At 47.8% G+C, this 144,179-nt stretch overlaps 1 protein-coding gene across 1 annotated transcript; it reads right to left on the bottom strand.

Annotated features, from left to right (window-relative positions):
* Nucleotides 1-61,221: 61,221 nt before the first annotated feature.
* Nucleotides 61,222-121,418, bottom strand: CD276 (CD276 molecule). Its single transcript, XM_038747119.1, has 8 exons — nt 121,209-121,418; nt 94,492-94,631; nt 86,425-86,781; nt 84,982-85,278; nt 76,632-76,766; nt 71,755-71,796; nt 68,166-68,201; nt 61,222-63,265 (listed from the first exon to the last, which is right to left on the bottom strand). Exons 2-8 carry the CDS (start codon nt 94,538-94,540, stop codon nt 63,243-63,245), a joined length of 939 nt encoding a protein of 312 aa, XP_038603047.1. The 5' UTR covers nt 94,541-94,631; nt 121,209-121,418; the 3' UTR covers nt 61,222-63,242.
* Between the last annotated feature and the right edge of the window lie 22,761 nt (nt 121,419-144,179).

Raw genomic sequence — 144,179 nt, 5'->3', positions numbered from 1 at the left:
CACTTGAATTACTGCAAGTAATGTAACAAGACCTCATGTAGTATTTCTTCTTTATAACTAAACTCCTGCAGGATCCTGCATCTTTTCCCCAGGAGTCCGTCCCCCTCCTCCAGCACCCCATTATTGAAAGCATAGTACAAGTCGAGATGGGTCTCTCTAGCCAATCTGGGATTTCACTCAAAGGAGTTTCAGGGACCCAGTAGGGAGGTGCAACCGTTATGGTTTCTTATTTAAAGACTGTCAATCAGTCACTCAACCGTGTTTATTGAACTTCTGGTGAGCCAGAACTCCGTAGTAGGAGCTTGTGGGGAATTCCAAACTGCTCTTCCCTCAAAGTGCTGACAATCAAAAAGGGAAGAGATAGGATGACAGAGTCACTCGTATAAAGCAAAATATGTGAAATCATACTTGAGATCATAGTGATGGGACATATTGTGACACCAAAACCAGTCATGAAGAAACTTATTTTGCAGAGTGTTTCAAAAGTGGATTGGAATATGTAAATGCAAATGGAGTCAATCATGCCATTCCCAAGCTCCACGGTGACCGTTGAGCTCACAAGATTTAATGTCCCCATGGTGCTCAGAGAGGAAATGGATGCTTTCCTAGCGACACGGTGTTCAGAGAAGGGCAGTTGACTAGAAGCAAGGATAAAGTGGAGGAACTGTAGGTAGATGAAAAGGCTGACAGGTTTGGAGTCAAGATGTTAGGGGTGGGGGTGGTAAAAATCAGGGAAGACTCAGGCCAGGAGAAGGACCACCAAATATGTGATGCTGGATCTTTCTGGAAAATCCTTTAACTCCCAGAAGAAAGAGAAAAACACTGCCAGAGTTCATGAAAGTTTGTTATTGCATTTCTGAAGCAACACTAAGCACCCAAACATCATCAGTAGAGGAGAAATTGGATGTGCAATTTGGGGAGCACTCACAAAGAAATACACACACACACACCCCTCGCCTTCCCACCAAGTCTGAAATGACACATTCTCTAGTGCCACATTTACACCACAAGTGTTCTGTATGATTCACAGTATCCTGGATTTTCCAAAATAATTATTTTTGTGTTGATTGACTTCAGTGGGTACAGGAGAAAAGCAAGCACTAGATGCTCACTCCCAGTGCCTGACATTGGAGCATTAATTACACACTGAGGTACACACAGACACTCAGCTTGCTAGCCCAGAGACAGCTTTCCAATCATAATCTATCCAGTCTCCATGTAGCAAAATCTCCTAAGGAGAAGCAATGAAGCTCATCACCCAGTCGGAGTATTTGGGGTGAATAGTACAGCCCAAAGTTTCACCCACACAGTTGGCTATGGCATAAATTTAACATTTTCAGTCTCAAACTGCCACTGCCACCACTACCTTCACCCAGCATGACCAAAGCATCTTTGCTGCATGGACCTTTCCAAGTAACCCCAGATACGTTCATACCCACAACCCACACTCCCAGAAGCCATGTTCGTATGGCCAAGGTCTCCTGCCAACAGCAGGACTCAGGGTCTATGGGGAGACGACATGAAGCCCAGGGAAGTCTCCCATCCTTCTGCCACTACGAAGGAAGTAGGTTAGAAGCTACCTCCCAGCCTTCAAAGTGGTGGAGAGACTACAGGGAGACTGTGTGGAGATTGAGAAGATATTGTGGGGAGACTGCAGGAACGTTGTTGGGAGACTTGGGAGGCTGTGGGAGTGCTATGGGGAGGCTGTGCGGAGGCTGCACAGAGGCTACCGTAGGTAGTGCAGAGGCTTTGGGGAGGCTGGGGGGAGGTGTGGGGAGATGGAGAAAAGGTTGTGGGGAGGCTTAGGGGCAGCTGTGGGGATATAGTTCAGAGCCTGTGAGGAGGCTGTGGAGAGGCTGCGGGGAGGTTTGCAGAATCTGTTCAGAGACTGTTCAGAGGATGTGGCAGGGCACTAAGGAGGGTTTTTGCTGGAAGAGGTAACTGATCCTTCATTAAGATAGTTATGTATAATAGTGTGTGTGTGTGTGTGTGTGTGTGTGTGACATAGGCAACAGTATTGCTTAGTGGAAAGAGATTAGGAGTTAGGAGATTTTTGCGTGGGCCCCAGCTTTGTCATTTGCCTACCACAGTCCCCAGCTCAACAGAAGGTTTGGAAATCAATCTCCAAACCTGATTCTCTTCCGGCACCTGATAAGTATTCTCTTCCCCAGGCAGGACTGTCTGTCTCCTCCCTCTTTGTTCTCTCAAATTACCTCAATACTCTTGTAGGAAAGGAGGAAAGATGTGGCCAGGAGGGAAGACAATAAGGAAGGGCACAACCAGGGCCTCTTCTCTAAACTGTAAGCTCCTTGTGGGCAGGGTGGTGTTTACCAACTCTATTGGATTATACTCTCCCACAGAATGCTCTGCACACAGAATGTGCTCAGTAAATACCACTGATTGATTAACTGATTGATTAGGGGCAGAGCAAAGGGTTTTCTTTGCCCAGAATTTCTCCATTTCTGCAACCCTGGCCCACTGGTTCATGCCCCTGCCCTCGGTGCAAAAATCATCCTATGCTGAGTCAGCCCCTTCTCTTGGCCACCCTGACACTGGAGTAGGCTGTGAACCATGGATGCCCAGGGTGGGGGAGGGGGGAAGCTGGGTAGTGGCAAGGGGGACAGAAGGCCAGATGAACCTCCCATCAGTTGGCCCAGCTCCACACAAATCCTGGCCAGAGAAATTCATCCCAAAATTATGGAAAGTGGAGAGCCCCTCCTGGGCCTCCAAAATGTGTGCATGTGCTTTATTATTAAATCACACACATCAAGTTTAATTGAAAATCGGAGCCTATTGCTTGTCATCGCTAAACATCATTCCCCTCAGCATCACAAGTGGAGGGCTCTGGATACACATAAATTATGTTTTAATGCAATGCTCCAGAGCAATTATGTTTTCATTTAATTCATCTGTTTAATTGGAGAGTGAGTTAGGGGGTGCATTGAGCAGGGGATCCTGGCAGCTTAGTTTGTTGCCACCAAAGGGCAGGCAGGAGAGAGGTTAACCTCATCAATCAGTGGGACTCCCAGACTTGTTCTGCTTCAACCTCCCTCTCGCTCCCCTCTATCACCTCCAGCCTCACCCGCTCCCCAACCCCACCAAACTGTGTCAGGTTTTAATCCCTTGAGAGCAGAAATGATAAAGAGGAGAGAGCAGACACTGTAATTACAGGAAAGAAGAGTCCTTAGCAGTTTACCTGGTCCATTCCTCTGCTTTCAGGCAAACTATACCTGTATGATCCCAGACTGACAATACTTTTTTCTTTCAATATCTTCAGGAAATGGAATTCTCTACCCTCCATGGATGATGTACTGTGGCCTAGCAGAAAGAGCACAAGCCCGAGAGACAGGAGACCTAAATTTTAATCCAGTAAAGATTAATCCTGTTATGGGACCCTGGGCAAGTCATGTAACTTCATGCCTCAGATTCTTTATTTGTAAAATGAGGATTCCATACTTGTTCTCCCTGCTGCTTGGGCTGGGAACCTCATGTGGATCGGAGATTGAGCCTAACCTGATTATCTCATATCTTCCCCCATGCTTAGGACAAAATGAGTACTGAACAAACAGCACAATTATTATTGTTATTTTGACCTGGAACTCCCTACCTTTATATTCAGTAAGTCCTTTTTAGTATCTGACCTAAATCCTTCCTGCTGCAACTTTTGCCTTATGTCCTCTTGTGATGTTTAGGATCATCTCCTAGGCAAAGCACAGTCTTGGGAATCTCCCCTGAAAAGCCTCCATTTGAAAAACAGTGATAAAAACACTTGCCTCAATGGGGAAAAGGATGGGTGAATAGTCTTTTGTGGCTTACAGAGGTTTGACCCAAGTGGAAAGAGTTATAAATTATGCCATGGAGTCATAGAATCCTAGAGCTGGAAAAGACCTCATCTGGTAATCAGGTTAACTCCTGCACCACGTCTCTCCCACTTTCCATGGTAATCGCTGCCACAGTGGAATTGCTATAACAGTCAAAGGTCTTTCTTAAGTCCAGTTGAACCCCTACTCCCTTTTCTCCTGGTCCATCCTCTCTGAAGATGGAGAGCCAAAGGCCAGTGTCCTGCTCCCAGTGATCCTCCAATGAGTCAATCGATCCTATTTATTGAGTGTTTACTTTGTGCAGAGCCCTATACTAAGCACTTGGGAAAGTACAATAGAGTGAGTAGATGCTGCCCTCCAGGACCTTAAATCTAGAAGGGGAAGTGAACTCTAAAAGAAAAGTCACATATGGAGAAGTATCAGAGTTTAAAGATATGTACTGAAGTGCTGAGGAGATTTGGGGGTGGAGTGAGTATCTGAGTGTTTAGGGGCTCAACACTGAAGTTCAAAGGTGTTGTGGAAGTGCCAAAGTGGCAAAGGGTGGGGAAATAGGTTGTGGGAAGGAGTGACTACTCAAGAAAGGCCTCTTAGAGGAAATTGACTTTAATAAGGCTTTGAAGCTGGAGAGAGAACTGCCAGATATGAAAGAGAAGCTCCAGGGGTTCGAAAATAGCTCCACTTGTGGGCAGGTAATGCCTCTGTTTATTGTTGTATTACACTCTTCCAAGCAATTAGTACAGTGCTCTGCACACAGTAAGCACTCAATAAATACGATTGACTGATTGACTGACTTATTCCATCCTAACTGGATGGAGAAGAACTTGGTCCCAGGAGACTCAGCCAAGTGCCTCCATGCACTGGCTTCTGTCCTCTTGACAGGAGGTCTGACTCACTCTGCCTTTCTGACTTTTCCCATCCTGACTGGGTATGGTCTTCCACCATTAGGCAGGCTGATGTGGAAGAGCTGGGGAAGGAACGAACAGACACAGAACTGGTTTCATTAGAGGTGCACATGAAAAGTTGTTTTCAGCAATCCAGAATCATTGCCCAACCCGTGATTAGTCCCTCAAGCCATGAGAAGCTGTTACCACCCACCCTGTGCAAGCAAAATGGAGGTCCAGGTGCTCATCCATTTTGAGATGTCAGAAACCACCTTCTGAACTCTGAGGTACTCCAATAACAAATGTCTTCCTCAGACTCACTCTCAATGGATTCTAACAGCAGTCCTGGCCAGTTACAGAACCAGAACTCTTTGGCCACCAAAGTTCTTCAGGGCCTTGTTCTGCAGCCACTAAATCCCACAGCCAGAAATGAATATCTCATGCTCTCCTGACAGCCATCCCCCTTTCCTCCTGAAAAGATAGTGCCTAAACCACCCAAGGGAATTATGTGTCTACGGAAGATATCCGTGACTGGAAATTGTACAATCCCCTTTGGTAGCTCATTCTGGGATTAAGCCCCCATAGTCAGGAAGTTCTTCCACAGGTGTAGCCCTCTTTTTCTTGCTGCAATTGAATTCACTCCCTCTAGTGCGTTCCTTTAAGGAAGAGAAGGAGACTACCTGTAACAGTCCACCAATTGACCAGAAGGAACTGGAATGAGCCTGAAGTCCCTGAGGCACAGGTGGGTAAATGCTGCTTCCTAGTGGGAATTTCCTTGCATTTAACTCTGCATTTGTATTTGCAATTCCAGTTTAATACTTGGCAGCCATGACCAGGCATTCCTTAGTTAAAGCCAGTCCACCTGCTCCTCTCTCAATAATCCAGTCCAGCTATCCATTCAGAGGTCCTTCTCATCATCATCATCATCAATCGTATTTATTGAGCGCTTACTATGTGCAGAGCACTGTACTAAGCACTTGGGAAGTACAAATTGGCAACATATAGAGACAGTCCCTACCCAATAGTGGGCTCACAGTCTCGGCATCCATTGGACAAGTAAGCCACTCTTGGATCCCCATCCTGCCAGGAAATGAGGTAAAAACAACTTAAAACTAAAATTCAGAATAGTAATGTTCAACCCTGAATTTCTCTCAAATGGAAATCTCTCAGCATGTAGCTAAAAAGATTGAAAGGCTGGTGGCCTTTCTCCTTTGAGAGGAAAACTAAGATGATAAGATGACTACATTATTCTTGCCTGGAAACTAATGTCTGTCTTCCCTGTTAGATTGTAACGTGAAGACAGTGACCATTTCTACTAACTCTATTGTGCTTTCCCAAGGAAAGTATTCTATACACAGCATTCTATACACAGTAAGCACTCAACAATTGCCATTGGTGGACTGAGTGTTTGACTTACTTGACTAAGCCCTAATTTCCATTAGGGAAATCTTCACTCCCCTCTGTGTCAACTATGCACTTGGTCGTGTACCCCTTAAGTACTTTGATACTCACCCCAGCCCCATGGCATTTATATACATATCTTTGTACACTACTATTTCCCATTTATTTTAATGTCTGTCTCCTCCTGTAGACTGTAAGCTCCTTGTGGGCAGGGATCACTTCTACCAACTCTGTTGCATTGTACTTTCCCAGGCACTTAGTAGAGTGCTCCACACACAGTAAGAGGAGCAGCATGACCTAGTGGGAAGAGCATGGGCCTGGGAGTCAGAGGACCTGGGTTCTAATCCCAGCTCTGTCAGTTGCCAACTGTGTGATCTTGGGCAAGTCACTTAACTTCTCTGTGCCTCAATTTCCTTATCTGAAAAATAAGGAAAAATAAGATTCAATGTCTATTCTCCCTCCTACTCAGATTGTGAGCTCCATATGGGACAAGGACTGTGCCTGACCTGATTAACTTGTATCTATCCCAGCCCTTAGAACAGTAAACACTTAACAAATGCCATAATAATAAATAAACATTCAATAAATGCCATTGTTTGATTGATTAACTTCCCAGTAGCACAGCTGGTTCAAGCCCAGAAGCAGCATGGTGTAGTGGGTAAAACACTGGGCTAGGAGTCAGAAGGTCATGTGTTCTAATCCCAGCTCTGTCACTTGTCTTCTGTGTGACTTTGAGCAAGTCACTTCACTTCTCTGGGCCTCAATTTCCTCCTCTGTAAAATGGGGATTGAGACTGTGAGCCCCAAATGGGACAGGGACTGTGTCCAACCCAATTTGCTTAGTACTTAGTACTTAGCACTTGGTAAAATGCTTGGCACATAGTTAATGTTTACCAAATATTATTAGTAATAATAATAATAATAACTGGTGGAGATTCTCCTGAGTTCCAGAGTTGGCAGACTGTGAGGACAGTGGATGGTGTGGGCACTCTGCTAATATAACTGGGCTCGGGGAAAGGGAAATGGAGAGAAGTGGGAGAGCTCAGAGCCGTAGCCCTGATCCAGGCCTATCTGAAGGAGAGAATTGTCCACAGCCTCAGATTGAGAGAAGACATATCCGATGAGGTAGAAGACAAGACTGGTGAGTCTTTTATCACAAAGGTACATGCAAAGCAATGAATTACATGCTTCACAGGAATTCCTAATTAGATCCCAATATACAAGGATGTAATGGAGCTCCTGTAGCCGGCCAACTTCAGACAAAACATTAATCACACTTCAAATAAATAATGAAAACCAATTTTAGACTCCAGTCCAGCACAAAATCAGAACGGTTCCTGGAGCTCTGAAAGATGACTATTTGCACTGGACGAAAACTTCTCAGGATGGTAGGATCAGACAGGAAAGATCCACCCAAAATATCTGGACCACACACTGGGATGAAGAAGGGCTCTGCATTTTTAGCTGCAGGGACCACTGCCACATTGGGGAAAGTAGAGCTCATGGGAAGAGGTATTTTCATGATGAAGGCCATATTATGTGCCCATTGTTCTGTTCAGCAGGAGCCTCATCCCCACAGGCCCAAAACAGACCAACCCAGTCAGGCCCCTTCTGGATTCCCCAAAAGGGCTACATCCACCTCTTCACCCTGACCTTCCTGCCGGGCACTGGGGCATGCACCCCTGGGACTGGGTCAGGATGGACTGAGCCTTCCTTCCGTCAGCCAGAAATGGTATCTAAGTGTCAAGTATTTTGCTGAGCTCTGGGGTAGGCACAAGAGAATCAGATTCAGATGCACACCCCTGCCCCACAGAGGACTCAAAATCAAAGAGCTTGGGTAAGCAGGCATTTTATCCCTATTATACGGACTAGGATACTGAGGCACAGAGAGGTTAAGTGCCTTGCCCAAGGTCACACACCTGTCCCTGTCCAGAGCTGGGACAAGAACCTGGGTCTCGTGACTCTCAATTCCAACAGTACTGGGGCCCTGAAGAGGAGAGGGCAGTAGATAATGGGAGACAGGTGAGCAGTTAAGAAAGCATCTTTGACAGGAAAATTGGAGCTGGGGGAGCAGAAAACTCAGCTCAAATAAGGGAGACTTGGTTGACCCACAATCAGACAATCCATAGCAGCATATTAAAGTGGAGGCAATAATGGCAAGAACACCCTGAACGGGGAAGCATGGATGTTGGACTGGCCTCAGAATGGGAGGGGTTAATCAAGGAAAGATTCTTGGAGGAAGTAGGCTTTAATCCATCCTTTGACATTACCTAGATCATTGGACAGGATAAACTTGATGCTTTCAAAAAAGCTGGTCCAGTATGGCATGGTCTAGGCTAATACTTTCCCTTCACCAAGAACTTGGACACAAATCCTTGTGAAACCACATTTCTTCTGTTTACAGTCTTTCTCTTCCTCCCCATAACTGTTTTTGCAGAAGGATACAGGGCCCAGTGTCTAAAAAGGAAAATCCTGTGACCAAAAAGACATGAACTCATTTCTCTTAATCAATCAGTGCTCCTGGGAAGTAGCTTGGTCTACTGGAGTGAGCATGGGCCTGGGAGTTAGAGCACCTGGGTTCTAATACTGGTCCAGCCACTAGTCTGTTGACTGACCTTGGGCAAGTCACCTAAAGTCTCTGTGCCTCAGTTTCCTCATCTAAAAAATGGGAATTAACTTATCCTCCCTCTGACTTAGACTGAAAGTTCCACGGGGGATAGGGACAATGTCCAGCCTGATTATCTTGTCTCTACCCCAAGGCTTAGTACAGTGCCTGGCACATAGCAAGTGCTTAATAAGTACCATAAAAAATTATCAAATGCTTACTGTGTGCAGAATGCTGTATAAACACTTGGGTGAGTACAATGGAAAAGAGATGTTAGAAGTTACTCTGCCTATGAAAAACCTGCAGTCTAGAACCTCTTCCAAGTGAGGTTCTCATTGAAATAAAGGGTTTGCCCTTCCTAACTTCATTCCTTCCTGAAACTGTGAAGGGGCCCTCAACCCCTACTGTCCACACAATGTCCGAGGCCATGGATCCGCAGACCACTGAAGGGGAATTAGAGAGAAATAGTTGGGCTGCAATGGAAGTGGGGGAGGGAAAAAAGATTCCTCATTTCAACACAGTTATCTTTGCTAATCAACATGAATTTGCACTGAACTAAATTTTTTTTTTAAGGAAACATCAAACACGGTGGAGTATAATGCATCTGCTTTAACCTTTGCCCTGATGTGAGGGGGAAGCTCCTGAAACCCACTGGACTCTAAGTATTGAAAATGTCATCTCTGAGAATGACTGCCAGGTCCCTACTACAGCCTTGGACACTGGAATGTGACGGTTGGGCTTCCGGCCTCACCAGTCCACATTCACAGTCCATTAATGGGCACGATGGTCATGTCCTCCAGCCCCAGGCCTCATAGTCACTGTGACCCTGCAAGAGAAGCAAATAATTGCCCCCCCCCCCCCCGCAAAAGAGAAGACCTAAGGATGGCCATCCTCTTTATTCCTTCCCTCAGGCTTCTTCCCTCACCTGCTCTCCACTTTTGTTGCCAAATACTATCCATCAGTCGTTCAGTAGTACCTTGAACATTAGGGTGGAGGAAGTTGAGATAACCATCTGCTGAGAGATAAGGAAGAAGACTAGCTGAGAGCCCCTGGCCGGCTAAATTCCCTGCCCACAGTTATACCCAGGGTTCAGTGACATGGTCCTTTCCTGATCAAGAGCATTCCACTGAGACACGGAAGGTGATGGTGGTAAATAGAACCCAGGCATCCTCACTTCTTGTTCGTTTTTATTATGTTATTTGTTAAGCTCTTACTATTTGTTAGGCACTGTTCTAAGTAACTGGGGTAGTTACAAGCTAATCAGGTTAGACACAGTCCCTGTCCCACATGAGGCTCACAGTCTTAATCTCCATTTTACAGATGAGGGAACTGAGGCTCAGAAAAGTGAAGTGACTTGCCCAAAGTCACACAGCAGAGAAGTGGCAGAGCCTGGATTAGAACCCAGGTCCTTCCGACTCCCCAGGCCTGTGCTAATAATAATAATAATATTAATAATAATTATGGCATTTGTTAAGTGCTTACTATGTGACAAGCACTGTCCTGAGCACTGGGGTAGATGCAAGGTAATCAGGTTGATCCCCGTGGGGCTCACAGTTTTAATCCCCATTTTACAGATGAGGTAGCTGAGGCACAGAGAAGTTAAGTGACTTGCCCAAAGTTGCACAGCTGATAAGTGGTGGAGCAGAATTTGAACCCACAACCTTTGACTCCCAAGCCTGTGCTCTTTCCACTATGCCATGCTGCTTCTTAATAATGGTGGTATTTGTTAAGTACTTACTATGTGCCAATCACAAGGTTATCAGGTTGTCCCACCTGGGGCTCACAGTCTTAATCCCCATTTTACAGATGTGGTAACTGAGGCACGGAGAAGCTAGGTGACTTGCCCAAAGTCACACAGCTGAGAAGTGGCAGAGCCAGGATTAGAACCCATGACATCTGACTCCCAAGCCAATGCTCTATCCACTAGGCCATGCTCCTTCCCTGCGTTCTGGGGAGAGTGCAGCCTCTAAATTGCCTAGAGCAGGCTGCCCTCCCTGAGTTTAGACAGTTAATCTCTAGGCAAGTGGTCTCTCTTCTGGTCTTTCCTTCCTACAGGACTTCTCTTATCTTTGTGAACTAGACATTCAGCTGTTCTGTCAACATCGGTCTTCATCTGGAGCACATAGTAAGTGCTTAACAAATACTATTATTATTATTATTGTTATTATTATTATTATTATTTCATCTCTAGGACTGACATCTCGCTGGCCTGGTCCAAGAGAAACCTCCTAGGGCACAATGAAGTAGGGCTTCCCTGAGCACTTCCCTTGCCTACCAGGAGAAGCCACTCACCCTGCAAGAAGAGAGATGTAGGAATTGAAGGGCACAAAGCCTCCACTTGGGAAGCAGCATGGCCTAGTGGAAAGAGTCCAGGATTCAGAGGACCTGGGTTCTAATTCTGTCTCCACCACACACCTGCTGTGTGAGCTTGGGCAAGTCACCTCACTTCTCTGTGCCTCAGTTCTCTCATCTGTAAAATGGGGATTCAATACCTCTTCTCCTTCCTACTTAGACTGTGAGCCCCATGTGGGACCTGATTAGCTCATATCTACTCCAGCACTTAGTACAGTGTTTGGCACATAGTAAAACTCTTTACAAATACTGAAATTATTATTACTACTGCAAAGACTTCATTAGTATCCTCAGCTGCCCTGGGAAGCAAGAAGGCGGGAGTTCTGATGAACTGAATCAAACTTTCTTAAAAGACATTTCCCTTGTAGAATTTAGAAGGGCAACAGGGTGTACTGCAGGGGTAAACTAACACCCTGTCTCCTCTGACCACCAATTCCTAGAGGCACAGAAGTCTGAGTCTTCAGAAGAGGCAGACTACTGTGCACTCAGGAGTGAAGTTAAAACAGACAATACCTTGCATTCTTAAAACACCAGACCCCCAAAGACCTAAGTCTCCAGGGGGGACTCTTGAGGCTGCTTGCAAAGCAATCTCTTTTCTCTGCTCACAGAGAGATGAAAATCATCCCTCTGAGTGAATCCCATCTTTCAAAAGTAATTTTAGTACTGTGTGTCCCTCTCTAGCACATGCTGAACATTTGTGTTAAACAAAACATTCAGATGGAGAGAGAGAGAGAGAGAGAGAGAGAGAGAGAGAGAGAGAGAGAGAGAGAGGGAGAGAGAGAAGCTAGGCAACAGAGTTCTAGATGAGGAGGTGTTTTGGATTCTGATCACTCTCACTCTTTCCCTTCCTGCTCCCACTCCTTTTCAGGAGAGTTCAGATTAAAATTTGGAATAATCAGACCCCACATTCTAAATTTCTTCCCTCTCCTCTTTGCTTGGATCTCTTTCTGTCTCTCATTTGTCCTTCGCCCTCTCTTCTTCCTTTCTCTTCTATAGAGAAGCGGCGTGGCTCAATGGGAAAGAGCCCGGGCTTTGGAGTCAGAGGTCATGGGTTCAAATCCTGACTCTGCCAATTGTCAGCTGTGTGACTTTGGGCAAGTCACTTAACTTCTCTGTGCCTCAGTTACCTCATCTGTAAAATAGGGATGAAGACTGTGAGCCCCACAGGGGACAACCTGATTAACTTGTAACCTCCCCAGCGCTTAGAACAGTGCTCTGCACATAGTAAGCGCTTAATAAATGCCATTATTATTATTATTATTATTAGCCCCACTGCTGTATGACTAGCCATGCTCTGGGACACCTGGGGTCTAACCCTGCCACTTGCCTGCTGGATCACAGTTGGGCAAATCAGTAGAGAAGCAGCATGGCTCAGTGGAAAAGAGCCCGGGCTTTGGAGTCAGAGGTCATGGGCTCAAATCCCGGATCCACCAATTGTCAGCTCTGTGACTTTGGGCAAGTCACTTAACTTCTCTGTGCCTCAGTTGCCTCATCTGTAAAATGGGGATGAAGACTGTGAGCCCCCCATGGGACAACCTGATCACCTTGTAACTCCCCCAACGCTTAGAACAGTGCTTTGTACATAGAAAATGATGGCTTATAATAAATGCCATTATTATTATTATTATTATTAAGGACTCTATAATACTGATCTGTAAAGCCTCAATCCAAGTTATTGGGAATTCCAAATCTATGGGGTCTCTACTTATGGGGCTTTACTGTACTAAAAGTCTTTAAAATAAAGCCACCCTCTTTGCTCCCCTGATTGGGAAAGCCAAGACAATTGTGAAAGCAGGGATGATTATTCAGCATAAACAAAAAAGAGCTTCAATTATTCATGGAGCTATTTGCATTCTGGAAGAACATTTGGAAGAAGCCATTAGCAGAGCCATGAGCAAACTCTCCAGGACCTGGATGAAATTAGGAGGGGCTCAATGGAAATCAGGCAAGGTGCCAAAAGATATTCAGTGGCTTCTGCCTCTCCTTTCTCTACTACTTGTGTAGTTTGCATGGAATTTGGTGCTTAAGGAAAGGGGGCATTCTGAGGCTGTGTCTGCAGGAAGGAGAAACAGGGCAAGTGTATTTTGGGAGAGGGCTTTTTGTTTGCATTTGAAACACCTGTGAAAATTTTACACTCAGCCTCAGGAGGATGTTTGTAAAGACAGCACCGGTGGGTACGCTTGTGAATCCAGAGAGTTTGGTACAATAATGGGGCCTGAATTAGCCTCACCTCAGAGCCTGACCCAGGGATCAGAACATCAGTAGTTCCATCTGAGCAGCAGAGACCATTAGGAGCTCTTCCAGCCCCTCAGCCCCATCTCTACACTTCACTGCTACAACAAATAACATTTCTACTACTAATAATAATGTTGGTATTTGTTAAGCGCTTACTATGTGCCAAGCACTGTTCTAAGAGCTGGGGGGGGAGGATACAGGGTAATCAGGTTGTCCCACGTGGAGCTCACAGTCTTCATCCCCATTTTCCAGATGAGGTCACTGAGGCCCAGAGAAGTGAAGTGACTTGCCCAAAGTCACACAGCTGACAGTTGGTGGAGCCGGGATTTGAACCCATGACCTCTGACTCCAAAGCCCGTGCTCTTTCCACTGAGCCATGCTGTACCACCAGCCTCAATATCACTACCACCACCACCACCTTGGGGAGTCAGGGAGCACTCCCAAAGTCCAGATGGACTGGGGAAGATGAGAATGACAGAATAAGAAACAAAACCCACAGAAAGGAAATGCCCAAGGTCACTCAGCAGGTCAGTGGCTGGGGTGGGATTAGAACCTGGTTCTGGTGATTCCCAGTCCCATGCTACTTCCACTAGTCCACACTGCTTCTCTAAGGAGGGTTTTTTTGTACCCCTGGAGCAGGTTTGTCCAGTGCATTTACTGTAGTGAATCAGGGAAAGGTTAACTGAAAGAAATTCCAATGGATTCCCCGAGAATTGCTGGAGAGAAGGTTCTCAAGGCCACGTGGTCCGGTAAGTGACCAGGACACCAAATAAAATAAACACTGGAACTGAGCAGAAGGCAACCTAAAAATCCCAGCCCTCCAGCTAGGCTAATTTCAAACTCCAGTCACTGCAGCAGAACAACAAGGCAGGAACAAGTTATTCACATCACTGCATTGGCTACAAACTGATTATTCATCTGACCATTATAGATGGTCATAAAATTGCATTGAATTAAATGAGGAAAACCATGTTAGTGGATAACTGTGATATCTAGTTGGTTCATCACTAAAATTGAACTCAGTACGAAATGTTCTCAGAACAGTCACAACAGAATTCCCCTTCCGATCATCATTCTCCAGCATGATCGTTTGCTCATTCACACTGTAGGATGCTGAAACAGCTGCCTGCACGAATTCCAGGATGCCAATTTCAAATGACACATTTGTGGGTCTCCCTCCTAGCTTTATAAGCCTACTGGTGTTTCTAGCTTCCTGTGTAACCAAAGTTTGGTTGCATAAAACTATGAGCTCCTTGTGGGCAGGGAAGATGTCTACCAGTTCTGGTATAGTGTACTCTCCCAAATGCTTAGTACAGTGCTCTGCACACAGTAAGTGTTCGATAAATACCATCAATTGATTGATTGATAAAAAGTTGGATGAATTTAACACCCCTCCTTGCCACACCTCCTCCCAGCACCCACCCCAGACCCTGCATCTAGGGCTGGGACTGGTTACTATGGCCCCATCTCCCAGTGTGATCTGTGAGTGACTGGCTTGCTCGCACTGTTTCCGCTTCTCCTCAGACCCTCTCTGCTGCCACCTCCTCCTCCATTTCCTCTTCCTCCTCCATTTGCTCCAATTCCTCTCTTCCCCTAATATCCTGAAGGGCTTTTCTTCCCCTCCCTCTTTAGAGTCACAATAAAATGCAAGATGTTCACAAATGAAAAACCAAGCCGGCAGCCCGCACCCTAATGTGAGAAGATTATAGTGTAATCCCTTTCCTGGAATTTCAATCTCCCATGCTTCAGCATCCAAAAACCTCTCGATAGGCCATTTTGGAGAAACAGTAATAATAAAGTTTCAAAAATTCCATCTGTATGGGACCAGAGGATACAAGCGAATGAAAACCCCCAAAGCAAATCTGACATAAAAACCATAAAGTCTTGGAAAACTGAAATGCAGCTCAGAGGCTCCTCCTGGCTGTCCCATTTCTTTCAGGGAAATCAAACCTTCCATGAATCCAGGTTAGTGGAGGCCTTCAACAGGGAACATGCAGCGAAATTCACCGTGGACTAATTTCTGAACAGGCACCTAGAAAAAGGCAGAGTGCTCTCCTCTTGCTTTTCCATTCTAAAAGAAGCAAGTTTTAGACATGTGGGGTGTTTTCAAGCTAGACTTTCTCTTCTGGTTTCCAGGTAGCTATGGGGCATGTTCTTAGTGATGTTTGGGAAAGATGACAGTCTTCCTCTTCTCATTCCCACTTAATCAGAGAAGACTTTCTAGAGGAAGTGGACTGGAAGAAAAGGAGAAAATCTGACTCATGTTCAGTGCAAGCTTTTCTTGTGTAGGATATTGTGCAAAAAATGGTGGCCAATCATGAGTGTATCTCCCCGAGAGCTTAGCATAATTCTTAGTGCAGAGTAAACCCTGAAGAAATGCCATCATTATAGGACTGTGAGTGTAAGGAGAAGATGGTCAAGTGAAGAGACACTGAGGGAGCAGAGGGAAAAAGAGAGTTGCAGAGGAGGTTGAGGTGGGCTGAAATCTTAAGTGAAAAATCATACACAGTGGAGTGGGTGATAGAGAGCTACTGGAGGATTTTAAAGACTATAGACTACAAAGTCAAATGGGGGTGAAAATTTATTTTATCTTAATTGGAAGAAACAGGAACTTCTGCAGAGGTTAAAGAAGAGTGTGTTTATTTTATCTTATATGTGTGGGGGGGTGAGGAAAAGGGGATATTTATGAATATCTTGACAGAGCACATACTCAATTGGTGAAGAAAGATGGAGATGTCAGGGGAATAGAGCCAGGGAAGCAAATTTTACTGAAGCAAGCCTGGAGGCCCTTTTCCAGAAATGCTCTGATGAAATGTTGATGAGGCTGATGCGTCATGCTTTCATTCATTCATTCACTCAGTCGTATTTATTAAGCACTTACTGTGTGTAGAGTACTTGGGAGAGCACAATATAACAAGAAACAGACACATTCCCTGCCCACAGTGAGCTTACAGTCTAGAGGGGGAGACAGACTTTAATTTAAATAAATGAGAGGCTAACACCCACCTCCGTGCATAACGGGAAAAGAAACAGGAAGAGGCAGAAGTCCAGAGGGGTGGAACAGAAGGCGCTTTCTCCTATCTTGCTGGGAAAGACGCCAATGGAAGACAAGAGTAAAGGCATCTCCCCCCACTATTAGGCTTTTTAAATGTTTTTCTTTTCCCTCTTTAGGAAAGCTGTGGGGAGGACAGAGATGGAGGGAAGGGGAGAGTGGGAGAGGCTGGGGGCCAGTTGCCAGCCAGAGATGTCAGAGTGGGTGACACTGAAGAAAGTGTTGGCTACCCAATTGCACTGCTCTTTCATTGAGTTCCTGCCTTGGGCCCTTTCACCCAAATACAGGCCCTTAGGACCAGTGGCACAGCCTGCCACAGGGAAGTTGGGGGTGGAGAAGATACAATGGGACTCCTAGGATGTTTCACAGTGGGGCATCCTGATGAACACTTCTTATCCAACCAGCTGACTGGCTCCCCTGCTCGGGTGCTCTGTCGAGCCCTCCTCAGCTGTAATATTGCCAGTGCCAGGTTACACTTTTCCAAGCCCACACTAGTGACCTCAGTAGTCCTGCAGCCTGGCCTCAGGACCTCAGGCTCCCTAAGCCATTTGCAGGACAGTTAGGATACTCGCCTCCTGGAGGAGCTACCCCATATCTACCCCAGCAGTTAGCCCATTGCTTAGCACATAGGAAGCACTTAACAAATACCACTATTATTATCATTACTATTAGATGCTCCAACAGAATTTCTCAACTGCAGGAGGGGGCCTGAGCTGGGGGTGGGGGTCTCTTTCCCAGGGTTGCCCTGCATGCCCAAATGCTTGGCTAAAATAGAAGGCCCAAAATAGAAGGCCCCATAATCCCAGAGTGCCTTGCCTGGAGGTGTACTAAATCCTTGGGTGGGAAATACCATTAGCTCATTGCACACGACTAAGCGCTAATGCCAGCAAGCAAGAGATGATGCAGAAAATGATTTCTGACCTCTGGAACCACCATTTTCTCACCACTCAGCCTGCTCCCTCCACCCAAAAACAGCAGGGAGATCTTGAAGTAAAGCACTTCCTGAAAGCCTCCTTGCAACTAGCTCTACTGTTAGAAACTATTAAAGGGAAACTAACGAATCTAAGGGTGGGGGTAGGAGACCCTGAGCAGCCCCCATCAACTGCAAACTCTGGAAATGAAGACCGGTGTTTAGCATCCCCCTACTCTCTATCTCCATTCCCTCTCCCGCCTCTGGCACAGGTATTAAAGCATGAATGCCATTTTTAAAGCATTTACTTTCAACTTATGCTCCTTCCTGTTACTGAAGTTTGAAAAGCACAGCTGTCAGGTCTGATCCAGGAGTTCAAAGCCCAGGCTTTGAGTGAGGAGACGCCTTATCTCCTCCCTGTGAAAACCCAGCTCTGAAGCATTCATTCTGTGGCAGGGATCAGAGTTGGCCCAGTTCCAACTGCAGTCCTCTCTGGGAAAGAAGAAACATACCTTTCTTTGCCCACAGTTGAGGCAATCAGCTCCCAGTCTGCCCTGAACTCCCACTACCATTCACCAAGCCCCGTACTGGGTGCTCAGAGGTAGAACAAGGCATGGCTCCAATCCTCAGGAAGTCTACAGTCCACTGAGGGTCAAAGGGGAAGAAAAGGTAGAGGGAAATTCTCAAATACAAAGAAATCAAAAATCAGAGCCATCATTGCAGGGGTAGGAAGGAGGCAGCATTTATGAAAATGTTCAGTAAAATTTGTCCTAGCATCCACAGTTGGGGATACCGTTATTTACATGAATGAAAAAGAGGATGCATCATCTTTACCCTTTGTTACTGATATTTGAGCCATTGTCTATCCTACTGGGTACAGCACAGGCCTGGGAGTTAGAAGGACCTGGGTTCTAATCCCAACTCCGCCATTTACCTGCTGGGTAACCTTGAGAAAGTCACTTAACTTCTCTGTGCCTGTTACCTCATCTGTAAAATAAGATTAAGATTGTGAGCCCCATGTGGGACAGGGACTGTGTCCAGTCTGATTTGCTTGTATCTACTCAATGCTTAGAACAGTGCTTGAAACATAGTAAGTGCTTAACAAATACCATCATCATCATTATTACTATTATTATTATGTTTGAACATTCAGTGAATCAATCCATCAATCAATCCTATTTATTGAGCACCTACTGTGTGCAAAGCATGGTACTAAATACTTAGGAGAGGACAGTATAACAATACAACAGACACATTCCCTGTCCAAAATGAGCTTACAGTCTAGAGTGGGAAACAGACATTAATATAATTAAATACATTACGGATACTAACATAAGTGCTGTGGGGCTGGAGTGGTGATGAATAAGGGGAACAAGTCAGGGTGATGCAGAAGATAGTGGAAGAAAAGGAAATGAGGGCTTAGTTGGGGAAGGCCTCTTAAGGAAGATGTGACTGGATGGAGAATTCTTGCATATTAGTGTGGCATGATTTCCTTATACCAAAACCATGCAGACTGTGTTCTTTTAATAATAATAATAATAATAATAATAATAATAATAATAGCATTTATTAAGTGCTTACTATGTGCAAAGCACTGTTCTAAGCACTGGGGAGTTTACAAGGTGATCAGGTTGTCCCACGTGGGGCTCACAGTCAATCCCCATTTTACAGATGAGGGAACTGAGGCACAGAGAAGTTAAGTGACTTACCCAAAGTCACACAGCTGACAAGTGGCGGAGCCTGGATTTGAACCGATGACCTCTGACTCCAAAGCCCGGGCTCTTTCCACTGAGCCACGCTGCTTCCCCACTGAGCCACACTGCTTCAGTGCTCACTGATCCTAAATTAGATTACAGATTCTGGGTATAGAAATGAGTTTCATCTGACTATAATTTCCAGGGTCAACACTGCAAGTATATAAGCATATTGCTTATGGAAACAAATAAATACTTCAGAGTTACTGAGGTAAATGATGTTACCAGAACTAGAGTTCTGGTAATACTTCATGAGAGGAAGCGTTGTTTAAAAGGAAAATTAGCCTAGGAGACAGGAGATCTGGATTCAAATCCCAGCCTGCTGTACCACCTCAGGTAAATCAGTCAACCTCTCTGTTCCAAAGTTTCCCCTTCTGAAATTATTTATTATTATTATGGTATTATTATATGGTATATTTTATGTATATATATATATTATATGATATATATGGTATTATTATATATTATATGGTATTATAAATAACAATTATTTATTCAGCGATTTCATCCTGACTCAGGCTACCATTGGTCATCAAATTCTTCCTTCTGCTCTTACAATTTGTGAAAATTCTATGTGCACTTGTCTCCCCCATTGGCGTATAACCCCTTGAGGTCAGGGACTTACTTCTTTCTTCTGGTGCATTCTCCCAAGAGAGTAAAGGAGATGTTGGGTTCCACCCATAGCCAGCCCTCAGTAAATACTAGTGGTTGTTGGCAGCTCACATGATCACAGTTGCTTCTCAGGGACCAGAGAACAAACTGAGACTCAGAAGGAGCCCAGGCAGAGATCAATTTAACAGGCCTCCTCCACCCACACAGAGCACTGCTGGAATCCACATGGAGTAAGCAAGAGATTTCCTGGAGCCAGAGTTGTGAGGCAGAAGGGAGTAAGTGAGCTTCCATGAGCCTCTCAGAGCCAGAAATGGCCTGCCCTGGCCCATTCGAGCAAGAACAAGTGAGTCTGTCTCCAGATCAGAAAAGCCCCATTGTCATCTCTCAGCTCTCCCCTTCCAGTGTCCTCAGGGACAGGCTAGGCTTTGCCCCTCACTGAGGTTGTCCCTGGACTTGACTAAACAAATGGCCATCACCACCCCCTAAAAAAGAATTGTATTTGTTAAGCTTTTACTATGTGCCAGGCATTGTACTAAGTGCAGCGCCACACCCCCGGGAAGAACTTGCACTCGAAGAGTGAAGAAAGTGAAAAGAAGTCAGTGGTCTCTCCTAGTTTTAAGTGTCCATCCACTGGCATTCCATATTACCCATTTTGTTGGGATCTGCACAGGCCAAATTTAGACTTGCCTTAGACCTGGCTCCTTTCAGTTTGAAATGTTTTGGATCTAAAGAGGTGGGTGTCTAGGAGAGTTGCAGGGCATTCTGAGTGACTGCCTTTGTACTCTGTTTTTGTTCTCCATCTCCCAATATTTGTTAATAATTCTTGTCTGCCTGACCCCCACATTAGATTGTAAACTCCTTGGGGGCAGGAAATGTGTACCATAATTTATTTTCATAGTATTTGTAAAGGATCTAAGCACTATGTGCCAGGCACTATGTGCTAAGCTGGGGTAGATACAAGTTACTCATGTTGGATGCAATCCATGCCCTGCATAGGACTCACAGTCTCAATCCCCATGAGGTATCTGAGTCACAGAGAAGTGAAGTGATTTGCGCAAAGTCAGAAAGCGGACAATTGGCAGAGCGGAAATTAGAGAAGCAGTGTGGCTCAGTGGAAAGAGCCCGGGCTTTAGAGTCAGAGGTCGTGGGTTCAAATCCCGGCTCTGCCACTTGTCAGCTGTGTGACTTTGGGAAAGTCACTTAACTTCTCTGTGCCTCAGTTACCTCACCTGGAAAATGGGGATTAAAGACTGTGAGCCCCATGTGGGACAACCTGATCACCTTGTAACCTCCCCAGCACTTAGAACAGTGCTTTGCACATAGTAAGCTCTTAATAAATGCCATCATTATTATTATTATTATAACTCAGGTCCTTCTGACTTCCAGGCTTGTGCTTTGTCCACTAGGCCTTGCTGCTCCTCTACTGTAGTACTCTCCTAAGCCCTTACTTCAATGCTTGCACTCAGAAGGTGATCAGGACGAGAGGATAGTAGATATAGTCAGAAGCCAGTGCCTCTGCTCTGGTTGCCGGCAGGAGAGGAGACCAGTGCCCAAATGTGGCCTGGGCTAGTCCAATCCTGGGGCTGGACCTGGAAGAGTAAGGCACAGGCCATCGGCAGGCTTCTGCGGGCGAGGAGGGAATGCCTCTGTCAGGGATCATGGGGAGGCTGGGGGCTGGTGCCACTGTGCAGTGTGTTGTGCTTCTCTCCTTAGGGGTTAGTTTTCCTTTCTTTTCTGCAATAAAGAAAGCCAACGCTATTAAAATCTCTTTAGGGAAGTGGAATAGATCTGCTGCCTGAGTGCTTCCTGGACAAGTATTTAAATAAATCAAGGAGAGGAACGACAGGATTGCAGCCAGAGCGCTTCAGCAGGATTTGCTCTCAGCATACAAATGCGCTCACTCTGCCCAGCAACTTCCTCCATGAGCCCCCTCTTCCCATCTCACTCTATTACTGGTTGGGGCCCCAGGCAGGGTCCCCCCTGGAGGTTCGGATGGTGACGATCAGTTCCGCATCTATCTGCCTGTCCATTGGTCTTGCAGTTAGTTGGGGGGTCGACGGCAGGGGAACAGGGACCCAGAATCTCCGGTTGGACTCCTTGGAGTTTTACAAAAGTCGACTGAGATCTGGTACCTTGCCTCAAGTTGCTCATGCCTCAGTTTCCCCATCTGTAAAATAGGGAGTAAAATGTCTGTTGACCTTCCCCCTCAAACTGTGATCCCCAAGTGGGATAGGTAATATCTCCCATCTTATTATCCTGTATCTGTCCCAGTGTGTGACACATAGTAGGCAATTATTATTATTATTATTTTCATTGTTAATAAAAATAATAATAATAAGGAGAATTCAGTTCTCTGGACATGGGATGGGTACAACAGCTATAGAAACATTCAAATACTGATCTAAAGAAAGCACAAACTGCAAATGACCTAACAGAAACATAAGAGCTTAAGTAACAGATACAACATCTGATTTACAAATGAATGCATAAGTTGGGTGGCGGGGAGGCAGTAACCCAACAGAAGGGAACAGTGATCAGAACCAGGTGAGGTTAATTTAGGAAGGTTTTACGTAGTTGGTGGATGTGAAGATGAGTACTAGATCTAGCTGATACTTGTTAAGCACTTACTATGTGCCATGCACTTTACTAAGTGTTGGGCTGGATACAAGTGTATCAGGTTGGACCCAGTCCCTGTCCCACATGGGCCTCCTAGTTTAACTAGGAGGTAGTAGGATTTAATTCCCATTTTACAGATGAGGAAACCGAGGTACAGAGAAGTAAGTAACTTGCCCAAGGTATTACCACTGACCAAAAGTGGAGCTGGGATTAGAATCCAGATCCTCTGACTCCCAGGCCAGTGCTCTTTCTGGCTGGGAATGTATGCCCAGTGCTCTTTCCGGCTGGGAATGTATGCCCTCTAGACTGAAAGTTCACTGTGGGCAGTGAACACGTCTAACTCTGTTGTGTTGTACTCTCCAAGCACTTAATACAGTGCTCTGCACATAGTAAGTGTTCAATAAATATCATTGATTTACTGATTAATTGCTTCTGTTGTACTCACCCAAGCCCTTGGGCTCAAATGGTGGTCACTATAAAGGAAAGGACTTTGAGGTCTTCTATCCTTCTCCCCTGCTTCCAGGCAGGACCATGCTAAAAATTATCATTGGCTTGTGAGATTCTCTAGGCCCACTGAAAATTCCACACTCTCTCTTAGTCACCCATGCTAGGTTGCAACAACTCTCCCAGGGAGGAATTTTTTCCAAAGGCTAATAACCTCTACTCTCATAGCATAGTTCAGAAAGGGCTCCCTCCCCTTAGGAAGATAGTGCTAATGAATGTTTCCAGGACAATTTTGTTTTGTTTTGTTTTGGGATTTTTAAAGGTATTTTTAAGCACTTACTACATGCCAGGCACTGCCCTAAGTACTGGCGTAGATACAGGCTAATCAGATTGGTCACAGTCCATGTTCCAAAAGGGGCTCAGTCTTAATTCCCATTTTACAGAAGAGGGAACTGAGGCACAAAGAAGTCAAGTGACATGCCCAAGGTCACACAGCAGACAAATGGCATAACTGGGATTAGAACACAGGTCCTTTTGACTCTCAGGCCTGTGCTCTATCCACTAGAGCACGCTCTATCCACTGTGGTCACTAGAACAAGTTGTAGCAGTTTAGGGAACACTGGCCCAGTCAGCAGACCGAGTTTGGCAGGATCCCCTGCTGCCTGAGGCTGCTGTGACCGGGGGTTTAGACAAGCTGAGAGCAGTGTCCAGGCTGGTGCCCATGAGAGCTGGGTCTGTCTCCAAGTGATTCAGTGAAACTCCTTCCCTTCTGCCCACCGTGCCATCCTTCTCACTGCCCCCAAGCAGTTCTTTAAAAGCAAGGAGGTGGACATGCTTCAGGGAGAGGCTTTAGCTCCCAACACTGTCCGGCTCTTCCCAGTTAGATTTCAGAGGCAGTCTGGTTCTGACTGGGAGTAAGTCAGGCGGCAGAGGATAATGAGAATGCTAGCAGTGCTGAGGTTCAATCAGTGGAATTAACTGACTGCTTACTGTGGGTGGAGCACTGTACTAAGTACCTGGGAAGTATAATGAAGTTGGCATACACAATCCCCATCCACAGGAGCTTACAGTCTAGAGAGGTAGACAAACATTTAAACAAATTACAGATGAATATGTATCAAAGGGCTATGAGGCTGAGAGTGGGGGGAATATCAAGTGCTTATGAGCTCCAGAACCAAGTACACAGGTGACACGGAGGGAGGGGGGGGGGGGGGTGGGGAAATGAGGGCTTAAGCCCCCACCATGCTCTGCTATATGAATGGGTCCAGTACCTTTTCACCCACCACAGCAGCTGGAGCCTGCAGCCCACTGACCACGCCGGCCACTCTCCTCGGCTCAAGTGTGGCTCTGGTTTATTTCCACAGTGGGACCCAGGCCAGTGAGCTGCCCCCACCAAGGGTCGTATGCCCCCCATTAGCCCTTCACAGCCCAGGAACCAAAAGCAAGACTCCGCCCTGCTGCTCCCAAAGTGGGATGGGCTCCCCCAAAGCCAGTGTTATTACCTCAATATTTGCTGGTAATGAAGTTAGTTAGCACTTAGAGTTCAATCAAATTAGGAAAGCTATAATGGCCAAGAAGTGGTGCATTAATTCATTAGGAGCGAATTACACTAAATTATCTCAGCAAGTAAGAGCACAACTTTAATTTCCTTTCTTGTTTTTGCAGGACATTTCCTTAATGACCATCCCAAGTGGAATTTTCTGCTACTTTTTCAGGAGGCCTCGGAAAGCAGGAGGGAGGCAGGGTGGACCAAACAGGGGCTCAGATCCTCTGAAGCACAAAGGGGGAGCAGCAGGGTGAGGTAGGGGGTGGTTCTGACTCCAAAAAGACTCTTGGGTGGTGGGGTCTGTTGGGTCAGCAGGGCCTAGTGGAAAGGGCCTTGGGAATCCAGAGACCCAGGCTTCAATCCCAGCTCTGCCACCATTAGTGATCTTGTCTTGCCATTTCATACCAAGTGTGGCCCATAAATGATGTTGAGGAAGCCACTCAAGGAACCGGATGTGGCACCTGTGTGGGGTCCAGGTCTTCTGGCAATAGAGAGGTTGGTTAACAATACAGCTCTGTAGACTTTTATCTTGTGCTTAACCCTGCCATCACCACTCTCTGTTTGACGATCTCCCAAAAGATGTGTTGGCCTTCTTGATTGGGTTTTCTACTTCCTTACCTTAGCTTAGGTTAAGGGCTCAATTCATGCCAGAGTCTCACCCTTTCCCATTCTCTAGTCTTTATAGCACAGGTTCTTACAGACCCACACTACAGCAATGTATGGAACACTGGAGCAAGGGTCGTGGCTCTGAATTTTATTATACTCACCCATATGCACAGTACAATGCCATGGATGCAGGAGTTGCTCAATAAATCATTTTGTTTGATTGAGGACTGCTCTAAGGGAGAAGAGGTAGAGGCTAGGAGATATTTCTGGAAAGGAAAGTAGAAGAAAGACAATGGCCCAGAAGGGTGGAAAGGAGGAAGGACCCTGAGGGATAATAATAATTAATAATTATGGTACTTATAAAGTGTACATAGTACTTAGTACTATGTGCTAAGCACTATTCTAAATGTTGGGGTAGATACAAATTCATCAGGTTGGACACAGTCCCCGTCCCACATGGGGTTTACACTCTTAATCCCCATTTTACAGATGAGGTAACTGAGGCCCAGAGAAGTGAAGTGACTTGTCCAAAGTTACACAGCTAACATGTGGAGAAGCCAGGATAAGAACCCATGTCCTTCTGACTCCCAGGCCCATGCTCTATCCATTAAGCTTATGTTGCCAACTTGTACTTCCCAAGCGCTTAGTACAGTGCTCTGCACACAGTAAGCGCTCAATAAATATGATTGAATGAAAGTCACGCTGCTTCTCGAGATATATTCCTGAGGGTTCTAAAAGTTCATGACATCTAGACTGTAAACTCACTGTGGGTAAGAAACATGTCTATCAACTGTGTTATGTTGTACTTTCCCAAGTGCTTAGTTCAGTGCTCTCCACAGAGTAAGCGCTCAATAAATACAATTAGTTGATTGAGCTCCCCAAAGGAGGCTTTCTGCTGGGAAAAGTTAACGGGAGTAAGGGAAGGCTGAGTTCCTGAGTCAGCTTAACTCAAACATCTCCATGCCGCTCCCAGCACCCTATATTTCAGGGTGGATAGCAGAAGCCTGGGAAATAGGGGGCACAAACTCCAAGACTCTGCCCCTCCCCTCTAGTTGTCAACTATCTGAAAGACGGTTTTTTCCCCCAGCCAGTCATGCTCTGTCTCGCCTCCTGATTTGCCACTGACACTGAACACAGACCGTCCCCTCTCTGTGGCTCAGTGTCTCTTGGTCTCACTGCAGGACGATCCTAGTCTCTGACCCCTGCCCAGATGGAAACCTTGGGAACAGCCAGGAGATGAGATTTCCAGGATTTGTGGTGATCGGGAGAGCAGAACCTCATGCTCTGCTGCCCCCAAAGCTATTTCAGAGCCACCAGACCAAAACCCAACATTCACTCCTCTTATTCCAAGCCTAGAAATCCACTGGGAACTGGGCACTGGAGCACATAGATCTTCCTTCATCTATTATTAATTAGGATTTTTATTATCCTGATACATGGTTTGTGGGCAGAACAAATGTTGGGGCTTGGGGAATTCATCTTTATTGATTTCTCTTTTTATTCACAGTCTGTCAACAAACCTGCGGCACATCCCAGTGGACAAGTGCCCAGATGCCTCGGGAGAGGTGGAAAGGAAGAGAGATTCCTGGCTTCTGCCCTCCAAGAGCCTACAATCTAATAGGAGACACCAGATAGATCCAAATGCTACACTATTAGGTGCAGACATGCTAATAATAATAATAACAATTATTATTATTATCATACTTATTAAGCACTGACTGTGTGCCAAGCACTATTCTAAGCACTAAGGTAGATACAAGTTAATCAGGTTGGACACAGCCCATGTTCCACAAGGGACTCACACACTTTTACTCCCATTTTACTGATGAGAAAGCTAAGGCACAGAGAAGTGAAGCAACATGCCCACAGCAGACAAGTGGCAGAACCAGGATTAGAACCCAGGTCCTTCTGACTTCCAGGCCTGTACTTTATCCACTAGGTTATGCTGCTTTTTTTTGTTTTGTTGTCTGTCTCCCTACTTCTAGACTGTGAGCCCGTTGTTGGGTAGGGATTGTCTCTGTTGCTGAATTGTACTTTTGAAGCTCTTAGTACAGTGCTCTGCACACAGTAAGCACTCAATAAATATGATTGAATGAATGAATGAATGCTTCTCAGTAAAGAGCCAAGAGTATCTGGTTGGGAGGAGAAGGTCCTCTAGTCTGTCAGCTTACTGTGGGCAGGGAATATGTCTAACAATTCAGTTGTATTGTACTCTCCCAAGCATCTAGTACAGTGCTCTACACACAGTAACTGATCAATAAATATCATTGGTGATTGCCTAGCTGGTGGGGAGGACCAGCTATTCTCTATTTACTCTATTTATTCTACTTGTACATATTTACTATTCTATTTATTTTGTCAATGATGTGCATCTAGCTTTACTTCTATTTATTCTAACTTGACACCTGACCACATGTTTTGTTTTGTTGCCTGTCTCCCCCTTCTAGACTGTGAGCCCTTTGTTGGGTAAGGACCATCTCTATATGTTGCCAACTTGTACTTCCCAAGCGCTTAGTATAGTGCTCTGCACACAGTAAGCGCTCAATAAATACGATTGAATGAATGAATGAATGAATGAATGAACGAATGAGGAGAGTAGGAATGTCAAAGAAGGTTAGACTGTGATGGCAGAGTGTGGGTTGGGGGAGGGGACCGTGCCATGCAGAAGAACCAGAGAGACACAGGCTCAGGAACAGAAGAAGCCAGGTTGTGTCCAGGGGTTAAGTGGAAGAAGTTGGGCTTAGCTGGAGCAAAGCATTATGCTATAGAGGTCAAAGAGGTGAAACTCTGTGATGGGACTGTCTCTCCCCATCCCCACCCACTCCCGCCTCACATGGAGAATGGAGCCATAGCACCAAGGCTGGAGGCAATGCAGGCTGATGGTCAGGAGCAGTGGGGCCTAGCCAATAGAATGCAGGAGATCTGGGTTCTAATCCCAGTCCCACCACTTGCCTCCTGTGTGCCCTTGAGAAGTCACTTAATTTATCTGTACCTCAGGTTCTTCATCTGTAAAATGGGGATTAGATACCCCTTCGCCCTCTTCCTTAGCTCATGAGTTCTGTGTGACAGAAGCTGTCCAATCTATTTATACATATCTACCCCAGTCCTGAGCAAATAATAATGATAACAATAATAATAATATTTATTATGGGCCTGCCATTATTATTATTATTATTATTAGAGCTGGGAATCTAAAGATGTGAGTTACAGGTCCAGATTCTCCACTCACCTCAGTAAAGTCAATGTCTCTGGACCTCAGTTTCTTCCTCATAAAATGGGGATAATAATGTCTGCCTCACCCTACTTCACAAGGACACTTCCTTCTACCCTTGGGGTCTCCATAGCCCTCCCTCTTGTTTACCCCAAGGAGGTGTACTTTGGGCTCAGGCCAAGCTGCACCATCTTTGTGCTGACTCTGCCCTCAAGTGGTAAAGGAGTTGGTGCAAGACAAAAGATAGTAGAGTGTGGTGGACAGAGGTAAAAGTGAGTTCTGTCCCCTGGTTTCTCATCCTCCTGTAATAGTATTTAGTAAGCACTTCGGGTGTGCAAAACTTCACACTAAGCACCTTCAAACGGGCTCACAAACCTTCAAACAGGCTCACAATACAAGCATGTAGGAGAAAAGGGGATTGGCAACAGAAACATAAGATAAAGCAATAAGAATACAAAAATATGAGACACAAGGTCCAGGATAACTGTAAACAAAAGTTTGCTTTGAGGTCTCAGTTTTTCCATCTGTTAAATAGGAATCCAGCTCTTTGCCCCAACCCAGCCAGAGTAGGAGGTGTGGAAAGAAGAGCTTTAGGTATTCTATTTCAGAGTTTTTCAAACGGGGAGCATGGGAGGAGGACGATGGGGGAGAGGGAGAGAGAAAGAGACAGAGAGAGACAGAGAGAGAGCTGATTGAGTCATAAAGTCCAAAGCTGCAGAGCTCTGAATTTAAGGCTGGCGGCAACAGGCTTCTAGCAAAGGTCTCCACCCCCAGCTCACTCTCTCTCTCTCCTGCAGTGTGGCCAAGAGAGAAACAAATTGCACATGTTCTTTTCATGATCAGAAGGGCAATGTGAGGGGTGGGAGTTGTGGAAAACTCAACCAAAGCTGTGAGAATTATGTCTTTCTCACCAGAGGTGCAGCACAATTTCTGGAGCCACTGGGGCAGTGTGGTCTAGTGGAAAGAGCACAGGCCTGGGAGCCGGAAGACGTGCTTTATAATCCCAGCTCTGCCTATTGCCTATTGTGTGACCTTGGGCAAGTCACTTAACTTCTCTGTGCCTCAGTTTTCTCATCTGAAAAATGAGGATTAAATCCTACTCCCTCCTACTTAGACTTTGAGCTCCATATGGGACCAGGGCTGTGTCCAACCTGATTAACTGGTATATACCCCAGTACTTAGACCAATGCTTGACAAATAGTAAGTGCTTAACAAATACCATAATAATAATACTAATAATAAGTCTGAGCTGAAAAATGGTTAGTAGTGCCAAACTCATGGCAAAGAGTTTACTGCCCAGTGGGCACAGGCTGAGCTGCCGTGGGAGAGGGGCTGGGGCTGGCACAGGTGAACTGCAGCCCAACTCATCACACTTCCCCTTGTGTAGCAGCTCCACTAGGTGTTTATGGAGTGCTGAGAACAGAGTGCAGAGAAACGTGGCCCAGTAATTTGTTTTCCCAAGTGCCGTAATGTGATTAATAATTAAACGCTTCTGCAAATGGTTACTAATGGAGATGGACTGATCCATACATGCATAATGCAGCAGTGTCCATGTGAAAGTTTAATGTACCCAGGGAGTTGTCCTGTGGGATGGTTTCTGTAGCCTGGAGGAATGTGCCATTGCCACAATGAGGCTCTGTTTCATTAGGGCTGCACTGCTCCATCAGTCAGTCAATCATATTTATTGAGTGCTTCTTGTGTGCAGAGCATTGAACTAAGCACTTAGGAGAGTACAATATAACAGTACAAAAGACACATTCCCTGCCCACAACATCTGCTTGGGGAGATCGTGGGCATCTTGGCTACTGCCCAGCGATGCCAGAGACCAGACTGCCACCTTGCCAGCAGGGAGGAAAGGGTAAGGCAGACAAAATCTCCATGGACTGAAGTCCCTAGCAAATGGTGAATTTGGAGGATCAGAGGAACCACCCTTTCCTGAACCAGCCACTGGGCAGTGGCTGTGGCCTCTGGCCACCCCTACAGAGTTCCATTACCTGAAGGAAATCCCTTCATAACTTGGTGAATTAATGGCTTGGCAGGCCATGGCCATTAGAACTGAGGGCTTGTGCCTGGAGGAGATAGAAGCCCAGGAATCCTCCTGGCTGAGAAAAGTCATTTTAGTTAGTGCAATTAGCTCTGGGGGACCTTAGGCAAATCTCCCAGCTTCTCTGAGCCTCCGTTGCCTCAATGTTGAAAGAAGGATCAAATGTCTGTTCTCACCAGCTTGCTTACTGTACCTCGATCTCATCAATAACAATAATAATAATGATAATAATAATAATAGTATTTGTTAAGTGCTTACTACGTGCCAGGCACTGTATTCAGACCTAGGTGGATACAAGAAAATAGGGCTGGACACAGTCCCTGTTCCACATGGGGCTCACAGTCTCAATCCCCATTTTGCAGTTGAGATAACTGAGGCACAGAGAGGTGAAATGACTTGCCTAAGGTCAAACAGCAGGCTAGAGGCTGAGCTGGTATTAGAACACTTGACCTTCTGACTCCCAGTTCTACATCCTATCTCACCGTTGGCCCCTTTCCCAAGTCCTCCCTCTGATCTGGCACTTCCTCCCACTTCATATATGACAACCCACCCCTCTCCACACCTTCAAAGCCTTATTAAGGTTCCATCTCTTTCAAGAGGCCTTCCCCCATTAAGCTCTTTTCCTCTACTCCCTATCCCTTTTGTATCACCTATGCACTTAGATCTGTACCAATTAAGCATTTGGTATCCTCAGCCCCCACAGAACTCATGTATATATCTGTAACTTGTTTATTCATATTAATGTCTGTCTCTCCCCTCGGGACTGTAAACTCCTTGTGGGCAGAGAATGTTTCTACCAACTCCATTGCATTGTACTCTCCAAAGCACTTAGTACAGTATTCTGCACAAAGTAAGCTCTCTGTAAACACCATCGATTGATTAATTTAGACTGATTGTTTCCATGTGGGACAAGGACTGTTTCTGATCGGATTGTATGGTGTCTAGTCCAGCCGCTTAGTACAGTGGTTGGCCCCTAGCAAACACTTAACAAATCCGTGATTACTATTGCTTGTTTAGTTTAGTTTGTATTTATTGTTGTTCTAAATTTCATTCTTATTGTTTTTGGTATCTGTCTTCCCCCTACATTGTGAGCCCCTGTGGGGCTGGAACAGTGTTTGATATAATTATCATCTAGAGGGTAAGTTTAAAGTCTAAAGCTCCCCCAACAGCTCATTCCCATACAACCCCTCTCCATCCCTTGTGCCATCTCTTTGTGCCATCCCCTACCCACTCCCATGCCTAAGAGCCCCGGACAAAGGCTGGGAGGTTGCTCTATCTTGGGGAAACTCCCCTTCATCCTTAACCTTTTTCTAACCCAGTCACTGTTCCTATCAAAACCTGGCTCTTCCGAAATGACACTGAGTCCCCTGGTTGTCTCTCCCGAGGGAGCCTTATCTTCTAATAAAATAATAATACAGTTTTCAAAGTTAGTCTTCTGTTTCAGCCCAGAAGGGGGTGGTAGGCATGGTGGGGCATCAAAGGGCCATCCCAGGCCTTTGACAACAATCTAAGATGCTAAGGATCTGAATTTAGGTGTGCCCGCCCTGATCCTCCCCTGGGCCCTCCCCCAGAGAAGGAGTGACAAGAAGCCTGCTGCAACAAGTGGGCAATAGTCAGTTTTGAAAGCAGCTGGCAGGGCTGGATGAGATGGACACACTTCATTGGCCAAGAGCAGAGGACAGGCCCAGGGCCCATTCAAGAATCTCTGTGAGATTTGCCCTAGTGGAACTTGAATTTGCCTGGGATTTCCAGCCTCCTCCCCAGCCCCTGTGGCAAATCATTGTGAAGTTGGCTCCTAGCCCAAACTGCCAGCCCAAACCTGATCACAGAATTGCATACAGCAGCCTCCTCTTTCAGACCCAGAGAGAGATTAAACTCACTCCACCACTCTGCTTGAGTTTGGTGACCCCATCCTGGCCAAAGATTGTCTGATGGGCAGGCCTCTTCTAAGGAACTCCAGCTGGGGACAGGTGCCAACATGCTAGGAGCAGACAGGATAGGTGATTTTTGTGTCGTACCCCAGGCAGGAACCCAGTGCTGGGCTGTCACTCACAGCCAATGTTGGTGGTCCCAGAGATCAGAGAGATCAAGAGAATGTAGAAACAGCATCTGAGGAGAGGCTTTGCCTGTTCCCTCTCCCCTGAAAGAAGTCCCTCTCTGCCAAGAGCAGCTGCCTCATTGCTGCCTGTCTGTCTGGCTGTGTGCGGTTGCACCTTTCAGACAAGATGTATGAGAGGCATGGAGCATGAAGGGTTATTTTACATATTTATTTGGTTTCAGCCGAGTGGCGGCAATAAAAGTAATTAGAATGTTGTCATGAACAGCATTGAGGCCCTCCCACCTAATCTCTCATTAGGAACCTCATTTTTCACCCAACACAGAGGGAAGGGGGAGGTAGGGGTAACCACATAGCAGAAGCCTGCTGGAATAGCCCCTAGGCCAGCCAGGTCCCTAGGGGTGGGGTTTTGACCTGGACCAAAACCACCATGGGGATGGGAAAGCGGAAGGCACTCCTTTCAAGGGTGGGGGAGCTAGAGGGGTGAATGAGTCCCAAGCATCCTTTCAGCCACCCCTGGGAAGCCCTCCTGGGTACACATTGACCCAGAAGAGTCATCTTAGAAGAGTCCAACCAGGGTCAGCCCAGTGGCACCTTGGACCTCAGCCCAACTTCGGGGTTACCCCTAGTGTTGGGCAGGGACTGGAGCAGCAGCTTGTGTTTCCTGAGTTCCATCTCCGCCCTGCCCCCGCATCCACCCCACTACTGCACCATAAGGGAAACCTCAGACCAAAAGACCTCTGCACAGGCAGACTGGCCACGTGTTGGGCCCTGGGCAAACCTGGTTTGACTTGTTGATGCCGACTGTGACAAGCCCAGGGAAGCCAAGAAGCTGGCTACCCCTCCTCAGTGAAGGGCAGTAGCAGAGTCAGCCCCAAGGACAGGGGACTCCTGACTCCCCACCCAGCCTAACCCTCCTATAACAAGCAATTAAATACCACAATTATTAGTAGTATTAGCATTTTTACTGGACAAAACAAGTCAGCTACTCTAAAGGGAAACCCCTCCAGAGCAATAGAAGTACATCATTATAGCTATGTAAACTCATTTATATTTGAATGTATACACAATTCTAGTTAATTTTGGTTAAAATAAGGTATCAGACTTTGATTCAAGACCCTATCCCCCATTTATAAAATTCCATCCATGAGGAATTGCCTTTCAGCTTAATTGGTTCCTGAAAATTGCATCTTGTGTCTGTCTTAGGCATTTCTGTACTCAATATATATTGTGTGCGTGTTACTAATAGCCTGTTTACTCTGTCCCAGGCACTGTGCTAAGTACTAGCTTAGGTGTGGAAAAATCAAATTAGACATTCCCTGGCTGACAGGGGGCTCAGAGTCTAAGGATGTGAGTGTGCTGCTTTGGATCAAGCAAGCCTGATATTACAAGCAGGTTTCTGACTCTCATGCCATCTTTCACCTGCAGTACAGCTATTTTTCTAGAACATGTTTGCTTGCCAAAATCTAGTAAATTTTGGCACTGTCCAGATGAGGTTTGCCAGTGTCCTGTATGGGAAAAAATATTGAAGTTCAGACAGAGGAAGTTGTTTGCTCCAGATCAACCAGCCACCAATCAATGGTATTTATTGGGTGCTTACTGAGCACAGAGCATTGTACTAAGCTCTTAGGAGAGTACGAAATCATAGAGTTGGTAGACATAATTCCTGCCCACAAAGAGCTTAATTTTACAGTGATGTGCTCAAGGAATGTCCAGGATGCTTAGTGGATAGAGCATGGGCCTGAGAATCAGAGAGATCTGGGTTCTAATCCCAGCTCCACCACTTGTCTGTTGTGTGACGTTGGGCAAGTCCATTAATTTCTCTGTGCCTCATTTACCTCATTTGTAAATTGGAGACTAAGACTGTGAGCCCCATTTGGGACAGGGACTGTGCCCAACCTAATTAGCATCTATCAGCACTTAGGACAGTGCCTGGCATATAGGAAGGGCTTAACAAATACCATCTGAAAACAAAAACAAGATCTGCCCACCAAAAGAAGGGAGAGAATGAGCTTAGCAGTCTGGTTTGGCGTGTGTACACACACACACACACACACACACACACACACACACACACACACTTCCCCCCCCCCCCCCCCTTACCCTTACACCTTACACAGCTTCCATTTGGGAAAAGTGTTGCTCCCAGTTTCAGACAGGTGTCATTTATGCAGCAGTGTGAGTTGGCTCTACCAGCCATGAGAGCTGCAAAAACTCCCATTACTGTCAGATTAACAAGCATGCAGAATGCAGAGTGCACTCCCATGTTAGAGGGACTGAGTTTTGATTGGAGAAAGCTCACTTTCCCCTCACTTGCTTCAGACTAGAGAATGAGGGGTGTACTCTAATCTGCATGGAATAGTGGATGGAGCACAGGCCTGGGAGTCAGAAGGTCATGGGTTCCAATCCCGACTCTTCCACTTATCTGCTGTGTGTGGCCTTGGGCAAATCTCTGGGCCTCAGTTACCTCATCTGTAAAGTGGGAATTGAGTCTATAAGCCCCACATGGGACAGGGACTGTGTCCAAGTCGATTTGCTTGTATCCAACCCAGTGCATAGTGCACATAGTAAGTGCTTAACAAATATCACAACTATTATTATTATTAGGATCAGGCGCTATTGTCCCCCTGCCCTGGCTTCAGAACCCAGCTGGAATAGAGGCACTCGGGAGCTTCAGTCAGAGGCTGTAGCGCTCAGCCTCTGCTCAGAGAAATCCTGGGAGAGGCCTCAGAAAGCAGGCGCTCCAACAGGCAGAGGGGAACTACCTTCCAGGGCCTTTCTAACCATAAGAATTAAACTGGATTGCAAGGGAGTGCATTCTGAGGCAGGAAGGAGATGGCCTGTAACCTCATCTACTGTCTTCAGGTTAGTTTGTTTGTCCACCGTTCAATCAATGGCATTACTAAATGCTTACTGTGGACTGAAAACAGTATCAAGGGCTTGGGAAAGAGTAATAGGTGTTTGCCAGTCAAGGAAAATTATAATTGATCAATTTTTAGGAGATTTGGGGGGCTTTAAAGATTGACAAGTGGTCCGTGCTGATTTCTAGCATGATAGGTCCCTGCCTTCCATTCAGGAAACATGAAGGGTGACAAGTGAATTTAGGAACAAGAACAAGAGTTATGCTGTTGTTCTGGCAAGTGGAAGGGGGTGATCTATGCCCTTGCGACACAACTTGATTCTGCCAGTCCTGTATCTATGCTGTATGTCATTCAACATCCCAGGGCTAGGAGAGGGAGGAATCAATCCCACTTGGGATAAGAGTGCTGAATTACAGTATTTGCAGTTGGAGTAGGTGGGTCTGCTGTTCCCTCCTTGGGGATTACAGCCTAGGTCCTCTGACTCTTAGACACAAGCTCTATCCACTAAACACCACACTGTTTGCAGCATGCCTTGAGCAGCAAAGTGGCTTAGTGGAAAGAGCACAGGTTTGGGAGTCAGAGGTCGTGAGTTCTAATCCCAGTTCTGCCACTTGTCAACTGTGTGACTTTGGGTATGACACTTAATTTCTCTGTGCCTCAGTTACCTCATCTATAAAATGAGGATTAAAACTGTGAGCCCCATGTGGGACAACCTGATTAACTTGCATCTACACCAGAGCTTAGAACAGTGCTTGGCATATAGTAAGTGCTTAACAGATACCATCATCATTATTACTATTATTATTATTCCAGGCCACAGTCACATCATCACCATCTGGGTGATTACAGTTGGTGACCTGGTATTTTGATTTCTCCCTCTCAAAGAGGCCCAGGCGAGCCTTTGCAGACAGTCTGTCCGTTCCCATGGACAGAGAGAGACACACACAGACACAGAGACAGAAAAAGTATTCCCTGTCCAGGGACTGAGAGAGCCAGGCTGCTGCTGAGGTGTGGTATCAGAACAGTAATGTGCGACAGTTCCTGCTTCGCTTCTCCGGAGAGTCATGATCACCTAGTGGTCACAGTGACATCGCACTTCCTACCCTTCTGTATTTAGTTGGGGCTCCTGAACCCAACATTTAAGGCTAGCTGAAATTAACTAGGTAGGCTTCAGACTCCTGGCTTCCCTGAGCAAGCGAAAGAGATTTGCCCCTGTACAACACAGCATCTTGCAGAACTCTGTCCGAAGAGAGCCTCCTCTTTGCCCTCACCCGGATGCTTTGCTAAGTGCCATCCCAGCAATACAACCTCAATCAAATCAATCGTATTTATTGAGCACTCACTGTGTCCGTTGCACTGTACTAAGTACTTGAGAGAACATAATACGACAGAGTTGGTAGACACATTCCCTGCTCACAATGGGCTTACAGACTAGAGGGGCTGAATCCCCTCTAGCCCTGGAACAATAGTAATAGTTTGTTAAGCGCTTACTGTATGCCAAGCACTGTACTAGGTATTGGGCAGATATAAGATAATCAGGTCGCACATGGGATTTACAGTATAAGAATGAAAGAGAATGGGTATTGAATCTCCATTTTGCAGTGAGGTAACTGAGACACAGAGAATGTTGTGGTCAGGGAATGTGTCTTCCAACTTTCTATTGGATTCTCCCAAGTGCTTAGTACAGTACTCTGCACACATAGTAAGCTCTCAGTAAATATCATTGATCAATTCCTAGCTTTACAACAGGAAAGGTAAGAAAGGTCAAGCTTAGTTCTTGACAAGGCAGGAGCTCCAAGTAGGAACTGGGCCAGGCTTCCCAATTTTCCCCTTAGTAAGAGAAGACTGGTTGAACTACTCAGGGGCACTAGGAGAGATGTAGGGGTGGGTCTATAGCCCCAGGAGACCCTAAGACTCGGGCTCCAGCCTACAGCCCAAAGCAAGTACCTGATCTCCTACCTGGAACATTCTAGCTCTGACCCAGCAGGCAGGAGACTTGGGGCACCCCCAAGCCTGCATCAGATTCTTATAGGGTTACCACCCCCCATTATCCCATCCAGGGTTTGCTGAATCTAACACTTGCTCAATAGGAGGGAGAGAATGCAGAACTGGTTTGTGGTTCTTTCAGGGCCTAGCCCAAAGACAACAGCAGCTGCAGGTAAACACTTATTTCTGAGGCTTTGAGTTTTAGTTCCCTACCTCCACACTCAGCCCCGTGAATGGGATGAGGGGGAGACTGCCCAAGACCACACTCAGATGGGGTCCCTAGGACCCCAGGCTTGGGGCCTCATGGCTCTCTCCCAAATGGGAGACTGAAGTCTTAGAGGGGCACTTCCTTTCCCACTCCCAGGCCAGGGTCAAGAAAGCAGCCTCACCTGCAGCTCACTGCCTCATTCATGAAGTCCAACCTCAAAGGTGGCAACGCTATCAGACGGCCAGGCAGCCAGGCCCAGGGGCAAGTCCTCAGCTTGAACCAGTCATCTCAACACAAACAAGTCTCTCTGCATGGTCACCACCAGCTGAGCCTCTCCACACTGCACAGCCATGGATATAAAGATCTGGCTAAGAATTCCCAGAGATCACCACAGCTCCTCTCTGCCCTGGGGACTTTATGCCCATCCTCCCATCCACCTGTCTCAGCCTCATCCATCCCCCAACACCTGCCCGGAGCAGGCCCATCACACCTGTGGCCTGGGCTGGAGGCTGGAGGTTGAGTGGGATACAGGCCTACCCTGCCAGGTGGCTTGCTGGTCTCCAGGCAAAAGCTCTTGCTACATTGGGAGTAGCTACCTTTGACGTCATGGTTGACCACCAGGCAGTTTGATTTGCCTGACTGAATGAAGCTCTCGCTACATTGGGAGTAGTTACTATTGACAACATGGCTGTCCACTGGATCTCTTCATCTCACATATGGGCTCTCTTCCCCCGCTGCTCCCCAGCTCCTCTTTTTTTCTCCTTCCAAGCTCATCTTCTAACTCTCATTCTCAACTCCTTCCCTGTCGTGGAATGACACCTCCACCCTCCACCAGACTTCAGTGCTCTGCCTCTTCAAACATCCCCTAAAAGCCCACCTCCTCCAGAAAGCTGTCCTAATTACTTCCCAACCCCCCAAGTGCAATCAGCTCAGCAGCTACTCTTAGCATGTGTGCATTTATGCCCATTCCCCAGCACTTGTGTCTATATATAGATTCTACAGCAAAGCAGGCAACTTCTTTCTGCTGAAGAGCCAAACAAAATGCAACCTTAGAGCAGGCGGCCCTAAACAGTCATTAAAAGCCCCTAGAGGACAGAGACCGTGCCTATAATTTCTACTGTATTCTTCCAAGCACTCAGAGCAGTGTTCTGCTAAGAGTGGGTGCCCAGGAACTCGAGTTGAGTGTTTGATTGATTGAGGAAGGGAGGTGCAAACCTGTGTAGCTCCATGGTCTGTGCCTCCTGCCTCCTGGCCAGTCAAGTCTTTCAGGGTCTCTTCACTGGGGGGAGTTGATGGTCTGCTCCAGGACTGCAGACAAAGGAAAGACTGATTTCACTCTCCCCTTCCCTGCCCCAACCCCCAACCATACACACAACCCTGGCTCCCATCTACCCAAACTTGATCATCCTTGAAAGAAGGCCCCTGAGGGAGAAGTGGGAACCTACTAGGTGAATGAGCCAGGGGGACTTCATTTTAAAACTGTTTCTGTTACTTTATTAATTGGAGTATTTCTGAAGTGCTGACTAAATGCCTAGCCCTGGAGGAGATACAGTAGAAACAGATTGTATATAATTCCTGTCCCACATGGAGCTCACAGTGTCGCTCACAGTGTAGAGAACAGATTATTAGTAATAATTGTGGTATTTGTTAAGTACTTTGTGGCAGGCATTGTACTAAGTTCTGGGGTGGATGCAAGCAAATTGGGTTGGACACAGTCCCTGTCCCACATGAGGCTCACAGTCTTAATCCCCATTTTACAGAGGAGTTAAGTGACTTACCCACATCACACAGCAGCCAAATGGCAGAGCTGGAAATAGAACCCAGGTCTCCTGCTTCCAGCCCTTTGCACTTTCCACCTGGGCATGCTTGCTTCCTTGGTTCCTACCCTATCAGTCCTGCTAGTCTAAGAGAGTCAGAATGGTAAACTGAACACAACCCACTCCAGGGCTAAATGATCCAGGAGCTAAAGGAGCCATTCAGGTGGGCCCAAGAAATGCTCCTAACCCTGCCCCATCCTTCTTAGCGGGCTCAACCTGAGGGAGAATATCAATCAATCAATGTTTATTGACCTCCTGCTGAGGCTACAATACAAGACTAGGTCTCCATTCACAAGGAGCTGACTCCTGGGCTGGGAGCTGCAAATCTAGTAGGTGACCACCAATGCCCTCTACTCCTCTTCCTTTCTCTGGCTATCCACAGTTTAGCTGTCCCCCTGCTCCTGAGCATCCCAGCCAGGGCCCAGGAAGGAGATAGAAATGTAATTTAAACCAATCCATCTTGTTACTTGTTAACAGCCTGGTGGGAGAGGTGTCATTTCTTGTAAGCCATAAGTTGGATGGAGCCAGGTATGTTCCCTTATCCTACTGGTTCATTTGGTTATCTGTCTGAACTATTGGCTAAGATCAGATTTGAAAGTCTATGTATTTCACATATTCCTGACCCCAATAACAACAATATTTATTAAATACTCACTAAGTCCTGAGCTAAATATTGGGGTAGATAACATAATTAGATAAGGTACAGACTACATAAAATTCACTGGCTAAGAAGGAGTAAAAACAAGTATTTTATCCCCATTTTACTGATGAGGAAAAGAGGCACAGTTGGTCCCAGAAAATGCTCCCAGCCCTGCCCCATCCTACTTAGCAGGCAGGCCTCCTCAGGCCCTTGAGCTGATTCTTAATTCTCGGTTGTTGGGAGGTAGTGTTGCTTAGTGGGAAGAGCATGAACACTGCCAAGTGCAGGATAAAGCCACCCTAATCCTATTCACCCCTACCCCAGGTTCTTCAGCTGTCAAAATTTCAGCATGGAAGCTTCAGTCTTGTCACCAGTTTCCTCTTCTCCCTTAGAGTCTTATATTGGGAGCCCCTTGAAGGCCAGAGACTGTGTCTAATTCCCACCCAGCTATGCTTCCCCAGCACTTAATACAGTGCTCTGTACACAATAGTTGCTTAATAACTATGATTACTACTATGTGCATAAGGGACTTGGAAGAGTAGCAGTGCCCAAGACCACAAGCCGGGCAAGTAGTGGAGCCGGGACTAGGACTGAGGTCTCCTGATTGCCAGCCTCATGATCTTCCCACTAAGCTGCACTGCCTCCCAACCACAGAGAATTAGGAATCAGCTCAAGGACCTGAGGAGAGCTGCAAAGAGGCCTCAAGATTTCACAGACAAGAGGTCCAGGGAGCTCAGTGATCCTCCCAGGAGGAGAGAGCCCTCTGACACTGCTACTGTTAAGTTCTTTAGAGGCATAGTAGTAATTGTTGTTATTAAGAACTTACTGTGTGCAGAGTGCTGTGTACTTAGTACGATGTACAAAGTGCTGGGGAAGAGTAGCCATGTGGAATTAATCACCATGCCTGGCCCTCAAGGAGCACCCAACCTAAGACTCCAAGGGAGAAGAGGAAACCGGTAACAGGACTGAAGTTTCCCTTCTGGACTTTGACAGCCCAAGTACCTGGGTAGGGGAAACGGAAGGAGGATTGGGATTAGGCTGGGTTTATCCTGTGCCAGATAGTAGGGCTGAAGAGATTTCATAGCCTCTCGAGGGTGTAGGACTTGGGGGAAATGGTCACTGCCCTGGCACTCACCCTTGACTCTGGCACTCAGCCTTGACCTAGGCACTAGCCCTGACGCTGATGTTGACAATGCCATTACAGCTGACTCTCAAAGCCCTAGAGCACTGACCCTGAGCCAATGGACAGGGGCTTCGGGGCTGATGGGATTGCAAAAGTTCAATGCGGCAAGGTGTATGCTGTCTGCCACCTCTGAGACAACAACAAAACCCTGATCAGGCCAGACCTCTGAGAACAGGGTGAAACATCCTAAGGCGGTTTCATCTTCCTCCCATTCCATCCAACGGGGGTTATAATGACATTTTTCAGGCTGGCTAGGGGTTTGAGTGTTGGGGAGAACAATATGTCTTCCTTACAGGTTTCAAGTAGCAGCTCCACAAACCTCTCTGACAGCCACCAGGGCTCCAACTCCCTATGGGCAGAGGTCAGTGATTATCTCCCTTTACAACTGCTATGGAAGTCTGAGCCTCAGCGGGTCTCGAGCAGAGAAACTTGTAAATGCAAAGGGAACAGTATAGGAACCAGAACTCTGCTGCCTGAAAGGGAGAGTCAATGAGTTCTCTCCCTCTTTCCCCTTCTTCCCCTCCTTCCTGCCTCACACTCACCAGCAGACTCCTCCCAGAGTCTCTCTGACCCTCAGCCCTGCCCAAGCCCCAGCTTTCCCTTTTCTGTTTGGATAAAAGATCTGAGAGGCAGGGACTTGGTTGCCCTGGAAATAAAAGCTCTGCTACTTGCCAAAGGGGAGTAACAATTTATGGGAAAGGACACTCATTCTGTTCATTTTCCTTCCAATGTAACCTCCAAGGGGAAGGGCCAGGGAAAATCAGCCAGCCCAGGTCCATCTGAGAGGGCTAGCTTAAAAGTCATGTTAAAGAGGGCATGGGTGTGTGAGGCTCAGAGAATCAATAGGTCCTGCGGCCAGATGCCAGGGAGATTCATAGGGCTGGAGGAGGAATCTCGAAGTCATGTGATCCAGCTCCCTTTTCTTCAGCACGATGGAGTTCTAGCACAACCAGGACAGAAGAGGAACCTGTTGATGATCCTTAAGTTCTTCCTTTGTGCTAAACACTAGGGTAGACTCAAGATAATCAGATTAAACACAGTCTCTGTCCCACTCAGGGCTCCCACTCTATAAGAGGAGAGTGAACAGGTATCTTCTGTCAGGTGAGGAAACTGAGGCCCAGAGAAGTTCAATGACTTGCCCAAGGTCACACAGCAGGCCGGTGGCAGAGCCGGGACTAGAAGATCCCAGTCCAGGGATCTTCCACCAGGCCAGGCTACCTTGTCTTTCTTTAATTAAGGATTCCCTGTGATGAAGCTCTATGACCTTCCAGACCAAGGCCCCCACCCCTATTGAATCCCTCTGTCAAGACCTGCCCCTCCTTTCTTGGCCTTCTCCTCTACAATCAAGCAACACCAAGACATGTATATCATGTCTTTCATCGCTTCATTGTTCTTCTCGTCAGGATCTCAGTTTCTCCATATACTTCTCCAAGGGCAATAAGCAAAGCTGACCCATAAGGACTTGTTGCAAAGAGGCAGGTTCACTTCCCCACTTCCAATTAATTTGGTCCCATTCTTATTTTTGTGCTGCTAAAGTACACCTTCAAATTCCCAGAACACCTCTACATCTTGATGTGATTTCTTGGACTCTTGGCCTGCTCAAACCCCACCTGCTTGGTCTCTCTCAGTCTAAAATAATAATAATAATGGCATTTATTAAGCACTTACTATGTGCAAAGCACTGTTCTAAGCGCTGGAGAGATAACAAGGTGATCAGGTTGTCCCACGGGGGGCTCACAGTCTTAATCCCCATTTTACAGATGAGGTAACTGAGGCACAGAGAAGTTAAGTGATTTGCCCAACATCACATAGCTGACAATTGGCGGAGTCGGAATTTGAACCCATGACCTCTGACTTCAAAGCTCAGGCTCTTTCCACTGAGCCACGCTGCTTCCCTCAAATAAAAGTTGATCACCCTGGCAAGAGCAAAACAAGTTTGTGAGGGATGGACCCCCTGTGCAGACATGGGCATAATCCCACATTAGACTCTAAACTCTCTGGGGGCAGGGATTAGGTTTTCTCTAATTCCCAGCGGGAATCCAGTCCTGGTTTAATGGAAAGTACATAAGGAAAAGAGAAACCCTATCCCTTGCCCCAAGAGATCTTAGAGTCTAGTATGGGAAACAGGGAAAGCATGTCTATATACACACAGGGGCCTGTTCCCCAAAAAATGCCAAGCTCATGTACGATTTGACCTTCATGTTCCAAGCTGACACTAATAATGAACAGATCAATGCACCACTGACAGTCTCTTCCCCATTTTCCCTTCTGTCTCTTGCTCTCCTCAACTTCCTGAAGTCCAAACCCTGAGAGGCAAAAAACAACCTGGACAATAATAATAATAATAATAATTGTGGTATTTGTTAAGCATTTACCATGTGGTAGGCACTGTACTAAGTGCTGGGGTGGATACAAGAAAATCGGGTTGGACACAGTCCCTGTCCGCATGGGGCTCCACAGTCTTGATCCCCATTTTACAGATGAGGTAACTGAGGCACAGAGAAGTGAAGTGACTTGTTCAAAGGCACACAGCAGACAAGTGGTGGAGCTGGGATCAGAACCCATGACCTTCTCACTCCCAGGACCATGCTCTATCATTACATCATGCTGCTTCCCCAAGTGAAGAGGAGCAATACAGTGGGTGACTTGTCCATGGTTTCTGTTTCCTCTAAGCCCACTCCCAGCACTTAGTACAGTGCTTGGCACAAAGTAAGCACTCAATAAATACCATGATTATGATTAATATTATTAATTTGGGGATTGAAACAGCTTGAAATTAGCCCCAACCTGGACCAAGGCAATTGAGTTGTGCCCAGCTCAGTAACTGGTCAGGGGGCTCCACAACTGCTTCCCTCCTTCCATTGCTTCTGCAACCACCTGGGGGATGAGCATCTCCATTTCACAGATTGACAAATCAAGGCACAGAGTGGACAATGGGAGTCAGACGGCTCCAGACAAGCAGGCGGAGGCAGTGGGAAGAAGAGGCAGGGGGAAGCTGAGGTTTTTACGCCCTTTCCATGGGCTACGGGCAAGTCACAGGCAACCAAATCGGGAACAGTTCATGCTGCTCCTCGGACAGCAAACAATCCTCCCAAATGCTGCCCATCCGCTAGGCCAATTGTCAGCTCACTCTGCACGTTCATCCCAATTAAAGCCCCAGTGGTCCAGGCTGGGAGGCGAGCTGGAGGTAGAGGGATTCATTAGGAGTGTTCCTTCCTCTCCTCTCCTCTCCCCTCCCGCAGTGAGGTCGACGTCAGGTCCAATAACCCTTATTTAATATTGATGGAGAAGTTGGGTCTGTACAGGATCAGGGCTAGGGGAGGATGGGTGGTGTGCTGCCTGCCATCGGCTGGGAAACTAGATTTCTGTTTTTAAGAAATGAGGGTGTTTGGATGAATTCAGCACTTTCTCTGCCCCCAGAGAAATGCGTGTCAAGAAAGGAACCACAAACACATCAGGGAGCTCCCCTCCTCTCCCTCCCCTCTCCGCAGTGGTCCATAGCCAAGATCTAGCCCTGCTCACCTTTCCCTCCCTGCTGATGCTCCAGTATCTGTTCCCTGCCTGCAGCCTCTTCCGTCTCAGTCACCTCCTCGGCTCATAATCAGAATAATTAATGTAGTATTTGTTCATCACTGAATGGGTGACAAATCCTGGGGTAGATGCAAGATAATCAGGTTGGACACAGTCCCTTGACCACAAGGGACTCAACTGGGAGGGAGAACAGGTATTTAATCCCCATTTTACAGATGAGGAAATGAGGCACAGAGAAGTTAAGCAACTTGACCAAGGTCAAACAGCAGGCAAATGGCCAAGTTGGGATTAGAACCTAAATCGCCTGACACCCAGGCCCATGCTCTTTCCACTAGGCCACATTGTTTCTCATTCACCATGTGGCCCTCAAAACTGTCCTGCCCTCCTACCCCCAATCCCAACCACTGTGGGGATGAGAGGAGAGGACCACAGAGCAACCCCACCTGAAGGACAGCCTTCCCAGTGTGGAAGCATGGGTTTCTGTCAGTCATTCGTGTTCCTTGAGCATTTACTGTGTGCAGAGCACTATACTAAGCCCTTGGGAGAAGCAGCGTGACTTAGTGGAAAGATCACAGGCTTGGGAGTCAGAGGTCATGGGTTCTTATCCCAGCTCTGCCACTTGTCAGCTGTGTGACTTTGGGCAAGTCACTTAATTTCTCTGTACCTCAGTTATTTCATCTGTAAAATGGGGATTAAGACTGTGGGCCCCACATGGGACAACCTGAAAACGTTGTGTCTATCCCAGCACTTAGAACAGTGCTTGGCACATAGTAAGCACTTAAAAAATACCATTATTATTATTTAGAGAAGTAGTGTGGCTAGAGAAGCAGGGTGGCTCAGTGGAAAGAGTACAGGTGTGGGAGTCAGAGGTCATGGGTTCTAATCCTGCCTCCACCACTTGTCTGCTGTGTGACTCTGGGCAAGTCTCAGTTACCTCATCAGGAAAATGGGGACTAAGACTGTGAGCCCCACGTGGGACAACCTAATCACCTTGTATCCCCCCCAGCACTTAGAACAGTGCTTTGCACATAGTAATTGCTTAACAAATACCATTATTATTATTATTATTACAATATAACAATAAATAGATATCAATCAATCAATCAATCACATTTATTGAGTGCTTACTGTGTGCAGAGCACTGTACTAAGCGCTTGGGAAGTACAAGTTGGCAACATATAGAGACAGTCCCTACCCAACAGTGGGCTCACAGTCTATATTCCCTGCCCACAAACTTGGCAAGAGAGATGTTTATAGTATAAACCTCCTACAGGCAGGGCACTTGTCTCGGGCTTCTTTTGTACTTCTATCAATCAGTCATATTTATTGAGCACTGGCTATGTGCAGAACACTGTATTAAACACTTAGGAGAGTAAAATATAACAGAGTTGGCAGAAATATTCCCTGCCCACAACTAGCTTACAGTCTGTTGGGAATCAGCGTGACCTAGTGGGAAAAGCACAGGCCTGGGAGTCAAAGGACCTGGGTTCTAGTCCTGCTTCTACCACCTGTCTGCTGTGTGATCTTGGATACACAACTTCTCTATGCCTCATTTCCCTCATCTGCAAAATGGGGATTCAATACCTTTTCTCCCTCCTACTTAGACTGTGAGCTCCAGATGGAACCTGATGATCTTGTATCTACCCAGAACATTAGTATAGTGTTTAGAACATGGTAAGCACTTAACAAATACCACAATTATGATTATTATTCCTTAATAATTGCAGTATTTGTTAAGTTCCTCAGTACAGTGCATTGTAGCCAATGGATCCCCATTAAATACCACTGGTGCTACTACTGTAACTTCCTTGTGAATCCTCTTCTCCAATTCTCTCCTTGACCCCCTCCAATCTGGCTTCCATCCCCTTCGTTCCACAGAAACTGCTCTCTCAAAAGTCTCCTATGATCTCCTTCTTGCCAAATCCAATGGCCTCTACTCCTCGACCCCTCAGCTGCCTTTGACACTGTGCACCACTTCCTTCTCCTGGAAATGCATCCAACCTTGGCTTCACTGACTCTGTCCTCTCCTGGTTGTCCTCTTATCTCTCTGGCCATTCATTTTCAGTCACCTTTGTGGGCTTCTCCCCTGTTCCTACCCCCTAACTGTGGGGGTCCCTCAAGGTTCGGTTCTATTCTCCATCTACACCCACTCCCTTGGAGAACTCATTCACTCCCATGGCTTCAACTACCACCTCTATGCAGATGATATTCAAATCTACAACTAGAGCACTGATCTCTTTCCCTTTCTCCAGTCTTGCATCTTCTCCTGCCTTCAAGATATCTCTACTTGGATGTCCTCCCGTCACCTCAAGTTGAACATGTCCAAAACAGAGCTCCTTATCTTCCCACCCAAACCCTGTCCTTCCCATCACTTTTCATCAGTGTAGATGGCACCACCATCCTTCCTGTTTCACAAGCCCAAAACTTTGGAGCTATCCTTTACTCCTCTGTTATTTAAACCACTTACTCAATCTGTCACCAAATCCTATTGGTCCCACCTTCACGACATCACTAAAATCCACCCATTCTGCTCCATCCAAACAGCTACCACCCTAATACAACACTCATTTTATCCTGCCTGGATCACTGCATCAGCCTCCTTGCTTACCTCCCAGTCTCCTGTCTCTCCTCACTCCAGTCCATACTTCACTCTGCTGCCTGGATCAGTTTTCTACAGAAATGTTCAGAACATGTCACTCCACTCCTCAAAAACTCCAGCCACCTCTGAATCAAACAAAAACTTCTCACCATTGGCTTTAAAGCATTCTATCACTTTGCCCCCTCCTACCTCACCTCACTTCTCTCCTAAAAACCAGCCCGCACACTTCACTCCTCTAGGGCTAAACTTAATATGCCTCAATCTCACCTGTCTCATCCCCAACCCCACCCCATGTTCTGCCTCTCATCTGGAATGCCCTCGCTTCTCTAATCTGACAATTACTCCTCCCTCCTTTCAAAGCCTTATTGAAGATACATCTCCTCCAAGAGGCCTTCCCAGACTAAGCTCCACTTTTCCTCATCTCCCACTTCCTTCTGCATCACCCTTACTTGCTCCCTTTGCTCTTCCTCCCTCCCAGCCCCACAGCACTTATGTACATATCTACAATTTTATTTATTTGTATCGATGTCTGTCTCCCCCGCTGTAGACTGTAAGCTCATTGTGGGCAGGGAATATCATCATTTATTGTTGTATTGTACTTTTCCTAAGTGCTTAGTACAGTGCTCTGCACACAGTAACCACTCAATAAATATGATTGAATAATTGAATGAACCCTCTCAAAGGGCCCTGGCCCCTGCTGCTGCTGCTCCTGGGATGTAAAGCAGACATATGAAGAGCAGACAGGCACATGGGGTTACAGTTCTCTGTCACCGGCACCTCTGTCACGGCCACCTCCCTCCTAGTTAACACTGCTCATGTGACATCTGTCAGTTCCTTGGGGGAGAGGGGCACAGTGGGGAAGGGAAGCACAAGTCTCCATTACTACCATCTCTCTCCTCCCTCCCCTATCTTCCCCATTTTCCTCCTCCACCTCTCCCCTCTCCCCAAGTTGCTATTATTACTATTCATACTGCAAGGAAAAGGGTCCTGGAAGGGGTGGGAGGAAGTGGGAGGCCTCAGGTGGAGTTTGGGTTAAGAACAAACAGACTCACCTATTCCTCTCATATCCAGAATCCCTTTCTCCCTCCAGCTCCTGCTGCTTTTCCCTTCTCAGCTGTTATAAATGGACACAGAGCTGTAACGATGGTAAATGTTAATCAAGGCTCAGCGAGCTGTGCTGTAATGGACCCTGTTTAGCGAGATGAGGTAATTCGTTAGTGTTTGTCCATGGCTTTGAAGATGAAGAGTGACATATCAAAGTGCTAAGTATGATTGCTATAGTGTTTGCTGCTGTGAAGTTGACAAAGCAGCTTGCATTATGCCATCCTGCTTGCCTGACTTACATCTTTAAAAGGAAAAATAAAAGACTTCCTACCTGGATGATATTTGCTATTTTGGGGACTTAGACAAAAGAAAATTTTTAAGGCTTTGGGAGGAAAAGGTCTCCATTCCCTAAGTGACCTGGGCCCTGGAGGACATTTGACCCTTCCCAAGAGAATTGACACTTTGCTTCTCTTCCTGGGAAGGAACTGCACAGAAGCCAAACTTTGAGATGATCCCACTCTTTCATTCATTCAATCGTAGTCACTGAGCGCTTACTGCGTGCAGAGCACTATACTAAGCGCTTGGGAAGTACAAGTCGGCAATATATAGAGATGGTCCCTACCCAATAACGGACTCACAGACTAGAAGGGGGAGGCACTCTTGCTGCCAATCTTTGATGAAGCCTGCGGCGGGGGGCAGCCCCTAAATTATTTCCCCAGGGACTCAACCTCTTCACCTGGCCACTGGAAAATGAGAGTCACGACTCAGGCCTGAGCCACAGTCAGGTGTATTTTCCTTTCGGCACGGGGAAGCAGACAGCCCAGGCCTGACCCCATGAGAGCAGTCCTACTAACTGTTGACTTCCCCAAGCTTCCAAAGCAGTCATGAAAAGAGAGGTTGTGGAGAACTGGACTGTAAGCAGGGCTAGAAAGGAAGACCCAGGGTCCACTAGTCTGCAGAAATGAGCCAGAGGCCTGAGGCAGTTTGGCTTTGCGGTGTTATGAACCTAGACTTCCCATTGACCCCGATACCACCATGCCTCTCTATAGAGCTGGAGAAGTATCAGCCGTCTTGCTGACCTCCCATCCTCCTGTCTCTCCCCACTCCAGTCTATACGTCACCCTGCTGCCCATGTCATTTTCCTACAAAAACATTCTGGACATGTCACTCAGCTGCTCAAAAAACTCCAGTGGTTGCCCATCCACCTCCATATCAAACAAAAACTCCTCACCATTGGTTTTAAAGCATTCCACCTTGCCCCCTGCCGCACCCCACCTCACCTCTCCTCTCTTCTTCTACAACCTAGTCCGCACACTTTACTTCTCTAGTGCTAACCTTCTCACTGTGCCTCGATCTCACCTGTTTTGCCGCCGACCCCTAGCCCACGTTCTGCCTCTGGCCAGGAACGCTCTCTCTCCGCAAATCTGACAGACAATTACTCTCCCCTGCTTCAAAGTCTTATTGAAGGCACATCTCCTCCAAGAGGCCTTCCCAGACTAAGCCCCACTTTTCCTCATCTCCCACTTTCTTCTGCATCACTCTGACTTGCTCCCTTTGCTCTTCCTCCTTCCCAACCCCACAGCACTTACGTACATATCTGTAATTCTATTCATCTGTCTTGATGTCTGTCTCCCCCACTGTAGACTGAGCTCATTGTGAGCAGGGAATGTCACTGTTTATTGTTGTGTTGTACTTTCCCAAGCAACACAGTAAGCACTCAATAAATATGATCAAATAAACGAATGAATGAAGTGTGGCTTAATGGATAGAGCACAGGCTGGGAGTCAGAAGGACCTGGGTTCTACTACTGGCTTCCCCAGTTGTCTGCTGTGTGACCTAAGGCAAGTCACTTAACTTCCCCGGACCTCAGTTATCTCATCTGCAAAATGGGGGTTGAGTGTGAGTCCCATGTGGGAGAGGAACTGTGTCCAACCTGATTAACTTGTACCTACCCCAGCACTTAGAACAGTGCTCGACACATAGGTAAGTGCTTAATGAGTCCCATAATCATTATTAGCTGCTCACTGGTAAATTGTCTTTGAGGGTGCATTTGTCAACCTTCCAGGAACCTTCTCCATATTTCATGGGCAAAATCCCCAGTCATTTCACCCCTCTTCCTTATTTAGTTCACACCAAGCGCTTATTAGTACAGTGCTCTGAACACAATAAGCACTCAATAAATGTGATTGATTGAATAAATGAATGAATATCTGTCCTCACCATGAATGGCTGAGATAGTCAGTCATTTGCTCTACCTCCTGGCTTTGCAAAGTGAACCATATCCCACCAACCCCTGTGGGGACAGTGGGCCATCCTGCTGACGACCAGCAAGAAGAACCAGAATTATTTCACCATATGCAAGTCAGTTTGGATGAACCTGACTTGTCACTGATTAAACTCTGGGACAGCCTAGCAGAGGAGGTTGTGGACTCCCTGAAGATCTACAAAAATAGGGGCAGCAACCACCAAAGGCAGGGGCTGAACTAAATGACCTCTTGGCATTCCCCTCTGCCATGAGGATTATGGATGTCTTGGACACCTTCAAACTGTTACCCGTCACAAAGAAAATTGAACCATCATCACCCTGCAGAACTACAGCTGTTAGACAAACCAACTCAATAACCAGATGGTTCCAGCTGGAGAGGTGAAGGGAGAGGGAGAAAGTCCCATTCTGAGCTTCTTGGGATTCAGCACAGCTTGGCTATTCAAAAGTTAACAGCCTCATAAGGAAACAGAAATCAGTGAGCCGAAGGTTACCAGAGGCCCCTGGGGTTAATTGGACTGTAAGCTCACTGGGCACTGCTGGGGCTTTGATTCTGGGTTATTTCATTTTCCTTCATTTGGGAGGAAGATGCCAGTGTTGGTGGTCCTTACCTGTAATTTATTTTAATGTCTGTCTTCCCCAGGAAATTGTAAGATACTCTAATGCTTATCATACCCTACTGTACTATCCCAAGCACTCAGTACAGGGTTCTTTAGACATATTAAAAGCATATAAGCAGTCAATAATATCATTGCTTGATTGATTAATGTGTGTGGGTGAGTTCAAGACTGTTAGGTGACCCTTGTTTGCTTCCACTATGTGCACTGGGTTTGCGGGGCAAGTACCTGAGGCAGCACCCGCCTCGGTTTGGGAAACTGCTTTTTGGCCTTTTAGCCTCACTCAAGCCCAATTATCATAATAATTGTGGTATTTGCTAAGCACTTACTGTGTGCCACTAAGCTAAGTGTTGGGATCAGTATGCAATATTGCAGATGGGACACGGTCCCTGTCCCACACGGGGGTCACAATGTAAAGGGGAAGAAAGATAGGTATTGAATTCCCATTTTACAGATGAGGAAATTGAGGCTCAGAGAAATAAAGTGACTTTTCTAAGGTCACATAGCAGGCAAGTGGTGGAGTTGGGATTAGAACCCAGGTCTCCTGACTCTTAGTTCTATGCTGCTGACATTAGGCCACGCTGCTTCTCCTGTATTCCAGGAGAGCCACTTCAGTCTCCATCACTGCATGCCAAGATGATGAGTATGGTGATTAAGGTAACTGTTAATCATTTACATTGTGTCAAGCAGTGTTCTAAACACTGGGGTAGATAAAAGTTAATCAGACACAGTCCCTGTCCTAGATGGGACTCACAATTTAAGTAGGAGAGAACAGGTGGCAACTGGGTGATCCCCAGCCCTTAATCTCTGGACCAGGAATTCTGAGGAGAGATGCTCTCAAAGGGTCCCCCAGCAGGAGAAGGGCAGGTGAGTAGGCATACTGCATGCCCTGGGCAGAGACGCCCCGGGGGAAAGGGTGCAGGGGCTCCTTCTGCTTAGCCAGAGAGCACGGTGTGGGTCTCCCCATTCAGGGCATCTGTCTGGGAAGTTAATTGAGTCCTTATTGTTCGTTTTCCTCAATAATAGGTGATTGACCATTTCCAGCCCCATTGTATAATCTTTCCCCCTTTTAATTAAGGGAACTTGTTGTCACAGTCACAGCAATTAATCTGGAGTCCGAGAAGAATTGAAGCAAGAAGTAAGGACTGTAGAAAGGAACCAGTGGATGTGAAGGTGGGTGACAAAAAGCAGCAGAAGCCCAAAGAGCACGGTCCAGTGGCAACAACAAGTAACCTCTGATATATGCCTAGCTTCTAGCTGTGGGTCCTCTTCCCCTCAACTCAGGTAGCTGCAATGAGGATGTGTTTGTGTGTGTGTGTGTGTGTGAGAGAGAGAGAGAGAGAGAGATTGAGAGAGAGAGAGCACTTGTTCCCACAGCAGGAGCACTGGCTACCCAAGGGCCAGAGCAGGGTCCTGGAGCAACTGGACTAGAGATCCCACCCAGGCTCTGCCACGGGCAGCTTGGATGATCACTGGGATTTGGAGATAATGGAATTTTCCTCCTCCTAGCCTCATGAAGGCACAGCTGTCACGGGACAGAAAGCAGTCCTAGTTAAACACTGCTGCCACCAATGGATAATACTTTCTGGACAAGACCCCTAAAAAGCCTTTCTCTGTCCACTTGTGGTTAGTTCTGAAGATGATGATGGTAAGTATTCCATCATACTGGCCTATGGTTCAGCCAGGTCCTTAAGAGAAAAATGCTATAAGGTTCTCCTAGGAAACCCCGTTACTGAAATAATAAATGCTGATTTGCACAGTTTTTCCCCGACTCCAATTTTTTTGTCACTTACTTAAAGTCACACTGCACCAGAATTCCCCAGCCCCCAGACTAGCCGGCCTTAGCTGCCCTGGACTGCAGTACAGTTGTGGCGGGCTGACATAAGAAGCAGTGTAGCCTGATGAAAAGACCATGAGCCTGGGAGTCAAAGAGCCTGGGTTCTAATCCCGGTTCTGCCACTAGCCTGTTGTGTGACTTCGGACAAATCACTTCGCTTCTCTGTGCCTCAGTTACCTCATCTGTAATATGGGGATCAAAGCTGCGAGCCCCATGTGGGTCATGGACTGGGTCCAAACTGATTATCCTGTATCTACCTCAGCATTTAGTACACTGACTTCTCCTGGGTAGCCCTGGGGAGTCAAGACCGACTCCTCGATATGCTCCTCTCTCACCCCCAACCAGAAGTCAGCTCAGCTGCCCCCTGCAGCCATGACAGTCTGGTACTGGGGTTCCCCAGCTGCTGCACTTTCTGGTTGGACTGTTAGCTAGTATTTCCATAATGAGCCTGGGGAATTGGAAGGCGGGCTTCTCACTGAGTCTGCAGAGGATGCGTAAAAGGAAATAATCCCAAAGATCAAAACAAACCCAGACCTTGGTGAAGCAGCAGAAAAGGAGTAAAACCTTATTGAAGTAGTGTGGTCTAGTGGATAGAGCCCGGGCTTGGGAGTCAGAAGGACCTGGGTTCTAAATCCCGGCTCCATCACTTCATTCATTCAATCAAATTTATTAGTGCTCACTGTGCACAAAGCACTGTACTAAGTGCTTGACTGCTGTGTAACCCTGGGGAAGTCACTTCTCTGGGCCTTGATTATGTCATCTGTAAAATGGGGATTAAGACTGTGAGCTTCATGTGAAACATGGACTGTGTCCAAACTGATTTCCTTGCATCTACCCCAGCACTTAGTACAGTGACTAGCACAAAGTAAGTGTTTAACAAATACCAGCTAAGAAAACAAAGCAAAACTAAACAAATAAAGGTCTGATCTACTCTGCTCTGAAAGGGACATTTCAACTCTGGACTGCTGACAGCTCTCCAACTTTGGGATGGGGGGCTGGATCCCTGCTATGTCTGAATGAGCCCAGCATGTCAGTACTGAACAGAGACAGAAGGACACAGCCAGAGGCCTCTGAGGCATGACTTCCTAATGAAATGGGGTTTGGGGTTAATATTTTGATTTTTCACTCGAGTTGGAATGCTCTTCCTTTTGAAGAGGATTTTCCAGGTTTGCTGGATCAAGCACTTGTTACAGTGCTCGACACAGAGAAAGTGATCAATAAATACCATTGATCATTTGCATCTATTTGGATCACTGGGGTGGAGCTGGGCATCAGATAGGAGTATTGGTGGGTATATGTTGGGGCAGAGATGCTGCACTATGACAGTCAGGCCAAGGATGGGGCCAGGGTCATCTGCCACAGGGAACTCCTCACTCTAGTGACAGGAGAACAGCAGAGCTACAAGACATCAGGCTCTGACCCTGCAGCCCCAGTTAGGCCCCAGTCCTGCTGCTGTGAAGGCACTAAGTAGGCAGGCCCAGGCAGCAGAGTGGGAGAGGCCAGAAGAGGACAGGGGAGGGCAGCAGAAGGCAGAAGAGGATAACAGAGGGCAGAAGAGGATACCAGAGGGCAGAAAAGGGCAGCAGAGGGAAGCTGAGGACATGTTTAGGCCCACAAGAGTACCATGGTAACAACAATTGGAAGGACCTGGGCTGAGGTGGGAGATCTAGCAGGGACAGGTGCCATTACTGCCATTACAGGTGCCATTCCGACTCCTGCCCCCTCCCCACACACCATGACACCAGAAGGGAGAAAGAGGGGGTGTGTATAAAGGGAGAAGAGCACAAACAGGCTGACCACTTATGACCCTCATGGACCCCGGAAAGATGCCTGTGATGTCAAGCTCATTATACCAGGCACATAACATCATAATGCTGTCACTTGCACCTTGATGCCTGTCCTGAGGTCACCAGAACCTAGAGTATCTCTTCAGAAGGGGTGGGGGGACTCCTGAGCTCCCTTCTGGCAGCAGACCTGTTGCACTGTCCTGCCCAAGCAAGTCACTTAAATTCCCTGTGCCTCAGATTCCTCAACTGTAAAGTGGAGATTCAATGTTTTCTCTCCCTCCTACAGGTCTGTGAGCCCCATGAGGAACAAGGGACAGTGTCCCATATGGGTAACTTGTATCTACCCCAGTGCTTAGAACAGTGCTTGGCACATAGAAAATATGATTGTTTTTAAAAAAAGATAAAGTGAGGATGTGGGCCCCCTTCCTTCTTTCTCATTTCCTCCCCTGGCTCCTAGGGTAGACTTTCTGAATCCAATCTGCAACCTGGAGATTCTTATTGTTCTCTCCTAAGCACTTATGAGGGTGCTCTTCACAAAGTAAACACCCAATAAATACCATCGATTGATTGATTAAAAAGGAGTTGCAAGTGAGTTCAGCTCCAAACTGAGGCCACCGCTGTACTGTGCAGATCGTCTTGCACCATCCCTGGCCAAAGCTGACCCGTGGGTCCATCTTCACAGAGGGGCGGGTTGGGAAGTCGGTGCCAGACTGTGAGGTCGGGTCGGGTGAAGGACGGAGAAATCCAACTGCTGCCGCAACCACTGCCATCAAGATGCCAGGGATGAGTCATGCCAGGGTTGTTCTCAGGCTGCCCTGTCTCTCCCCCATTTCTTTCCCTCTTTCTGCCAGCTCCTCTCTTGCCTCAGCCAGGCCCATATCGCTCTGCTCCCAGTTGAGGGTTGCAGAAATACCAAGCTCTTGATACAGTGCTCTGTACCCAGTAAGCTCCCAATAAATACAAATGAATGAATGGTAAGACAGCCATGTGGCTCCTTCCCCCAGGATCTGGCCTGCTCTTTTCTGGGCTGGCAGGAGCTCCTGGAGCCAGCAACCCAAAGACTTTAAAAAAATTCATCTGCACTGCACATTAAGAATACGCCTGGTTATTTGTGCCAATGGTGTTATCGATGTTGGTATTAATGCTGCTCATAAGAAATCACTATAATAATAGCTCCCTGTTTGTCTGGTGCACATATGAAGCTCATCCGTCCTTGCAATACCCTGTCATGGCAGAGGAGGGTCATCTATTACCTTGATTGTGCGGTTCGGAAACCGAGGCACAGAACAGCCGGTCTGTGGCCCAAAACGAAGCGGCTGAAATGAACATCCATGCAGTGGAGAAGGGAGGGGTGGTACTGGGAAGCAGGAAGGGGAGAAAGGAAAGTTGCTTTTGCTATAGCCCCACAACACTCAATTAGCTGGAAATATTTTTACTGCAATTACCTGAAGTCGGAGGAACTTAATGGAGCACTTGTGTCCTCAGGTGGATTGATGTGAGATTTAATTTGTGCTAAACTGCCTGCAACCAAAACGGTGATGAGGGTGCTGGCCATGGTATTTACCCAGGTTACGGTAAATATTTACTAAACAAGACAGAGGCTTTTAATAATGCTTGGCACTCAGCTAGACCCCATCCTCCCTGGAGCTCCATGTGTGCCCAGAATAGCCAATGGAGAGCAGGACAAAGCCAGCATGATGGATGGATCAGGAGAAGTAGTTGTTTGGATTGCACCGGCCCAGGAAAAGGAGTGGGGAGCAGCAGTCCCGATTGACCTCATAGATTCTGGGTGGGTCTACATGACTTCATGCCTGGATGCCAAGCCCCCACACCATTTTGCCAAGCTTGACCCATCCTAGTGTGTCCCTCCAGGAGGGCCTCCTGACCCCTCCACGAGTCCTCAGCTTCTGTGTCCCCCTCCCAGATTCAAACAAGCTCCGGCATCATATTGGAGTCATGAAACTCAACACTGGGAGCTGAGGTGAAGGGAGGCTCAGAGTTTCAAAATTTTAAAATGGACATGAAAGAGCCTTTCCAGATCACTACTGGACAAGGGACAAGACTGCCTAGTATAAAACCAGGAGGTTGGCCACTCTATAGGGGAGGGACCACCACAGTCGGGAGGGCACTCCTTCTGAGCTCCAAACTGTTCCCTTCTCAGTGCTGGGTATGAGAACTGGAAGTCCATCTCTACCAGGAAGCCCTCCTTGATTAACACAAACCAGTCATCCAGCCTCAATCACAATGATCTGGCCGACCTTTCTCCCTCAGAACATTTATGTACTTTATATTCCCATCTACACCCTGACCAACTGCACGCTCCCCTGCCTTGTCTCTCCCTCTGAACTGTAAACTCTTTGAGGACAGGGACAAAGAACATAATCATACCAGTCCTGGCTCATACCAAACTTCTATCTAAGCTAGTAGTCTGTCTCTGACGCTAGCTATTTCAATTGCCTCATGGAAAGAGCCCGGACCTGGAAGCCCGAGGACCTGGGTTCTAATCCAGACTCTGCCAATTGCTCACTGTGTGACCTTGGACTAGTCACTTAAATTCATTCATTCAATCATATTTATTGAGCGCTTACTGTATGCAGAGCACTGTACTAAGCTTTTAGGAAGTACAAGTCAGCAACATAAAGAGATGGCCCCTACCCAACAACATGTTTCCTCATTTGTACAATAGGGACTAAATACCTTTCTCCCTCCTATTTAGACTATGAGCCCCACATGGGACAGAGCCTGTGACTGACCTGATTGTCTGGTATCTAGACCACAAATTAGTACAGTGCTTGGCACTTAGTAAGCACTTAACAAATATCTCCATTTTTAAAGGATGCTTACATCTGCTGTCATACTTAGGATTGAGCCTTCCAATACTCCTGACTTTTTCCTTTAATAATCCATCATGGGCTCATCATGGACCAATCACCATGACTCTATTCAAGCCTTTCCTTAATCTTCTAACATCCCAAACATCCCACTAACAGTTCTATCTTTTCCCTCTAAAAACCCATTTTTAGGCTGACCTTACATTTCGGTTGAGCTAGGACAGTCCTGGATTTTTGAAGGCTGCCTCAGGCTGTTTTAGAAATACAGATGAATGTCCCAGTTTGAAACTGTACCTGTTAAATTGTTCAGCCACCCAACCAGCTTCATTGAGCACCTCCAATGACAGCAACAGCTGGAGGAGAAGGTGGCTAACACAGAGCACAGGCTTGGGAATCAGGGGATCTAGGTTCCAATCCTGGCTCCATCACTTGCCTGCTGGGTGACCTTCAACAAAGCATTTAATTTCTCTGCACTTCACTTTCCTCATCTGCAAAATGGAGATTCAATACTTATTATTATTATTGTATTTGTTGAGCACATACTATATGTCAACCACTGTTCTAACTGCTGGGGTAGATACAAGTTAATCAGGTTGGACACAGGCCCTGTCCTATATGGGGCTCACAGTCTAAGTAGGAGGAAGTAGGAGGAAGTAGGATTTAATCCCTATTATACAGTTGAGCAAACTGAGGCATCGAGAAATGAAGTGTCTGGCCCAAGGTCACAGAGCAGACAAGTTTCCACTAGGACATGCTGCTTCTCCTTCTTAGACTGTGAGCCCCATGAGGGACAGGATCTGTGTCCAACCCAATTGTCTTGTTTCTACTCCAGCGCTTGACATGTAGTAAAACCCTCGATAACTACCACCATCATATTATTACTCTTATCAGCCCTTGGAAGGGTCAGAGAAGGGGCACTTTCCCTTCTGCCATTCCCGTACCAACATTTCCCTGTCCCTGGCAGGGCACTTGGGTGTAAATTACATTAATGGGGCTTCCTGTACCTGTCTAAAATGGCACCAAAGCTTAATTTGCACCGTAGATCAAGTCCCACAAATGCAATCACCACCCGTTCCCTCTTTAATATGAATTTGATACCTGCAGGCTTGAACTTGTCTCCCTTTTAGAAATATTTTTCTATTAAAATTCAGAACCTGGCTACTTGCCTGGGAAGGACAGCTAAAAATATTTCTCTCCCAACCCCTTGGCACTAGACACTTTAGCTCTCTGATTCTATCTTAGCCTTCCTCGGTCCTGGGGCAATGCCTGATGCTGCCCACCCCCACGTCTCTCATCCTGAGCCAAGCTACCTTGGTATTGGGGTGGGGGGGAGGTGTCTCCAGGCATGGCCCATCCCCACACTGCCGCCTGCCTCCAAGGTGGGGTTCCCTATACTCCCAGGAGCTGTCCTCACCTCTGGGAGATAGGATTTCCTCACCTCTGGGCCCTGGCTGCCCTCCCCCCCACCCCCCAGCAGCAGGTGGATACCAGCAGGACCAAAGGCAAAAGGGCCTCCTACCACCTCCTTCCCCAGAAGGGAGGACTTCCATTAGGAAAGTCTTTGGGAGTAGAAGTAGCTTGGCTTAGTGGAAAAAGCCTGGGCTTGGGAGTCAGAGGTCATGGGTTCTAATCCCAGCTCTGCCACTTGTCAGCTGTGTGACCTTGGGCAAGTCACATCTTCTCTTCCCTTAACAAATACCATCATCATCATCATCATGTCCCCTGACCCCAGCCCCCCTGTGCCTAGAGATGTCGGCAGGGACATCGTGCGCCCTCCCCGAGGGACTCTGCCACCCTACTGCATCAGGGAACAGGTGTGGAGGAGGGGGAAAGGGGAAGGTCATCAAAGCTACCCAAACACATAACCGAGAGACAAGGTGGTGGGGATGAGGGGAGAAGAGGGAGATAAGAGGGGAGAGACCAGAGAGGAGTTGAGGTGAACCAATTTGTCTGAGAGGAGGAAAGGTTTGGGTCCAAGGTCAGACAGGAGAAGAGAGATAAAGCGAGTCAGAAAGAAGATGAGGGAGAGAGGAAAATGGGATGTAAGGAGAGGATGAAGGAAGGCAGGGGACAGTAAAAGGAAGATGGGGGCAAGACTTTAGTGGGGGGGCAGGGAGAGGAACATCATGAGCAGGGAGGAGGAAAATGGTGGGTAGGAAAGAGAGAGAAAGGGGCAGACCTTTGATTGAAGAGTTAATGGTGCAGGACTGGATCAGCCCATAATGGGTGATGCTTCAAGCGTGAAAACGATGATGTCCCATCAGAAACGAGTCTCCACTTTACAGTTGGAATTATTAAAATAAAGGGGAAGTGCAGACTCAGGTGCCTGGCTCCAGAGCAGCAGTGGTCCTCTCCCACAGGCAGGGTCTGATGGATCAGCCTGTCAATGAACACGTCAGCTAATGGAAGCTGGAGGTTGCTGGCAGCTTCTCTGGAGCAGGAAGGGGCAGGAAAGGAACAGAGAAAGGGAGCGGGGAGAGATGATGTAGGAATTGGGAGAGGATGACCATCTCCTCTTGGCTTGGGAAACTTTCTCTGCCCTGCAACTCCCCCCTCTCCATGACCACCACCACCCAGTTACCTGGGATCTGCCTCTCCCCTTGGCCCTACCAAATGCCCCCATCCATTTGGGTAAACCCACTACAGCTGGGGCCTAGGCTCAAACCTAACTGCCCAGTCACCCGTTGTTATTGTCAGGTTTTCTCCTTCGGGTTTAGTATGAGGAAAAGGAGGAGGAGCCAGAGGAAGAAGAAAGGAAGGAAAATGAAGAGGAGGAGGAGAAGAAGGAGTGGAAGAAGGTGGAGGAGAAGGAGAAGAAAGATAGAGGAGGTAGGAGGAAGGAGGAGGAGGTGAAGTGGGAAAGGGCGTAGAAGAGAAGGAAGAGATGGAGGAGGAGCAGGAATAGTATTTGTTAAACGCTTATTATGTACCAGGCACTGTACTAGGAGCTGAGGTAGATACAACAGGTTGGACTTGGTCCATGTCCCACATGGGGCTCACAGTCATAATCTCCATTTTACAGATGAGGTAACTGAAGCACAGAGAAGTGAAGTGACTTACTCAAGTTCATTCAGCAGACAACTGGCAGAGCTGGGATTAGAAATCAGATCCTTTGACTCCCAAGCCCATGCTCTCTCCAACAGTCCATGCTGCAGGGCTTATCCATCCTGTAGTGTTTCCAGTTCCTCATCCCTCTCATTCTGAGAACACAGCATGGAAGGGCACAGATTTGCCAGTTGTTGAGCAAGCCCAGGTCTTATGCTGGATTTCATTGGATCACTAAACCCCACTCAGGCCTGAGTCAGGATTGCTGTCCCTCTGTTCCAACACCAGGACCTGTGAATTCCTTCCAGGGAGTTCCCTGAGGACCACTCTCCACAATGATAACAATAGTTGCAGTATTTGTTCAGTGCTTACTATGTGTCAAGCACTGTTCCAAGTGTTGGAGTGGATACAAGTTAATCAGATTGGACAGAGTCCATCGGCCTACGAGGGGCTCACACTCTAAGGAGGGGGAACTGGACAACCTAGTGCAACTTATTAGAAGGGTTGTCAATCATGCTCAAGCCTGTGAATAGGCACCCACTGAAAGTACCTAGTGGGTAGGGAGCATGTCTACCAACTCTGTTGTAGCACACTCTCCCAAATGTTTTGTACAGTGCTCTGCACAAGGGAAGTGCTCAGTAAATACCATGGATTGATCGAGTGATCAATGCAGACCCCAAACCCCTGTTTTATAGTGCAGGACAGCAGAGCCAAGAAAACACCATGATTCCAACCCCACTTTTGATGGCCAGTGATGGTGCATAATGAACCCAACCTCCCTGACTCCAGCCTCTACCAATTCCTTCCAAAACCACAGTAGAGAAAGCTTTCTCAAAAATGAATCAAGCATTTATTTTCCCTAAAACATGTCTTCAAGGCACAAAACTCCCGGGTTCCATTTAAATTAGAAAAAAAAAATCAATTCTAACCTCATGGTCCCAGGATGTCCCCAGCCCTGGCAGAGGAGAGGCAGGCTTCAGCTGGAGACTGGGGATGCCCTGCTGAACGGAGCCCCCTGGGATCCCCAGCCCAGAGGACGGAAGAGGAGGGGGAGACTCACAGTGGACTAGAGGGTCACTTCCACCACAGTGCCTTTCCCCTGGGGATTCCTTTCAATCGTCTCCCACTCACTCTTACCCAAGACTGCTTGGGCTACATCTCGGCTGAAGAAGCACCATCCAGTGAGCTTGGATGACGATGAGGAGGTGAGGTGGGTGGGGGAATGTCTCTCCATAGAGCACCCTCTGGGGCAGCACCAGCTCCCCAGGTCCCAACCCTGCCCCTGCACCCACTCCCCCGCTTTCTTGACGGGGCCAGCTAGAGGCTGGTTATAGGGGAATACAGCTTTGTCAGCCCCAGATCTGGCCTCTGCTGGCTTCCATCTCTCCGTGAACGGGTTAGTCCTGTGGTGGTATGAGCAGGAAAGTGACTGGCTCAAGTTGGCACAGAACAGAGGGTCAGTCCATTCGCCCACCCTCCTCCAAAGATGCTTTTCCAGGCACTGAGGACTTGAGGAACTTGGAATGGGAGTCTACCAAGGGGCTTTCCAACCTGCAGACTGCAGGAGCCTGCCCCAAAACACCAGCTCAGTGTGAGATATCCAGTGTTGCTAGGCATGGTGGGGAGGGGGATGGAAGTTTCCCCCACTTTGATACCACCAAATCAACTGCATTTGAGGCCCCAAATGGACAAAATACAAATAATCAGAACTGCTGGCTAGAGTGGTTCAGTACTCCCCTGTGTAGTACAGTGCTTGGCACATAGTAATTGTTTAGTTAGCCCTCCCAAACAGAACAGCCCCTGAAGCCCAATCTGTAAATTCAAAGGCCACCAGAATGTCTGGGGTTCCCCTGGTGCTGGGGCCTTATGGTTGCACACTTGGGGCACCCCTGCCAGACCCTCCTCTCCTGAGGCTTGTTTCTGGGGTTGCTTCCTGCCAGATCCCCAGGGGCACTGGGGCCAGCTACCAGGAGCACCCCAGGGAGAGGGTCAGTTAGGAGGGGTGGACAAAGGCAGAGGTTATGATAGGAAACCACCCAGATGAATTGGGGTTCCTGTGGACAAGGGCATTCTCTAGCACGGATGGGACTGGGGGCAGCAGGGGCAGAGCGGTGGAGGTGTTGATGCAGGGAACAGGACTAGAGGAGAAGTATTTCAGGAAGGCAAGAGGAGGGCACTAGGGAAGGGAAGTGCTCCTCTGTGATGGCCTCAGACACAGCCTGCAGGGGATTACAGCCTAGAAGATCCTATAAAGACTCGGTAGTTCCTTCCGGTAACAACCAGAGAGGTTCATGTCGGGGAGGAGGGGAGTGTTGAGGACCTAAGGGTAGGACACTCTGATTCCTCCCTGAGGGACTCCCATGCTCCTTCCCTTCTCCTCTCATACTCCAAAGGGATCCAGCCCCTCCCTAATCTCACCATCTCTCCCATTCTGGTCTCAGGTGAATGATGCAGCCAGCGCATATTTCCCAAGAAGAGGAGAGGGACACTACCCTCCATTTGATAAACTACTCCATTCTTCTTGCTGGAAAAATACCAGGGAGGGGAGAGTAAACTAGTGAGTGAGAGAGAGAGAGAGAGAGAGAGAGAGAGAGAGAGTGGTGTGCACGCATGCACATGTGAGCACATTTGTGTTAACAGGGGCAGAATTCCTAAACTACCATGAAATGCTGACCCAGCAGTACCCATTTTTGAAGGGAAGGGGTCATGGCCCCCAGGGTTAAATGCTTCCCCGAGGACCTCAATCTCCACGGGAAGGGAAAGGCAGGTAGGACCGGGAGGGGGGCAGTGGGAGCATTGTCCACGGCTTCATGGGAGGTAGTCTCTCACTGTAGCATGACTCCTTCTGTCACTCAATTTCTTGTCCATCATCTGCACAGGAATGGGGGTGGGGAGGGGAAAAGAAAAAGGAAGACACAGTTTAGATGAGATCCATGGGTGTGGTGGAGCAGAGGAAGGCTGGTTCAAGACCTTAAGAAACAGTTGAACACTGGGGGTTGTAAATTGTAATCCCAGTTCAGCCAGTCTCTTCCCACTCAGGTTTCTCTCCAGAGAAAAGGGTTGGTACAGAGGGAGGCATGATCCACCGAATGGTAGAAATGTGGTCCCAGAAAATAGGATGAAGTCCACCTTGTTGGCTAAGGAGAAGCCAGGAAACCAAGAACAGGGTTCATGGGAGGGAATTGGGAGTTTGGGGGTGGTTCAGGGGGAGGACAGTAGGCTGTGGATGTCTGTTGTGCAAAGAGACATCCCAGCACTATGGGTACTTGATGCACATTAATTAGTGAAAACAATGATGATGAGCCTGTCATATGAATGATTTAGGGTATTTGGGGATAAACCCAGCTTAGATCACAGAAGGGAAAACTTCAATTAATAAAACTGTTTCAAAAACTCACTCCCCAAGAAAGCATTATGCAGGGTATCCAAACACAAATGAAATTCTTTGAAAACCAAGGCACAGTAAATAACGATAATGATGCAGCTAACTAAATGCTAATTAAAAGGGGAGTTAAGCAGCAGTTCTGGGCCTTGATTTTATTTCCCTGGCTGAAACCCTACACAAACTGGCACAAAATCTGTGTTTTCTAGTTGTATGTATTTTTATGTTTGCCTCCCCCGTCAGAGTGAAAACTCCTTGTGGGGGGAGGAATGTGTCACTTCATTATTCTGTATTTTCCAAGTACCTAGTACAATGCACTGCACCAAGTAGAAAGGAAGCAGTGTGGGAAGTAGCTTGGCCTAAGGGAAGAATCGTGGTCTAGTGGAAAGACCCCGGGCTTGGGAGTCAGAGGGCCTGGGTTCTAATCCCAACTCGGCCATCTGTCCACTGAGTGACCTTGGACAAGTCACTTAACTTCTCTGTGCTTCAGCTACCTCATTTGTAAAGTGGGGATTAAGACTGTGAGTCCCACGTGGGTCATGGACTGTGCCCAATCCCAGTACTTAGTACAGTACCTGGCACATAGTGAGTGCTTAACAAATACCATAAAAAATAAGTAGATGCTCAATAAATACTGCTGTAGTTGTTGCTGCTCTTGCTGCTATTCATTACTACAACTAGTACTACTACTAGACTAGTGGAAAGATCTCAGGGATGAGAGTCAGGAGACCCTGTTCAAATTCCGGCTCCACCATTTGCCTGCTATGGGACCCGCAAGTCACTTAACTTCTCTGTGCCCCTGTTTCCTCACCTGTAGAATGGGGATAAGATACTTATTCTCCCTCCCTCTGAGACTATGCATCCAAGAGGGACAGGGGCTGTCTATATTTAACCTGGCACTTAGCACAGTGCTTGACTCATTGTGGGCAAGGAATGTCTGTTTATTGTCACCTTGTACTCTCCCAAGTGCTTAATACAGTGCTACAGCCACAGTAAGCACTCAATAAATACAATTGAATGAATGAAGTCCTTAGTAAATATCACTATTATTATTATAGTGTTATTAGAAGGTTGGAGCTTGACCAGCTTTGAGAGGTTCTGCCTCTCAAGGCCATAATAATAATGTTGGTATTTGTTAAGAGCTTACTACGTGCCAAGCAGTGTTCTAAGCACTGGGGTAGACAGAGGTAATCAGGTTATCCCACTTGGGGCTCACAGTCTTCATCCCCATTTTACAGATGAGGTAACTGAGGCACAGAGAAGTTAAGTGACTTGCCCAAGGTCACACAGCTGACAAGTGACAAAGTAAGATTAAAACCCACAACCTCTGACTCCCAAGCTCGTGCTCTTTCCACTGAGCCACGCTGCTTCCCCATAATGCCAGAGCTCCAGACTGAAGTGTTCCTTGGTCTTTGCCTAGGATATCATTTCCACTAACTCTGGTCAAGAACCTCCCCAGCCTGAGCCCAAAAGGCATCAAAGCTCTCAGGATCAAGCCAAACCAAACCCTGCCTTTTTCTTCAAAAAAAATGCCTCCAACAAGGCCAACACTGAAATAGAACAGAAGCAGTATAGCCTAGTGGATAGAGCACCAGCCTGGGAGTCAGAGGACTTGGGTTCTAATCCCAGCTCTGCCACCTGTCTGCTGTGTGGCCTTGGAAGAATCACTTAACTTCTGTGTGCCTCTGTTACCTTATCTGTAAAATGAGGATTAAGACTGTAAACCCCATGTGGGACATGGATTGGGTACAAACTGATTAGCTTGTGTCTATCCCAGGGCTTAGTACAGTGTCAGGCACAAAATAAACACTTAAAAAATGTCATTTAAAAAAAATGGCTCCTTTAAATGTCACAGCTCCCTTTCTGGGAAAGGGAAGCATCCATTTCAATGTTTTCATTTTTTTTGGCTTTGTTCCCTCTAAAGAATCGTGGACTCCTTCCATCAACTGCTCCCTCCACCAGAATCCCAAGAGGTTGCATAAGCTCCATTCCACGTCCAGCAGGCTAAGCCCAACTCCTCCAGCGCAGCCCACTGGTCGGGCGGACTGCAGTCTGTGGGTATGTGGGGGAGGGGAAGGTCAACTTGGATGATGGTGTTTTTTCTAGTTTCTTGAGGCCCCTCCCTAAACTCCTCACCCTCGGCTTCAAGGCTCTCCATCACTTCGCCCTCTCCTACCTCACCTCCCTTCTCTCCTTCTACAGCCCAACCCGCACCCTCCACCCCTCTGCCGCTAATCTCCTCACTGTGCTTCGTTCTCACCAGTCCCGCCGTCGAACCCCGGCCCACGTCCCCCCCCGGCCTGGAATGCCCTCCCTCCGCACATCCGCCAAGCTAGCTCTCTTCCTCCCTTCAAAGCCCTACTGAGAGCTCACCTCCTCCAGGAGGCCTTCCCAGACTGAGCCCCTCCTTCCTCTCCCCCTCTTCCCCCTCCCCATCCCCCCGCCTTATCTCCTTCCCCTCCCCACAGCACCTGTATATATGTATATATGTTTGTACATATTTATTACTCTATTTATTTATTTTACTTGTACATACTTATTCTATTTATTTTATTTTGTTAATATGTTTTGTTTTGTTGTCTGTCTCCCCCTTCTAGACTGTGAGCCCGCTGTTGGGTAGGGGCCATATCTATATGTTGCCAACTTGTACTTCCCAAGTGCTTAGTACAGTGCTCTGCACACAGTAAGTGCTCAATAAATATGAATGAATGAATGAATAAACTCTTGGAAATACTACATCATCTAGTGGAAAGTATGTGGGACCACGAAGCAGCACACCTGGGCTTTAGTCCCAGCTCAGCTCTGGCATGCTGAGTGACTTTGGTCACGTCACTCAGCCTCTCTGGGCCTCAGTTTGCTCATTATTCAATGGGGAACAGATTCCAAGATTCCTGCTCTACCTTCCTCCTACATGGTTAGCCCAGTGTGGGACAGAGACAGTGTGTCTGACATGATTATCTTGCATCTACCCCAGCACTTATCATAGTGCTTGGCACAAAGTAAGTAGTTAATAAATTATATAATTACTGTAACTACAAAACTGAATTCTGGAATATTTTGAAAGGTGTTTTGGATCAGGCCCTCTGGAACTGGGAGGCGATTTTTGTATGTCTGCAACATCAAGTTTATCTCTGCTATTGTCCAGCCTGGTTGATCCCTTCTGCAGGACTGCCCAATTTGTGAGGCTGGGGATGGGAGGGGAAACAAGTGCCCTGCACAGGGGTGCTTAGAAGCATTCCCAAGGGTGGTCTGGGGTTCCTGGGGCACACCGGTAGCAACTAGGTCAAGATCCTGGCCCCTGCTGGCAAAGCCACCCTAAGTGTGGGCCTGGTAAATGGTTGCTAAAATGCCGCTACCAAAGCAGAACTCTCCTGTGGGAAGCAGAAGATTACGGGAAACAATGTTGGAGGTCAGGGGGGTAGGAGGAGCACGGTCTGCCTCATCATTGCTTCATCACTTCCTGTGTTGCTCCTGGGCTCTCTACAGAGGCCCTGTTGTCCAGGCAGAGGCGCAGATGGCAGAGGACCACAAAAGGGTGGGCAGCAAGAGCAAGAGCAGCAGCTCGGAGGGCTCCAGGCCTAGTGGAGCTCCGGAGCAGGGGGGGATGTTGGTCTCCACACCAGAGGCTGAGCCCCCAACAAGGTAATTCCTGCCCCACAGCATCACCAACAAACAAGAATAAGGGCTTCTGGCCTTCAAGAAGTGGAAAATCTCAGTGAAAGTGACCAAACCAGCTGGCAAATAGCACCGATCATGGATAAAAAAACAGCAAGGCCTAGTGGCAAGAGCACGGGCTTGGGAGCCAGAGTCTTGGGTTCTAATCCCGGCTCCGTCACTTGTCGGCTATGTGACCGTGGGCAAGTCACTTAATTTCTCTGTGCCTCAGTTACCTAATCTGTAAAATGGGGATTGAGACTGTGAGCACCACATGGGACAATCTGATTATCTTCTATCTACCCCAGCACTTAGAAAAGTGCTTGGCACATAGTAAGCGCTTAACAAATACCATAATTATTATTATTATAAAATAGAATTGTATTGGTAACTGTGGTGGAGTGCACTCCGTATGTTAACAGCAATAGAAGTTGCAGCACAGCTCTGTCTCTAAATAATTCTCGCACTCCCCCAGGCTGGGCAGGGAGACCTCGAGAGGGAGAAGGTTCATTCTAGAGGTCTTCGCCCCTTCAGCCACCAGTCCAGGCATTCCCAGCTGCTCCAGAACTCGGGATCATCTCTACCTACTCCTATGCATTATACTCTCCCAAGCACTCAGTACATGCTCTGCACACAGTAAGCACTTAATAAATACCACTGACTGACCAATCGGAGCTGGGACTCCCATAGCCATCCCACCCCATGCCTGTTCTACCAAGACTCCACTGCCTTTACCTTCTTTGCTGTCGGTGCTTTTCAGAGGCTGAAGGGCTGCAAAAGAAAAGGAAAGGGAACACAACATGAGTAGGGCAAAGATCAGAAGGAAACCTTATGGGCAACCCATTCTATTGTTCTCTCCTGACTGCCTAGTTAAGAGCTTAGCACACAGTAAGTGCTCAGTAAAAACTACTGATTGATTAACTGATGGAAATGAGGTCTCTGAGCCTCAAACCCTTGAGACTGGAGTCAGCTAGAGCACAGGAATCAAAATTAATCAATCATGGTGTTTACTGAGAAATCACGGTGTGCAGAGCACAGTTGGGAGAATACAACAGAATTGTTCCTGGCCCTCAACAAGCTTACAGTCTAGTGGGGGAGACATATATTACTATAAATAAATAATTGATAATATATAATGTATAGGTATGTACTTTGAGTGCTGTGGGGTTGAGGGTGGGGGGAATATCAAATATCAAATCTCTCCACCAGCAAATCTAGACTCGAGAAGAAAAATCCAAACTGTGTGAGAAGGCAGTGAGCTGGGCAGGGTAGTTACAGGGTAGAGGGAAATTCCGAGAGAATGGGAAAGCCTGAGGAGAAGGATACAAGCAGGACTAATTTCAGAAGTCAGGAAGCTGGGGTTCTCACCCCAGGTCTGCTACTTCCAATCTGGGTGACTTTAGGCAAATCACTTAACTTATCCGGGTCTTCGTTTAGCACAGTGTTTGGTTTACAGTAAGTGCTTAACAAATATCAGAAATATTGTTGCTGTTATTAGTACTAGTATAATATCCTAGCTCAATCATTTGAACAAGCGGAAGCCAACAGAAAAAAATTGGGTAGGGTTGAAAAGCACATCTTGGGGGGGGGGGGGGAGGGAGGGAGGGAGAGAGGGAGAGAGAGAGAGAGAGAGAGAGAGAGAGAGAGAGAGAGAGAGAGAGCGCCCACATAGAGACTAGTTTGTAGCTACTAGAGCTGTTCCAGAGAATGCCCATAGCCCCAACTGATAATCTCAAAGCATGCAGTGCTGGACAGCAGGGGGCTGGCAGAGTGTGGATGGCTCAATGCCACCCTTCTCTGCTACTGAAAAAGCAGGGCACAGCCACCTGATAGTGCCTATAAGCACCAGGTGCCAGAACAGAGCAAAACGATGGCTTTTCAGCGGAAATAAAGAGACTGACCCACAGTATTAAAATGTTGCTCCTTGGGATCCTGTATGCCTGGCTTTCGCAAGCCACAACAACACAGCCTGGAGCCTGTGGCCGGAATCTGGGGACCTTCGTCAAATCAAGGGAGAGTAAACCCACAGTCAAACCTCAATTATCCAGTGGGAGGCCCTTGGTTTCTCCTTCTCCCCCTGTGCCCAATGTTCTTGAGCACCCCGATCCACAAGGGGCAGGGGACAACCCAATGACATCCAGCTCCCACCTGCCCATGTGGCTCCTTATCATCAGCTCTAGCCAGCAAGATGGTGAGAGCAATAGATGTAACTGTGGCTGTGGTTAAATTTTCAGGATTACTGGTGGATTTCAATTATCCAGGGTTCTCCCAGTGACTTATAACCCTGAGTAATTGAAATCTGATTAATCTGCTGAGCCTGTGTTGCATATGCCCGACCTACCTCAGTCCCCAGATAAATTGGCCTGCAAACGTCCGAACCATAGAGATCCACACACCCCCGCCCCCGCCTCTGACAACATCTGTCTCAACAACATGAAAAATGAGGACGATTCCCCAGTGTACTTTGTTGCCTTTTCAGCCACCAGATCTTGGCGCTAACGGGCTGGGGAAATTAATTGGTGTAATTTACAGCAGCTCATTGAAATAAATCTTCTCCGTTTTTTTCAGGGGGTGGTGGGTGGCAAGGGCAGTAGTGGTGGTGTTTGTACTGTTTTACTTTTCAACCTGCCTTGTTCCCCTTACCAAGCAATTCCAATCAGGACACCGGAGGCCCTGTGCCCCTACAGTCGATGAAGAGCTGAGTTGGTGGGGGCCGGAGAGGGGAGTGTAGGGAAGGAAACTGGAGCCAGGGAATGGGAGCCTGTTCACCTGCTCTGAACAGAGGTGATCAGGCAGCCAATTTGTTCAACAGCAGGCGACTGGGGGCAGGGAGCTGATAAAAGGAAATCACCTGGTGGATGGATGATTAACGAATTTGATTGTAGTAGAGTGCTGCTACTAACTTTTATTAAAAGATAACACAACTTACCCAGTGCCTGCCTGTCTTTTTGGGATGTGTGATGGGGAGGAGGGTGCTGAAAGCTAGTCAGGTTTTTGTTGGCTTGTTCGGAGAGACTCAGCCTGGCCACGGTCAAGCCGGAAGCAGGGGAGGAAGGGAGACCGTGACACTTCCCACCCTCTGCAAGGATGAGCAATGCCTTGGATTGGGTTTCTCTGAGAAGCAGCGTGGCTCAGTGGAAAATAGCCCGGGCTTTGGAATCAGAGGTCATGGGTTCAAATCCAGGCTCCGCCACTTGTCAGCTGCATGACTTTGGGCAAGTCACTTCACTTCTCTGGGCCTCAGTTCCCTCATCTGTAAAATGGGGATGAAGACTGTGAGCCCCACGTGGGACAACCTCATGACCTTGTATCCCCCCAGCGCTTAGAACAGTACTTTGCACATAGTAAGCGCTTAATAAATGCCGCTATTATTATTATTATTATTATTAAGAGCATGCTTGGCCAGCTTGTGCTGAGATTCAGACACCCCAGGATCAGGCTGGGGCCTGAACCCCTCTTCAGTGGCTGACAGAGGTTGGAGGACCCAGATGATAAAGAATACAGATTGGGTCGGAAAGGAAGTTCCTGGGCTTAGCTGCAGCCAGGCTTGGACATAGGACCCTCTAAATCAACTCCCACATCTCCATACTCTGGCAACAAACTCGCAAAATGGGGTCTGGATATACCGGGGCCTGAAAGACAGTTATAGTGATCAGGTGGGTAGGCCTTATTCACACACACACACACACATATATGTACATATAGATGTCCTTTGAATTTGAAGAAGACACCACTGATGGTAAAATACCTCCCTGAGGTGCAGTCTGTGAAAGATAATAATAATTATTATTATGGTAGCTAAGTGCTTATTCTGGGCAAGCACTGTACTAAGCACTGGTGTAGATAAAACTTTATCAGGATGGACACAGTTCCTGTCCCTTGTGGGCCTCACACTCTAAGTAGGAGGGAGAACACGTATTGAATCCCCATTTTACAGCTGAAGAAACCAGGGCACTGAGAAGTTAAGTGACTTAACTAGACTGTGAGCTCGTTGTGGGTGGGCAATGTGTCTGTTTGTTGTTGCATTATAGTCTCCCAAGTGCTTAGTACAGTGCTTTGTACACAGTAAGTGCTCAATAAATGTGACTGAATGAATGAATGAAGGAAGGAAGGAAAAAAAGTGGCAGAGTCGGGATTAAAACTGAGGTCGTCTGAGTCTCAGACCCGTGCTCTTTCCACTAGGCCATGCTGCTTCTCTAGATTTGAAGACACATTCCACAGCTGTCTCCTGCAGTAACTGCCCCCTCAGAATCTGGACACTCATCTCCCCACGGATCTACCATGTTCCTCCTTGCAGGTAAGGCAGACTGGAAAGCAAACCCACCTGTCTTGGGTTCCTCCCCTTCCTCATCTTGGTCCTCTGCCCCTGGAAAGGAAAAGTCACAGAAAAATAAGTCTCTGGAAGTCAAAAACCCAAGCTAATGCCTTCCCCATCTAGGGGTGAGGTCCTATTAGACTCACACATCTCCCTTCCCGACAGGTCCCATATGAATCAGATTTTACATGGTCTGTGGGCCAAACCCTGAACTCTAGTCCTAGCTCTGCATCCGGTAGCCAGGTGATTTGAGCAAACTGCTTCCCCCCCTCAGTCCACAGTTTCTCCATCTGTAAAATGGGTTGAATAATAATCCCCACCCTAGGTCCTCCGCTCCCTCTCCTCCCCACGTCCCCATCTCTGCATCCCACTTCACATGTAGGTTAAAAGAACAAATGAGAGAGCATGTGGGTAAACTCTTTGAAGGAATGGTAACTATGGAAAAACAAGGGATTAGTTTTAATTCCCTTCTCCCAAGCCTTCACCCCCTCCTCCAGCCCTAGGTCTGCCTCAATCCTAAGGCTCCCAGAGTTTTCAAGTCCTGCCTTGCAGTACCCTCTGCTGGCCCAAACCCAGAGTGGTTCCTTGAGAGAAGGCTGAATGGTGCAATCCTCCGGGGGGGAGGCTACCAAGCATGAGGAAAGTACTAAGCATTTGTCCTCCCACCCACTACCTCTCCCCTCCCTGGGCTGCCTGTACCACACCAACAGAACACTAGCCTTCCATGCGGATGGCCCCCAGCCACTACATGTACCCTCTGCTCTGTTCCCTATTAATAGTTGAGCTCCCATCTGCTGCCCGCACTCGGACGATGCACCCTGCTGCCAGCTTAACAGGGCAGCGCCATCCCAGCCTTGTCCTCCAGCTTTGCAGCGGCAGGACAGATGACCTGAAGGAGGGATGGATTCCGAGAGGCAGTATCCACCCTGCCAAGGCCGCTTAGTCTTGCTGCCCGAAGCTTCCTTATGCCAATTTGATGAAGACTCCTCCTCACAGGGAAATATCTACCCCCGAGCAGTGCTCTTCATGGGCTGAAAGTCCCCCGTCTTCCCATTCTGGTCCCTGCCCAGCTGGCCCAAAGGGAGTCCCAGGACCATAGTGCCTGGGGGTGGCCCAGGTCTGAGGAGGATGAGAAGAGGCCCAGGCCTCACTTAAAAACAGTGCTTCCACTTAGGCCGGTCATTTGGACCTGGCATGGTTTTCCCACTAGGCTGGAAGAACCTCAAGGAAAAGAATAACTGGGCAGGCCCCACAGGGGCCTGGTACCATGCCAGGCTCCCCCAACACTTCAAGCCCCTAAATGAGGAACCTCAGGGACATTGAGGGCATCCTGGCCTGGACTGACACAGCCTTAGCTCTGGTCCTGGCCCAAGCCTGCAGGGGTCCTTCCCCCATCCCTGCTCTCTAGAGCACCAAGACGTTAAAGACTGGCAGGGGGAAAGGCTTGAAGTCCCCTGGTTCAGGAGGACCAGAAAGACAGACATCGGCCCCTGACCAGACTGGGCTTTGTCCTTCCTCTGTATCTGCTCTCAGCACCCCAGAGTGTTTTCTACCTGGGGGCATTCAGCAAAGACTGCTAATGAGGCTTTTTTCTATAAAAAAAGGATGCTGGAACTGTGATCTTCTCACTCTGACCTACACAGGGTTGGGGAGGAGGAGGAGCGGAGAGTCCTCAATAATGGCAGTCCCAAAGATCAGAGCTGTAAGTGCTGCACAGGGTTTTGAAAAGTGATTTCTCTGATGTAGGTCTTTGCTTTTCTGCTGTGACTGTTGCCCTTTATTGAACACCTGCCTGGACTTCCCATCCAGTTCCAGGTGGACCCCTGGCTTTCCTACAGGGAAGAAAATCTGTAAACTCATTGTGGGCAGGGAATGTTTATTGTTATATTGTATTTTCCCAAGCACTTAATATACTGCTCTGCACACAGTAAATGCTCAATAAAAACAAATGAATGAATGAATGAAAATTGCTGCTGCTGCCTGCCAATTGAAGAGCTGCTCGATGCAAGCCTCCTTCAGTCTGACTCCAAACGTCAGTTTGCCCCGGCTGCGGCTAGCCGGGTACCATAGGAAACAGATTTAAATCCTGGTTTTTCCTCTCAACCTTAAAGGGAATCCCTCTGCCCTTCTCATCTCATCCAGGTTTCAGAAGACCATATACAGTTGTCCTTCATGCTCCAAGAAGATGCCAGTGGTGTTGAGATTCACCTGTGGATGTGTGTGCAGACCCATAGTTCCACCCACCCTGTCCATTTACTCAGACTGTTCCTTGTTGTGTACGCATGTATGTGGTTGGCAATGCCTGGTGCTGTTTTTGCTTCACAATTCCTAAATAGCTTCTGAGCAAAAGGAGCTGAGCCCTTCTGGATTTTGGGAGACTAAAACCGACCCCCACTCACAACCTGCAGGGACCCTCTGATGTTTTTAGACCAAGGATCCAGGTGTCCTACTGAGAATTGGCTCAACTCCATGCTGGGTGTGGGTTCCTGGAGACAGTGACAGGAAGTCAACGTCAGCCCCTCATCTTGGCTACCTCACTGTGGCTACCAATCAACCTATGCATCAGGCAAAAACTCCTCACCCTCAGCTTCAAGGCTCTCCATCACCTTGACCCCTCCTACCTCACCTCCCTTCTCTCCTTCTACAGCCCAGCCCGCACCCTCTGCTCCTCTGCAACTAATCTCCTCACTGTGCCTCGTTCTCGCCTGTCCCACCGTCGACCCCCAGCCCACGTCATCCCCCTGGCCTGGAATGCCCTCCCTCCGCACATCCACCAAGCTAGCTCTCTTCCTCCCTTCAAAACCCTACTGAGAGCTCACCTCCTCAGAAAGCCTTCCCAGACTGAGCCCCCTCCTTCCTCTCCCCCTCATCCCCCTCCCCATCCCCCCACCTTACCTCCTTCCCCTCCCCACAGCACCTGTATATATGCATATATGTTTGTACGTATTTATTACTCTTTTTATTTATTTTGTTTGTACATATTTATTCTATTTATTTTATTTTGTTAATATGTTTTGTTTTGTTGTCTGTCTCCCCCTTCTAGACTGTGAGCCTGCTGTTGGGTAGTGACCATCTCTATATGTTGCCAACTTGTACTTACCAAGTGCTTAGTACAGTGCTCTGCATACAGTAAGCACTCAATAAATACGATTGAATGAATGAATGAATGCATGAATCTAACCAAGTGGGCTAGCCCTGGTCCCTGGCCCCAGTCCCTTCCCCTGGCTAGTGTCATCTTGCCAGCCGGCAGCAGTGTGACCACAGGATGTGCCACCCTGGGTGAGGCCTGGGTTAAGAGAGGTGGCAGGGGTGAGGCAGCAGAGCTAAAGAACCTTTGCAGAGCCTTCGAATCCCACTTAGGAGCCAGGAGCAGGAAAGCACTAAAGAGGAGGAACGCTTCATGTTCAAACCCCAGGAATGTCACAGACATTTTCAATGCAGCATCGGCAGGCCATCAGCCAAAAATAGCCAGCGCTGTCAAGGATGAAAGAATGGGAGAGCGAAAGGAGACCAGAAGCAGCTGGGACTCCTGCAATTTCCTCGTGTCAGTAAGTTTGACATTTCCAGGGAGGCAGATGCTGGTGGTGTCTTGGCAGGCAGCAGCCCCCAGGGATCCAGCCTGCAACCTGTCACTAGGGAGGACCTCGTCCCCTTGGCGTTTTCTCTCTCTCCCTCCTCCACACTCGTCTGTCCCAGCCCACTTCCTCAGTTAGCAAATGAACAGAATCTAATGGGGTCTTTGAGTCACTCAGCTCCTTGACATCCAACTATGACAGCCCAAAACCCACCCCTGCACCCTGCAACCTGTAAGTGGCCATTTCAAAGGCAAGCCAATCTTCAGGCCTTGGGGTCAGTAAGAGGAAGGAAGCAGCTGAGATGGCAGGGTGGGAGACATGCAGAGACACCGAGTTAGGAGTGGACTCGCACTGACATAGGAAGAAAGTAATAGGGCAGGGGAAACCTGAGCAGTCCCTAACGATGAGGAGTGGTCCTGTCCTCCTTGGGGTGAAGTTCCATCCCACAGCTGTCTTACTGGAGCACCCATTGCTGTGCCACACACCCAGAGGGTGAAGAATAAATTTACCTGGCAGAGTCAGGCAGATGAGGCAGTAAGGAGAAAAGACACAAAGGAGAGAGAGACAGGCAGAAAATCTGGCAGCCAGCTGGATAGATGAATGGACACATGGGCAACCAAGATTCAACAAGAGAGAAAGAAGAGATGGAAAGACAGAAGAGGGAGTGAGAAGAGATGGAGAGACAGAAGAGGTGGAGAGTGAGAAGAAATGGAGAAAGACATTTGGAGACACAAGATGAAGAGAAGAGATGGGAAAGAAAGAGGGAGAAGAAGAGATAGGATAGTTAGTGAAAGATCTGCCCTTTGTCCACTTTTAGTTTCTCCACTTTGGCAAGGACCAACTTCATTGCCCACTCATTTCTCCCTGGATTGCTGTTCGGAATGAGTCCCAAACTGATATTCCCTACAGCCCTAGAATAGGCCCCTTGCTCTCTCCACAGACACAAATGAGCACACAGACACATAATAATAATAATAACGATGAAGATGTTGGTATTTGTTAAGCACTTACTATGTGCCGAGCACTGTTCTAAGGGCTGGGGTAGATACAGGGGAATCAGGTTGCCCACGTGGGGCTCACAGTCTTAATCCCCATTTTACAGATGAGGTAACTGAGGCACCAAGAAGTTAAGTGACTTGCCCAAAGTCACACAGTAGACAAGTGGTGGAGCCAGGATTAGAACCCACAACCTCTGACTCCTAAGCCCGTGCTCTTTCCACTAAGTCACGCTGCTACAGATACAAACACCCCACCCAACTCCCCCTCCCCCCCCACAAAGAGGCACACACAGATTCTCCACCTCAGACTTACCTGCATTCTCTTCCTCGCAGCTCTGTTTAATCTTCTTCCTGCACACATAGGCCAGGGCCACCAGCAGCCCCAGGATGCAGATGGAGAGGCCCACAGTCACCCACAAGGCCTCGGGAGGGAATGTCAGGTGTTGACCTGCCACAGGAAACAGAGAGGAGACCGTAAGCACTGAGTAGTGACTACCCAGGAGGAGAGAATGGACCAAGTGGATGCTCAGCATCCCAACAACAGATGGAAAGACCACGCAGCAGCCACACTAACCCACTCATGATGACACCTGGGGAGCACTGCTCACTTCTTCGGTGCTCTCAGGAAGGAGAGGAAACAAGAAGGCTGGGCAGGTGAGATGTATGTGAGTGAGTGTGGAGGGTGAACATCCCCTTCCCTAACTTGACAACCCCTTCCAAGACATAAACATGCTTGGAGTGGCTTCCACGACTTCCACTTGCCTGGAATGTCATTCACCTGGTCCTATTTGTCCTTGAATAGGCAGAGAGGGCTCCAGGACTCCTGTAGACTGGGAGGGCTGTGTGGAGAGGTCTGGTGAGCTGGGGACCACTCTCTATCTACACCAAGCCAGGGGGAGGAATTCCCCCAAACACATGGAGGGTAGAAAGGATGGGAAAGTGAGGAGCAGGAAGAAGGAAGGAGGGAGAGAGTAAGAGGCCTGCTCAGCTCTGTGCCTCTGCCAGGGACAGAGAAAATACGTTGGCTGACCCTGCAGTTGGTGAATCACACTGGAGATTGGATCTGAGGGACAGCACCGGACCTGGCCATTAAAACCCGAGTCTGACTCCATGCCTGGCTCTCCCAGGACAGGTCAGCAGGTCAGCCCGAGGGTGGCCCAGAACCCCTTTCTATGATATTTAATGCCCAACTATGTGCCAGGCATTGTACTAAGTGCTGGAGTAGATACAAGCTAATTGGGAGGGACATAGCCCAAGTCCCACATGCGGCTCACAAAATTAATCCCCATTTTACAGATGAGGTAACTGAGGTGCAGAGAAGTTAGGTGACTTGCCTAAGGTCACACAGTGGACAAGTGACAGAGCAGGGATAAGAACTCAGGTCCTTCTAACTCCCAGCCCCCTACTCTATCCACTAGGCCACGCTGCTTCTCTTTCCATGTCTATGGTATCCCACTCTGAGCTCCCAGGCTGGAGATGTTGGGACACCTTTCCTAGCTCCCCAGACCTCACCCCACTCTCCCCTGCCCACCAGGTTGGCTGTTTGACACTGGAAGCACTACGGAGGGTCCAGGACAGGGACCAACACTCTTCCAGACCAGTGGCTGTGGCTGTACAGACCACACCTGTGTCTCTGAGCCTCATCCTGGGTCACCCCGGCAATGGGAAACCATTCCCAGTGCTTGAACTGGGGCATCAGCTCCTGAAGGCCTGTCAACCACAAACCCCTCCAGCCCCTTCCCCACATTTAGTTTGGATGGTTAACCAGCCAAGGGAGCTTGAGCTTAAGTCCCTGCTGCCTCCAGTACCTCACCTACACGCAAAGACTGCAGTGGGGCTAAGAGGGGCTGCATCACTGCATCAGTCCATCAGCTTGAGTTTGCAGTTATAAGGTTAATATGTTTGTTTCACTTAGTCTTTTCAGACCATTAGCCGCCACTTAGGTGCTGGAAAGCAGCAATCCATCAGCCGTTGACTAGTTTAGGGATGGTCTCGTTGGGGAAGTGCCCCGGATTTCACAGGGAGGGGGATGGGGGGGCAGCAGCTTTTCAATGAAGCACCCAAGAGGAGAAGGAGGAGGAGCCTGGAAGCAGGAGACCGGAGACCTGCTGCCAGAGCTAAGCGGCTCCAAGTTCTGAGTCCAAACACTGATTTGCTGAGAGACATCAGGCAAGTAGCTTAACCTCTCTGGGCCACAGATGAAGTGGAGAAAACATTCTGCGCATGTTGTCCCACTCCTCATAAACCTCCAGTGCTTGCCCATCCATCTCCGCTTCAAGTGGAAACTCTTAAAATCGTCATCAACTTTAAAGGTCTGGGCTCAAGACTGTAAGCATGCTCGTAGGAAACATGTCTACCAACTCTGTTGTACTGCACTCTCCTAAGCATTTAATACGGTGCTCTGCACACAGTAAGTGATCAAAAAATACCATTGGAGACTTAAAGCTCTCTCCCCAACTAACAATAATGATGGTATTTGTTAAGTGCTTACTATGTGCCAAGCATTGGTGCTGGGGGAGATACAAGGTTATCAGGTTATCGCAGGTGGGGCTCACAGTTTTAATCCCCATTTTCCAGATGAGGTAACTGAGGCACAGAGAAGTTAAGTGACTTGCCCAAAGTCACACAGCTGACAAGTGGCAGAGCTGGGATTAGAACCCACAACCTTTGACTCTCCAGCCCATGCTCTTTCCACTAAGCCATGCTGCTTCTCTACTTGCTCCTCTTCCACTATAACTCAGCCCACATCCTTTACTCCTCTAACAGCAAATTACTCAACTCCAAACCCTATATGAAAGTGGTTCATAAATCCCTTTGCAAATATTGTCTACACCAGCCAGGAGAAATTTCAAAAACACATAGAAACAGCTGTAATGTCAATACCCATGGGGATCTCCAACAAGGGTCATTTCTCATAAAGCTCAGCTCCAGGACACCCAGACTGTCTTCAATCAATCAATCAACCAACAGTATGTAGAGTGTTTCCAGGAGAAGAGAGTGGTCCTCAGTAACCTCCTGTGCCCTAGGAGCGATCATTTAATCAATACTATTTATTGAACGCTTACTGTTGCATACTGCTGTAGCAGAAGCATTACCTAGTGGGTACAGCATGAGCATGGGAGTCAGAAGGACATGGGTTTTAGTCCTGGCTCTGCCACTTGTCTGCTGTGGGACCTAGAGCAAGTCACTTTACGTCTCTGGGACTTGGTTACCTCATCTGTAAAATGGGGATTAAGACTGTGAGTCCCATGTGGGACAGGGACTATGTACAACCCAACTTGCTTGTTCTCTATCTCAGCACTTAGTACAGTGTCTGGCAGAAGGATGGGAAGAAACCAAGAACTCTAAAGTGAGCAGAAGGTGTTATTTGCTACATACAAAATTCTCCCTTTGATTTGGGCTCTTAATTCCTGTCTCAAGCAAACCCCATGGATTTGTGATAAGGCTTCTGCAATATGATTCCAACTCTAATTTTCTGAACTGCCTCCCTTCCCCATCTCCTCCCCTCCCCATCTCCTCCCCACCCACCCATTCTTTTTTTTTTAAGAGAGACGCCATCTTTTGGAAGATCAATTAAAGATCACTTCTCAGTGGGGTTTGGTTTTTGGAAGGGGGCATGTCTAATGAAGCAATGTGATGTGGCTTACTCAGAAATTGGAGGAGGAACATGACCTGGTGGAACGAGTACAGGCCCGAGAGTCAGAGGACCTGACTTCTAATCCCGGGACCACCATCAGTCTACTATGTGACCTTGGCCATGTCACAACTTCTCTGTGTCTCAGTTTCCTCATCTGGAAAATGGGGATTCAATACCTGTTCTCCCTTCTACTTAAACTGTGAGTTCTGTGTGGGACAGGGCCTTTATCTAACCTGATTTAACTTGTGTCTACTCCAGTGCTTAGAACAGTGCTTGGCTAAATGCTTAACAAAATGCAATACTAACAATAGTAATAATGATGATGATGATAATAATAATAATAATAATGATAGAGTTGGTAGACACAATCCCTGCCCACAAGGAATTTACAATCTAGAGGGGGAGATAGACATTAAAATAAATTACAGAGCAGGGAAATGATGGTGTGCATGTACATAAGTACTGTGGGGCTGAGGGTGGGGTGAATACCAAGTGTTTAAGGCATACATATCCAAGTTCATAGGCGATGCAGATGGGAAAACAAATAGGTGAAATGAGGGTTTAGTGAGGGAAGGTGCTTTGGAAGAGATGTGGTATCTTGTGAGCTCCTTGAGGGACAGGGTCTAAGTGTAATTCCCACCCCTATACTCTTCCCCAGTGTTCAGTACAATCAATCAATCGTATTTATTGAGTGCTTACTGTGTGCAGAGCACTGTACTAAGCGCTTGGGAAGTACAAGTTGGCAACATATAGAGGCAGTCCCTACCCAACAGTGGGCTCACAGTCTAGAATAATAATAATAATAATAATAATAATAATAATAATGGCATTTGTTAAGCGCTTACTATGTGCAAAGCACTGTTCTAAGCACTGGGGAGGATACAAGGTGATCAGGTTGTCCCACGTGTGGCTCACAGTCTTCATCCCCATTTTACAGATGAGGTAACTGAGGCTCAGAGAAGTGAAGTGATTTGCCCAAGGTCACACAGCAGACATGTGGCAGAGCCGGGATTCAAACCCATGACCTCTGACTCCAAAGCCCGGGCTCTTTCCGCTGAGCCACGGATCTGCACACAGTAAATCAATCAATTTATTGAGCACTTACTGTGAACAAAGCACGGTACTAAGCGCTTGGGAGAGTACACTATAAAAGAGTTGGTTCCCTGCCCTAAGTGCTTAATGAATTCCATTATTACTAGATGTGATTTTGGGAGGGCTCTGAAGAGCACTGGCCTTGTTTCTTATAGTTTCTTGATGGGGGCCCAACCCCACCCTCAGCCTGGGACTGTAGACTGAAACAGAAAGAGGAATTCTGCAGGAGGGGGAGCCAAACACTGAGTTCAGAACTCTTACATTGGGACAGGCCTGGGGAGCCCTGTGGCCCCCACCTACCACTCATTCATTCATTCGATCGTATTTATTGAGCGCTTACTGTGTGCAGAGCACTGTACTAAGCACTCGACATTTCCCAGCTCTCCAAAAGACTGCAAGCTGGGGTGCACAACTGCTCAGGTTACAGAGCCATCGTTCTGGTGTGTCCAATCTGGCCTATGGGCAACAGAGGGCAGGACAAGGGCCACACTGGTAGCCTCAGATCCCAAATCATCAGCCTCCTTTCACTTCTGGACCACTCTCCCAAGTAGTTAGTACAGTGCTTGGTACACAGGGGCACTTAATAAATACCACTGATTGATCCAGAAGATTCTGGTCCACTCTCCCAAGCACTTAGTACAGTGCTTGGTAACCAGAGGCACTCGGTAAATACCAGCGATTGACCCACAAGAGGCCCATAACATGACACCCTGGGCATGCTCATCGCCTACTCCGACTCCCTTGCCAGTCTTTCCCTGTACCCGTTGGTTGAAAGAGTTCTGGAGAAGCAATATGGCTTAGTGGGAAGAGCACGGGCTTGGGAGTCAGAGGATGTGGGTTCTAATCCCAGCACAGCCACTTGTCTGCTATATGACCTTGGGCAAGCCACTTAACTTCTCTGTGCCTCAATTACCTCATCTGTAAAATGAGGATTAAGACTGTGAACCCCATATAGGACAACCTGATTACCTTTTTATCTACCTCAGTGCTTGGAACAATGCTTGGCACGTAGTAAATGCTTAACAAATACCATCATCATTATCAAGTGTGCTTCACCCCCACCCTTCACAGCACCCCCCGGGGGGTGCCTTCAAGCCTAGAAACAGGGCTGAGGGGGGCGGCTCAGCCACCTGGATTGTAAAGAACCAGATGGGGAAGAACAAGATGGGGCTGCCCAGTGGCCTCCAGATTCTGCTCCCTCCAAGGGCCCAATCGAACAAGAAACCCTGGGAAACTTCTGGAATTCGGCTCCCTAACCTGTTGGCACTGCCTCACCTCGACTGGACATGAACACTGTCTGGTCACTTGAGGCTCACCCCGGCCAGTTTCCAAAATGATAGACCCCTCCCACTCCCAGCCACCTCCCCAGGCTGGCACACCCACGGCCTGAGCTACTTCACCGAACTCAAAGACTCCTCTCCCTCCCCTGGGGCTTAGTTTTGTTGTTGTTGCTGTTGTTTTGGTTTGTTCATTATTTTATGGCATTTGTTAAGAGCTTACCTTGTTCCAGGCATTGTACTAAGCACTGGGGTAGATACAAGATAATCAGGTTTGTCACAATTCATAGCCTACATGGGGCTCACAGTCTTAATCCCCATTTTACAGGTGAGGTAACTGAGGCACACAGAAGTTAAGTGACTTGCCCAAGGTCACACAGCAGACAAGTGGCGGAGCCAGGATGAGACCCAGATTCTCCTGACTCCCAAGTCCGTGTAGTAGTCACTGGCTGCTCTCCCTTCCCAGTTTTGTCCAGCACTGAGTCTCACTCTGGCCGCTGGGCAGGAGCTGGGATGGGCCACAGTCCAGGCCTCGGATGGAGGCCGGCACGTTCTCTGAGCAGGCCCCAAGCCAGGAGCAGCGCCAGAGGAAAACCTCCTTTTCTGCCAGCCCAGGGTACTCAGCCATTTAAACCGCTAAAAAACCCTGAGCTGGAGAAAATTTCACCCTGGCACCCAAACTCCAGACCTGGGGCAAGTCCTTCCTGCATTGCTTTGACTGGAGTGGAGAATTGGGTTCAAGCACGGAGGGGGTTGTGCGGGGCAACATTTGGGGTACTGGCAGGGGTGGTGACTGGGGAGTTGGCAGGGGTGGTTTCAGAAGTGCTAGCAGTTGCAGTAACTGGAGAACTGGCAGGGGTGGTGACTGGGGTGCTGGCGGGGGTGGTATCAGGGATGCTGGCAGGGGCTCTGACTGGGGCACTGGCAGAGGTGGTGATGGGGCACTGGCAGGGGCAGTGACTTGAACTCTTCCCCGCCCCAGCCTCCCCTATGCCCTTACACATTTCCTCCTGAAATCCACCAGCACCATGGCAAGGGTCCCAGGACTACCCCGGCCTGCAGCCAGTCCCATCCTCCCCGCACCCCATCAGCATAATCAGGGTCGTGACTGCTCTGCACTGAGCAGACAAACGAGCCAACGGCAAGGGAGGAGGGATATGCCATTTGGAAGTATATTCCAATCTACAAAAGCCTCCCTTTCACCCAGGTCCAACTCAGAAATGATAGCCAGGAACTACAGAGCCGGTAGCCATGCAGGACAGTGTCCTGCTGGCTGTGGAGGGATTGGTAAGGGGCCAGTGTTGGGGGCAGAGCCAGCAGGCAAGGGTGAGGCTAGCTGGGAGAGGTGGCCCAGGCTGGCAGAAGTGGCCCTGGGAGCTGGCTGGGGCCCAAGCAGTGGAGGCAGGGGTTGGCAGGCTGGTGCCATGCCAGCCAGCCAGCAGCAGCCAAGGCAGGATCAGCTGGAAGGAGAATCGGTGCCACCCCCACTCTGAGGTGCCCGATCCTGCCTGGTCCCACCTCCATGATACCACCAACCCCATCCCAGCAAACCCAGTCTGCTCTTCTCTCTCAACCTTTCAGAGGGCAGTGTTACTGGAGCCATTCCAGAGAGGAGCCATTAACAAGATGGGGCTGTACGTTTCCATCCTGGTCTGCCCAGTAGACTTGAGCTCACGCTCACTTCTCCACTCCATCTCTTTGGAATTGGGACACTGCAGCAAAGCAGGGAGCCCATAGCAACTTTGCCAGTTTGCCCAACTCCTCCAGGGCCCAAATACACCACCGACTAGCTGCTTGGGACTTCCAGGTGACCAAAGGGGCCAGGAGCGCTGCAGCCACCCCTGGCCTCTCTGCTGTCCACACTCCTGGCTCCTGCTGAGAAATGTTCCCACGGGGGATGTGGCCCTTGTTCTGGCTGGCCACATTGTGAATGGGACTGGTGTGCCTGGAGGGGAGGCAGGGCAGGGAGAGCAGCGAAGAGGGGAACAGGCAGGCCAGGTCAGGATTTCAGCTCCTCAGTGGGCAGGGGCATAGGCAAAGCAGGGGCAGGGACTGCCCCTCCTGAGGTCTCAGCCAGCACACTGTCCATCACTTGGTGTCAAGGCTGGCAGCACCTAGGTTTGCTTCCAGGCTCCGGGGGCCAAGTACCACAAGACACTGGAGCTGGCAGGTGGGTGAAACTGATTCTAATCACCTGTGAGCAGGTCTTTACCCACGGGGTCCAGCATCACCCCCTGGAACTATTTAGGTACCACCCTGCCCAGAGATGAGAGGATGGAACACATGACCCCTGGATGGCTCCAATGGGTTAGGATTCTATGTTGAGAAGAAAACAGAGAGGATGGAGGGACACCGGAAGGGGTTAGAGGTCCCTGGTGCCCACATGAGCATGCCTGGTCTTGGATGGGGCAGAGTTGGGGAAGGAAGTCAGAACTGGTCTAGGGGAAGAAGGAGGGTCTGTGGGGTGAAGATGGCAAGGAAAGTGAGGATGGAGAGTGGAAAGGGGCTAGAAAATGCCTACTCTAGCCCCAGCCCCTGCCCCCGCCCCTCCCCAGCCATCCCCGGCCAGCCCCAAATACAGAGAGATAGGGCTGGGCAGAGAGGAGTTGTGATTGTGGAACCGGGCTGGCCTGGGCTCGCCCATCCTACAGGCCGACCTGTGATGGTGACAGAGCCGTGGGCATCCTGCTGCAGCACGGGGTTAGTCACCAAGCAGCTGTAGGTTCCGTTGGCTTCCAGCACCACCGTCAACACGCTGTGCACATCAAACAGCCCCTCCTCATTGGCCATCTGGGAAGTGGTCACGTTGTCTGTCAGGTTGCGCCCTTGGCCATCCCGCCAGGTGACCACGGCCTCCGGGTAGCCCTGGTAGCTGGAGCAGGTGACCATCACTGGGTCCCCGGGTTTCAGATTCTTGTTGGGCTCCAGGTTCATGTTGGGTTTGGAATATGGAGCTGGGAAGGAGGGAGAGAGAGAGAGCAAAATCAAAGATTCTTGAATGAGGAGAGAGTCATGGGTGGAACACAGTTCAGGCCCAGGGAACAGCAGTAACCACTTCCCCCAAAATGAAAATTTCCAGCATCCCTCTCCCCTCCCAGCTTTGACAGCCCACCCTTTTCCTAACAATAGTGTTTTCCATCACTCTCCTGAACCAACTTGGTACTGATCATGGATGAGGGAGTGGCTACTGGTAACAGAGATTGGGGGTGGGATTTCCAAAAGCTCCCCAGTTTAGAGGACACTCTAACAGAAGAGAAAACAGAGGAGGGGGAGAAGTCATGGAGGGAAAGGAAGGAGGGAGGGACTAGGAGAAGGTTCAGGACAAAAAGTGAGAGGAAAGAAAGCAAAGGAAGAGAATGAAAGAAGGAAGAAGGGAGAAGAGAGGAAAAAGGAGGGGAGGGAGCAAAATGGGAGAGAGGAAGAGAGGGAAGAGCTTAGAAAATAGAAAAAAGTGGGGAAGGGATGAAGGAAGAAGAGCAGAATAGAAAAAGAAGAAAGGGGGAGAGCAGAATGGGAAAAGACAGAGGAGAAGAACAGAGTGGGAGAAAGGGAAAGGAGGTGAGCAGAGTAGAAATCAATCAATCAATGGCATTTATTGAGAGCTTACTGTGCAGACTAGTCTACTTAGCACCCGGGAGAGTACAATACTTGGAGTGAAAAGAAGAAAGGAGAGCAATGTGGAAGAACAAAGGAGGTGAGCAGAGTGGAAGAGGGAAGGAGGCAAGAAGAGTGGAAGAGGGAAGGAGGAGAGAAGAAAGGAGGTGAGAAGAGCAGAAGAAGGGGAGGGGAAGAAAGGAGGTGAGTGAAGTGGAAGAGGGACAGAGGAAAAAGAGTGGAACAGGAAGGAAGGGGAGAAGAAGAAAGGAGGAGAGAAGAGTGGAAGGGGGAGGAGGGGGAGAAGTGAGGTGAGCAGAGCAGAAGAGGGAAAGAGGGAAGAAGAAAAAAGGAGATGAGAATAGCGGAAGATGGAAGGAGGCAAGCAGAGAGGGAGGAGGAGGCAAATCTCCAGGGCTGGTATGCCCTAATCCTAATGCCCTCCCGGGGACCTGATAGGGAAGGAGAGGCTGAGGACCCAAGATCTCACCCCACCCCGCTCTCACCGGCCACCTGCAGGGTCACGGCTGCGCTGCTGTAGTCCTGCACACGAACGAAGCAGGTGAAGCTGCCCTCATCAGCGATCTGCACCCGCCGCAGCAGCAGGGAGACATTGCCCGAGGGTAGCTGGTCGTAGAAGAGGGAGGTGCGGTTGGCAAAGCCCCCACCTTGGTCAGCCAGCTGGTCCTGCCCATGGGCAAAGCTATGCACCAGCCGCTTTGTGTCCGTCAGCTGCCAGATCAGGCTGAGGTCGGCCAGGCTAAAGTTAGGTGTGGGGCTGAAGGAGCAACTCAGGGTGGCATCTCTGCCCACCAGCGCCACCACGGGATCGTCAGGGACCTGGATCTCCACAGCACCTGTGCCTGCAGGGGAAGTCACTGTGAGGTCCCTCGAGAAGCCCCCAAATACACTCCACGACAAGCCTCCAGCCCTCTGACTTTTGGCGGCAACACAAGCTTCTGCCTTTAGTTTTCCAAACTGCCACCAGCTGGGCCGACTACTCTCCTCGTCCACTCCAGCCCAGCCTGCCCCCTCCCCTCTCCACATGTCCGTTTTCTGACTGACCCCTACTCTCGATCCCCCATCTCCGGACTGGCAACCTTTCCTCACCTCACCCAGAATATCACAACAGCCTCCATCCTCCCCACCACCAAGCTGCCATCTTCATCTCCTCCAAATCCCTGCCATCTCTTCCAAGGAGCAGATGGCAAGACCAGTGGCCAGTCATGTCAGAGCACTATGACACAAGGGAGCCAGGTGCTTTCTGACCCTCTCAGGAGGGCCACCGCTTGGAACATTCAAGATGGCTCCCAAGCCAGAGCTCTCATTAACATGGCTGCTGTGAGTGCGCCATATCCTAAGTGCCCCCACCACCATCATCATCATCATCAATCGTATTTATTGAGCGCTTACTGTGTGCAGAGCACTGTACTACACACTTGGGAAGTACAAGTTGGCAACATATAAAGAAAGTCCCTACCCAACAGTGGGCTCATCCTGCACTTGCATGGCAGCCATCTTTAGTATTTTTACAAGTATCCTCTGCTTTTCCACCCTCTTCCTAAAAGCCCCCTTTCTGACCCTCAGAATAAAGGAATTTACTACAAAACTTTGACATTGTTTTGTGCGTTTGATATGCTCCAGGACACCATGGGCTGGCAGGAAGCGGGGTGATTCAAGGAGGGGAGAGAGGGCCAGAGTCGACAGTACTGATTCAGAGGCAGTGAAAAGCAGGGTGATATTTTGGGGAACCAGAGGGTTTGCCTGTGACAATCCTCACCAGAAAGCGTGTTCCCCTCCTGCAAACTCTGGGCACAGTCAAATCTGTCGGCTTCACTCTGACTGGGGATGGGTTTCTGTGGCCACCATGGAAACAAATGGGCACCCAGAGGCCAAAGAGGTCAGTTCTTCAACCAGGTGATGCCCCATACCCTCCACTTCCCAGAGGTCCTGGCCAACAGGAAGCAGTGTGGCCTAGTGATTAAAGCCCAAGTCTGCGAGTCAGAGGACCTGGGTTCTAATCCTGGTTCCACCACTCGTCTGCTCTGTGACCTTGAGCAAGTCACTTAACATCGCTCTGCCTTGGTTACCTTATCTGTAAAATGAGGATTGAGACTGTGAGCCCCGTGTGGGACATGGATTATGTCCAGCCTGATTAACTGAAGAGCTTTGGAGTGGGGCAGGGAGCTGGGACTCAAAATTGAGGGAAACCAATTCCCAATGAGAAGAAGCATGATCTAGTGGATAGACCACGGGAGTGGGAGTCAGAAGGACATGGATTCTAATCCTGGCTCAGCCACTTGTCTGTTGTGTGACCTTGGGCAAGTCACTTCACTTCTCTGTGCCTAAGTTACCTCATCTTCTAAATGGGGATTAAGACTGTGAGTCCCATGTGGGACAGGGACTGTGTGCTACCCGATTTGCTTGTATTGCTCCCAATGCTTAATACAGTGCCTGGCACATAGAAAGTGCTTAGTAAATGCAATTTTAAAAAAGCACCTCTGCCTTGGGAGTCACCGGCTGCCCTCTGACGAGCCTACACTCTGAGCCACTGCCACCCTTGGGGAATAATAATAATAACAATAGTAATGGTATTTATTAATTGCTTACTAAGTGCCAGGCACTGTACTAAGCACTGGGGTGGATACAAGAAAATCAAGTTGGACACAGTCCTTGTGCCATGTGGGGCTCACAGTCTCAATCCCCATTTTACAGATGAGGTAACTGAGGCACAGAGAAGTAAAGTGACTTGCCCAAGGCAGATCCGCCCACCCAACTCTTTCCTCAGGTTCTCACAGTGGGATGGGAGGGAAAACCAGGGCCTACAGTCCCTGCCCCAGGGAGCTGGACCCAGAGTCCACTGCTTGCATAGCCGGATTCTGCTTCAGGTTCCGGCCACATTCTGGTGGACGTGGGGAACAGAGGAAAGCAGTGGAGAGTGGCTGACTGTGAGCTGCAGCCTGGGGAGCACAGAGGAGAGCGGCAAGGGAGGAGGAGCAGAGCCAGGGTGATGGCCAGCTGGCCCAAGTCAGAAGCGGCGCCTGGGAGAACAGGGATCAGGAGTTGGGGGGGACCAACCAGGTCTTTCTGGAGAAAAGCCATGGGCCTAGCGTACCACACATAGCACAGTCATGAGGTCACGCTAACAGGGCACAGATGAGTCACAAATTCTCCCCTCCTCAGGGAGGCAACATGCCCGAAGCTGGCCCTGCCAAGAAGCTTGTCCAATTAGCCCCACCCACCCTCAAATCCACAGATCCAAGCTGTGCCCCACCCATCGCCGCCTGCTAACATTGGTGGCTTGGGGAAAATACACTAGGAACAAAGATGTAGCCTCAGGGAACCTATAATTTAAGGGGAGACCCATATTGCAAACATAAGGTAGAAACAAAAAGAATAGGAGACAAAGGGAGAAATTAAACAAGGAAGAAGCTGCCACTGGGGCCTTGCCTTAAGTAGCAAAATCTCAAGGCCTCCCTGGCCCAGCCCTTGGGAATTCTCCCGTTCTCCCTCAGAGCCCTGGCTCTCCTAACCAAGGGATCCCAAGGTGGAGGGGTAGGATGGGAGGGGGGCCCTCAGGGACCCACTCTGGATAGTTCTGGGGCTTGCTGCCCTCCCCTGGCCCCCCCGGCCACCCCCTGACACCACTCCCTCTTTCTTGTGGCAAGCATCCAAACAGGGAAGACATTGGAGGCAGGGAAGACCTTGGTAGCAAGTGATCAATCAATCAATCACTCAATCAATAGTGTTTCCTGAATGCTTACTATGTGCACAGCACTGTACTTAGTGCTTGGGAGAGTACCATATAAACAGAATTAGCAGGCACACTCCCTGGGAATCCTCCATTCTGGCTCCCTAGGGCATTTTTCCCTCCCAGCCCACTCTGCAGACAGGAGGGCCTCGGGCAGCCTTTGGGCATGTCGGCGGATGGTGCAATAAGAGGAAGATGCAGGTCTCGCCAAAGATGATGACCCCCCCCTTGGGGAGACGTTTAGTAGGCAAGGTAGAGGTCACCACTGCTACCCAGTGAGACCATCCCCTCAGGTCCTCCCCCATCCCCAGGCCAACTGCCTTCAGTTTGCATGGAGCTTTGGGCAATAGGCTATTCTGCTTCCAAAGCTCACCCTCTTCCCCCACCTCTGTTCAAAAAGAACTACCCTGTCTTATCAGCTGGGGCCCAGGCTGCTCTGGCTGGGCTGGAGGTCCCCCAGGATTCAACGGTTGGGAGGCTTCTCCTTCAGCAAAAATAATAATAATAATAATAATTGTTATATAACTATGTACCAAGCACTGTTCTAAGCATTGTGGTAGAAACAAGATAATCAGGTTGGACACAGTCCCTGTCCCACATGGGGCTCACAGTCTAAGGGACCACAGAGATTGACTCCTCATTTGATGAGGAAATGGAGCCACTGGGAAGTTAAGTGACTGGCCCAAGGTCACACAATAGGGAAGTGATGGAGTCAGGATTAGAACCCAGGACCTCTTACTTCCAGACCTGTGCCGTTTCCACTAGGTCACTCTACTTCTCTTCTTCTCACACGATTTGCAGCCACTCTGCTGCAGATCCCAGTACCGCAGCACAGCGGCCATGGGGTGGCATCTCTGTCTCTTTTCCCTGCTTCCCTGCTGCTATCCAGCTGTCTGTCGCAGGCTGTACATAACCTAATGAGGGCCTTTTGATGTTGGGAGCCCTTGAGAATCCTTCTCAGGTGGCCAGTTCAGGGGAATGCTCTTGGACTATTTAGCTTTTCTATGGCTACAATGCTTGTACCTATTCCAGACAGCATATCTAGCTCCTTCAAGTTTCAATCTTGCCCCCTGCAAAACCATACTTAAGCACTGAAAAACAAGGCATCCTTTCCCTGCATTAAGTCAATGCAGAATGGCCTAATGGAAAGTAGCCAGGCCTGGAATTTAGAAGATGTGGGTTCTAATCTCAGCTCCATCACTTGTCTGCTGGGTGACCTTAGGAAAGTCACTTAACTTCTCTGTGCCTCCGTTATCTCAGGTTGGATACGGTCCCTGTCCCACTGGGGGCTCACATTCTAAGAAGGAGGGGGAATACGTATTGAATCTCCATTTTACAGATGAGGTAGCTGAGGCACAGAGAAGTGAAGTGACTTACCCAAGGTCACACAGCAGGAGAGTCTGTAAAATGGGGATTAGGACTGTGAGCCCCATGTGGGGCAGGGACTGTGTCCAACCCGATTATCTTGTATCTATCCTAGAATTTAGAACAGTGCCTGGCACACAATGCATGGTAAGCGCCTAAAAAAATACAAAAAAATAAATGTCCCTTGTTCTGGGCCCTAAAAAGTAAATGGATATTTTCTATCTTAGCCACTAGGTGACGGCAGAGGTCTGGGAGTTCCAATAAAGGGCTTCAAGGTAAATGTTTCCCTTTGGAGTCTCTTTAAAACTTATGCCCTAAAAAAGGGAGCGATGCCCTGCGACGCCGGTTCACGGCTGGGCTGTCCTTAAGTTGGGAAAGACCAAAGACCAGCAGGCCGAAGACCAGGGTGCAAATCCTGGTCCATTTCTATCTCTTGCGAGTCCATAATTTAACCTCTTCGGAACCACTCTAAATTTCGGTGTCCATCCCCATTTAATGTGAAAAATATTGACTGCTCTCTCCCTAAATGATGATTGTGGTATTTGAGAGGCGCCTACTACGTGCCAGGCACCGTATTAAGTGCTGGGATGGATACGAGCAAATCAGGTTGGACACAGTCCTGGTCCCTCGTGGGGCTCACAGTCTGAATCCCCATTTTACCGAAGACGTAACTGAGGCACAGAGAATCAATCAATCAATCAATCAATCAATCGTATTTATTGAGCACTTACTGTGTGCAGAGCACTGTACTGAGTGCTTGGGAAGTTCAAGTTGGCAACATATAGAGACAGTCCCTACCCAACAGTGGGCTCACAGTCTAAAAGGGGGAGACAGAGAACAAAACCAAACATACTAACAAAATAAAATAAAATAAAATAAAATAAAAGTGAAGTGACTTGCCCAAGGTCACACAGCAGACAAGTGGCAGAGCTGGGATTAGAATCCATGACCTTCTGACACCCAGGCCCATGCTCTATCCACTTCGCCCTGCTGCTTTGTAACTGAGGGCAGCAGGCACGCCCGGGGCCTGATGAAGAGGCAAGCACAGCCTCGTGGAAGGATCACCGAACTGGAAATCGGGAGACCTGGATCCTAATCCCAGCTTTGCCCCCGACTTGCTGAATGACCTTGAGCAAGCCATTTAACTTCTCACTGCCTCTGTTACCTCTTCATTAAAGTGGGGCAAATAGTTGACTTTCCCAACCTCTTAGATATTGAGCCCATTGTAGGACAAGGACTGATTAGCATGCATAGCATGATCCTAAGTACTAGGAGAGGTGTAAGAGGCATTATATATCTGCCCAGTGCTTAGCACCATGCTTGGGGCACAGTTTTTCTCGAATGCCATAGTAATGATAATGTGTTGCTTTGGTGGGGAAGGGATGGTGAGGGTTTTGAGGCAGGAAATACTGAGTTGGAGCCCCTTTCCGAGCACTGTGAGCAGGAACCGTGTCTGCCAACTTTGCTGCATTGTATCATCCCAGGTGTTCAGTACAGTGTTCTGCACACAGTAAGCAACCAGTACATACCACTGGTTGATTCACTGATCCTGCAAAACACAGCATGGTTTAGTGGGAAAAACATGGGCCTGGGAGTCAGAAGGACCTGGATTCTAATTCTGGTTCCACTACATGTGTGCTGTGTGACCTTGGGCAAATCACTTACCTTCTCTTTGCGTCAGTTACCTCATCTATAAAATGGGGATTAAGACTGTGAGTTCCAGTTGGGACATAGACTGTGTTCAACCTGATTAGCTCATATCTACTCCAGCGCCTAGAATAGTGCTTGACGCCTAGTAAGGACTTAATAAATATTATTATTATTATTATTAACAAATTCCATTAAAACACACACACAAGAGCAGGGCAGCTGCAGAAGCTACTGGAACTTGTAGTTCCAGGGCTCAAATGTTTGCAACAGGAAAGACTAATAGTAATAATAAGTTTTAAGCACTTATTATGAGCTAAGCACTGTACTAAGCACTGGGGTAGATACAAAGATACAAGACAATCCACTCCAGACTGTAAACAGGTTGTGGGTAGGGAATGTGTCTTCCAATTCTAATGTATTGTACTCTCCTAAATGCTTAGTACAGTGTTCTGCACACAGTCAGCATTCAATAAATGCTATTGATTGATGGATTGATAATCACATCGGACCCATCCCTGTCCCACATGGGGTTTACAGTCTAAGAAGGAGGAAGTAGGATTTAATACCCACTTTACAGATGGGGAAAATAAGGCACAGAGAAGTGGAATGATTTGCCCTAGGTGATGTAGCATGCAGGTAAGAGAAATGGGAAATAATAATAATGATGGTATTTGTTAAGGCTATGTGCCAAGCACTGTTCTAAGCACTGGGGTAGATACAAGGTAACCAAGTTGTCCCACATGGGGCTCACAGTCTGAATCCCCATTTTACAGATGTGGTAACTGAGGCACAGAGAAGTTAACTGACTTGCCCAAAGTCACACAGCGAACAAGTGGCAGAGCCAGAATTAGAACCCACAACCTCTGATTCCCAAGCCCGTGCTCTTTCCACTAAGCCACGCTGGGAAAGCGCATAGGCATGGGAATCAGAGGACCTGCGATCTAATCCCAGCTCTGCCACTTGTCTGCTGTGTGACCTTGGGCAAGTCACTTTATGACTCTGCGCCTCTGTTACTTCATACCTCATCCGTAAAATGGGGACTACGTCCTACTTTCTCCTTCTTAGACTGTGAATCCCGTGAGAGACAGAGACTGTCTAATTGGATTGTCTTGCATCTACCCCAGCACTTAGCACAGTGCTTGGAACAAAGTAAGCACTTAATAAGGGCCATTAAAAAAATTAATTAACCCAGGCCCCCTGTCTTCCAAACCCATGCTCTTTCCCCTAGGCCATACTATTTCCCAATCCTGGAGCTTCAAAGCCCTGTGGTAAGTCTGAGAATGTTTAGATGGAACCCTTGTTCTTGGCCTTTTGTGCAGTCCCAGGATCCCAGAAGCAGGTCTGCCTCGAAGCAGCTGGGACCCCTGTGACTTCAAACGGGCCCTCCTAAGCAGACACACACCCCATGGCAGCCTCACCCCAGCCCTAACAGGGGAACTGAATGTCAGAAGGAGAAAGTGACTTCTCACATCCAAGAATCCAGAGTTCCAGTGCTGAACCCCCCCAACTCCCACCTTCAGGGTCCCTCACTCTGCCCTATCTCTTGCCATTTTCAAGGGCAGGGAATGTGTCTGTTTATTGTTATGTTGTACTCTCCCAAGTGCTAAGAACAGTGCCCTGCACACAGAAAGCATTCAATAAATACGATCGAATGAATGAATAATGAAGAAGTGGTGGTCTCCATGCCCATCCACACCCCTATCCCACCCCATCCTAAGGCATGAGGAAAGTCCGGGGTTGGGGGCACCTTGGTTGGGCCGGATCCCGAGCCGGCCCGCCCACTCCCGTGCCTAGAGCTGCCTCTTACCTTTGACCCAGAGCAGCAGGCCTCCTGTCACCAACCACAGGCTCAGCATGGCTCCAGCAGGCTGCAGCAGGGATGGGGAGGGGTTTAGCCAGTCCCCCGGCCTCCTCCGCAGGCAGACTCACTCTGGCAACCGTCCTTGACTGCAGAGAAAAGGAAAGTCAGCCCCAGGGACCGTGGCAGATAAGAAGTCTTCCGAGTCCTCGCCCCAACCCTCCACCCTGCTCCTCCCACCAGAGAGGGGTCTCCTGGTCTAAGACAACATGAGGGACTGGGGAAGCATCAGAGCCCCAGCCACACCCACCCAATGCCCTCCCCGATGAGTTGCACCTGCCCAGGTGCCAGCAGTGAGGGTTGGCATAAGAGATCTGCACCCTGTCTCCAGGATGTTTTAGCCCCTGCCTGGGCAGTCACAGGCCACAGTTTGCCCCTCACACCACCTTACCTTGAGCCCAGTGAGATTATCAGACTAAACCAAACCATAGTCTGTCCCCCAACACACCACACCACCTTTCACCTGCAGACTCCTTGAGGTGTACTGTGTTTAGCACCTGTCTGTGGGCACAAGTCCAGCAGGCAGGAGTTGGGGGCGAGCCCCCATTCACCCCCATGAGTTGACTAATCCTCGGTCTCCCATCTGTCCCCTAAAATCCCACCTGTGCCAAACTACCAGTAGGGCACAACTGGGGAGCAGTGTGGCCTAGTGGAAAGAGCCCAGGCCTGGGAATCAGAGGGCCTGAGTTCTAATCTTGGCTCCACCCCTTGCCTCCTACATGACCTTGGATAAGTCATTTCACTTTTCTATGCCCCAGTTTCCGCACCTCTAAAATGGGGGTTTGACTCCTGTCCTCCCTCCTAGTTAGACTGTGAACTCCAACAGGGACAGGGCCTGTGTCCAATGTGATTAATGTGTATCTACCCCAGTGCTTAGAACAGTTCTTGACACATAGTAAGCATTTAAAAAATATTATTATTTTTTTTATTATTATGAATCCAGAGGTTAGGAGCAGTTCAAAGGCAAGCAGATCAAATAAGGAGAACAGTGGTTAGGTGTTGGGGAGATTTGGGGACGCCCAGCCCCACGCTCTTCCCACTGGAGCATGTGTGACTGACAAAATTAACATCACCCATCTCACTGATCCACTAGCTTGCCCTGCCTCCCCAAGTCACCCACCCTAACAGATGGGATTCGGGGGAGGGGTTCTCAGCCAGACATCCCTACGCTCCTGGCTCAGCCGGAGCACTCTTTCCAGCTCTCCTCCTGGAAGACACCGGCTGGCCTTAGATTTAGCCAGGAGCCCACTGTTGTCAAGGAAATGCTGCACGTCAGCTTACACCTCCACATAGGGAGCGCCCCCAGCCCGGGCCCTCTGCCAGGGACACACACTCCTGTGGCTTCAGGCTGGTGGCAGAGCAGATACCCTGGGCGACATGATTCAGAGCTCAGTTTCCAGGAAGAAGCAGACACCAAGCCTTCCAAAATGACTGCAAACACAGGCCTACAGCAGGTCTTGGGGCAATAGGTGGAGAAGGAAGAGGAGAAGAAGGACACCAGGAGCTAGGGAGAAAAAATCAATTTTTGCTCCAAAGTTAAAGATTAGAGTTGGAGATGGACATGTAACTGGCTCCCTTCTCTCTTCCTCTTGTCTTGGCCCTGACTTCAGCTGGGCTCCCTGCTCTTCCCTCCCTTTCTTCCCCACTCAGGTGCTCCCCCTCTAGACTGTAAGCACCTTGTGGACAGGGAACATGTCTACCAACTCTGTTACATTGTACTCTCCCAAGAGCTTAGTGCAGTGCTCTGCACATAGTAAGCCCTCAGTAAACACACTTATTGGTCGATTGGCTGATTTCCTTTGCTCATCCCCTTTTAGGCCCCCCTCACCCAGGGCCCTCCCCTTCCACTTTATGGGGTGCCTTCTGAGTAGTCCCTTTCTCCCTCTGCACCCCTGATTCTCTAGAGGTGAAGTGGGGGGTCCACAGGTGTCAGTCCCCAACTCCACTTCCTAAACTGACCTGTAAGCCCCCACAAACCCAGATAACATCGGGAATCACTAAGTACAGTGCTCTACACATAGTAAGAACTCAATAAATATGGTTGATTTATTGACTGATTGAAATAGAAGAAGAAAACAAGCCACAGCAGCCTGCCCCTTCAGCAGGAATTGTCTGGCTTCCACAAAGGAGTGGCTTCCAGTCCCTCCCTGAGCCTGAAGGGCAGAAATGGACTGGCTTCTCTTCATCTGCAGGTCACACACATCCTAATCCCCAAGGAGTTGGGGCTCTGGATCCCAGACGTGATGGAATCTGTTCCCTGAAGTCTCCCATCAGTATCTCCTCCACTCCCCAAGTTCCAGCCCAAGGGTCTCCTGACCAGCTCCATCATTGAGCTCAGCCATGGCAGTCGAACTCTCACCCACATCCTGTCTCTGGCCTAGAATGCACTCCTTCCTTGTATCCGACAATTAGTCTTTCCCCCTTCAAAACCCTAATGAGGGCACATCTCCTCCAAGAGGTCTTCCCAGACTAAGGTCTCCTTTTCTCTTTTCCCTCTCCCTTCTGCGTCACCCTGACTTGCTCGCTTCATTCATTCCCCCTTCTCAGCCCCGCAGTGCTTAAGTATATGTCTGTAATTTATTTATTTATATCAATGTCTGTCTCCCCCTTTAGACTGTAATCAATCAATCAATCGTATTTATTGAGCACTTACTGTGTGCTGAGCACTGTACTAAGCGCTTGGGAAGTACAAGTTGGCAACATATAGAGACAGTCCCTACCCAACAGTGGGCTCACAGTCTAGAAGCTCATTTTGGGCAGTGAATGTGTCTGTTATTACTTAGCACAGTGCTCTGTACACAATAAGCGCTCAATAAATGACTGACTGAATGAATAATTGAATGGGCGATAGCTCGCTAGGGTGCTAGTTCAAGGACACAGCTGAGGGCAGGATTGATGACTTTCTGGAAGTTTCCCTGCCTCCTACAGTCCCGAACCACAGGAGGCTCAAGAGCTCACAATCCCACTGCGTTTAGTTAAGCTCTTACTCTGCACACAGTAAGCGCTCAATAAATACGATTGATTGATTGATTAGAGACCTGGAGAAGTTACTCACTTCTCTGCAAGCCCAACTGGCTCCTCTTCCACTCAGTGGGGCTGTCCTGGAGATGGAACCCCATGGAACAGTGGGGAGGCTTAGCAGATCGGGGCACAGGGAGGGGCCTCAGGGAGCAGGGGTGGGAGAGAGAAATGGAAGGCATCTCCCCTGTCCCATCTGGGACTAAAGGACTCGAAACCTGCCAATGTGAAATCCCCACAAAGACTATTAAATTGACTTTTTGCAGTCAACTAGGTACCCTTGCCCTGGTCCAATTTCACAGGGAGACCCCTTAGAGCAGCTCAATGGGACCCGCTTCTAAGGAGGCACTGAGGAAAGTGACCTCTGACCTCTAAGGAATTCTGGGGAGGGGAAGGGAACCCAACCACATATGGCTTTTGAATGAAGGAGGGAATATATCTACCAACTCTATTTTATTATACTCTCCCAAGTGCAATACAGTACAGTACTCTGCACACAGTAGGTGCTCAATAAATACTATAAATTAACTAATTAGTAGGAATGGGCAGGGGCTGGGAGAGGGTGAAGGGTGCAGGAGACCTGCATTTCCCACCTGGACTTTGTAGCAGACTTACTGAGTGGTTTGGTCCCAGCTGCCACAGCAATGGCCTTGGCCTCAGTATCCCCATCAGATAATCCCCCTCCTCACACTCTGGAAGCCTCCCCTTCCCTCAAATGATCTGCATTCATCATCCTGTTCATGCCTCAGTGGCCCAGAGAGGCACTGGGCCTCACAAATCTACAGTGCCCAGGGCCTAGTTACCTCAGTGGAGGGTCTCCCTTGGGAAGGGCTGGGCCAACCCCCAACCTCCAGTCATTTCTGATGGGCAAAAGGTACGCCCACATCCTCAGCCTGGAGTCAAGAAGAGGATGTCTGTATAGGAAAGATGCAGGGTCTGAAAGGGGACAGCTGAGATTTGGCCGTGAGATAGAGGGCCAGGAGTGGATACTCAACCCGTTGTTGGGTAGGAACCGTCTCTATATGTTGCCGACTTGTACTTCCCAAGAACTTAGTACAGTGCTCTGCACACAGTAAGCACTCAATAAATACGATTGAATGAATGAACCCTGCCAGATTGTCTCTTTGTCTCTCTGCGCCCTGTGTCCCTAGCCCTGACCTTTTATTTTCCAATCAGTGGTATTTATTGAGTGCTTACTATGTGCAGTGCACAGTTCTAAGCATTTCAACCTACTCTGCCACTTCATCACACCCTAGGGTATTCACCTGCTAAGCTCTTGGGTACACTCGGGTAGTACTGATTTCCATACCTTTAAAATCTGTTGCTTCCCCCTACATGAAATTAATTCTACTGTCTCTCTCTCCTGCTAGATGATGAGCTCCTTGAGGGCAGGGATTGTGCCTATTAACTCAATTGTATTCCCCCACCAGCTCAGAGGATAAGCTCTCAATAAACACCAGTGACTGTGCCAATGCTCCTCTCTCATACCTGCCCCTGTTTAGCTCAACTCCAGTCCTCTCCATAGCATGTCAGTAAGAGACTGTGCTTACTGCACATCGTCCGGTGGTCAAAGGTGAAAAGCCTCCAGCCACACACTAAGCAGACATTGCCTCAGATGAAGAAGTAGAAGAAAACCTCCGGAAGAAGGACACGGCCTCAGAGAGAACAGCAATGGATGAGAAAACAAGAACAACTACTGCATGGAAAGGGAACTAAAGTATTCAGTAAATGCCACTGATTCAGTGATTGAGCTATAGTAAAAAATATCATCATCATCATCATAACCAATGATATTTATTGAGTCCTTACTGTGTGCAGAACACTGTACTGTGTGCAGAGCATTGTACTACACTCTCTAGACAGTAGCTCATTGTGAGAAGTGCATGTGTCTGTTTATTGTTGTACTGTACTCTCCCAAGCTTAGTACAGTGCTCCGCACATAGTAAGTGTTCAATAAATATGACTGATTGAATGAATGAATAAAATAAGTTCTTGGGAGAGTACAACATAATTGGTAGACAAGGTTCCCTGCCCACATTGAGTTTACAGTCTAGAGGGGGAAACTGATATTAATATAATTTATAACATATAATTTGTAAATATGTACATAAATGCTGTGGTGCTGAGGGTGGAGCAAATATCAAATACCCAAAGATCAATTATCCAAGATCTTGAAGTGCTTTCCTTAAAGCCAAAGGGGGCAGCTGGCAGGGGCTACCTAAGGGGCCTTCCCTATTATTCCAGAGGAAATAGAGATTTTCTAATTCAGGCAAGCAACTTCTGGGAACAGGCCTTCCGCCCTTATACGCAGCTACATGGATGCATACCCAGTAGTCGTGGTCAAAGTCACGATGGTTTGTTGTGCAAGGGATACAGTGACCGGATGCTCCATTTTTAAGGGCGTGCCCCTTTTTCTGCACAACATTGTGTCCCACTGTTTCTAGAGGTCTTGTGAGAATCAGCCATCCCCACCTCCTTGGCCTAAGTGTGTGTGCAGGGGGTGGTCAGGATCAGGGTGTACATAGACAGAGTTGGTCCATGTGAGAGATGCCTACTTGCCCATTGGCTAGAGAAGCAGGCTGGTAGGGGTGGAAGTGTGGAAGAGGTGTCTTGCAGAATCAGGGCAAAGGATAGAGGACCCAAACTCTGGAGTGAATTTCCCTCCAAGCCCAAGGGCTCTCTCCCTCCACCATCCCAAGTTTTACGAATCCAGCCTCCCTCCTGAAATGCTTCCTTGGCTTGAACTTTATTTAGGGCTAAGATGACCACTCTTTCCTGCCTGGATGACACCACACTCCCATTTCCTCTTGGCAAGCTGGGCCACCTGCATTCTGGGCCAAGTGCCCAACTCTGCAGAAAGATACTCCTCTTACCTTACGTCTTCTTGAGACCTCCCTGCCACAACCCTACACACACTCTCCATGGGATACCACACATGGGCTGGCACCCATGAGACTCCACTTGGGCACACAAACGTGAACACACCCCTCCCTTCACATAAACACAATAGTCATGTGGAAAGGCACCCAGCAGGGAGGGTGGCACCTGACAGGAATCAGAAATAATGGATTCGTTCATTCATTCAGTTGTATTTATTGAGCATTTGCTGCATGCAGAGCACTGTACTAAACACTTGGGAGAGTACAATAAAACAATAAACAGACACATTCCCTGCCCACAATGAGCTTACAATCTAGAGGGGGCTTACAGTCTAGAGGAGGGCCAAGGACAATGGATAAGGAGACACACATCACAGGTACTATAGTGAGCATGCCACGAAACCCCATTTTGCAGAAGGATGCCAATCCCACCCAATCCTAAGGATTTTCTGGGTTGGAGGGGATCCCCCTGAAGCCCACTCTTTGCTGTTCCCGAGCCTTAGCGTTCCCTGACCTGGTCTGTACAAAACTCAGCTCCATGTCTGAACCTCAGAACTCAGCATCAAGAGCCACAGCAGAAGAAGGCTCGGCGCTGAATATAAAAATCACTGACATAAAAGCATCTGGTACCTTACTGGGGCCAGACAGGGGTTAACCCATTTTCAGGGGACAACTGGTCACTCCAAGAGGGAGGGAGAAAAGGAGAACTCAAGACAACTGGATCAGAACCCGGGCTCCCATTAAAAATAAGTGAATCGGCACAGAAAACCACAAAGCTGTGCCCAGCGCCTGGGTGGGAAGGAAGCTGCTGGAAATGCTTCCTAATCCCTAGGGCTCTTCAATGACATCCGGCACACACCCCAGGAGGGAAACAATAGAGCAGATCAAAATCGGCCTCTCTGAAAACTGTTCAAGAATTCCCGCCCTGAAAGGAACCCAGGGCCAATCAATCAGAATCTCCTATTACTGGAGCGGCCATTTGTCCACTTTCATCCCAGACCACCCGGTTTTCAGGTGGCTCATCCCCTATTGGCTGTGAATGTACCTTTATAATAATAATAATTATTATTATCAATATAGTATTTGTTAAGTGCTATGTGCCAGGTACTGTACTAAGCACTGGGGTAGATCCAAGGTTATCAGATTGGACACAGTCCCTGTCCCACACGGGGCTTACAATCTAACTAGGAGGGAGTAAGATTTAATCCTCATTATTTCAGATGTGGAAATTGAGCCACAGATAAGTGAAGTGACTCACCCAAGGTCACACAGCAGACAAGTGGCAGAGCCAGAATTAGAACCCAGGTCCTCTGGGTTCCAGGCCCCTGCTCTTTCCACTGAGTCACACTGCTTTTCATGTCCAGATTTGTCTCAGATTTATACTGTCAGCTCCAAACCTCCCCTCTACTGTGGCTGCTGCTGTGGAATCTCCCCAACCCACTGCCCAGAAGCAACAGCAGCCATGTTCCAAGGGCCCAGGTAAGGGAGCACAATGGTTCTGGTAGAATTAGCGGAGTCGGTGAACACCAGAGAAAGGCCCTATGCTAGGGTGGATTTTGAATGAATCTGGCAGATGGCTGCAAACATGGCATCCATATGACATCACCATGTCAGCCCGCACTGCCAACACAACACGGAGAGGAAATGTGTAGGTCTAAGGTGGTCGATCAAACGGGGGTGGTTACTGCCGCCTTGTTACTGATGTAGCCAAATGATAAAAAACCCAGGCCTCCTACCTGATGAGCCCCACCCCCGGGGCCCACTGGAAGCTCTGTCCCTGCTGTCCCTGCTCATCCTGTGGGACAGCATCAAAGCATGGTCAACCCTCTACCAGTACATTAGCCCCAGCTCCCCCTCAGGGGACCCAAGGGGGAAAGAAATGAGCAGGAATTCTTTTCCCTTTCGGCCCTCCAGCCCTTCCTTCCTGTTCATGGGCAGCCACCACCGGATGCCCAGAACCTGATGAATCAGCGGTTTCCCAATCTCTATTCATAGGATGCTTCCTTGGATACACCACCACATCCTGCCCAACAAGGGAACTCCACGGAGAGGAGGAAGGCCCGATCCATAACACACCTGCTTCCTCATCTGGGATTCCCTCAGCCTCCCTCCTTCCCGCCCCCACAGCTGGTCCTGCCTGGAGGCTTAGTAAGGGGTCAAGAAGAAGAACAAGCAGCAGGGACAGCTTAGCTGGAAATCAGCCAGCTTTGCTACACTCTTGATTCTCCTTCTGCTTAGAATGCCTTCTCTTCTCAGGCTTGCCAACTACTATCCTTCCTTTAAAACTCTCCTAAAAAGGCACCTTCTTCAGGAGGCCTTCCCGGATTGATTTCCATCTCTTCTACGTCATGTCACGCCATTAGTTTCCTCAGACCTTGTGTATTTACACCTTTATGTATTTATTCCTGTGTGTATGCTATTTATATCCATTCCCTCACTCACGATATGAATTGACCATTTAGGTCTGTCGTGTCTCACATTAAATTTGTAAATTCTTCCAATGTAGGAACTGTACTCTTACTTGGTATGTTCTCCACAGTAATGTATCTTACATACCCTATTACTTGAGCACTAACTAAAATTTATACATTTCCTCTTCCTTCTTCCTCCTATCTGTAAATTATTTTACTGTCTGTCTCCCCCTCCCACCCCCACAAACTTCTTGAGGGCAGGGATCATGTCTACTAACTCTGTTGCAGTTTCCCAAAAATTTAAGAGAAGTAGTACTAACATACTTTTTAAATGCTAACCTTGTTTAGAGCACTATACAAAGCACTGGGAAAGAATACACGAGTGGGAATTGCTCCACAACAGTAATCATTCTCTCTCTCCTCCCTCTCCTCACTGTTTCTCCTCTCCCTCCTGTTTCTCCTCTCCCTCTTCTGTTTCTCCTCTATCTCTCCTCTCACCTCTTTCTCCCTAATCTCCTCCCAGCTACCCCTACCCCCTTCCTCCACCTCCCCATCTCCTCCACACTTCCCCCTGCCTCTTTCCTTCACCTCCTTCTCCCCCATCTCCTTCCTCCTCTACACTTAGCCCCTTCCTCCCACTTCTTCCTTGCCCCACCTCTGCCTCCCTATCTCCTTTCCATCCATCGAGAAGCAGCGTGGCTCAGTGGAAAGAGCACGGGAGTCAGAGGTCAGGGGCTCAAATCCCGGCTCCACCAGTTGTCAGTTGTGTGACTTTGGGCAAGTCACTCGACTTCTCTGTGCCTCAGTTACCTCATCTGTAAAATGGGAATTAAGACTGTGAGGCCCCCCGTGGGACAATCTGATCACCTTGTAACCTCCCCAGCGTACAGAACAGTGCTTTGCACATAGTAAGCGCTTAATAAATGCTATCATCATGTCATCTCTGTCTCTCTCCTCTCTCTGTCTCCCTCTCCTCTTTCTGTGTCCATCTCTCTCCCTATCTCTCCTCTCTGTCTCCTCTCTCTCTCCATCTTTCTGTCCCTTCTCTCTCTGTCAGTCTCTCCTTTCTCTGCGTATCTTTCTCTCTGTGTGTCTCTCCTCTCTCTCCCGGACCTCAGGGTGAAGTTTGGGTCTTTTGCCTTCCCCTCTGTGCAAGCTCCTCCTCACTCCGAGGCATCTTCCTGAGATGAGTAGCAGCGTGGCCAGCTCCACCGCTTGTTTGTGGTGGGAGCTTGGGCAAGTCACTTTACTTCTCTGGGCCTGTTTCCTCAACTGTCAAAGGGGGATTCAATACCTATTCTCCCTCCTGCTTAAGACTGTGGAGCCCTATGTGGGACAGAGACTGTGTCCAACCTAATTGACTTGTACCTACCCCAGGGCTTAGAGCAGTGTTTTGACACATAGTAAGCACTTAAACAAGTACCATAAAACAAACAAATAAACAAATGCTATTCATTGATCAATTGATGTGTTTCTGCCTGTCTCTCCCATTAGACTGTGACACCTCAAAAGCTGGAGAACATTAGATCTCTCTTCTCCATAACTCCCCAGAGCACCCAGCTCAGAGCAGTACAGGTGCTCAGTAAATAGATAAATCTTGCAAGGGCTAGCCTGCTGACCCAAGTCACACACCAGCCCAGTGGAGTTTAGGGTACTCTGCCTAGGAAAACTCAACCTTCAGACCTCCTGTCTGACATGCATCATTACCAGCTCTATCTTCATCATCAATTAATCAGTCGTATTTATTTAGTGCCTATTGTGTGCAGAGAATTCATTCATTCAGTCATATTGAGTGCTTACTGTGTGCAAAGTACTGTACTAAGCACTTGGGAGAGTACAATAAAACAACAGACACATTCCCTGCCCACGATGAGCTTACAGTCTGGGAGGGAGATATTAATATAAATAAATGAATTTCAGATATGTACCTAAGTGCTGTGGGGATGGGAGGGGGGATGAGTAAAGCTAGCCAGTGAGTGATAGGAAGAAGGGTTTGTCTCAGATCCCTGGATTTCCTGCCCTATGTGCTTTCTTGGAAGCAGTCAGGCAGGCCGGCCCAGAGCACTGTGCATCAAGGACACTGGAGCTGCTTTTTTGCGAGAGAAAATCTTGGCACCAGGCTCATCCTTCCTTTGAGTGCATGAATTTACATGGTGGGAGCAACGTGGCCTAGTGGAAACAGCAAACAACCGGGAGTCGGGGGAACCAGGTTGTTGTCCCAGCTTCACCCGTGGCCTGATGTGTGACCTTAGACAAGTCACCTAACCTCTCTGGGCCTTGGTTTCCCAATCTGTAAAATGGGGATAAAACAGCTATTCTCCCTACCACTTAGACTGAAAGTCCCATGTAGAACAGGCACTGTGTCCACCCTGGACATAACCCTGCATCTGCCCGCCTGAGCACAAACCACCTAGTAAGCACTTCTACAATAATTTCAGTAATGAAATTCATTTTACAAAGAGTGTTCTTTTCACCTTGAACAGCATCCCTGTCACCTCCCACCCCACCTCAAAACAGACCCTTGCTTGTATCTACCCCAGCACTTAGTACAGTGCCTGGCACATTATTATTATTAAAGTAGGAATTGGCAGATTGTCTTTCCAATAGTCCAGCTCTCGGACAGTCAGTCTTCTCCTTGGGAAGTTTTCACCTTTATTTTCCTTTCCCTTCTGCCTCCTCCCCACCTGAAACGTGCTTGGAAAGCTCACCCAATTTCCTGTGCAATGGGACCAAATAGGGCCAGGGGGGGCATCAGACAAACCCGGCAAAGATGGGCAGCAAGAAGCCTGTGAAAAGCAGCCATTCACCTTTCATGGAGCAAGCCAGCCTCCTCTCTACAGCTTCTTTATTCTGTGGAGCCAGGGTCCTGCTGCAGGCTCACCTAGGGGAATGGAAATGGGGCCTCGGGATCCTGGCAGAGGGAATGGTAGGCTTGGGGGGTAGTCTTAGCCTCAGGGATGGCCTCCTGCTGCCAAACCTGGTTTCCAACAGCTTGAGGGGCTTCACTGGGGAGGCCTGGCCTCAGTGGAGGAGGCCAGGGCTCAGCTCCAAGAAAAGAGAACAGAGACCATCTGGCTTTTTCCCTTATCACTGCGGTCTCTGCCATAGTAATTGCAGCCTTGGAGAACAAGTATCCAGGCTACCACAAAGAAGCAGGGCTGGTAGCCAGCTGGGCACTCTACCACCTGGATTCTATCCCCACAAATACGTCAATTTCCACGTACTCTACAATATTTCCTATGGGGTTAAGACCCAGCTCGAAGAAATCATCATTAAAAAGTTACTATAATAAAGGCATGACCAGGAGCACAACACTGAATGCCTCTAGATCTCGGTGTATCTGTCTGTAAAGTGTGAATAATAGTCCCTGACAAGGAAGCGTTTGGGGAACCTAGGAATCTGAGAGCTGAAGGGGCCTTTCAGGGCCAGAACTGACTCTCCAATCACCCTAGAAAGACAGCAGTCTACAAGACAATAGAACACAAGACAGAAATGCATGATCCAGTGTGCCCAATCCAGCCAGCAGGCCAGATATTCAGCTCCAATACGGCAGCTCCATCTGGAAGCCACATCTGGAAGCAGCATGCCTGCTGTCTCCATCTAGGACCTGGGCTCTGCTCCCACCAAAGCTGGGAACTTGAATCCTTTGAAGGCTTTGCCAGTGGCCCCCAACACATCTGAATCAACCCAAATCCTCCACAAAGGTGTTGGATGGAGGGGAGAAAACATGGGAAAACCAGATCATCCTTCTGTTCCCAGCAGGTCAGATTCCGCTGATGAAGCAGGAAGCAAGACTGTGGTGTGGTGGTTAGAGCACAGGAATGGGAGGGTCCCACTTCCTGGAGTCAACACTGATGGGCTGTGTGAGCCAGAGCCAAGTCTCTGATACATTGTACAAACACACACATGCACTCTCAAAAACAGACCCAGAGTTCCATTTTTCTAAAGGAACTCCATTTTGAAGATCCCTATAAATGGAGGCAGGGATGAAAAACACACAAATAGGTGTTCAATGAATGTCAACAGTCAACGGGAAAGCAAAAACCTCAGCTACAAAAATAAAAATGGTGAAAGGAGGTTTGTTTGAAGATCCACTCTTCCCCTTTCGCTATCAGTGGCTCTAATCAATCAGCGGTATTTATTGAGTGCTTAAGGTGTCCAGAGCACTATACTAAGCCCTTGGGAAAATATAGTACACAGAGTTGGTAGATGTGATCCCTGCCCACAAGAAGCTTACAGTCTACAGAGGATGACAGGCATTAAAATTGATTTGGGATTGGGGAAATAGAGTATAATTAAGGGCTTAGTGTAGTGCTTCACACACAGTAAGTGCTCAATAAATACGACTGAATTAATTTACCTAAGTACTGTGGGTCTGGGGTATCTTTGGGATCAATATAAGTGAAGAATTTTATCCTTGGTCCCCAGTTTGAGAATCAGATTCTGTGCAGGAAGTCTATAGTTCCAAGGAGTGTGGATTAGTCTCCCGTTTGGATTATGGGCAGTCCATGGTAGGTAGGGGGCCAAGTTGGGCAGATCCAGATTTTGGTTCAGGGACCTCTAGGGGCCAGAACTCCAGGGTCTCTCAGAGCTCTGAAAGGTCAGGGGGAGGGAAGCAGGATGAACTTTGGGATGGTCCTGCAGTACTGGGGTTGATGGCAGCCCCGTGCCGGCAGGACCTTGTGGAGCTGTCAAAGCAGCAAAGCCATGATGCTGTTGCCCACCTCATAAACATTCTCACAGTTCTCACCCCACAAACTAGAAGACCAGAGGGAGCCTAATTATCCCCACTGTTTTCTGCCGGAACTGCTCAGAGTTGCACACAAACTTGGCCTCACCCTGCCCATTCCTAAGACTGTAATTTCATCTCCCCGGCCTCCTCCTTTCAGACCTAATGTAACAGGGAACTATTTATAAGCCACTGCATGCATTTATTTCTAGTCTGAGTCTCGGGGAGCTCTGTCCTATCCCTCCCTCTTTCCTCTAGTTTGCTAGTTCCCTCTGCCTGGGGGACACGTTCCCTCCTTGTCCATGAGAGCTGAGGAGCCTTGCCATGTTTGTACTCATATTTAGCCCCCAACTGGCAACTTTGTCTGTCCCCACCCCCTTCCCTACTCCCTCTGCCACCTTTACTGGCTCCTGTGGCAATCAGGGAAAAGAGAATGATGGGACTGAAAGTCTGTACCCCTCTCCACTTCCTGCTCACCACGTGCCTTGTTCCTCTAAGACCAACTAACTCACTGTATCTTGATCTGGTCTGCCTTGCCAAGCCACCGACACTTTGCCCACATCCGCCTTCTGGCTGGGAACTCTCTCCCCATTCATTCAACAGACTGCCATTCTGCCCACCTTCAAAGCCGTACTAAAATCACATCTCCTCTATGAATCCTTCCCTGACTAAACCCTCATTTCCCTGCCAAAGCCCTTCCTTCTGTGTCACCTATGCACTTGGCTCTGTTCCCCTTAAGCATTTTGCTATTCACCCCTCCCCCAGCCCCACAGCACTTATGTACATATCCATCTGTAATTTATTGTAATGTCCATCTCCCCCTCTAGACTGTGAGCTCCTTGTGGGCAGGGATTGTGTCTACCAAGGCTATTGTACTGAATTCTCCCAAGTGCTAAGTACAATGGTCTGTACACAGTTCTGTGCTAAATTAATTCCACATTGATTAATTATGCAAGCTCTTCCTCCCTTCCCCGGCTGCTGCCAGGGTTCCCAGCTGAAGGATGATATGACCCACAGTGGCCTTGGGGGGCAAAAGCTGAGGGTGGCAAGGACCTGCACCACCTGGAGTTTCACTTGCACATCTCCCTGCCTTACAGGTGCCCCAAAAGTGGGCTCATAGCTCATCCTGGGCAAGGCCCAGGTGACCTCTCAGCTAAGTAAAGACAAGCCAGGGAAGCCCAGGGGCTAGTAGGATGAAGTAAGCAGGATGAAGCAGGCAGGAAGAGCTAGGGCAGAAAGTCAGGGGCAGGGAGAATAAGTCTAACAAAGCTTGGATCATCCTATTCCACTCACCTGTGTGTCATAAATCTACAGCTGAAGGAAAGCAGTCATTGTCCCTCCCCCCCGATGCACCAAGCAGGCTCCAATCAGCCTCTGCTACTCCCTCCTCCCCTCCAGAACCAGTACCTCTGCAGGTGTTCCAGTGGGTTCCAACCCTTGATTGGGCATGAAAAGGGCAAAGGATCTCACCCAATCCTCCAATCAATGCTATTTACTGAGCACTTACTATGGGCAGTGCACTCATACTAGGCCCTTGGGAAAGCACAACACAATAGAGTTGGTAGACACATTCCCTGCCCACAAGGAGCTTGCAGTCTGTATGGGGAGACAGACATTAAAATATATAGGTAACAGATATGTACATAAGTGCTGTGAGGCCAAGAGTAAAGTTCCAAGTACATAGGTGATGCTGAAGAAAGAGGGAATAGAGAAAAAGAAGGCTTCATCAGGGAAGGGAACTAGGAGGAGATGAGATTTTAGTAAGGTTTTGAAAGTGGGCAGAATGGTGGTCTGCCGGATATGAAGGGGAAGGGAGTTTTGGGCCAGAGGGAGGATGTGGGCAAAGGGTCAGTGGTGAGATAGGTGAGGTTGAAGTACAGTGAGTAAGTTGGCATCTGTAGGAGCAAAGTATACAGTTTGGGTTGTAATAAGAAATCAGTGAGGTAAAATAGGAGGGGGCGAATTGACTGAATGTTTTGAAGCTGATGGTAAGTACTTTCAGCTTGATGTAGAGCTGTATAGACAACTATTGGGGGTCTTAAGGAGTGGGGAGATGTGGACTATACAATTTTTAGAAAAATGATCAAGACAATGAAGTATGGACTGGAGTGGGGAAGGAAAAGGGAAGCAAGGAGGTCAGCGAGGAGGCTGAAGCAGTTGTCAAGACAAGATATGATGTGCTTGATTCAGCATGGTAATAGTTTGGATAGTAATGATGTTATTTATTAAGCACTTACCATGTGTCAGCCACTGTTCTAAGCACTAAGGAAGATACAAGTTAATCATGTCAGACAGAGTCCCTGTCCCACCTGGGGCTCACTGCATAAGTAGGAAGGAGAAAGGGTATTTAGCCCCCATTTTGCAAATGAGGAAACTGAGGCATGGAGAACTCAAGTGACTTGCTCAAGTTCACATAGCAAAGAAGTAGCAGAGCCAGGATTAGAACCCAAATCCTTCTACTCCCATGTCTGTGCTCTTTCCACTAGGCCATGCTGCTTCTGCCTGGATGGAGAGGAAATGACAGATTTTAGCAATGTTGCTAAATGTTGTGAAGGTTGAACTGACACGATTTGGTGATCATATTTCTGGGTTGAATGAGAGAGATGAGTTGAAGATAATGACATGGTCTTGGGCTTGTGAGATATGGAGGATGGTGGTGTTGTCTACAAAGATGGGAAAGACAGAGGGAGGCCACGGTTTGGGTGGGATGATGAGGAATTCTGTTTTAGACATTTTTTTTGAGGTTTACGGGGGACATACCAGTAACAATGTCCTGAAGGCAGGAGGAAATGCGAGATGCGTCCGGGCAGAGAAGCTGACTTCTGATGAAACTAAGATAACCAAGAATCTAGTGGGATTTGTAGTCTCAGATGATGCCCGGATCCCTTAATGGCATCATTCTTTTTCTTTTTTTTTCTTTTTATGGTATTTGTTAAGTGCTTTCTATGTTTCAGGCACTTTTCTAAATGCTGGGGTAGACACAAGGTAATCAGGTTGGACACAGCCCAGGTCCCACATGGTGCTCACAGTCTCAATTCCCATTTTACAGATGAGGGAACTGAGGCACAGAGAAGTTAAGTGATTTGCCCAAGCTCACAGCAGACAAGTGGCAAAGCTGGGACTAGAATCCATGTCCTTCTGACTCCCAGACTCATGCTCTATCAACTAGGGCAAACTGCTTCTCCTGCATCATTCATTCATTCAAATATATTTATTGAGTGCTTACTGTGTGCAAAGCATCATGGTGCCTTGATCCTTTTGGTTCCCTAAAGAGAAGCTCACAGTGTGGTCAGTGTTCTCCAGATCTTCCAGGTGGATGGACAGAGATCTATGGGGAGAATGGACTTTGGAGAAACTCAGCAGTTCACCCAACCCAATGCTACATGAAAAATATACTATTCTTCTGGAGATTCACCCTGGAGATGATGAAATTCCACAGTCTCTTTCCCTTTATGCAACTCTTCCTACCTCCAGTTCCTAAAGCAGGGCTACCCCCTTTACCCCCTCTTCCTCTGCCTGGTCTCCCACCCCTCCTCAGCCGACAACAATGAGAAGTAGCTTGGCCTAACGGAAAGAGAACAAGCCTTGGGAGTCAGAGGACCTGAATTCTAATCCTGGCTCCATTATTTGTCTTCTGTGTGACCTAGGGCAAGTCACTTTACTTCTCTGTGTCTCAGTTCCCTCATCTGTAAAATGGGGATTATGACTGTGAGCCCCATGTGTGACAGGGACTATGTCCAACCTGGTATGCTTGTATCCATCTGTTCTCCCTTTTACTTAGACTGTGAGCTCCACCAGTCTAAGTAGAAGGGAGAACAGATGGATACAAGCATATCAGGTTGGACATAGTCCCTGTCACACATGGGGCTCACAGTCTTAATCCCCATTTTACAGAGTCCCACATGAAACCTGATTGTCTTGTATCTACCTCAGCACTTGGTGCAGTGCCTGGCACATAGTAAGCACTTAAATACCATTTAAAAAAAAATAGCATCCCTCTCACAGGGCTCACTTTGGAGTATGAAACCAAGGAGACAAACAAGACATCTCCAGTCCCAACCTCAGGAAGGAAGATGGTGAGGCTGGAGTAGTTGGAAGGGGAAAAGGGCTGAGAGGGCAAAGGTTGGAGTGGGTAGTCCCTGTGACTTGGGAAACCTACTCAGCTTGGCTCTCTTCCACATTCCTGGAATGCTCCTTTACACAGGCTGTATTTTCACACAAGGAGAGGGTTTGGTTGGGGCGGCAGGGGTACCCAGAGTCTACCTCATTAGTTAGCTCCAGACTGAAAAGCTCCCTGATTGGTTGCCATACCCCCTCCCCACTTCCATGTGAGCCTCTGCCTATTCCCTTAGTAACCACTTTGATGAGCTGAACATCTCTCCAGGGGGCAGTTCCCAACAAAGCCTCAGTCACCATCTGTCCTGGTGCCTGGGAAGGTTGAATTATTTCTCCCTCTGCTCTGGGAAAGGAGGAGGGGCCAAAGAATGGGAGAGGGAGAGAAGGGGGAAGAGGACGAAGAAGGGAAAGAAGGGAGGGAGAAGAGGAGCAGATGTCAGGACCCACTGATCCACACCATCTGTCAACAGCAGCAGAACTAATGATCAAACGATGAATGGTATTTATTGAGTGCTGAGCACTGAGCTAGGCACTTGGGGGAGGACTTGAGAAGTATGTGGCCTAGTGGAAGAGCTCCCCCTTCTAGACTGTGAGCCTGTTGTTGGGTAGGGACCGTCTCTATATGTTGCCAACCTGTACTTCCCAAGTACTAAGTACCATGCTCTGCACACAAGTACTCAATAAATATGATTGAATGAATGAATGAATGGCTATAAGCCTCATGTGTGTCCAACCCGATTAGCTTGCACGTATCCCAGTGCTCGATACAGTGCCTGGAAAAATGTAAGTGCTTAACAAATGCCATAAAAAAATAGAGTTAGTAGATGTGTTCCCTGCCCACAAGGGGCTGAATCTAGAGGGGGAGACAGAGATTAAAAGGGAAATGGGAGACTAATAAAGATCTGCACTAAAGATAAGGATCTGTGCTGTGGGGGTGGGGGTGGGATGAGTATAAAAGTGCTTAAAGGTTATAAACCAAAATAGTTGGGGAATGTAAAAGGGAGGGTGAATGGGAGAAATAAGGCCCCAATGGGGGAAGACCTTTTAGAAGAGGTGTGGGGTTTTATAGTGGGGCTTTGAAAGTGGGGCCTTTCACTCTCCCACTATAGAGGAAGCAGGGAGCTTTACTGCCCCACCTACCCCCAGGGGTTAATTTCACCATTAAAAGCATTGCCTTCAAAACAGAACTCCTTATCTTCTGACCCAAACCCTCCCCTCCCCCTGACAGTCCCATCACTGTACACAGCACCACCATCCTCCCTGTCTCACAAGGCTATAACCTTGGCATTTTTCTTGACTCATCTCTCTTGTTCAACCCACATATTCAATCTGTCACCAAATCCTGTGGGTTCAACCTTCATAAAATCTCTAAAATCCACCCTTTCCTCTCTACCCAAACTGCTGCCACATTAATCCAAGTACTTATCCTATACGGCCTTGACTAACGCATCAGTATCCTTGTTGATTTCCTTGCCCCCTGTCTCTCCGCACTCCAGTCCATATTTCGCTCTGTTTCCCAAATCAGTTTTCTACAAAACCATTCAGTCCATGTTTCCCCACTCCTCAAGAACATCCAGTGGTTGTCCAACCACCTCCACATGAAACAGAAATTCCTTACCATCGACTTTAAAGCACCCCAGAAAGGGTGTAGGACAATAGTCAAATCAGCATATGACAAGTCCCTGGACAACTGTAGTGGCCATTTGGATGGAGTGGAAAGCAGGGATCTGTGAAATGCTGGAAAGGAAAAACCAACAGGATTCACCAAGACTGGATGTGCGAGTTAACAGAGATTGGGAAACCAGCTGATTCATTCATTCATTCATTCAATCGTATTTATTGAGCGCTTACTGTGTGCAGAGCACTGTATTAAGTGCTTGGGAAGTACAAGTTGGCAACACATAGAGACGGTCCCTACCCAACAGTGGGCTTACAGTCTAGAAGGTGATGCCAAGGTTAAGGGCTTCACAGACTGAGAACGCTATACTGAATGACTTCCGGGGGCCTAACAAGTTCTGAATCTGTTCTTCTTCCCCTCTGAAAGGCCACATCTTTCTCCCAGATTTTCTTCAAGTTTTTATCCCTTCCAAACAGACCAGAGCCAACTGAAATCCCTACATTTATTCTCCAGAATTGGGAGGCAAAACACAAACTAAAAGGAGACAATTAAAATACTAAACTGCTTCAACATTCCCCAGGCATACATGTGGACTCAGTGACTAGATATTATTGCTAATTCTGAATACTGAAGAGAAAGATTTTGAGATTTTAAAAAAGGCCAAAACCCCTACAGAGAGCAAATTAACCACCAGCAGGAAAAGCCTGCAGAGCCAGAGAAATTCCACCACAGAGTCAGTACCACAAGCCTGACTCTCATCCTGCTTCCTCTTGCGACCAGAAAATTCTGGAGAAGGGCAACCTTAGAATACTCCTAACTCCTTACTGCCAGAGACCTCCAAAGGTCATATAAACCAATCATTCCATAGTATTTTTTGAGCACTTACTCTGTGCAGAGCACTACACTAAGCGCTTGAGTTGGTAGACATGATTCTTGCCCTCAAGGAACTTACAATGTAGCCGGGGAGACAGAAACTAAAATAAATCACAGGTAGGGGGAAGCAACTGAGATTAAAGAAATGGACGTAAGTACCACTAGGATGTGGGGAGTGAGTACCTAAGTGCTCAGGTAGAGCCAAAGTGCTGGATTGGCAGTAGAAGGGGAAATAGGGTGGAGAGATGAGAGATAAATCAGGGAAACTGACTGGAGTAAATGTGATTTCAAAAGGGGAGAAGAATGATTGGGAGAATGACAAATGAATGAAGAATGATGGGGAGAAGAATGATGTGAAGAGGGAGATGCCTAGGAGCAAAGTTAATGGAGACACATTTTATTTCTTGCCCTGCAAAAATCATTCCTTGCCGTGAGCAAGAATCTAAGGTCAAAGCTCCTCCTTCTCTTTTAGAGCTTTTCCTCCAACAATCTCTCTTAACCTTTGATTTTTCAACTTAAGGGGGAGAAAAAAAAACCTAAGCCCATAAAAATCGATTATTTTTTCCCCAAATGTTTTCATTGTGAAGAAAGCAAATAGTGTTTAGTATCTTGCCCAGCAGCTCCCTGTTGCATGACCTGCTGGCCAGTCCAGAGGCCTAGTGAGCTCCCAGACCTCCCAAAGGGGCAGGACCTCTGTTATCTACACTGTAGAAGAAACCAAAAAGTCCCACCTTGGAGTCTAGCCCATAGGTTCACTTGCCTATCCTCAGCATGTATAATAACAATAATCATCATCTTCATCATCAACGTCATCATAATAATATTTGCTAAGCACTACTATGTGCCAAACACTCTACTAAGTGCTGGGGTAGATACAAGAAATTCAGGTCAGACACAGTCCCTGTCCCAACCAGGGTTCACATTCTAAGTACAAGGGAGGACTTGTACTGAATCTCCATTTTACAGATGAGGAAACTGGAGCACAGAGAAGTTAAGTGACTTGCCCATGATCACACAGGAGGCAAATGGCAGAGCCGGGATTAGAACACAGGTCCTCTGACTTCCAGACCCATGTTCTTTCCCCTGGACCCCACTCCTTCTCTGTGAGTGTGTATTTAAATATAGACACATTGCTTGCATCTGTTAAATATATTTATCAATCTATTTTATCCATATTACATGCAGCATAATATTATTCATTGCGATACACAATATGATACATTGAAATCCAATTCAGATACACTAAAACAAAGGCTATTGTGTAGGTGGGTAGAGGGAGAGATACTTGATATTCCAGGAGAATGCACATTTGCCTGGAATGCTGTGGAGCAGAGCCAGATCCAGGTTGTGAGGAGAGTCTTCATTTTTGCCAGTGACTACTGCTGTCAGGTGTCTGTATATCTCACTTTCCCACTCGCTGCTCTCTCATCCTATCTCTGTGGCTAGGGTCAGAGTGGGGTTCTCTATCATATTTATCACCTGTAAGCCAGAGTGTAGTTTCCAGTGGTCCCCTTCTGCAGCCCCCAGCCTCTGAGCCTGGCATCACCCCTTTTAGACTGTAAGCCCACTGCTGGGTAGGGACTGTCTCTATATGTTGCCAACTTGTACTCCCCAAGCGTTTAGTACAGTGCTCTGCACACAGTAAGTGCTCAATAAATACGATTGATGATGATGATGATGATCACCAGCCCTTGGGAGCACATTAAGGAGACTCTGATCAGCTCTAGCCAACCCTCCTCCATCCTCCTGGGCTTCCTAAGGCCAACTGGGCAACAGCCAGCCTGAAACCAACCACTGCGGGGGAGTGAGCTTCTGGTGACCTGCCAGTCCATGTAGGTGGCAGCTAAGGAGAGAGTAAGGTGGTATCTGGGCTCTTCCCTGCCAGGGAAGAGCTAGAGACTTTCCAGCCTGGTCTCACTTCAACTCAGCTCATCCCCTTTCCTCTCACCAAGCAGAAACTCCTGACCAATGGCTTTAAATCCCTCAGTCAGCCCACCCACTCTAATGTATCCACTCTCTTCTCCCACTACCACACCAGTCTGCACACTTTGTTTCTCTCTAGCTCTCCTACTTGCTGTGCCTTGTATACTCACACTTTCCCTCCTGCCTGGAACTCCCTCCCCTTACAAATTCAATAGACTACCCTCTGCCTACCATCAAAGTCCTTCTGAAATCACATCTCCTCTAGGAGGCCTTCCAGGATTAATCTGTCATTTCCTCATTCATCCATTCATATTTATTGACTGCTTCCTGTGTGTAAAGCACTGTACTAAGTGCTTACCTCACTTTAAAGAGAAGCAGCATGGCTTAGTGGATACAGCATGGGCCTGGGAGTCAGAAGGACCTGGGTTCTAATCCCGGCTCTGCCACTTTGCTGTGAGGCCTTAGGCAAGTCACTTCACGTCTCTAAGCCTCAGTTCCCTTATCTGTAAAATAGGGATAAGGGTGTTAGCCCTTTTTGGGACAGGGGAAACCTGATTAACTTGTATCTACCCCAGTGCTTAGAACAATGTTTGGCACATAGTAAGCACTTAACAAGTACCGTAATTATTATTATTATATCCTCCAACTGCCATTTCAACCTTTGCTGCCACCTAAGCACATAAGTACGCACAACCCCATTGGCAATTGTGTATATATCTTCATACTCTATTATTTCCTCATTTGGAATTTAAGTGCCTTCTGCCCTACTACACTGTAAACTCCTTGAAGGCAGGGACCACGTAATTTTATTCTACTCTCCCAAGCATCTAGCACAGTCCTCTAGACAGTAAACTTGTGGGCAGGGAACATTTCTACCAACTCTGTTATATTGTATTCTCCCAAGCTCTTTGTACAGTGTTCTGCACATAGTAAGCGCTCAATAAATACCAGTGATTCACTGACTGACCCCCCTTTCCTTCACCCAGAGAAACCCCACATCGAAACAGCACAGCCCAACTCATCTGAGAATAGAGGGCAGCATCAAGCAACTGAGTGGGTTCTTGCAGTTTATCTCCCACCCGACTACCTTAAAAAGTTGTATTGGATGGGAAGTCTCCCCTGAACTCTCCTTTCTCCATCCTTCCGGAGAAGTAGCATGGCTTAGTGGAAAGAGCATGGGCCTGTGAGTCAGTACGTGTTTAACAAAAACTAATGTTACTAATATTTTTTAAATGATTATTATTATCATCATTATTATTATTACTACTATTATTCCTCTCTCATTGTAAATCTAAAGTACCAGAAGAACTGGCTCCCATGAGGAAGCGAGCAATGGACATAGGGCTACCTCTCAGGCCCTGTCATCCTGTTTCCCCCAGCCCTTGATTGTAGTCCGCAGCAAACTGGCTAAGCCACAGGGCCAGGAGCTCATCCTATAAAGGAGAAACCCATTAGTGCGTCAGCTAGTGTGAGGTGGGGAAGAATGAGACATCTGTGCTGGAGAAGCTGGGAAGTGGGGCTGTGGGATGAAACGTGGAAGGTGTCAGTTACACCTCTAGGAACCCAAACCACAAGCCAGGCGTGTTCAGAATGTGCCCTTTGATTACCTAGAAGTGGGAGGAGGGAAGAGAAGCCGAGGATGAATACAGGGGACAGCAAGTACTCCAAAGACATTCCACATGTTAAAAAACAGTCCAGGCAAAAACTGTTTGACTGAACCCAGCTTGGACCTCTAAGGCAGAAGGGTCTCAGAAAGACAATCAGCCATCCATGAGAAGCAGCATGGCTCAGTGGAAAGAGCCCGGGCTTGGGAGTCAGAGGTCATGGGTTCTAATCCCAGGTCCACCACTTGTCAGCTGTGCGACTTTGTGCAAGTCACTTTACTTCTCTGTGCCTCAGTTCCCTCATCTGTAAAACGGGGATGAAGACTGTGAGCCCCATGTGGGACAACCTGATAATCCTGTATACCCCCCCAGGACTTAGAACAGTGCTTGGCACATAGTAAGAGCTTAACAAATGCCATCATTAGTATTATTATCATTATCCAGAGACAAAAGACAGCTGCCACTTGGCAAGGGCTCTGAAGTCGGTGTGTGGATGCGAAGAAATTGACTCCCACCTCCTCCTGCAGACATTCCCAGATTATCTTTCTCCTCCCCCAGCTCACCCTTCCTCCTACTACCTCAGCACTCATGCATTCAGCCACCCCTTCTCACAGCTCTTATGCACTTTCATTAATTCACTTATCCATCTTTCCACTCTCTTCTTATACCAAACGTAATATCATCCTACATGTAAATAATTGTGTCTGTCGTTCCAGTTAGGTTATAAGCATACTGTGGGCAGATTTCTTGCCTTGCCATTTACCTCTATTGTCCCCCTTCCCCAAGTGCTCAGTACAGGGTTCTGTACACAAAAGGTGCTCAATAAAAGAACAGTTACTGGTCCCAGAACCTCAGCAATTAGTTTTCTATAAGGTTTGGGTAGACAGTCAAATTTATAGAGCTAAAACTATAAGGATTGCTCAGGGAAGGAGCTGATTAACTTGTGACTTTTTCTCTATCTCCCCTCCTGCCACCCCCATCTCTGAATCCCTCCCACCTCCTTTCAGTCTCCCTATAATTTAGAGATTTCCCCTCCTCTAGGCTGTAAGCTCCTTGTGGACAGGGATCGTATAGGTCAACTCTAATGTACTGCACTCTCCCAAGCATTTAGTACAGTGCTTAGGCATACAGTAAGCCCTTAATAAACCGAATGATTGATAGAGTGAATGATTATGGCTCCATCCTTTACCCCTCTCCTTTTTTCCACCTTCCTCTGAACTTTCTCCTATCTCTTTCCATCACTCTTCCTCTCCTTGCCTCTAGTCCCTAGCTCCACAACCCCAAACCACCTCATTTTCTCTCTCCTCCACCTTGCCCAGAATAAAGAGCTTTCTGACTACCGGGATGCTTGCTTTTCATGCTATACTCTGAGGTTCAGTGACTCTGTGCTCTCAATGCTTCCTCAGGTTCCACCCCATCCCACAAACCTCTAGCCTCACAGGGCTGGACTCAACCCCAGTTTCTCAACAGAGGCTGAGGTGAGGATGGAGAAAAGGGGATACGGAAGGCAAGGGGAAATGGATTAAAGGAGAAGAGTGATCTCAGAAGCACAAAGAAGAGAAATTCCCTAGGGAATCTTCGACACGTCAATTAAGGAGAGGGTCAATAGTGCATTAGGTGCTGGATTGACTCCAGAGCTAGAACCATCAAGCACTTAGTACAGTGCTCTGCACACAGTAAGCGCTCAATAAATATGATTGATTGATTGATCTCCCCTCTTCCTCCTACCCACAATTCAAAATTTAAAAAAAAAATCAACAAGGGGCCCTCATTCATTCATTCAATCATATTTACTGTGTACAGAGCACTGTACCAAGAGCCTGGACAAGAACGACACAACAAAAAACAGTGACATTCCCTGCCCAAATGAGCTTTCAGTCTTGGGGGGAGACAGACATCAATACAAATAAATAAAATTACAGATATGTACATAAGTGTTGTGGGGCTGGGAAGGGGAAAGAGCAAAGGGAGCAAGTCGAGGCAATGCAGAAGGGAGTGGGAGATGAGGAAAAGTGGGGCTTAGTTTGGAAAGGCCTCTTGGAGGAGATGGGCCTTCAATTAGGCTTTGGGGGGGTGGGGAGTAATTATCTGTCAGATTAGAGAGAGGGTGTTCCAGGCCAGAGGAAGAATTTAAGATAAGGGTCCAACTTTCTCACCCTGGAGAAAGTCTGCTTAGCTTGCAAAGGAAAGGTGATAGATTGATTTGGGATTTTTGAGAGATAAGGGCGGGGCTGTGCGCTCCCGCGTGTGTGTGTGTGTGTGTGTGTGTGTGTGTATATAAAGTGAGTGTATTGGATTAACGTGTGATTTTTGAGGGGTGGGGCAGGGCTGCGTGCATGTGTGCACGCAAAGTGAGTGTACAGGATTGATGTATGATTTTTGAAAGGTGGTGGAGGGGCAACATCTGGGTGTGTTTGTGTGCACAAAGTGAGTGTACTGGATTGATGTGTGATTTTTCAAAGGTGGGAGTGGGGCTGTGTGTGTGTGTGTGTGTGTGTGTGTGTGTGTGCGCGCGCAAAGTAAATGTACTGGATTGATGTGTGGTTTTTGAGAGGTGGGGGCGAGAGGGAGATGGAGGAAGTCACCGGTCGGCACTCTTTCCCTTAACCTCAACTGCCGAGACCCCAAACCTCTCGCCACTACGGCCTCCTTTGTGCCCGGGCCGGCTCCTGTCCCTGCCCCTGCCACTGCCAGGGAATGTTCCCTTTAACTGAACCATTGGAAACAAAAGCCCTCCCCTGCCTTACTCGGCACGGTGGTTTCTTGCGCCCCCTTTCCCCACCCTTGCCCGCCCCCCAGGTTCTGGCCCCAGTCCCTGTCTGGCCCCCCGTCCCCTCTCCAGCCGGGCCCCAGCCCAGAGCCCCTGATCGCAGCTCCCTGGCCAGACCCGGCCGCAGACCCCTGCCCAGCCCATGATCGTAGCCCCCTGCCCAAGCCCTCTGTCCAGCCCCTGATCGCAGCCCCCTGTCCAAGCCCCCTGCCCAGTCCCTGATCGCAGCCCCCAACTCAGCCCCTGTCAATCAATCAATCAATCAATCGTATTTATTGAGCGCTTACTGTGTGCAGAGCACTGTTCTAAGCGCTTGGGAAGTACAAGTTGGCAACATATAGAGACAGTCCCTACCCAACAGTGGGCTCACAGTCTAAAAGGGGGAGACAGAGCACAAAACCAAACGTACTAATAAAATAAAATAAATAGAATAGATAGGTACAAGTAAAATAGAGTAATAAATATGTACAAACATATATACATACATACAGGTGCTGTGGGGAAGGGAAGGAGGTAAGATGGGGGGGATGGAGAGGGGGACGAGGGGGAGAGGAAGGAAGGGGCTCAGTCTGGGAAGGCCTCCTGGAGGAGCGCTTAGTACAGTGCTCTGCACACAGTAAGCGCTCAGTACATACGATTGAATGAATGAATGCCCAGCCCCGGCCGCAGCCCCCTGCCCAGCCCGTAGCCCCAGCGGGCCGGACAATGGCCACGTGAGCACTTACCCTGCAAGGGCCCGGGCCCGGGCGGCCGCTGCCCCGGTGATGACGGCGCGGGGGGCTCTTGGACCACTCCCCACGGGCCCCTTCTCTCCTCCTACGGCCGCCCGGCAGTTGGCATCGCTCTCACCTCCTTTTGCAGGGCAGGGGCAAGCGAGGCGGAGGGGGCGAGGGCGAGCCCAGAGCAAGCGCCCCTGCGGGGGCATCGACGGACGGCTTCGGGGGCGGGGGCAGGGGCCGGGCCCTGGCCACCGTGGGGAATGATGTCATCGCCAGCCCCGGGGCCGAAAGTGGAGCGGGATTGGTTCTTGCTGCTTCCTGCTGGAGCCCCGGCTCGGGATTTGGGGGAACGGGCCCCCCCGGGCTGGAGAGAGGAGGGGCAGATCCGCGGCAAGGCAACGGCTGACGGGCAGGCCCTTGCGCGGAGCCAGATGGGCCGGACCTCTAGGGGAGTCTAGGCAACAACGCTTCCATAATAATAATAATGATGATGGCATTTATTAAGAGCTTACTATGTGCAAAGCACTGTTCTAAGCGCTGGGGAGGTTACAAGGAGATCAGGTTGTCCCACGGGGGGGCTCACAGTCTTCATCCCCATTTTACAGACGAGGGAACTGAGGCACAGAGAAGTTAAGTGACTTGCCCAAAGTCACACAGCTGACAATTGGCAGAGCCGGGATTCGAACCCATGACCCCTGACTCCAAAGCCCGTGCTCTTTCCACGGAGCCACGCCGCTTCTCATCCCCACGCTGCTTCCATCCCCCCTCTTCACTTTCTCGACATCACATCTCCTCCAAGAGGCCTTCCCCGATTAATTCTGCTCTCCCCAAGGATTCCCCCCAACGACCACCTCCACCCTCCCGCACCCCCTGAGCCCCATGTGAAGTCGCAAAAACCCCCAGGGCTTGGGCACGTACACCACGGAGCCTATTACTTCAGCACTAACTCATTTAGATAGACAGCACCCCCTTGGTCTCCGATTCTCCCGCCCAGAACCATCTGTACATTAATAATAATAATAATAACGGTATTTGCTAAGCACTTACTGTGTGCCATGCACTGTTCTAAGAACTGGGGTGGATACAAGCAAAGCAGTTTGGACACAGTCCCTGCCCCACGTGGAGCTCACAGACTCAATCCCCATTTTACAGATGAGGTAACTGAGGCACAGAGAAGTGAAGTGACTTGCCCAACATCACACAGCAGACAAGTGTTAGAGTGGGGATTAGAACCCATGACCTTATGACTCCCAGGACCGTGCTCTCTCCACCACGCCATGCTTAGTGTCTGTCTCCTGGGCTAGAAGGAAAGGACCAGTTTTACCAACAGTCATCCTTCCCCAAGGCCTTTGCTCTGTACACTGTAGGTACTCAGTAAATACTGTTGCTCGATTTTGATTTGTTCTTCCTCCTACTCCCACTATTAGTACATGTATTATTATTAAGCACTTACTATTTGTCAAGGACTGTTCTGAGCTCTGGGATAGGTACAATCAGGTCAGAAACTGTCCCTGTCTCACATGGGGCTCGCAGTCTAAGTAGGAGGTAGGACAGGTACTGAATCCGCATTTTATAGTTGAGGAAACTGAGGTACAGAGAATTTAAGTGACTTTCCCAAAGTCACAAAGCAGGTAACTAGTGGAGCTGGCATTAGAACCCAGGTCCTCTGACTCACAGGCTTGGGATCTTACCACTAGGCAACACTGCTTTACGTTTGTGATCACCTGTCTCCATTAGATAAATACGATAAATATATCAATCAATCAATCAATCAATCAATCGTATTTATTGAGCGCTTACTATGTGCAGAGCACTGTACTAAGCGCTTGGGAAGTACAAATTGGCATCACATAGAGACAGTCCCTACCCAACAGTGGGCTCACAGTCTAAAAGGGGGAGACAGAGAACAGAACCAAACATACCAACAAAATAAAATAAGTAGGATAGAAATGTACAAGTAAAATAAATAAATAAATAAATAAATAGAGTAATAAATATGTACAACCATATATACATATACACAGGTGCTGTGGGGAAGGGAAGGAGGTAAGACGGGGGGATGGAGAGGGGGACGAGGGGGAGAGGAAAGAAGGGGCTCAGTCTGGGAAGGCCTCCTGGAGGAGGTGAGCTCTCAGCAGGGCCTTGAAGGGAGGAAGAGAGCTAGCTTAATATCTAAAATATCGTATTTTAGATATGATAAATAAATTATCGTTATATAAAATATATATATATCGTTATGATAAGGTAAATTTATCATTAGATAAATCAATAAATGTGATTGATGATGATTATGATGATCAGATCTTAAGCTCCTTGAAAGCAGGGAACCTTTGTTTTGTTTCTCTCTCCAGCACTTAGTGTAATGTTCTGGACTCAGATGCTCAATAAGTATCTTTGAATCATATGGCTGACTGCAATGCCCTATACTGGTCTTCTAAGAGAGGTGCTGGCCTCAGATCCCGAGCACTTATGCACATATCTATACATTATTTATTTATATTAATGATTAATGTCAGTCTCCCCCTCTAGACTGTAAGCTCATTGTGGCCGGGGAACATTTCTACCCATTCTGTTGTACTTTCCCAAGTGCTTAGGACAGTGCTCTGCACATAGTAAGCACTCAATAAAAGCCATTGATTGATTAATTGATTGATTGATATCTGGGGCTTTTGATACTGGTCTGGGACCAGCTGAGATCGGGTATCCCAGGCTTTTGAATTTGACTTTGCGCTAGGTATCCACGGAAATCTCTCATTTGCATAACCCCCCCAGGGTGAATGAATACAACTTGTAATTATTTCAGTGCTTGTTTTATCAGTTGTTACTACTGAAAACATGAAAGATGGTCATTCGAGTCGTCATCATCATCAATCGTATTTATTGAGCGCTTACTGTGTGCAGAGCACTGTACTAAGCACTTCGGAAGTACAAGTTGGCAACATATAGAGACAGTCCCTACCCAACAGTGGGCTCACAGTCTATAAGGGGGAGACGGAGAACAAAACCAAACATACTAACAAAATAAAATAAATAGAATAGATATGTACAAGTAAAATAAATAAATAAATAAATAAATAGAGTAATAAATATGTACAAACATATATACATATATACAGGTACTGTGGGGAAGGGAAGGAGGTAAGATGAGGGGATGGAGAGGGGGACGAGGGGAAGAGGAAGGAAGGGGCTCAGTCTGGGAAGGCCTCCTGGAGGAGGTGAGCTCTCAGTAGGGCCTTGAAGGGTGGGCAGAGGGAGGGCATTCCAGGCCCAGCGGATGACGTGGGCCAGGGGTCAATGGCGGGACAGGCGAGAACGAGGTACAGTGAGGAGATTAGCGGCAGAGGAGAGGAGGGTGCGGGGTGGGCTGTAGAAGGAGAGAAGGGAGGTGAGGTAGGAGGGGGCGAGGTGATGGAGAGCCTTGAAGCCCAGGGTGAAGAGTTTCTGCCTGATGCGCAGATTGATTGGTAGCCACTGGAGATTTTTGAGGAGGGGAGTAACATGCCCAGAGCGTTTCTGGACAAAGACAATCCGGGCAGCAGCATGAAGTATGGATTGAAGTGGGGAGAGACACGAGGATGGGAGATCAGAGAGAAGGCTGATACAGTATGAGTCCATACCATATGGACCATACCATATGGTATGAGTCCACACCATATTCATTTTCCTACCACAGCCACTGCATGACAGGCTCTGAATAGAGTGAATTCCCCCTTGAAATCCCTCTGTTTCCATATTCTGGAACTCTATCCTCCACCCCTAAGTCCACCTGACAACAGCTTTTCCCGTTTCAAGCCCTCTTTAACTGTTCACCAGAGCTTCCAGTTCCCTAAGCAGTCCTGATACTGGCGAGGAGGGGAACAGTGCCGGCGAGTCCAACCTTCCCGATGACTGGTCCAGCCCCAGCCTAGGCTGCAGGGCTCTAATGTAGAAAACTGGACTATCTGCTACAGCATCATCAGCATCAGCATCATCCGTGGGATTTGGTGAATGTCTACTGACTAAAGGGCATTGAACTGAACACTTTGAGAAGCAGCGTGGCTTAGTTGAAAGAGCAGGAGCTTGGGAGTCAGAGGTCGTGGGTTTTAATCCCAGCTCTGCCACTTGTCAGCTATGTGATCTTAGGCAAGTCACTTAACTTCTCTGTGCCTCAGTTACCTCATCTGTAGACTGGGGATTAAGAGTGTGAGCCCCATGACCTGATTGCCTTATATCTACCCCAGCACTTAGAACAGTGCTTGGCACATAGTAAGTGCTTAACAAATACCAACATTATTATTACATTATAGAAGAAGCCAAACATACAGTCCCTCAAGGATTATGATATAGTAATCTATCATGAACTTGAAGCAGTGTGGTTTAGTGGATAGAGCACGGGCCTCGGAGTCAGAAGGTCAGGGGTTCTGATCCCGGCTCCACTACGTGTCTGCTGTGTGACCTTGGGCAGGTCACAACATCTCTGGGCCTCAGTTCCCTCTATTGTAAAATGGGAATTATGAGTGGGAGTCCCATGTGGGAAATGGACTGTGTCCAACCCGATTAACTTGCATCTTCCCCTGTGCTTAGAACAGTGCTTGGCACATAGTAAGCACTTAACAAGTATTATTATCATTATTATTATTATTATTTAGGCAATTATTGTATTCCCCTGAGTTCTGTTTGCTTCTTTGAATAATGGGAAGAGCAACCTTATTGTCTCCTAGCTTCACAGGCTCCAGTGAGGGTCAATTAGGCTAAATGTACCGGTTGCCATGGAAACAACACTTTCTATAAATATGCAGTGTGGGTGATGTAGCTGACCACAAAAGAATTTTCATGGAGCTAGTGGTTTCCCACCAGTGACCTCCCACCAGTTACCAGTCTCCATTCTGGGAGTTGCCAAACTCTGACTTCTCACAATGGCCTCTGCTGGTGCCAGCCCTTCCCATCCAGAATTGCATCTGGATCTGGGAGTCATGGGGAAAATGAGCTGCATGCCCTGGTGGTCTTGCTGGGGTCTGCCACAGCTGGCCAAAAAAGTCAGTCAGGCAGTCACTCAGTCAACCGTATTTACTGAGCATTTACTGTGTGCAGAGCACTGCACGAAGTACTTGGGAGAGTGCAATATGACACTAAACAGACAACATTCCCTGCCCACAGTGAGCTTACAATCTAGAGGAAGACTGTAAGAAAGAGCATAGGACTGGGCCACCAAAGGAACAGAGTCCTAGCCTGGCTATCAATTTACTCTGTGACTTTAGGCAAAGTGTAAAAACAATAGCTTATGTTCTATGCCTTGCAGCCCAGTGGATGGCTGGACACAGGGATACGATTACTCCACTGAGGATTTCCCAGCTCTGCAACTCTTCCCATTTATTACTGCTGGAGTAAACAGATCAATTCATCTTCAGGAGGAATCTCCAGGGAGCCTTCTTCAGCTGGCCACGAGGCTGCCAGCAGGGAGCTGTGGAGTAAGGGAGAGGAGAGCCAGTTCTGATTTCACACATCTACCTCTCACCCTGGGAGTCCAGATGACAGGATGACTAAAAGATGTCTTGGACACTAGGACGTGACTATATTAAACTATGAGAGATTGTCCTGAACTGCTTTCTCATGCACATGATTGCTACTTTTATATTCCCATGTAATGGCACCAGTGGGGATACCCAATTCCAATTATTATGGTATTGATTAAGTGCTTTGGGTACCTGCAAGAGAATAAGATTAGACACAGTCACTCTCCCAAAAAAGAACTGACATTCTAAGAAGCAGCAAGAGCTGGTGTCTGATGTACAGTCTGATGAGCCTGAGGCACAGAGAGGTTAAGTAACTTGCCTAAGGTTATACAGCAGGCCAGTGGCAGACCTGGAACTAGAACCCAGGTCTCCTGATACCCAGCCCTGAGCTCTGTCCGTTAAATCATGCTGCCTAATCGGCATCCTTAGGCTGTTTCTCTATGGCGCTTGGCTGCCGTATCGGCCCCAGGTTTGTCTAACTCTTTAAAAGAAGCAGGTTGGAGGGAGCTACCTCTAGGAGGTTGAGAAAGCCCTCCCCATCTCCAGCCATCTTAAAGCCAGTAACTGGGGCTGGGAAAGTGAGTGGTTTGCAGTGGGCTGAAGCAATGGCGTTCAAGAGCACTCCCACTGCAGGTCAAACAAATGAGGGTCCCAAGCTGAGGGGAGAAACAACATGGCCCGGTGGAAGAAAACCTCAACTAGGAGTCAGGAGACCTGGGTTCTAATTCCAGCTCTGCCATATGCCTGCTGTGAGAACTTGGGCATGTCATTTAATTTCTTTGTGCCTCCATTTCCTCATCTGTAAAATGAGGATTGAATACCTGTTCTCCATCGCTCTATTTACTGAGTACTTACTGTGTGTACAGCATTGTACTAAGCGCTTGGGAGAATACACTGTAACAGAGTTGATATACTGTTCATTCATTAATTCAATTGTATTTACTGAGTGCTTACTGTGTGCAGAGCAGTGCGCTAAGTGCTTGGGAGATTACAATATTACAATAAACAGTCACATTCACATTTCCTGCCTAAAGCGAGCTTATAGTACAGAGCTGGGGGTACAGACATTAATATAAATAAATTACAGATGTGCACATAAGTGCTGCAGGGCTGAGAGTGGGGGTGAACAGGAGCAAGTCAGGGCAATGCAGAAGGGAGTGAGAGAAGAGGAAAGGAGGGCTTAGTCAGGGAAGACCTCTTGGAGGAGACGTGCCTTGGATAAGGCTTTGAAGGCGGGGAGAGTAATTATCTGTCGGATTTGAGAAGGGAGCATGTTCAGGCCAGAGTCAGGACGTGAACAGGGGTTGGCAGTTAGTTAGACTAGATCAAGGCACAACGAGATGGTTAGCATTGTGAGAAGGTTACAGTTACCTACCCACAAGGGACTAGTCTTACACAAGGGACAGTCTTAGAGAGGAGTTTAATGTCTAAAGTGACTGACCCAATTATCTCGTAACTTCCCCAGTTCTCAGTTGAGTTTTCGGCATATAATAAGGACCTAACAAATACCACAATTCTTTATTCCTATCTATCTACCCTCATCTCTCCCACTTGCACTTAAGTGTGAAAGTTTAGCACCCACTCTCAGCCCCACATCTGGGGGATATTTTAGCACTACAGTGAGTGAAATCAGTCTAGAAAGAAGATGATGGGCTATTTTCAGGATTGATGCATCTGTGTCTCTCAATCAATCAATCAGTGGCATTTATTGAGCACTTACTTTGTGCAGAGAACTGTATTAAGCTTTGGGAGAGCATAATATAACAATGTAACAGACACATTCCCTGCCCACAACATGCTTACAGTCTAGAGGGGGAGACAGACAGTAATATAAATAAAATTACAGATATATACACGTGTCATGGGGCTAGGTGAGGGGATGAATAAAGGAAATAAATCAGGGTGTCGCAGAAGTGAGTGGGAGAAGAGGAAAGGTGGAATTAGTCAGGAAAGGCCTCTTAGAGGAGGTGTGCCTTCAATAAGGCTTTAGAGTGGGGGAGAGTAATTGTCTGTCAGATTTGAGGAGGGAGGGCATTCCAGGCTGGAGGCAGGACACAGGTGAGAGGCCTGTGGTGACACAGGAGAGGTCTGTGGTGAGATAGATGAGATTTAGATACAGTGAGTAGGATAGCATTAGAGGAGCTAAGTATGCAGGCTGGGTTGTAGTAGGAGAGTAATAGGAGGGGGCAAGGTGATTGAGAGCTTCAAAGCTGATGGTGAGGAGTTTCTGTTTGATGCAGAGGTGGATGACAAGATGTCCCTCAGGCTGCCCAGTGGGGCCCTGTGATCTTTAACTAGTGGAACTCTTGGGCTCAGCTGCCAACCCTACCTTAATGTTGGCACTAGATGAGCAGTGGGAGGGTGTGTGGGACCACTGCTTTAGAGTCTCACTGGGGTCAGCGGTATGTCTGGAAGTCAGAGGTTCAATGACTTTGTTCAGCTCCTCCCCTTCATTCCTGCACAGGAATGAAACAGTGCCCAATTCTCCCAAGCCAGGGCCTTCCTTTGGGATTTCTAATGAGACAAGGGTCTTCTTGTTCTCCTGCGCTTTCTCAGCCCCCTGCTTCCCACCACTGCCCACTGTGGGAGGAAGCTGCCTGAAAGACGCTCACTGACTTTTACCAGGATCTAAGGACACAGCCAAGTTAACCAGTGCCCGGGAGCGGGATTGCTACCTGTTTCCCAAGGCCTCCTCTTTTTCCTAGCAGCTTGAGGCCTATGGGCAGGGAATGGCTCACAAGAGCACAGGCTTGTGGGCTCTAATCCCGGTTCTGCCACTTGTCTGCTGTGTGACCGTGGGCAAGTCACTTCACTTCTCTGTGCCTCAGTTTCCTCATCTGTAAGACTGTGAGCCCCATGTGGGACAGAGATTGTGCCCAACCTGAAACCTTGTATCTACTGTAGTGCTTAGAACTGTGCTTGGCACATAGTAAGCACTTAACAAATACCATAATTATTATTAATTATTACTAATAACTCTGTTGTAGCATACTCTCCCAAGTGCTTAGTACAGTGCTCTGCACATAGTAAGTGCTCAATAAATATCATTGATTGATTGGTTGATGGAGGCCAGTAGCGCTGCAGCTACACAGACAACAACAGAGATCAGGACCCAGGGTCTGGGACCCAAAACCCGAAGCTAGAGTCCAGCCCAGCCTTTTTTATGGTATTTGTTAAGGGCTTACTACATGCAGGCACTATTCTAAGTGTTGGGGTAGATACAAGCTAATCAGATTGGACACAGTCCACGTCCCACATGGGGCTCCCAGTCTTAATCCTCAATTTACAGATGAAGTAACTGAGGCACAGACTTGCCCAAGGCCATACAGCAGACAAGTGATGGAGCCAGAGTCAGAACCTAGGTGTTTTGACTCCCAGGACCATGCTCTATTCACTAGGCCACGCTGCTTACTATTTGCCAGGGGCTATAGTAAGCACTGGGGTAGATACAAGCTTATCACGTTGAACACAGTTCCTGTCCCACATGGTGCTTATTCTTATTTCCCATTTTACAGAAAATACAGAAAGGTGGAGTAATGCATTTCTAAGCATCCCAAGCTCCTGAAACTGGCACAATCAGTCACTTAATTGATGGTTTTTAATGCAGTAGCTATTCAATTAATCGATCAATAGTATTTATTGAGCACCTAATGAATGTAGAACCCTGTACCAAGTACTTGGGAGAGTAGAACAGAAGTACAACACACAGGCTAGGCCCTCAAGGAGTTTAAAAATCTATTGGAAAAGACACATGTAAATAATTTACAAATAGGGGTAGCAGGAGAAAGAACAAGGATAAGGAATGGGCAGAGCAGATACGCCACTGGGATGGCAAAGAACCAGAATTTCCCTCCACTGACAAGGTGGCAGATGAAGCAGAAAAGAAGAAGAGAAAGAGGAGGAGAAGATCACTGTAGGGTTACCCAGAGGGGCAGGAAGAACATCTCAAGGAGCCCCATCCTGGCTAGCTCCTCTCCAGCCATCCGGGAAGGTCAGTGTGGGCTGACCCTGAAAGGGCTGCAGCTAAGAACCTACAAGTGGCTTTTCAATGCTGTACTCTAAACTGTCCGAAGGGTTGCCTAATTTCCCTTCCTAAACAAAGCCCAGTGCCCTGGGGAACCATGAATCCAATCATGGGCAGAAACAATACAGCTTTCCACCAACAGCCACCTGAGACAGGAGGAAATGGAGGAATGAGAGGAGGAGGAGGAAAGGAAAACGAGGTGAAAGGAAAAAAAAAACATTGTTCTGGGATTTTCTTTCATTCCTGTAACCTTTGGTTGAAGAGAAAAAAGGAGAGGCTGTAGACTGAAAGCACCTTGTGGTCAGGGATCAGTCTACCAACTCTACTGTATTGTACTTTCCCAAGTGCTTAATACGGTGATCTGTACCAAGTGCTCAATAAATACCACTGATTGAGAACTGGTAGCAGATCAGCGGGGCCGGTATTTCTAGACACTAGGTACTGTGCCTACCAATTCTTTGTGCTCTCCCAAGCACTTAGTACAATGCTCTGCACACAGTAAGCACTCAGTATATGCCACTGATTGGTTGACTTTTCCAACAACATCTTGAGCAGCAGCTCATCATCTGCAGAACAGATCGATCGGCCCCTTGGGTCAGTCATGCTTCCACCCAGAACGAGGCCTTGGGAGCTCATGAGTGGGGCAGGAGGAGAGAGAAAGAGCGCATCCAAGGGAAGAGTCACCCCCTGAATTACCACTGGCTGCCTACAAAGGCTTTGAAAATTCAAGCTAGGAAGGCCTCCACTACTGACTCCCACCAAAACACTGAAGGATCTGGCAAGGAGGAGTCCCAAAGCTGGGAGCTTTGCCACAGATGTGAAATACCTGTTTTATAACTTCACTTATACTATTTCCCTGGGACCTTCAATAAGGTTCCTTCCTTCTCAGTCAGCCAGTCAATCATATTTACTGAGCACTTACTGTGTGCACAGCACTTTACTAAGAGCTTGGGAGAGTATAAAACAACAATAAACAGACACATTCCCTGCCTACATTGAACTTGCATTCTAGAGGGGGAGACAGACATTAATATAAATACATAAATTACAGATATGTACATAAGTGCATTATTACGTAAGATAGTAAGATTATTATATAAAATATGTACATAAGTAGAAGAGAAGCAGCGTGGCTCAGTGGAAAGAGCATGGGCTTTGGAGTCTGGGGTCATGGGTTCAAATCCCAGCTCTACCAATTGTCAGCTGTGTGACTTTGGGCAAGTCACTTAACTTCTCTGTGCTTCAGTTACCTCATCTGTAAAATGGGGATTAAGACTGTAAGCCCCGCCACCCCCCCCCCCCCCATAACCTGATCACCTTGTAACCTCCCCAGCACTTAGAAGACACTTTGCACATAGTGAGTGCTTAATAAATGCCATAAAGAAGTGCTGTGGGGCAGGGAGGGGGGATGATTAAAGTGAGCAAGTCAGGGCAATGCAGAAGAGAGTGGGAGAAGAGGAAAGAAAGGATTAGTCAGGGAAGGCCTCTTGGAGGAGATGTGCCTTCAATAAGGAGGGTCTCATTTCCCTTCTCTATCCCTATCTCTCTCCCATCCCCCAATTTACTGTAAGCCTCTTGCAGTCAGAGAGAATGTGTTGTTTCTGGTGTATTCTCCCAAATTCATAGCAGAGTGCTCTGCACTAAGTAGGTGATCAATAAATAGGGACTCAGTGTGGCCTAAAGGAAAGAGCATGAGCCTCAAAGTCAGACGTCCTAGGCTCTAACCCCAGTTCCACCATTTGTCTACTGTGTGACCTTGGGCAAGTCACCTCACTTCTCTGTACCTTACCTGTAAAATGGGGATTAAAACTGTGAGCCCCATGTGGGACATGGACCATGTCCATTCTTGTATCTACCTCAGCACTCAGTAGCACCCCTGGCACACAGTAAGTGCTTAACAAATACCATTAAAAAAAATCAATAAACACTACTGATAGATCAATCAATCACTGGTATTTGTAAAGTATTTACTGTGTTCAGGACACTGTACTAAGCCCTTGGGAGAGTAAACTAGTGCTGGTAGACCTGATCCCTGCCCATAGAGATCTTACAATCTAGCAGAGCAGGCAGACAATAAAATAAATTACAGGCAGAGGAAATGGTAGAGTGTAGGATATGTACATTAGTATTATTCATTCATTCATTCGTATTTATTGAGTGCTTACTGTGTGCAGAGCACTGTACTAAGCATTTGGGAAGTACAAGTTGGCAATATATAGAGATGGTCCCTACCCAACAATGGGCTCACAGTCTAGAAGGGGGAGACAGACAACAAAACAAAACATGTGGACAGGTGTCAGGTCATTAGAATAAATAAAAATAAAGCTAGATGTACATTATTAACAAAATAAATAGAACAGTAAACATGTACAAGTAAAATAGAGTAATAAATCTGTACAAACATATACAGGTGCTGTGGGGAGGGGAAGGAAGTAGGGCAGGGGGATGGGGAGGAGGAGAGAAAAAAGGGGGCTCAGTCTGGGAAGGCCTCCTGGAGGAGCTGAGCTCTCAGTAGGGCTTTGAAGGGAGAAAGAGCGCTAGCTTGGCGGATGTGCAGAGGGAGGGCAATCCAGGCCAGGCCGAGGACATGGGCCAGCGGTCAATGGCGGGACAGGTGAGAACAAGGTACAGTGAGGATCTAAAATTCAATCGATCCTACAGTTCATGCTAACTAGGGGGGTTGTGTCGCTCCATATTTCTGGATCAGTGATAGTGGACCACAAGCGCTTAATACAGTGCCAAGTGCTTAGGACAGTGCTTAGCACACGGTAAGTGCTCAATAAATGTGATTGAATGAATGGATCATGGCCTTATTCCCTAAGTGCATGGGTAGTCACTCCATAACCCTCTCCAGAGCACCTATGTGTGTATCTTGAAACTTGGTTGCTTCCCCCTACCTGTAATTTATTTCAGCACTTGTCTCCCCCTCTAAACTGAAAGCTCTTTGAGGGCAGGGATCATATCTATTATGGAGATGGGGTGAATATCAAATGCTTAAGGGTACTTAAGCAACAGAAAAGTGATTGATAGAAAATTAGATTGATTGATAGAAAAATACAGAAGCAGCATTACCTAGAGATGGGCCTAGGAGTCAGAAGGACTTGGGTTCTTGGGAGAGTACAATACAACAGAATTAGCAGATACATTCCCTGCCCATAATGAGCTTACCAATGGTCTATACCACCAAGATTTTGTCTCCAACCATAGCCCAGAGGATGTTTGTGGGAATTCTGGGAAAGGAGGGGAAGAACTCTGACAATGGGGAAAACAGAATTCCCCCAGAAAAGAGCTAGGAAGAGTGGGGAAGCTTAATTCTAAATGGGGTCAAGGGTGGGAAATGACTCAACCCCCTGCAGGCAGGCTGTGCCCTCCCTTCTCCCCCACCCACTTCCCTCCTCACCCGTGATAAGTCCTTCTCATTCAGGAGAGGCAGAACAAGAAAGCAGGGATACAGGAGGATGTCTAGCTTCTGGGGATGAGTCACGTCCTGGAGAGGGCTCAGCCTCAGGCTCTGCCTGCTCTGACTGTGAGAGAAGGGAAGAAGGAAGAGGACAAAGAAAGCTGGAGGCAACGTCAGAGCTTCCTGCAGGGAGCTCACTACTGGACCACACAATGGTTACTCATCAGCAAGCGGTTTTACAGCCAACCCCGACTAGATGGTTAAATAGACAAGGGTCTTATCTATAAAATGGGGATTAAATAGCAGTTGTTTCTCTCTCCTTTAAAAAAAAAAAGGTATTTGTTGAGCATTTACTCTGAGCCAGGCACTGTACTAAGCACTGGGGTACACACAAGCTAATTAGGTCGGACACAGTCCATATCCCACATGGGGCTTACTATTAATCCCCATTTTACAGGGTAGGTAACTGAAGCACAGAGAGATGAAGTGACTTGCCCAAGCTCACAAAGCAGACAAGTGGAAAGGTCAGGATCAGAACCCAGGACCATCTGACCCCCAGGCCTGTGCGCTATATGCTATACCCTAGACTACGTTATTATGAGAAGCAGCATGGGTCAGTGGAAAGAGCCCAGGCTTGGGAGTCAGAGGTCATGGGTTCAAATCCCAGCTCCACCAAATGTCAGCTGCGTGACTTTGGGCAAGTCACTTCACTTCTCTGTGCCTCAGTTCCCTCATCGGTAAAATGGGGATTAACACTGTGAGCCCCACGTGGGACAACCTGATCACCTTGTATCCTCCCCAGTGCATATAACCGTGCTTTGTACACAGTAAGCGCTTAACAAATGCCATCATTATTATTATTATTTCTCATTCATTCATTCATTCAATCGTATTTATTGAGCATTTATTGTGTGCATAGCATAGTACAAAGTGTTCGGGGAAGTACAATACAGCAAGAAAGAGAGACAATCCCTGCCCACAAAGAGCTCACAGGCTACAGGGCAGGAGAGACAGACATCAGTATAAGTAAACATGGAGTCCTCATCTTATACACAGGTGCTGGTGCCCAAATTCTCAGGACCGGGTGGTTTGGTGAGATCATGTCCCTATCCTTTTCACATAACAGTTCAGATTCTCAGACAGTAAGCCCTATGTCAGACAGGGACTTTAACAGTTCTGCTTATACTGTATAAATCCTAGTACATGATACAGTGCTTGGCACAATGGTAAGCACTTAATAAATCCCAGTTATTACCACTGTATGTCTAAAACCCCCTTTTAGTTGAGCACTTATGTAATGTCCCTGAACAATTACTACAATTATCTGGAAAATACAGAGTGACTAGAGTCACTGGTTTCCACAGGATTGGGAAACGGAGTCAAGAACTGAGGAAAGAGAGAACATCCGGGCTCTGGCTTATAGGCCTGTACTGATTATCAGAGGGCAGGAAGTGTGTATGAGAGTGGTAGGGGGCAGGGGGTTTCTGACTGTGCTCTTTTTTGTCAAGAGGGGGTTCCACTCAGCAAGGCTTACCAGGAAGACTTCTGGACAGCTGGATGCCCACTCCAGCTGAGCTTTCTGTCCCCCTCCACACGCCACAGCAGTCCAAGAAAACCATTCCTATGGCAATCACAGGACACCCACCCAGTGATTATGTGCCCCGAACAGAGAGGAAACTGAAATTACAATGCAGCACAACTAGGTGCATCATCTACTCCCTCCTCTTCTGTCCCCATTCCTTGCAGCTATTTTTAGCTTGAGGCAAAAAAAGGCAGGCTCAGCCCGCCTGAGCTCTCGAAGGTGTATTGAGGCTGTCAAGCCTGCATCGGGAAAAGCCTTCCTCCGCTTGGTCCCCTTGGAGCAGGAAAATGGATCCTGTCTCCTTTTTCTTCTCAGCCTCATTGGTTTTTCTGAGAAAAGAAAGGCCACCGGCCTCTGTCCCTACCCTCCTGCCAGCTCAGGGCTCCAGCCACAGTGTTTTGCAGCATGGCAATGATCCCAGCCTCCAATCCCCACACAACAACAATAATAATAATAACTGTAGTATTTGTTAAGTGTTTACTCTGTGCCAAGCACTGTCCTAAGCACTGGGGTACATATTCAGTCACAGGAGTTCCTCTTCCTACACTCCATGACAATGCCAAGTGCCCCTCTCTCTTCAGCTAGCAGAGGGACTAAGGATTTCTTCCCCCAGACTCATGGGCACCAGGAATCTCCTCTCCCCTACCCTGTGTGGGTTGGTCCTAGGGAATTTCCTCTCCCCTGGTACTGCACGGGCACCAGAATAGGGAAATGATACCCAGTTAGAAGTGGCCCGATCCCTTCAGAATCCCCTTAACCACATCCTGCCATAAAGTGTGAGTTACTGTATAGAATGTATGTAACCAGGCTCTCACCCAGCCAACTACTTCAGTAAGTGTACTAACAAACTATCGGGTAACAGAGTCTCCCAGGGACTACCATCTTCCCTCACAACAGGACACAAAGCCTGTCATTATTTATTGATATTAATGTTTGTCTCCTCCTCTAGACTTTAATCTTATCATGGGCAAGGAATGTGTCTATCAACTCTGTTGTACTGTACTCTCCCAAGCTTAGTAAAGTGCTCTGCCCACAGTAAGCACTCTATAAATACCACTGATTGATTGTTAAACTGTTAGACTGGTGCACTACATGGTTTCAGAGTGGTCTTGGAAAATTAGGGCAGCTTCTAAAGAAATCTAACTTTCTTCCAGGCTTTAGCTTATTTAGAGGGAGAATCTAATAAATGATGAAGACAACCCCTGTCTATAGGAGAGGACATTTGGATAGGAATTCAGTCAACCCAAACCTCACTGGGGTTCATATTATGAGAAAAGAGAATGTAAAGTTATTTAATGAGTGTTCAATTCCAACTTCCTTTCTTCCTTCTCCTCTGCACCCTCCCAAAATACAATAGTCCCAGGACTCACCAGCATTAAGAGAATGAGTAGAAAGTGAGGGAATACTAGTGAAATTCAGTCAGATGCCAAAGAGGGCCACTGACATACTATCTCCCCCTAAACTGTGCTTTGAGATCTACAGTTTAAGTGCCCCTAGAGCACATTAGGGGCAGTCCTCTGATTCCTGCCTTTCACCATGACAGAGAAGCATATAGAGAATAGAACAGTGCTTTGCACATAGTAAGGCTTAATAAATGCCATTATTATTATTATTATTAATAATAATAATGATGACAAAAATAAAGAACAACCTTTAAAAAGCTAAGAAGGTTGTAGCCTTTCATAACTAACTACTGAAGAAGTGGGGAAGAGCCTAAGAACTGCTTTCTCTGCAAACCATTTTAACAATAATAATTAATAATAATTATGGTATTTGTTAGGCTTTTACTATGTGCCAAGCACTGTTCCAAGCAGTGGGGTAGATACAAGATAGTCAGGTTGTCCTAGGTGGGGCCCATAGTCTTAATTCCCATTTTACAGATGAGGTAACTGAGGCCCAGAGAAGTTAAGTGGCTTACGCAACATCACACAGCAGACAAGTGGCAGAGCCGGGATTAGAACCCATGTCCTCTGACTCCTAAGCCTGCGTTCTTCCTGCCATTAAAATCAGTGGGGTTAATGCTGCTTATTTAGAACAGGTGAATCTGCAAATGTTGGCTCTTTTTGTTTGAAATTTATCCCCATATTCTAGATTACTTAGATTGGGAGACCCTTGTGCAACAGGGACTGTGTCTTAATTGTTTTTTGGGGCTTTAACCCAGCTCTTAGTTCAGTCCTTGGCAGAGAAAGCATTTAATAAAATAAAAATGATGATGGTATTTGTCACATGTTCTCTTCTTCCCCTGACTCAATGTGAGTATCTGAGCTGCTCTAACCCATCCCACCAATCCCTTTACTCACAATTCAAGTGCAGAGATAGAAAAAGAGAGAAAGAGAGCATGAGAGAGAGAAATAGAGAGGGAGAGAGGGAGAGAGACAGAGAGAGAGACAGAGAGAGAGACAGAGAGAGAGAGAGAGAGAGAGAGAGAGTGAGTGAGTGTTGTAGGGGACAGTCAGAGAGGAGGGGGTTGAAAGACCCTGCTTGGTATGGCATTTATTACCAAGTCATAATTAGTCTATGGACTTATGGGCTGTGTTTAAACTTTGCTGGGGTGGGTTTCAGCAGAAAGGTGAGAGGCCACTTATACAGGATTTCTTGGGTTAACTTGGTAATTGGATTTATTGTTCTCCTTTGTTTGTCTCTTTCTAAAATTGGCTAGCAATACTGCATCAGACACAGCTGTCTATTTGAAACATGAAAGGCAATCAAGCTCCGTGGAAGCTAGAATGGGAATCAGAGCAAGTCCCCAACAGCCCACAGTCAGGTGACCTCTGCCCTCTCATACTTATTGTTAATAATTAAAGACTGCAAAATTTCTCCCAGCCCTTTCCACACTTCCCAGGGCGAAAGGGATGATACGCTCAACTGAACACAATTGTAGTGTCGGGGTAGCAGGATGAATTTTCCACTTTTTAAGGTCAAATGCACAATTACCCATAGTGTGTTTTCTTCTGGGCCTTGCCTAATTTCTATCATTAGATCCCAAAAGGGAAGGCCCACGCTGCTTGGAGGTCACTGCTCGTGAGGCACGGGACGATGAGGGTGTAGGCCGCGAGGAAGTTTGAATGCCTGATGTTTTGTTTCCACAGACTGTCAGCCAAAGTCTGACACAGAAAAGAAGTCAGGCTGGAGAAAGGCCAGGTGGATGGGTCCCTCCCTGCCTTCCCACTAAGGTCAGTGGTTCCAGCCTAGTACTCAGGGGGAGAGTTCAGAAAGGCGTGGTGTGAGGATATGTCCCAGTCTGGCTCCACCCGGGTCAGCCCCAGCCCAGGGCTGGCCCAGGGGTTTGGGACCACTCCAGGAGGGCTGGTTGACCTCAAACCTTAGACCCATCCCAAGTCCTCTAAGCCAGATCCAGGCCTGGCTTTCTGGAGCTTCTCCAGACCAGTGCTGAGTGTCTCCCTCAGACCCTGACAGTCCACCTGGCTTTTGGGAAGAAGAGGAACCCTCTAAACCCAGACACCACTCCCTTCTTTCTGTTCTCTGTGGGGTCAGGAATACCAGCTTCACTGAGAACTCTGACCTTTTTTCGCATTGTTTTAATTGACTGGTGGGATTGTCCACCTGGCTGAGAATAGTGCTACCCAGAAGTACACCAGGGCCAGTGGGGTTGCAAGATACTTTATGTCCCAAATTGGTCCTGTCTGTCTTTTCTCCCTCATCGCCATCTTCCTTTCCCTACCCCCATCTATCCCAGCTAATAAAGGTCCCTCTGGATCCCAAGCCCTACTTCTCCTCCTGGACACCCTGATTAGCATCAGGCCAGGATGAAGTAACTTGGAACATGATGGCAGGCCAGGCATCAGACACACTAAGGGTCTGGCCCACAGCAGAGTCACCAGGACCAGGAGCCCAATGAATCAAGCAATCAATCAATGGTCTTTATTGAATGCTTACTGTGGGTGAAGCACTGTACTAAGAGCTTGGGAGAGTACAGCAAGAGTAGGTAGGAATGATCCTTGCCCTCAAGGAGCCCTGATCCAGGCAGCAATACCAACTCTGCTGTTGAGACATTTCCTCCCTTTGTCCTTTCTGTGCCTCCCACCGCCCACCCCCCATACCTCACCTTCCCACCCCCACAGAACAGGGCATATTGAAGCAGTATTGCCTAATGGGTAGAACACAGACCCGGGAGTCAGAGAAAATGGGTTCTAATCCCGGCTCTGTCAGCTGCTGTGTGCCCTAGGGCAAATCACTTCACTTCTCTGGGCCTCAGTTACCTCAGCTGTAACTGAGACCCATGTGAGACAGGGACTGTGTCCAACCTGACTAGCATGTGTCTAGCCCATTTTCTCGTGAATATGTGATTGTCTTGTATCCACCCCAGCATTCATTCCTTCATTCAATCACATTTATTAAGTGCTTACTGTGTGCAGAGCACTATATTAAGCACTTGGGAAAGTACAATACAATAGTTAGTACAGTTCCTGACACCTAGGAAGAGCTTAACAAATACCATAAAAAAAAAAATTAGGGGATCTGTCCTTTGGCCAGTCACCACCTTGTATTACCTGGAACTGTTTCATCTTCAAGATTTCAGGTTCTCGGCCCCTAGTAGAAGTGGGCAAGACCATCTGGTAGAAACTCAGCTCTGTTTTTAAATCTGTAGGCATACTGTATAGGACTCCACCCTTCTCTCCATCTCTACCCTACAATGAGTCCCTTAACTTGTCATCCAACACCTACCCCTGGCTCCATCTCTCATGCTCCTTGACCCCACAAAGGCCCCTTTTCTCCCCTGAGTTTGTCTGTTTTTTTAAAAATGGTATTTATTAAGAGCTTACTATGTGCCAGGCACTGTACTAAGCATTGCATCCTATTTTCCCAAGCACTTAGTAGAGTGCTGTGCACACAGAAATCGCTTAATAAATACAATTGAATTAAGAAATGAATGCTGGGGTGGATAAAAGAAAACCAGGTTGGAGCCAGTCCCTGACCCACATGGGGCTCGCACTCTTAATGATTGTGAACAAATGCCTGAATGAATGCGTCCACTCTTATCCTAGGTGGCCTGAGAAGGGGCAAACCTAATAATAATACTAATTACATTAATTCATATTAGGCTTAGTGCCTAATAATAATAATAATTGTGGTATTTGCTAAGCACTTACTATATGTGCCATCATCATCATCAATCGTATTTATTGAGCGCCAGTGGGCTCACAGTCTAAAAGGGGGAGACAGAGAACAAAACCAAACATACTAACAAAATAAAATAAATAGAATAGATATGTACAAGTAAAATAAATAAATAAATAAATAGAATAATAAATATGTACAAACATATATACGTATATACAGGTGCTGTGGGGAAGGGAAGGAGGTAAGATGGGGGGATGGAGAGGGGGACGAGGGGGAGAGGAAGGAAGGGGCTCAGTCTGGGAAGGCCTCCTGGAGTAGGTGAGCTCTCAGTAGGGCCTTGAAGGGAGGAAGAGAGCTAGCTCGGCGGATGGGCAGAGGGAGGGCATTCCAGGCCTGAGGGATGACGTGGGCCGGGGGTTGATGGTGGGACAGGCGAGAACGAGCACAGTGCCAGGCACTGTACTAAGCACTGTGGTGGTTACAAACAAACCTGGTTGGATGCAGTTCCTGTCCCGCATGGGGCTCACAGTCTTAATCCCCCATTTTACAGATGAGATAACTGGGAGGTGATGTGACTTGCCCAGGGTCACATAGCAGAAAAGTGGCGGAGCTGGGCTTAGAAACCCGGCCCTTCTGATTCCCAGGACAGTGTTCTATCCACTGTGCAATACTACAGCTTCCCGTTAAAACCTATTACAAATCTTCCCCCCTTTCACGGCATACTTTTTCTTGAACCACTCATTCACTCCTCCTGGGGAGACATAATGACCAGCTCTCTCTGCTCCAGGATAGTACAGTGCTGTGCACACAGTGAGCACTCAATAAATAAAACTGAATGAATGAATGAATCTCCACCACCTGCTCAGCCTGCAGCCTGGAGCGCTCAGCTCATCCCCGGGCGGAGCAGGCGGGGTCCGATCACTTGGCGCCCCCTGCTGTTCCATCCCGGGAACATCACCCCTGAACCTACCTCCGTCGGTCGCTCTTTGGTCGAGGCCTCCTCCAAATTTTTCGGGTCCGCAGCTACAGAAAATGGGTCGAGAGCAACTCCAAGGATCCCCTCCTCTTCCTGGCCAGTATTCCTGGCACGGTGGAACTCTGAGCCTTTAATCAATTGGCAGAGAAGGAGAGAGAGCCAGTCAAAAGGATGAAGGACAAATGCTGTTTTTCCATCCTATTTTCCCTGGGGCTACAATTATTCTCAAAATTCGTCCACCAGAAGGTAGGATCTCTTCCTTCTACCTTCCCCCTTGACAGCTCCCTGTGTCCTCCTGATCATCAATGGTACTAATTGAACCTTATTATATGCAGAGCACTAAGCGCTTGGTACAGTGCTCTGCACACACTAAGCACTCAATAAATACAATTGAATATACTAAGCATTTGGGAGAATATAACAGAGAAGCAACGTGGCACAGCGGACAGAACAAGGGCCTGAGAGTCAGAAGGTCATGGGCTCTAATCCCGGCTCCATCACTTGTCTGCTTTGTGACCTTGGGCAAGTCACGTCACTTCTCTTTGCCTCAGTTTCCTCATCTGTAAAATGAGGATTGAGATTGTGAGCCCCATGTGGGACAGGGACTGTATCCAACCCAATTTGGTTGTATCCACGCCAGTGCTTAATACAAAGCCTGGCACATAGGAAGTTCTTAACAAATACCATTATTATTACTAGAGTTGGCAGACACATTCCATACCACAACATTCTCACATCCCTTCAACCTCCGGTTGTAGACCAGCCCCCGCACCAGATCCTCACCCACCACTCTTATCAGTCAGTCAATGAATCAATCAATCAATCAATCATATTTATTAAATTCTTACTGTGTGCAGAGCACTGCACCAAACCCTTAGGAGAATATCCCTGCTAAAGATCAACCTAGAAGTCATAGAAATGTCAGCTGTAATTAAGAACTCTGGCCACCTACCTTCATCAATAATCCTAGCTAGAGGAATGGCTTTACATCTCCATCTTCTAATGTTGATTCACTAATATTGCTTACTGCAAGCTCACTGTGGGCAGGGAATTTGTTTACCAACTGTTTCATTGTACTCTCCCAAGTACTTAGTATAGTGCTCTGCACATAGTAAATGCTCAATAAATACTATTGATTAATTGAATAAAACAAATCATGGCCTAGTGGAAACAGTACAGGCCTACGAGTCAGAGGACCTGGGTTCTAATCCCATCTCTGCCACGTTTCTGCTGTGTGCTCTTGGTCAAGTCACTTCACTTTTTTGTGCCTCAGTTTTCTCAACTGAAAAATGAGGATTAAGAATGTGAACCCCATTTAGAACATGGACTGTGTCCAACCTGATTATCTTGTATCTACCTTAGCACTTAGTACAGTGTCTGATACACAGTAAGCACTTAACAAACACCACCATTATGATTATTAATTTACTAATAATTGATAGTAATAAGACTGATTTACATATATGACATCTTGTGAAAGAAGTTTCAGTCAGCAAAACATTAATGATCTGTGATGATTAAAGGGACAGGAGAACCTTTGTAATTTTTCAGTTCTGTCCATTAAGAATATGATCACAAGGATCCTTGACTTCGAAGAGGAAAACCCAGGAAGGGAATCTGAAAAATGTGTATTATGAAGTATGAAATTAATTTGCTTGAATTTGAGGAAGGAGGGGATGAAGACAGGTTTGCCATAAGCCCTGTCTTAAGGATAGAACTATGAATTTAATTTTATTGAATAATTCTGGTATTTGTTAAAAAGCTTACTATGTGCCAAGCACTGGGCTTAATGCTGGGCGAGATACAAGGCAAACAGGTTGGACACAGTCCCTGCCTTACATAGGGCTGTCTAAATAGGAAGGAGAATGGTGTCTTTAGTGCTCATTTTACAGATGAGGAAACTGAGGCACAGGGAAGTTAAGTGACTTACCTATGGTCACACAGCCAGCAACTTTGTGTTCTAAACACAATGTACGTACACTTGTAAGGAAGTCACTGAAGCTGGGAAAGGCCCCAGGAAGGATCTCCTTTCTTCAATAGCATCTCAGATTATTTATTAGAAGGGGAGAAAATCCAGGAATCCAATGACAAGAACTGATCCCAGCAGTCAGTCAGGCCAGGACAAATGGGCTTCTCCAAGGACCAGGGTGTCAAGGACAAAGTGCCACCCTACTCTGTCCCATGCTCAGAGCTGCCATCATGAATGATGTTCACTTTGTCACTCAACCTATGGCCAATACCACATCTGTGGGACAGCACTGCCTTCTTCTAACATTTGGAAAAGAAGGAAATTAAGAAGGCAAATGTCACAGGAGCTGGGTTTGGGGCCTCTGGGTATTTTCCTGCTGAAGGTTAAAGAGCATCACTTTAAGGACAAAGTGCACAGTGAGGAAGGAAGGGTTAAATTAATTTTTCTTATAT

The sequence above is a fragment of the Tachyglossus aculeatus genome, chromosome 5 (genome assembly GCF_015852505.1).
Source record: "Tachyglossus aculeatus isolate mTacAcu1 chromosome 5, mTacAcu1.pri, whole genome shotgun sequence".
NCBI classification, from domain to species: domain Eukaryota; kingdom Metazoa; phylum Chordata; class Mammalia; order Monotremata; family Tachyglossidae; genus Tachyglossus; species Tachyglossus aculeatus.
This window is presented reverse-complemented; position numbering and strand designations above follow the sequence as displayed.

What these genes read in the sequence shown, in the direction of transcription:
- CD276 (XM_038747119.1), bottom strand. Translation starts at nt 94,540, where the DNA reads ATGCTGAGCCTGTGGTTGGTGACAGGAGGCCTGCTGCTCTGGGTCAAA. An exon ending in CGGCTCTGTCACCATCACAG is followed by an intron (nt 76,767 to 84,981) that starts GTCGGCCTGTAG and finishes TTCCTGTGGCAG; the next exon opens with GTCAACACCTGACATTCCCT. An exon ending in AGGGGAGGAACCCAAGACAG is followed by an intron (nt 68,202 to 71,754) that starts GTGGGTTTGCTT and finishes TTTCTTTTGCAG; the next exon opens with CCCTTCAGCCTCTGAAAAGC.